The 129476-nt window shown below is 34.5% G+C and overlaps 1 protein-coding gene across 3 annotated transcripts; it reads right to left on the bottom strand.

The window, feature by feature from the left end:
- Positions 1-11038: 11038 nt before the first annotated feature.
- Positions 11039-99843, bottom strand: Tnpo1 (transportin 1). 3 transcript variants are annotated; one of them, XM_027927594.2, is made up of 25 exons: positions 99763-99843; positions 67733-67846; positions 64902-64977; positions 61498-61647; positions 55844-55950; positions 54075-54208; positions 48209-48290; positions 44228-44350; positions 42316-42434; positions 40949-41009; positions 40078-40246; positions 36927-37079; positions 35977-36202; positions 32562-32733; positions 31377-31463; positions 30120-30227; positions 29875-30033; positions 29707-29794; positions 26177-26275; positions 25839-25934; positions 22951-23026; positions 21967-22066; positions 19732-19806; positions 18592-18734; positions 11039-16732 (listed from the first exon to the last, which is right to left on the bottom strand). In XM_027927594.2, the coding sequence occupies exons 1-24, from the start codon at positions 99775-99777 to the stop codon at positions 18627-18629; spliced, it is 2697 nt and encodes an 898-aa protein (XP_027783395.1). In that variant the 5' UTR covers positions 99778-99843; the 3' UTR covers positions 11039-16732; positions 18592-18626. The 3 variants fall into 3 exon arrangements, with proteins under 3 accessions (XP_027783395.1, XP_027783396.1, XP_071468599.1); XM_027927595.3 differs by lacking the exon at positions 99763-99843 and adding an exon at positions 67979-68105; XM_071612498.1 differs by lacking the exon at positions 99763-99843 and adding an exon at positions 67983-68105.
- Between the last annotated feature and the right edge of the window lie 29633 nt (positions 99844-129476).

Raw genomic sequence — 129476 nt, 5'->3', positions numbered from 1 at the left:
TAGAAGATCTACCTTGCTCTTGGATAGGCAGAATTAATATTATCAAAATGATCATACTACCAAAAACACTATACAAATTTAATGCAATTCCAATCAAAATCCCAATGGCATTCCTCATAGAGCACTAATTCCTAGGGTATATATAAAAAAAAAAACTCAAAAAGCTAAACAAAACAAACAAATAACAAAAAACCCCCAAAACCCAAAAACAAAGCCCAAATAACCCAATCAATAAATGGGCCAAGGACAGACACTTCTCAGAAGAGGATATACAATCAATCAACAAATATATGAAAAAAATGTTCAGCATCTCTAGCAATTAGAGAAATGCAAATCAAAACTTCTCTACAATTTCATCTCACTACTGTCAGAATGGCAGCTATTATGAAGACAAACAACAATAAATGTTTGCAAGGATGTGGAGAAAAAGGTACATTCATACATTGCTGGTGAGACTACAAATTGGTGCAACCCATATGGAAAGCAATATAGAGATTCCTTGGAAAATTGGGAATGGAACCACCATTTGACCCAGCTATCCCTCTCCTCAGACTATACCCAAAGGATTTAAAAACAGCATACTACAGGGACACAGCCACATCAATGTTTATAGCAGCACAATTCACAATAACTAAACTGTGGAGCCAACCTAGATACCCTTCAGTAGATGAATGAATAAAAAAATGTGGCATATATATACAATGGAATATTATTCAGCAATAAAAGGGAATAAAATCATGGCATTTGCAGGTAAATGATGGCATTGGAGAAGATAATGCTAAGCGAAGTTAGCCAATCCCAGAAAAACAAATGCGGAATGTTTTCTCTGATATAAAGAAACTGATTTCATAGTGGGGTAGGGAGGGGGAGCATGGGAAGAATAGACGAACTCCAGATACGATAAAGGGGTGGGAGGGGAAGAGAGGGGGCATGGGGTTAGAAATGATGGTGGAATGTGATGAACATCATTATCCAAAGTACATGTATGAAGACACGAATTGGTGTGAATATACTTTGTATATAACCAGAGATATGAAAAATTGGGCTCTATATGTGTAATATAAATTGTAATGCATTTTGCTGTCATGTATAAAAATTTTTTAAATCAGTAAAAAAGAATTAAAGCAAAATTTAAAAAATTTCAAACAAATTAGAATTTACTACAAACAGATCCTTATTAAAAGAAGGTTTGAAATATGTGCTTTAGGTACATAAAAATGATTAGAGTTAGGAGATTTAAGATACAAGAAGAAAAAAGAAAACATGAATAAATAAAGGCTAAATCTATAAGATAAAAATAATATATGATTTACGGATTTTAAAAAAGAAAATTATGCTAGGAATGTAGCTCAATGGTAGAGCTCCTACCTAGCAAGTACAAAGCTCTGGGTTGGATCCCCATTACTAAAAACAAAAAAAACAAAATCTTAATGACGGCACATAAGGAGAGAATGGTGATCAGAATTAAAATATTCTAAGGTCCTTCAGTTATTCTGAAAAAGGAAAAGGTATTAATTTTAGGCATTATTGGGTGACTAGTTAGGTGATGCATGATAAAATAGCTTAGGTCAACATAAAAGAATTAAATAAAAGGAACCAGGGCTCTTTGCAAAAATCATAGAAAAATATGGTTAAAGAAAAAAAAAGTTTAATCAATCCAAAAAACATCAGAGGATTAAAAGGTAAAAAAATAAAACCAGAAAAGAAATACTGTGGAACAGATAGAAAGCAGAGATAAATTAATATGTAACAGTAATTATATAAATGTAGATGGATTAAGAACTCTTCTAGTTAAAAAACAAAAATTGGAGGCTGCATGTGTAGGTCAGTTGTAGAGGGCTTGTCTAGCATATGCAAGGAAGGTCCTAGATCCAATTCCCAGTACTGAAAAAAATTTGTCAGGCTGAATTAAAAATTTATTTATGCTTTTTTAATTGATATTTTAAGTAACAAAAGATAAGGAAAGGTAGAAAAAGTATGGAAAGAACTGGGATATAATACAGTGGGAGGGTGCTTGCCAGCATATGTAAAGCCCTGGGTTCCAGCCCCAGCACTGCTAAAAAATAAATGGGCTGCGGTTGTGGCTCAGCAGTAGAGCGTTCGCCTGGCATGTGCAAGGCCCTGGGTTCGATCCTCAGCACCACATAAAAATAAATAAAATAACGGTATTGTGTCCAACTACAACTAAAAAAATATTTAAAATAAAATATGAACTGGTGTACAATGATAAATTTATGATTTATTTGTTAATATATTGTGGTACTGGAGATTGAACCTATGGACTCTACCACTAAACCACACTCAGCCTTTTTTTTTTTTTTTTTTTAATATTTATTTATTTATTTTAGTTATTGGCGGACACAACATCTTTGTTTGTATGTGGTGCTGAGGATTTAACCCGGGCCGCACACATGCCAGGCGAGCGCGCTACCGCTTGAGCTACATCCCCAGCCCCACACTCAGCCTTTTTAATTTTATTTTTTGGTTGCAGGGATTGAATCCAGGGGTGCTTAACCACTGAGCCACATCCCCAGCCTATTTTACATTTTACTTAGAGACAGGGTCTCACTGAGATGCTGATGGTCTCACTAAGTTGCTGAGGCTGGTTTTGAACTCATGATCCTTGTGCCTCAGCCTCCTGAGCTGCTGGGATTATAGGCCTGTGCCACTGTACCTGGCCTTTTTTTTTTTTTTATTGACAGGGTCTCAGTAAGTTGCCCAGGCCAGCCTCAAACTTAGGATCCTCTTGTTTCAGCTTCCTAAGTAGTTGGGAGTATAGGCAAGCACTATCGCACCTGGCTAAATTAATTTTTTATATTTTTTTTGTTATTAATTTTCTATAAGAATAAGTTCAGGGGCTGGGGATGTGGCTCAAGCGGTAGCGCGCTCGCCTGGCATGCGTGCGGCCCGGGTTCGATCCTCAGCACCACATTCAAACAAAGATGTTGTGTCTGCCAAAAACTAAAAAATGAATATTAAAAAAAAAGTTCAAGGGCTGGTGATGTGGCTCAAGTGGTAGCACGCTCGCCTGGCATGCACGGGGCGCTGGGTTCGATTCTCAGCACCACATAAAAATAAAATAAAGATGTTGTGTCCACTGAAAACTAAAAAATAAATATTAAAAAAATTCTCTCTCTCAAAAAAAAAAAAAAAGAATAAGTTCAAATCCTGGGGAAATTATGATTCCTAATTGATACCTAAAACTAATACTATTAGATAATAAAAATACTGACAGAACTACAAAGGGAAATAGGAAAATCCACAATCATAGTGAAAGTTTCTTTTTTCTGATGCTGGGGATGAAACACAGGGCCTTGCACATGCTGGAAAAGGTACCCCCAGCCCCATGGAGACAGATTTTAATATATATTTCAGTAGGCCCATGGGTCCATGAATCTACTGTATGGCACCTGTATGTTATGACCTCACTGAAGGGAGTGGTGAAAATGGGAGCTGACTTGAATGAGTGTGAAAGTGGTGTTGTGGCTGAATCCTGTAAGGCTAGACTATAAAGAACTGTATGGATCCAGCGGCTGGAGTTGTAGCTCAGTGGTGAGAGTGCTTGCCTCAGTGTGTGAGGCACTGGGTTTGATTTTCAGCACCACATATAAATAAGATAAAGTTTCATTGACAACTAAATATTATATATTAAAAAAAACTGTATGGATCTAGTTGGCAAATTTGTTTCTCACAGTAATTTGGGAAATTCTGAAACTACATATTTATTGAGGTGGAATTAATAATTGAATACACTGAAGATAACTGAAGCCTGGCTTTCTTACTTCCAGAGAAATGTTATAAATAAGGTAACAGTGGTGGAGGGGAGATTAGAATGGATTAGTTTATTATTTTATAGTAATACTGAAATTAACATGGGTATGTGAGCATACAGGGGTTATATATTTTCTTGCCCTATGTACTGAGAGGATGTAGAATAGTGGCAGTAGCTGTTAACACACAATCCCCACATCTTGCATTCTAAAGATCCTTTTCAAAAAAAGGAACCAGGGCTCCTTAGAGAGTTAATTCTAGGACAGAGGTAGAAAATATACAAGCTTAGCCTTTAGTCCTATGTAACACTTGAAGGTAATTCAATGTTAAGTACAAAGCTATAGAATTTTTTTTTCCTTTTTTGTGTATGGCTTGAATCCAAGGCCTTTCACATACTGCTAACGTGCACTGCTCTACCACTGAACTACCAGCCTAGCCCTCGCGATGTAACTTAAAACCACAAAGCACACACAATTGTTGTAGCTAGGGGATTAGTCAAATCCTTTGTTAAACTTTGTTAATAAAATTCGTAAATACATTCTTAAATTATTTCTGGGAGGTAGAAAAAAATCAAGTAGTTATCTCATTTTACCAAATAAGATAAATGGTGGCCTTACAAGATTAGAAAAAGTTAACAAAGAAAAAATCAGAACTTTAATAGGATAATGCAACTGGGATGGTAATTCCTAGCAGGAAGCCAGAAAACTGAAACCTGATCCAGCAAAAGACCTGATGTTAAATGACTCCATTTGGCTTCTTGCCCAGGAATACTCCAGGAGCTCCTGTCCTTATTGATCAATTTTCTGTAATTTGGGATCATGACCATTCATTCCTTTGGATGATGAACTACAAGACTTAATGAAATTAGATACTGGGGTATGGACTGGTGGCACCTTGTTCCTTCAGAAACATGAAGTAGGCCTTAACATCTCCTATCCTGTCTGTGAGTGGGCAGTGGGTGTGTCTGTGGGAGTTCTCCAAGCTGACAGCAAACACCACACTCTAACAAGCATAAATGATCATAAACAGATACATAGGCCTTTGGACAATAATTGCCTTTATCAGTGTGAGTCTTGATCTCTTTGTTGGGTGAGAGGTTACTTAAAAACAAGTGGCAATACAGTATTTTTGTTAAAGCATCGTTCGGGAGCCACAGTGATGTTTCTGGGTCTGGGGTTATGGCTCAGTGGTAGAGCACTCGCCTAGCATGTGCGAGGCTCTGAGTTCGATCCTCAGCACCACATAAAAATAAATAAAATAAACTATTGGATTCTAATCTTGGCTTCGCAACACGTGACTGGTTTGCTTTTCTGTGAAACGGGAAGAGTACAGCTTACCTTAGAGGCTGTCAGGAAGATTAAATTACTTTATACAAAGCACTTTGACACTGTCCTTTCATTCATCCAACAAATATTTATTGAGCATTTATTGTTTCAGGAATTATTCAGGACACTGCAGATACTTGAAGGGGAAAAGAAAGCACAAAACCTGCTCTCATATGAAGCTTACATGCTAACTATTTACAGTATAAGGGAACTTCAGTTCCCAAGAAACTCTCTAGGTCCTTGCTAACACAAAGTGAGGTCCATAAACAAGAAGCAAGAATCATCTAGGAGCCTGCTAGAAATGCAAAACTTCAGGTCTCATCCAGAATTAAATGCATCAAGATATATATTTAACAAGAGTCTTAGAATAAAGTTTGAGGTGTTCTGCCTAGATCATAATTCTGTACTTGGACTTAAGGCAACATCTTGAAAAATTCTTGCATATCAGCGGGAGAAAGCATTGAAATTCAAAAACTGCTCTAAAGAAAAACATTTCAAGGTTATTTTCATTTAAAAATGATATGTTATAGCTAGGTGTGGTGGCACATGCCTATAATACTAGCAGCTCTGGAGCCTAAGGCAAGAGGATCACAAGTTCAAAGCCAGCCTCTGCAGCAAGGCCCTAAGAAACTGAGTTTCTAAATAAAATATAAAAAAGGGCTGGTGATGTGGCCTGGTGGTTGAGTGCCCTAGGTTCAATCCCCAGTACAAAAGACAAAACAAAGAACAACAACCCTGAAACCAGACACGATGAGGAAATGAGCTGGAGAGAGAAATTTGCATATGCTTTATGTTCCTACAAAATATTATATATCAAGGGTTAATTTAGGTAAACGGCCCCCTCTAGTGGAAATATTTTGTCTTACACATTATTGGGTATACTCGAGTTCTAAGAGATCTTAAGAGAATTTAAGACCATTTTAAGGATCTTTAAGAAAATGTGCATGTCTGCAATTCACAAAGTATAAACAAATACTTGCACAATCCTAGCATATCTGGAAGAAAAGGCCTAAATTAGTAACCACCAATTCCTTCCCCCCCCATCCCCCCCCCCTTTTTTTTTTTTAACAGATTTGGCCTTTAAGTGCTAATTTTTTTATTGTGATACAGAAGTGTTCAGAAGACAGCAGATGAGATACTTTTCTATTTGGGAAAACAGGCCTTCAAAGTGAAAAGATAAAAGTACTTGAGGAAATTTATCAGTAAAGACACCAGAATTGTGAATACAAAAATCGTGTTATTTGTTCTTGTAGAAAATATTACCTTAGTTTAATGACAAAAATGCTTATGCTCTTTAGTTTCCAAGTATACTAGAAAGAATGATCTTAACACATCAAACACATAAGTGTTACCATAAACAGGCATTTCTTTTTGCTAAAACAAAAAAAAAGGGGGGGGGGTTTGGCAATACACCAATACATGGCTATTAAATGTCTTCTCTGGTGCTATATGCATGTGTAAAATAGTGGGTTTATGAACGAGGCAACCCTTTGTTTTTTCATTTTTATTGGGGTATAATTACATTAGATGAATTTGTTTCAGGTATTTGTACACGCACACGACATTAACAGTACAATTTGGTCAACATTTTTGAATCTTATGTCATCTCCAAGTATTCTATAGAGACTGGCTTCTTTTGCTCAGCACTATTTTGAAATTTATCTATTCTACTGGACATTTGGGTTCTTATGCTTTAAGATTGTTTCCTGGCATGCATATGATATTTTAAGGTATCTACATACACACACACCTAGGGGAGAATAGCTGTCTTGGTGTATTTAACTTTTTCAATGGCAAACTGTTATCAGCGTTTTAACTTCCTGTTCTGCTACCATTCTTTAAGGAGTCATGCCACCTGAGTTTTCAATTAAAAAAAAAAGATATTTAGTTTTAGTTGGACACAATACCTTTTATTTTTATGTGGTGCTGAGGATTGAACCCAGTGTCCTGCATGTGGTAGGTGAGCACTCTACCACTGAGCTACAACCCTAGCCCCTCAATTTTTTTTTCCTTTGCAGTACTGGGGATGGAACAAAAAAGCACTTAACCAAGTTATATCCCCAGCCCTTGAATATGTGTTCACCCCACCTCAGCCTCCCCAGCCCCTGGGATTACAAGACTGTGCCACCAGTTTAGTGAATGTGAAGGTTATCTAGCACCCTTTCATTTGTCTATTGGCTATCATGTAGTTTAATGACTTCTAGGTTAAACGATATAGTCAACACTGTGTATTGATATTTGTCAATAATGGACTATATATTGAACTATTGGCCCATAAGGGATGTGGAACTGCTAAATCTGGATTGTCTATTTTTACTGTCTCTTCTGTTTAAATATACACTATTGTGTTAACAAATGCCTACAGTATACTACCACACTGTATAGATTTGTTGCCTAGGAACAACAGGTTTGTGTAAACATAATCAAGTTCACAAGATGAATTTCCAGAACATAATTGCAAATGTGTATAGATTATTGATCTTCATGTTATACTAATTTACTCCCAACTAGCAATGGATGTTTATTTCTGTAGTCCCTAAATGAGAATGGCATCCAGATTTTTTGACCTTTCGTCAATACAGGATCTAATTGCAGCCAAATTTCAATTTACTTGAGAATTTAAATACCAATTAAAAGGAAAAAAAAACAATTGGTCCCATGATTGAAGCCAGGGGCCTCAAGCACACTAGACAAGCACTCTACTACTGATCTACAACCCCAATCCTTTTTTTCTATTTTGAGTCAGGGTCTTGTTAAGTTGCCTAGGCAGGCCTTGAACTTTTGACCCTGTGCCTCAGAACTTCCCAAAAGAATCTAGTATCTTCAAAACAGAAAATTTTGTGAACATCGCCTATTTTTCTATTGTTCATCTTATTGACTTGAGGAAACTAACCAGTCTGGGAAAGGGGCTTCCAAGTTGTCTCCAAATTTTTAGACACTCTCATATATTAACAAAAAATTTTGGTTGTTTCTGCAAATTTCTACTCAAGTTTTCCCAACACTTGTCAAATAACCTATCTTTATTCATTGATTTGAAGAACTATAGACTAGTCTTAGGTATATTTAGATGTTTTCATTATTTTAATTGATCTTTGCATGCTGCTGTAGTTTTAATGTAATCATACTTTAAGTTGGCCTTGAAAAATCAAAATACTAGGTTTCTAGAAACTCTTAGAGGAAGGAGGTTAAGTTATTCTGATTCGAGTTTAAAAATATGCCCCCAATCCTCCATGTTGTTAAATGTAAATGCTGTCCTCTTAACTTGATCTATGCCCATGAGAATACCACGCTCTTCTGGTTTTCTTTACAATATACTCAAGTCTAAGAACTGAGTAATGTTTCAGGGTTAGTTCCTGCCATTTTCACTTCCTGCATTTGCATCCTCAGATATATTTTAGCTTTGTGGTATGAGATTTATACACACCTTCCCAGGTTTCCATCTCCACGTAGGTTATTGAACTCCAATGCAATCTACTGCTCACATATCAAAATAAATGCTACATAAATCTTTCCTATCCCAATTAATGGCAATTTCATTCTTGTAGCTGCTCATGAGGCTGATGGTCTAAGAACCACCTATGATTCGTTCCCTACATTATTTAGTATGTTGGCAAACCTTGTTGATGACTCAAAATGTCATCCAGATCTACCTTCTCCACTTCTACCCTAACTTATCAGTAACTCCCCAGATCATAACAGCACCCTCTAAGTGGTCTGTTTCTGCCCTTGGGCTAGAGTTCATTCTCAATCAGTGATATCACTTTTCTACTACAAACTCCTACACCACAGCCCTTTACTTCAAATATAAAACCAACCAGTTACCTTAGATCTAATTTACCACTCTTCTCCCTTGCTCTGGGCACTCCAGTTATATCCTTCTCATCTGCAATAACTATCAAATATATTACTGACTTTGCTCCCTTTCATGAAATACTCTCTCCCAGACACTCAGGTTTTTGCTCAAATGACACCCTCAGATCTTCCACTTCCTGTTCTAACCAAGCATTAATTACCATCATAGCCTATTTCACACATCTGTCTCCTTAAAATAGAATGTAAGCTCTTTAAGACCAGGGAAAAGTGCCTGCAACATAACAGATAACTGTTAAATATGTAATATGAAATCATCAATTCCACATATAAAATTTCCTAAAGATAGAAAGCCATGCTATTAAGTTACAAAGTATAGCATGACAGCACACTTTCAAGTTGCTGCTGTTGACGATTACTCTCCTTTGGACCTGATAACACCACTCACCATAATTATTTCAAAGAATGAATAATTAGAAACTTCTGAAAGTCCAACAATACTAAGGCAGTTGTGTGAACTGTTCACAGAATACCACTTAGCTATGTTTGGATACAACATACTGACTAAAAACAATGCATAAATTTACTATACATTCGTATGTGCACAGAATTATTAACAGTAGTTATGTCACTGAGTAACTATTAAAATTCATAAAAATTGTTCACTTGTCATTCTCAAATGCTTGTTAAATGACATTCTTTGAAAACCAATATAAATTGTCACAGTAAGATTACTTTAACAAGCACAGAAATGAATTACATTAATAACTGGGCACAAAACCCTAAAGGTTCTTGATATAGCTATTCTTTTATTATTCCCAATGGATTAGAAATTACGTTAAACTTCAAATTGTAGTTTGCAAACTGTCAAAATAAATGCTTGGGAGATCTTTCAGGAGGTTCTTAAAATTTTTTCCATCAAATTAACACAAGACTCAGATTAAAGACTACAAAATGACAATTACAGCTTCAATAATTTCCATATTCAAGTGCATAATACAGACAAAATCCAAACACAAGAGTTGCATAGTTTTAACTGCCACTTTCTCCATTCATTCATAAACAATCACATGAAATGTAAATTGTTGGGAGTTAGATTATGCAGCTATTACAAAATATAAATACCTGTTAAAAAATCCCATTACAAGACAAAGATCTCAAAATCAATAACCCAGCTTTACTCATTAGTATGGTTTAGTTACTTGAACTGAGAAGAAAAAAAATTTGCATAAAACTGACAATACTTTCACTAAAATCTAAAGATTTATGAAAGGAAAGGTTTTTAGCTTGAGGCAATTAAAAAATTAGCAGCAAATCATAATCTTTGAATGAATGATTATGTCCACAACTTTTCCCATGATTCTAAGTCCTGAACTCTAGAATCTTAAATTCTTTCTTAATTATGTTTTATAACAACATCCAGATCACAATTTGCCTTCTTGTCAACACAACTGTGACATATTAAATATTTTTATGTGTAGGTAACAAAGGTTAAGAAACCCAAGCTGCAATTCCCTTAAAAGTCTTTGGGTTACACTGACCTTTTAGGCCTTTTCCTGTTCTCAAATATTCCAAATCTCAAATAGACAACCACTTGAGAGTCATGAACACATATTCCCTTATGTGTATTAATGCATTTAATTTTAATTAGTAACATGCAACTAATATTAAAAAGATTACTACCTGAAGAGGAAATGACTAGTTTTATAAATGTTAATTTCCAAAATTACAAGTCTTAATATTTTGAAAGATAAACAGCCTCAATAGGTCATACATTCATACACATTCATGCAGTCTATCTTTATATATGTTTTATATTTACAGCTTCACCTTTAATTCCCCTTTTTTGTAGAGCAGAATTCCCCTATCCTCTAAACAGAAACCATTTGAAAATTTAACAATTAATAGGAGGTAAGTTCAAAATGCAGGGAAAGAGGCTTTTTACTACACAATATACTAAATTCAAAAAACAATGTTAGACAAGAGTGTACTAATGTGTAAACTAGGGAAAACAAAACAAAAATGCTTTAACAAAAAAAGAAGAAACACCCCACAAGATCTATCAGGACCAAAATGGGGGTAGGGTGGTGGGTGGGTCATTTCCTCTCATTAAAAATCAAGAGTGCAACATCTATAGTTAAACAACTTTATTAACATAGTCAAGCAGTGATTAACATTCACATCTATTATGTCACATCATACAAATGTAAATACAAAATTACTACAGTACAATATATATTCTCTGCATGATCCAAAATATTTGGTGGCCCCAAAAAACTCTCTTTAAAATTCAGCAGCTTATCAAAAATTAAAACCGTATTCTATTTAAAATGAAGATCTGTTAGCACAGAGTTAGATAGACTTCAAGAAATATCAATTTAGTACAGTTTGAAAAGTTGCAGGAGGATATGTTTGAAGGACACATTCTAACATATAGTGTGGCAGGTACAGGAAACATCAGATTTAAAGCTTTTAAGCGTAACTCATACAACCTAAGTTGTCAGCAGAAAGATCAGTTATTTAACTAAAGCTAACACTACTAAATTATTGCACCCAATGTTAACATGTCTATTAATTGTAAAACTGTTTTATAATATGAAGTGAAGTCATTTACCACATTTAAACATCTCTTCTCACAAGATGATAATCTATTGAGTAAAATTAATTACACGGTATTGTCTAATTATTTCCATAAAAATCAACCAAGCTCAATTTGGTTATATATCCAGAGGAAAACAACAAAGTAATATGAGAAAAGTATACAGTGGAACCCCTTTAAAAGCTGACATTAGAAGGGGACCAACACTGCCTTAAAGGCTAACCGTGTATATAGTATGCTTTTCGAAAGATAATTAGACCTGTAAAAAGCTAATTCTGTATAATACCAAGCCACAACAGCATGAAGGGATTCTATGGTAAACAAAATTTATAATAAAAGAACAACTACTGGTTTTCTAATTAGTGATACAATACTTGGCAAATAGATTTGGCTTGGTTTTAAAATGCACAAGAGGTGAAAAAAATTCACCATTTTAACTTCCCTCAAAACCATGCATACATTCAGCTGTTATGCATCTTTTTATTTAAACACAATACATTCTGGGATACAAACCACAATACATAGTTGCTGTAATTTAAATGTATACCTTAAAAATATGTATAATAATTAGGCATAAGGAGTTATCTACATATATGTAGTGCCAATGGGGGAAAGATCTATATATAAGACTGAAAATATTAGTTGCAAGTCACCTAGAAAATGTACTGGTGAATGAAACTAACTTTCAAGTGAAATATAATTTTAAAGAGGCATTAGAAGCATTGCCATATTTAATACAGTACGAAATGCATTAGGTTGGTATACAATGCCATTGCAATGTATTAGTACTAGATAATATTATTAGCAACACAGCTCACTATTGATCTGATTTTTCACCTAAGATTATCCCAGGTCCTTAACTATTCGAAGACCAGAGTTTTCTTACAGATTCCAATGACTGCACTTCATTAACAATCCTAGGAGCAAGTGTTTTACCCACTGGTAATATTTGCAAAAATAATTTGATAAGCAAAGTTATATTTTGAAGTACTACCAAAGGAAGGATTTAAATTGCAGTTTTGCATGACACACTCTTCTCTTGGAAAGAATGTTTTTGCACCATTATCTGTTAATACATTCAATATGAATAATATAGACATACTATATGAAGCAAAAAACACTTTCCCTCATGGCAAAGGTCTTAAATTTAGACTGAAGGGTTTAAGACATAATTAGCTTAATCCTGGCATTTCAGCCATGCAGAACAACTTTATACAGAGGAAAAAAAAATCCACTTTCCTATTTTGAGGATTTGAAGAGGAGGAACAAATTTAACTCACTTTCAGTAACCCTGAATGCGTAGGTCTTGTGAGGAGGGTTCTATACCATTCCAGTTTGCAAACTAACTGGGGGAAAAAAGAAATCAGACAAACTGGGAAGATTCTCAATGAAATACACTAAAAAAATGAAGACCATTTAAATTAAGTATGACGACCCTTTATAAGCATATGCCACCAAAGCAAAATTGATACAAGGTATTCACCTGAGATAAAACTTGTATCTGTATATTCTATAACTGAGTAGACAAAGCATTTCAAGAGGAAAGTCAGTTGAAATCATTTTAAAATATACATCTGATCCTATTTTACAATATATGCAATTTAACAAGTCAGATCAATGAAAAAGTCTTAACCAAAAAAATCACAGTGTTTATCAATGTTAATTACAAAATGTATGCTACTTGCTTTGTTTTTAAGATGTAATGGCTTGGTTAAGTATTTAAAAATCTATTGTTCTGCAATCTAATTTGCATAACAAAATCAAGTAGCAATAATGTAAAGCATCAGAACTGGCTCTTAAAGATATTTACATGTTGATTATTTTGGAAATAATCAACCAAAAATATAAAAGTGATTTTTTTACACAGTATGAAGTCATTAAAGAGATTAGACAATACAAAAAGCAAAATTATTTCCTGAATAAATGAATATCTGTGGCACTAAATTCACTCACTAATGGACTGGTAACATGGAACTGCCAAACATGCATTTTAAATTATATTAAAAACACTTTCTGTTTCCAACTTAGGTTGATCAGCAGCTTTTGTTCTGTTAGAATCCTTCAAAGAGAGAAGCTCAAACAGGAAAAAGAAGGCATATATAAAACAGTAAACACTGACCTCCTGAGGTTCCTACAACAAAAATATTCAAGTAGAAAATCTACATCACTTAGCAGCGGCTATTTCTGTAGTTGAGCACACTAACAGCATTTTAGTGTGTAAGGAGCAGATGAAGTAAGCCGTGCTTTAAGCATGCCAAGAGGCAGAAACACTGGAATGTAACAAAGACAAACTCACAATCTCATAGACATTCAGTCAACACTCAAAACTATTAAGACTACACCACAAGAATTAAGTTGCTTTATATATATATCCCATGATGTATTAGGTTTTATCAGAACAATAAATGCTAAATCAGAGCTTACCTCAAAAGATAACTAAAATGGCTTCTGCAAATTCCTGTGCTATATACTATGTTATCTGAAATATAATATAAATTAGGAAGAAACAATAACCTCAATGGGGAACAAAAAATTCAACCTAATCTCAGGTTGCCAGTCATATTAATTTACTTCTATTTTTTTATTTTAAGATTAAATTTTCTTTAAATTTAGAAACATGTCAAGTGACTACAAAGATGGGCATTCTTATAATTTATACATCTAACTGGAAGCTAACTTCTAGTCAGAGAGGCAACAATTTTGCTTTTAGTTGATACAGAATTGTCAATCACAGGTTTAGATAACTACTAAAGGTTATTTGTTTTATTGGGTTTAGAGAAGAATTTGGCCATTCTTTTAAACTTAAAATGTTTACTCACTATTCCAAATTATTAAAATACCTCCCATATTAAGTTCTAAAAAGTATTTGAAGCATTACAGGCCACTGATATAACGTAGGGACAAAATAGCTATCCTATCCAAGTTTTAAAGAGAAACAAGAAAAGAAATTTTGAGCTCCCAGTGAACTAACCATACTAAAAAGCAAAATGCTATATACACTTTGAATCTAGATTAAAAAAAAAAAAAAGGATGGGCACATTATAAAATGATTTAAATTTCAGGCTCTACAGACTGAAATTTGCAAAGCCAAAGTTGAGGAAAGAAAGTGAATGACAGAACATGTTAAACACACATACACACACACACACACACACACACACTTAACAAAAAACCTTTCTACATGCTACCATGCATTTGAAATTTTATGAAACAGTATTTATAAAGTCACACGCACACAGCTCAAACTTCAGTGCAATGGCTGTATCATTCAACACTTAAGAGAACAGAACCATGCAAAGAGGAGCAACTGCTTATAAAAATGGTTATTTAGTATTTATTCTGCAATGCAAAGGTGACAAACTAAAATATAAAAAGGCTGTTATGGCTTAACATTTTGTTGCAGATTAAATATGCAGCATTGAAAAATGGAAAGGCGTGGCTTCGTCTCTGACCAGCAGAGTTAAAAAGAAAAATCTCTCCATTTTCCTTCATCATCATGGGATACACTGTTCAGGCAATCCAAATTAATAAAGACTTGCACTTTCATATGGACATAAGATCAAGTGTACCAGTTAGGTTTTCACATTCACAGTATATAAGAAAATACACATGGAAGGAAAAGTAAAGGGTTAACTTAACAAGGATTTATTCACAGGAATACATGTAAGTAGAGAAAAACAACAGAAAAGCTAAACAAATGAAATGAAGAGGATCCAAACCAACTTTCACTCTGTAGCTTTTAACTTGCACCCTGTGTGCATATATCTAGGGCACAGAGGGCCACCAACATGCGCCAATACAGTGTAGGAACCCTGCATTACATCCATTAACTTAAACATATCTTTAAGATCATGCTTTGAACAAAAAAAGGAAAGCTTAGAAGGCAATATGTTGAGTGGGAATAAACATTGAAATAGAGCAATCATTTTTCAACTTCTACAATTGTCTTTATGTGCCAACTAACATTTATGCAGCCTTTTACAGATCTTTTACCATGTCATTTAAGTTTTAGAAGTTTTGATAAAAATCACTAGTAGTATATAACCATGCAGAAAGCACATCACACTGACAGCACAGAGGCAAAGATTTTGCACAGGTATATCAGCTTTCCACATTGTGCAGGTTACACACAATACAATATCAATCTTATTCCTAACAGATCCTAAAAAGATATTTCAAGGCCTAGCTGTAAACTACAGTACTTTTATATATCTATATTCTTAATAAAAATAAAATCCACAAATCTTAAAAAGGAATTTTAAATGCAGGGCTATATTGAATTGGTAAAATGCAACACGAACTGGCGCAACATAGGTCAATGAATACCAATCTCACTCTATGTGATGCAAGCATGCTACTTTCCCACTAATTTACTTTCAATCACTATGAGCCAGAATGCATGCCTGAACCTTAAACTGCACTTTAAAATAATGTGTTGGCCTAGAAATTAAATCTAATGAAGTACAACCATCAAATTATATGCACTACATTAATGTTTTAATGTAAAATTAAGATGTCAACTTTAGTTCTGATATGCCCAACCCCATTTATTCCACCCTCCCTCCCACCCCGCAAAGGTAAAAGGAGTGACTCATTTGGCATTTCACAGGGTGCTTCATTGTTTAAATTTGTTTTGTTTTATTTTCAACATTTTTTGGGGGTACCTTAAATTGTAATTTCCAAGAACCTGCTTCTACTATGGGAAGGCAAGCTGATTTTAACTCTATTAGTTTTGTTTGTGTAGTTCTTCATCAGCATGCAAAACAAGGCCCCATAATGTGGGAACATTTATATAAAAACCTTTAAATTAAAAAAAAAAAATCTTCTTTACTGTTTGTAACCCCCATTCTTAGGTTTCCTTTATTGTGCGCTATAGAATTTTTCCTCTTTCTTATCCCTATGCATCATTTATATGGTTCTTGTTTTGGTACAATTCCCCATAATATTCCAGAACGTACTATTTTGTGAGTAGACTGAATAGATTATTTTTGCTTCTTCACATCCAGTGCGGAGTTGTAATTGAAGACAGATTTCTACCCACAAAGGCTCCAGATGTTAAAACGTTTCCCAACATCGACTTAATACAGTGACGGCACACCTCCCTCCCGCCCCTCCCAGTAGGGTTGGGATTGTACTGTATTCCCTACTGGTATACCCTTCCCCCCTGTAAAGGGTAACATTTTCCCTGGGTGCAGAGGCTCCCTCATAGTCTCCAAGACCGAAGGACCTATAAGAAACAACAGAAACAACTTTATCTTTAACAGCTGTCAGTGGAAACATAAAATTCATCATATAACAATACTATCTTTACCTATAAAATAAAAAATTGGACAAAATGGCTAAGATTATGTTAGTTAATTTTAACCACACTGCTTCCTTCTTCTATGGCTCTGAATTGTTACCTGCATTAGATATGAAAAGTGAGGCCAAGTTGAGGAAACAGAGAGGCACACAAAACTTTGTACAGATAAAATTTGCTTTGCATAATGTTACCAATCTAATTCTATTTTTTTTTTGGGGGGGCAAAATGAACCCTAATGGGAACTGGTTATTTTTTATATAATAAGTTACCTTACTGTCTTCAAAATTAAATACCACTTTCTTTAGGACAATCACTTTTCTTACTTACAGAGAATTAAAACATCACTCACTTTTCCAGTAAACCCAGCACTATGGAAACAAAAATTTACTTCAAGAACCAGAAAAGCATTAGTTATTTTTGTTTGATGTTTCACCACAAGGACTAGAAATGTGCATTACACTATAGACAGTACATTCAGTAAATATACAAAAGCAAGTTTTAACACCATCTTCTTAATGTTCTAATTTTCACTCTTCCAACTCAACTTTATTTGGTTATTTTTTCAGGCCAGCTGATTTTCCTGATGAGAAATTTCCTAACACAGTTTTAGTGGTGAAAAGGACATAAATAAATTAGATAAGATTATTGGATAAACTATTACCTGATAGTGGTCCTTTTAAACAAAACTCTACCACCCACTCATGCCAAACTTTGGATATGCAAGAATATTCATGTGAATTCACAGAGGGTGATTAGTGCATCTGTGGAGAAGTACAGCAACCCCCTTTTTCTCCTGCCTCTGAAAAAATGGGAGAGGAGTACAAAAAGGCAGGAATAAGAGGTACCAATCCACTTTTAGCTCTAATTAGGAAACTGAAAATACCAGTCTCAGAACAATCACCACCACAGTTAATTTATGATGAGACCAAAGAGATAATAAATTTGAAAATGATCAAAACTTATTAACTCAATGTTGAACCCTTTAAAACAAAGTCATTTCATCTACTGCAGTCACATGATTCAACAGTGAACTAATAAGCACGCTAAAGCCACAAAACAGCTCTGAGGACTTGACACCTAAGTGGGAAAACTATGCAAAGGGCCTGAGACATTCCTTAAGGTTGCAAAAGTCCATAACTTGGATAGTACATTTTTTCCAGATTCAAAAACTAAATCAGATTAAACAGGCAGCAAGCAAAGGAAAACTCCAGTGTCGAGCACAATTCAATTTGGTGTACACCTTCTGTAAACACATTAGTACACCCTCTGGCTTCCAGTCAAATCAGTCTCGATTCAATTCATCTTCAAAACCTGAACAATGTCAAAACTCTGGTTCACTGTACTGGCTAATGTTTCTAACATTTACTAAGCCAATTAAATGTGCTAAAAAATATACTAAGTTATGCCATTGCATACTGTTCAGTATTTGATCCTCAACATAATTTAATGAAGAAACTAAAGCTAAAAGATAGGAATTGTTAATCTCACACACAGAAAATGTGGGGAAAAAAAAGAGTTCTCACTGGACTTGGCCTTCCACTCCCACAAAAGAAAACAGAATCTTTCAAGTCCCCTTGTGGGGCAAAATTCTTAAAAACAAAAAAACAAAATTCTTAAAAAACAAACAAAACACACACACACACAAAACCCTCTAGCTTTTATGTAGGTAATTTTAAAGTCTAATATTATTCCAACCCTATAGAAAACAAATAGCTTTTTATTATCTTTTACAGTTTTAGATTATAATCCTAAATTTTTCATCCTGAAAACTTCTTATAACTTACCCCTAATTTTGGGACTGCAGCTTAAGTGTACTAGATTAAACACCGTAAAAAGCTGCAAGACGCTCTTTTAAGGGAAGAGGAAACTGGTCAGAGAAACGCCTCCAATTTTCATCCCCAACTTGATTTTTAAATCCATGAAGGATCTGCAAAGAGTGAAAACCCATTAATTCATCACTAACAAAAGAAAAACTGATCTGTATAGCTTTTGAAATCAAACAATATTGATTTTTAAGAAATATTTTATCCATTTCAAAGTAGTAAGCTCAGACTTTGTTAGAATCTATACCACTGTAACTTGCCTAAAAGCATCTCATAAAATATACTTCAGTTAAATATAAAATCCAACTAGTATTCTAGTAAACAAATTTATTCTAAGCAATTGGACATCACAATAATTAAAAACAAACAAATAAAAAAGGCACAGAATTTACCCAATGAATAAGACTTACCACGCTAAGTCTTTTCAAACTTGAACTATATAAGTTTTGATCTCATGGCCGAAAATATAGCTCACTAATTTCAGTATCAGATGATGCAAACGTGTAACTGCATTTTATTTCTTATTCTGTTATAACCGAGTGATGAATGGAATTAATCAAAAGGGGCACTAATAAAGCAAAGAACTATGTAGGCTCAATTCTTGTGGAGACTACTTGATTTCATTTCTGTTCAATAGTTTTAGGGGATACTTCAAATTTTAGCATCCATTTTTGGAAAGTATGCTATTTCCTTTTTTTTTTTTTTTTTAAATATTTATTTTTTAGTTGTAGTTGGACACAATACTTTTATTTATTTATTTTTATATGATGCTGAGGATGAAACCCAGGGTCTCACACGGGCTAAATGAGTGCTCTACCACTGAACCACACCCCATCCCTGTAAATATGCTATTTTCTGTACACGAAGTAATGGTACTACATGAATCAGTGGTATTTTTTGGGAAAATATTTTCAAAGTGCATGATCTATTGATAGTCACACCATATTTTAAGACTAAACGTAGTTCTTCATTAAGAACAAAGGTCATATAATTTACCCAGAGCGAAGAGCCTAAATTTAAACTAAATGTTTAAAAAAAATTTCAAACTTTCAACTAGAAATTTAATAGTCCTACCATGCATCATGAAGACTTATTAGTTACCTTACAGAACATGTCTCTGAGATCATCTTTTGGATTAATCCACGATGCAACAGCATCACAAAAAAATATAAAATCCTGTAACAGGCAAAAACCACATCTTAGATTGATAATACATTTATCAAACTTAGCAAAATTCAAAACATGCAAGACTCAAAATTTATGTCATGATACACTCATAGCTAAAAGGGGAAAAGCAAATTTAAAATCAACGAGGATCAGGAATTAGAAGTGATTATTTAGGATGTAAATAAATGTCCTATTATATCATAAAACAACAACAAAAAAAGCAAATCCCTGCCCAGCAAATGCTTAGCACACTGAGAGCACCATATCAATACCAATAAAATACTTTAATTATTAGATTAATTAATCATATGAATTCAATCCTAATATGTGAGATCTGATTCAGCATAGAAACAACTTAAATCCAGCTAACTATATATCAACTGAGCTTAATCTGACATATTAGGAACTAGGGGTACTGGGGATTGAACGCAGGGGCCCTTGACCACCAAGCTACAGCCCCAGCCCAATTTTGTATTTTATTTAGAGACAGGGTTTCACTGAGTTGCTTATCACTTTGTCATTGCTAAGGCTGACTCTGAACTCACAATCCTCCTGTCTGAGCCTCTCAGGTTATTCAGATTACAAGATCAAGCATGGTGGCTCACTCTGGTACTCCTAGCTAATTAGGGGGCTGAGACAGGAGGATTTCATGTTCAAAGTCCAGCCTGGGCAACTTAGTAAAAGACCCCCCTTCAAAATTAAATAAGAACCATGACATATTTCATAAAAATATTTCTTCAATTTTGATTACCGTAATGAACTATTAACAATTCAACATATTGCTAATGGTCTGACATGTCAACTACTTCAAATTTTACCATTAAGTTCAGAAAACAAAAAAATTTACCAACATGTGTAAAACAATTATTTAAGCAAATGTCATTTACATTAAGTTCATTGTTTATTCAAATCAGGATTCTAATGCCATCCAAATATCCAAAGATAATGTTAAAAATTTAAACACACAGGGCCAAACAAGGTGGTGGACACCTGTAATCCCAGCAGCTTGGGAGGCTGAGGCAGGAGGATTTTGAGTTCAAAGCCAGCCAGCAACTTAGTGAGACCCTGTCTTTTTTGGGCAGAGGAGTGTTTCAGTGTTAGGTACCCCTGGGTTCAATTCCCAGAGCCAAAAAACAAAAACAAAAACAAACCCACACAGAATATATAAAAATTGTGATTAATATGAATGGAGTTAACAAACAAATTTCTACCAACTCTTAAGTTGGTAGTGATTTTTATGACCACTGTGCTACTTCTACTACCTTTAAAAACTAACAATACTGGTGAAAAGATGTTTCTTTTAATAGATAGAGGTAAGACACATGAGAAAACAACATTTATTCCTGAAAAACAATACTAGGAGGTTATTTTGAAACTAGGATCCTTATCTCAAGGTAGTATTGGCTTATTCTGATTATTAAGTGATTAATGTTTCATGAACGTGAAATTAGTCAAAAGATCTTTTTCTAGCTCTAAGCTGTATATTTTCTATGCCTATCAATCACATTGATTTGAATTTTAAGTAATTATTTGCATTTCTAAAACCAAGTTAACAAACACCACATGTAAAATAAAAATTACCAAAATCTCAATTAAAAAGGCCGAAAAGCTCCTTTCTCTTGAAAATGTAAAGATTTTTATTTTTTTTGCATTTAATGTAGGTCTCCTGCAGCCTGAGATTTGTTTATGGTGGAGTTCAACATGCTCCTTTGTTTTTTGTGTCCAGGAAACTGGCAGTTCGATCTATAAGCTTTACTAGACTTAGGATCAAAACTGATATCAAATAATTAAAATGCCTAAATGTAACAAGAATTTAAGCTCAAAATAGGGATGAATAAATGATAAGTTCACAACATTAAAGCAATTTCAATGGCTGATTCAGTATTCTATTTACTGTTTGTAAATTTGATTTCCATAAAGTTTGACACTGTTGTAGATATCCTCAAATTCAGCAATCTGATTGACATTCATAACAGGAGGCATGTACAAAGTAAGTAAATAAGTAAAGCCTGAATAAAGATGGAAAAAAAAACCCAACCTGGCCCGATTCCAAGTAAGAATGTAACCTTACTCTCTGAATCTGCTATTATAATCTTTCCTAATCACCCCCCAAATAATTTTACTACTTAGAACATTAAAGTTAAAAACAAATCATTGTGAATATCTTACTTGGATTACGCCACTAGGATTCACACTGATCATGGTACAAATTCCACGGAATGCTGAATCCTTTTCCTCATTGTCTCTTATGTTTCTCAGAGAGGTACACCTATCGAATTACAGAATTGTTTTTAGCATTTAAGTAAAAAGCATATTCAATTATAACACTAATAGACAGTATTTAATGGAATAAGCACCACAGTGTAGATAATGGTTATATTAAAAAGAGTGTTTTTTAGAAAGCTTAACTTTCAGTTTCTCATACTTCCCGAATGATGGGCACATCTCATCTCAATGCAGTGGAAACAATGAAATTCATATTTTCTTAATAGACTACAACTACACAGACAACTAATTTGGCTCATTTAAAGTATTAATGAACCAGAGCCAAAAAAAAGAGTAAATTATCAAATTTTGAAAATTGTATTGACTTGTATTCCATTAAACACTACTAAAACCAATCTGAATTGAAGATTATCAATTGAAAGAAGCAGAACATAGAATATACTGCCACAATATAAACTATTACTATACAACTTATGGTGTAGATGTTTAACTTTTACATTAACAAGCAAATAAGATTTTATACATAACAAATTTAAACATGTATTTAATGCAATCCAAGTTTCCAAATTAATTCTAAAAAAGAAACATAATGCAAAAACCTAAATTTATAGAAATTGCATGCATCTTAAATTTTTCTGGTGGATATTTAAATGCTTTTTATGTATAATCAAGCTTTTTAACACAGCAAGCATGTGACAATCTTATCCCATGCATCAATTAGTCGTTAGCCACAACATAAAATAAATATACATGACGATGCTACTAAAAAACCTCACAAACCTGATAGGACAAGATTAGTCACATGGTTGGCAATGATTAAGGATTGTGAATTTTGTAACCAACTGAAAATATATCTAAAAGTGAGATAGAAAGAGAAAGAAATAGTGAAGAAAAATGAATTAAAAAAAAAGATTGAATAATACACACCAGGGTCTTATAAACTGCTGTAGCATGGGGGCCACCTCTTGAGGACAAACGTAACCAAGACGACCAATTGTTATTGCTAAGGTAACGCAATCACGGTTATACACCACCAAACGCCAACCAAGACATGAGCAAATGAGGGGGAAGGAGAAAAAATAAAGAAAAAACAACAAATAACTCAGAAACAGAAACCAACAGAATTTGTGTATGATAATAAACATAAGATTTCACCAGTGCTGTTTATTACCACCCCCTAAATAAGGGGCAGCAACATATATGGCATACTTTTGGAAAAAGAAAAAAACAAAAGGAATTAAAAAAACTCTAAAGATTGAGAGAACACCAAAAACCATGATGAATTGCTTTTCTTGCTCAAATAGTTTAAGAAAAAAAAGAGAGATTAAAATGAATGGATTTAGAGAATCATTTAAAGCCAGTCAATTTCAGAATTTAATATGAAATCTACATTTCCCCCAAGAATTAGTAAATATAATGACATTAATGAATTTTCAAACATGTCTCTGTAGCTATAACAGTTCAAATTTACTTGTCATTGCCCTGTACCTCCTTTTATAAATTATTTCATTCTTTGAAAATTATCTAAGAAAATTAATTCAAATTTTTCTAGTATATAGTTTGATTTAACATTTCCCAAACAAGCCAGCAGGTATCTGTTGCCTGATATATCAAAAATCAATTGTCATATTTTAAATAGTATGTTACCCAGTGAACGAATAGATTGGAAAATTGCTATACTATGTCAAATTCCATTCCAATAGACCTCTGAAAACTCAGGTTAATAGTCCACTAATATCAAACCATATTTAAAATAAAATTCTAATATAGTCCACTGTACTGACACGTGATATGTGGACCATAGGGAAAAATATATTGTCTCTACTATAAAAGGTTTAACATAAAATAGTTAACACATTATACTAATAGCATGCTAATATTTAATTTTTTAAAAATTTTGAAGGGGACAAACATTTATCATCAAAACTCAAGAGCTCTGAAACTTACAAAGACCTAAAACAAGTGCAATTTAGAACTGCATTCTGCAATTCAAAAGTACATACATATAAATACATTTATACACAACGGGAAAAAATACAAACAGAAAACAAACCATGAAGTGCTTTAATGGTGTTCTCTCAAAAACTTACAGGTTAACCTTTCATAAAAAAAGGGGTCGGGGAGTAAAGAAAAATGTTTAAGGATTACTTGAAGCAAACTACACAGATAATACTAAAATTCAGCAGATTCATATGAAGCAAGAGAAAGAAAACCTATGTTCAAAAGACACAAACTATGCAACATTCTCATTAAACAGGCAAGTATGAACAATCCAATGAAACATGCGATAAAGCAGATGATGGTCCATTGAAAAAGTTCAGTGTAGGATATACTACTAATTAGAAAAAAAAGCAATAATGGCGTACTAAGGAATTGGCTTTATGAAATAGTGAGATAATGGTAATTAAATTGCTAAAACTATAGATAATGATTTTCATTTAATAATCAAAACCCACTCTCTTTTGGATAAGGAATAAAGAAGACAGAATTTTATGTAGTCACTTGCAGTTAAAAGTAATCTAACGAATATCAAGCCTGTTTCTCAATTTGATTGAATCCATCAATTTGTAGAGTATTATCAATTACCGTATTATTTACTTGACATAATCATATATAATGTAGATCTTCTATATAAAGCCAATTTGCTAAAGGAACTAAATAACAAATTCATCAGCTGATATCCCACAAGAAACTTTAATATACATTACACTCAACATTTATTTGCAGTTATGCATTCACATTTAAAATAAATAGGAAGTTTTGTTTAGGTTCAACAATAATTTTATAATGGCAAGTGTTTCAAATCTGAATGTCATGTATAGGTACTGCATTCTAAGGAGATAAAAGTCTGACAAGGTTTCATAACCATCCTAATAGACTTTCATACTTTTCAACAAGAAAATCTAATTAACTTTGTGAAGTAAACAGTACCCATACAGCCAAACAGCCAGATAACCATTTCATATTTAAAAGATTTCCTTCCATACCAATAAACAATGTCAATTTTAATTATGTAAAGACAAAAATCAACTCTATAATTTAAAAATACCAAATTAAAGTGTCTCTGAAAACAAACTTTCTTATTTGGAAAACCTTTCTAATTTGGAAAACCTTATTTTACTCTTTGTTCAGTATTTGGTAAGAACCTCATTGACTATGAATAAATTACTAGAATTATCTTAGGATATAAAGAAAGGGATGTGCCTGAATGAATACGGAACTTAAATCTTTCATTATTAGCAACAATCAGGGATGGTGGAAAGAATAGGACTCAATCACCCTAAGTGTGTTCTATAGTATGGAAGGTACTCTTTAATATAAACATGCTCTCTGTAAGTGCAAAAGAGAAACAAGCCTCCTAAATAAAACTCCTATAAGGAACTGCATGAGTTCCCAACTGAAGGAAATTTTATGATGAAATACAAAATACAAACGCCACAGTTAACCAGCTAGTCACTGTAATCTATTTTTGGCCAGATTTTCATAGATTAAAAAAATCAGCACTTTGCATCTCTCAGTTACACTCTGGATTAATTAAAAAAGCAAAATTCATACAGTTCAATAGTTGGCTGGAATCCATTTTAGGGAGTATTAAAACATGGAAATAGGGGAGGAAAAAGTATTTTTCAAATGTTTCTGAAAACTGGTTATGGAATGTAGTTAAAAGAATACATTTTGTTAGTGAGAATTCAAAATAAATATAAAAAGCTGAGTTTTTAAAGCTAGCTTATTGCTTTGGTTTCTCTACGCATCTTAATATAATATTAAAAGACAACTAATTTTCTCTTCACCATAACAGTTCAGTTATATGGTACCTGTATTCTCTAACAACGTCTTTGGTGTGTTGGGTCTGTTAATGATTTCTACAAGCTGGTGCAACACCATAGGAATATAAGGCTGCATCTCTATACCTAGATCATCCCACAGAGAGAGAAAAAAGAAGAAAAAAAAAAAAAAAAAAAGAAAAAACTGAATGTTAAAACATTAGTGTACAACATTATGCTTCCCTTATTAAATGTGACAGCTTTATATGTATATATATGTATGCACACAAATATTTTTAATTAAATTTAAAAAAAAAGCAAAAAACCAATTATGAAAACATCAACAAGTCTAAAAATTTATACTTTTCTGGGAGTGGAAAACCTCTTACCCATTTGAATGGAGATTTCTCCAATTGCCCATGTGGCATTGTTGCAGACTGAAATGAACTCCGGATTTAGATTGGTTCCCAATATTGGCATGAAATCGGCTTGGAAAAGAAAAGAAAAGAAAAAAATAAAACTAAGTAATAAACTTCTAAATAGTAGTCTATTAAATTTCAAAGGGAACCTACTCAGTAGAAACATAAATCTAGGCAAAAAATGTTTCACCATAAAATAAACATTATAATAGCAATTATGAAATTGATGAAAAACACTTCTTAATGGCTGGTAAAATTTATCTTAGGGAACAGAAGGAGGTAATTATCTGGCTACTGAATTTTTATTTTGAATTAACCCAGGAAACTGAGTTTTGGCCCATTTTAGTTATCTTTAGAAATCGAGTAATCTTTTTGTGAGACTAAGAAAACTCAAATTAAAAGTGAGGAAAACACAGCCAGGCACAATGGCACATGCCTGTGATCTCAGCGGCTTGGGAGGCTGAGGCAGGAGGATGCTAGTTCAGAGCCAGCCTCAGCAATTTAGGGAGGCCCTGTCTCTAAATAAAATACAAAAACAGCTGGTGGATGTGGCTCAGTGGTTAAATGCCCCTGGGTTCAATCCTGGGGGCGGGGAGGAGTAGAGAAAACATGATAAAAATGGAATTTTCCTCAAAAAAAAAATAAATAAATAAATAAATAAATAAATAAAAATTAAAAAAAAAAATAAATAAAAAAAACAATCCATGACTTTGGTTTTAAAGCAACTTTCATTCTAGTGCCCAATCTGAAGTCTTTAAATATTACTTTCCACTAAAAGAAAGGAGGGCTTGCAAAGAAATATCTCATTATAGGAGAAGGAAGGAAATGTGCAAAATAAGTCTAGACAGTCTTGCTATAACAGAAAAAAACCCAGGGACCAACTTGATTCAACTTCCACTGCTAGCATCATGACAATTTGATTATGACTTCATAATGATGTTAATACACACACACACAAAAGCTAACACACAAAAGATACCCTTGGAGGATGCTGGGAATCAAATAGTTATTTTGAAAATTGATAAAGAAAAGCAATCAAGTAATTACCCTGTACCTCTTACATGATTTGTACTTCAGGGTAACAATTAATATGGCAAATGCCTCTTTTACATATATTCTCACTATTAAATAAAGAATGAGAATATCATGATGGGGGGCAGTAACCAGGGATCAAAACCAGGGGTGCTTAACCACTAAGCCATATCCCCAAGCTTTCTTAGTTCTTATTTTGAGACAGGATCTTAAATTGCTTAAGGCCTAGCTACGCTGCTGAGTTGGTTTTGAATTTGTAATCCTCTTCCTCAGTCTCCAAAGTTGTTGGGATTACAGGAATGTCACCATATTTGGCCTATTATAACTACAGGCGTGGGCCACGATGTCCAGCACAATAAATTTTTAACTCTTGATAAATTAGCGGGTTGCAATGGTTTGAATGCCTTCTCCAAAACTCAGGCCAAAATTTAATTAATTGCCCCTATGATGGTATTAAGAGATGGAAACTTGCTGGGTGTGGCAGTGCATGCCTATAATTCCAGTGACTAGAGGATCAAAGGTTTAAAGCCAGACTTCGAACTTTAATGAAAACTTAAGCAACTCAGCAATAAACAAAAAATAAAAAAGGATGGGGATGTAGCTCAGTAGAAAAGTGCCCTTGTGTTCATTCCTGGTACCAAAAAGAAAGAAAGAAAAAGAAATCAGCTGGGTATATAGCTCAGTTGGTAGAGTGCTTGCCTTGCATACACAAGACCCTGGGTTCAAACCCCAAGCAACACCACCAAAAAAAAAAAAAAAAAAAAAGGAATGAGTTGGGGAGAGTGGGGTGGGAAGTTTAACAGGCTGGGCATGGTGATGCATAGCTGTTATACCAACTACTTGTGATGCTTAGGCATGGAGATCACAAGGCTGAGGTCAGACAGCAAAAAAATCCCTATCTCAAAAAAATAAAAAAGGGCTGGGATGTAGCTCAGCAATAGAGCACTTGCCTCACATGCACAAGGTCTTGGGTTCAATCCCTAGTACAAAAAAAAAAAAAAAAAAAAAGTGTGTGTATGGGGGTTAGATCCTAAGGGCTTTGCTATTCATGAATGATTAGATCTATTCATTTAATCATGAATAGATTAATGATGTTATTGTTGGTATGGATTTCTGATAAAAGGACAAGAATCCCAGAATCTCATTAAACCTGAATCTAGATCTAAGTGCCAATGTATTAGTGAATAAAAAGGCTCTCATTACATATGAGCCTCCAGAACCATAAAATAGGATTTCTCTCAATGGGCCAGATCATTCTTTGTTATAGGGGAAAGGATGTGTTACAGGATATTTAATTCATCTATTATAGGATATTTAGAAATACCTTCTGCCTATATGCAATGAATACCAGTAAAACACCTCCCTAATGTTAAAAAAATGCCTCAACATAGTGGAAAATATTCCTTCGAGACCAAAATTGCCCCACTAGAACCACTAATCTAGACAATACTCATTATGATTGACAACATTACAAAAAAAGAAAACAAATTAAATGAAATCTAGATATCAAATGCCTCTTCAAGAAAGTACACAATACCACTTACCCTGGAATCTCAATGAACCTGTCTCTAGATCTGAGTGCCAATGTATTAGTAAATACAAAACTTAGAAGTATCTTCAATGGCACCAGAGAGATGCAATTAGTAAAATACAGAGTATGACAAACTATTTAGGACAAAACAACAACAACAAAAATCCTTGGTTTAACAGCAGAAACAAATGAAAAGAATTTTCAGTATTTCTGTCTATGGATAGTGGCATAGAGGAGACAAAATTGTACATATACCGACACCAGTTATACTGACAGAGTAATAGAAAGCTTATTATACTTTACTGTTTTAAAAAATTTTAATAAAAAGTTTAAAAATTATCTTTAATTAAAAAATAATAGGTAATAAATATTTGTATGACTAGCTCCCCACAATATAAGCATTCATTATATTTTTATAGTGGTTGGGTTTAAAACTTTAGTATGGCTCTTAACATATCCTAACGTTATTACTCAAAGTCTAGAAATTATTATTATTCAAAAGCACAACTGTAGCAGGTGAAAAGCCGTGTAGGTGTTTTAAAAGTGATATTTATTTAAAATTTCCTAGATATCTGAAAAGTTATGCTGGGTACCACTACCAAAAAAGAGGCTACTTATGAAGATGCCTGACTACACTCAGTATGAAGGCTTCATTGGTGGGCATATCTGTTAATTCTAAATTGGTACTACTCACAATTTCTTCCAGTCACAGGACTGCCTAAAGGGCTGCTGAATAGACAGCGAGCTCAAGGAAACTGGAGTTCCCACATCCTACCTGCTTCGATGAAAGCACCTTTACATTGGCCAGTAGTAAAACTATATACTTATAAACGTTGAGATTCCACAAAAATTTTTAATAAAATTTAGTAAAAAGCAAATCTAATGTAAAAATAATTAAAAAAAAAAAAACCACATCCAAGGCTGAAAATATTCATACCTATACAAGGTTTAACATGCTGAAAGCAAGCTTTAGTCAGGTCACCTAATAGGGCAAAGGAACTCTGTCGAACTTCTGGCATTTTATCCTGTAAGAGAGAAGAAGAAATTAATCCCAAGGTGACAGGATGATCCAGGTTTCGATTCATTTTAATCTTACAAATCTTACCTGCATGCATTGATACATTAGTGTTAGGATGTTACTTCTGGCTACTAGCTGTTCAATGTTGCCTCCAAGACCTTCAGCCAGCCCACTGAGTAAATCAAGAGCCACTATCATAAAATCTTTATCTGGAGCCTCATATTGATCTGGTTGAGCATTGTTCAGCTACAATTAAACACATTTTATTTTTAATCAATTACTGAAAAAGTTTGTATACTTTATGTCTAACTTTAGATATGAAAAGAAAATACCATGGCTTGTGCAAGAGTCTTTTGTACTAGATTCACACAACGCTGATACACAGGTTCACAGTATGGAAGGAAGCCAGACTGCAGGGCCGTGGCGACTGAAGATAGGCACTAGAAAGAATAAAGTACACATGCTAAAATATTCTGGGTAAACTTAAGATTGTGATAAATGCTTAAAACAACTCAAAAGGATCCTAGTTGTTTATGAGTCTGCTCTACTACTAGTCTAGAGCAACCAGTTTATCTTTTTGAACCCCTTCTTTGGATGTCACTATTGTTGTCAGCTTGCCAGCCTGTCAGGAGAGGTTAATTTAGAAGAGAATGTAAAGAAGTTTCTATAATGAGTTTGTCCTTCAAGGACAGACTATATGTTCAAAATTTCCCTCAAATATAAGTGATAATTTATGCCCCTATTCCAAAGATGTGGCTAGACTTTACTGGACACATGGAGTCCTTGTTTAAAAATAAATATACATAAACATATATTTAAACCCTCTATCCATGGATTCAATTTGTGGTAAAAAATATTAGGAGAAATAAAAAAGAAGGTGCATTTGTATTAAACATGCACAAATTGGGGGAAGGGTGTTGTTATTCCCTAAACAATAGTATGCAATAACTACGATTCTTTTTGTTCTGTTAGAATAGAAATTAGCTGTTGTTCTTAGTTGCAGATGATTTTCAATTCCTGTCTAGGGATAATCCATGGCAGAAATTGGTGACCCTTAATATTATACGGGGAATAAAAATGAAAATGACTCAAACTGGCTCTAATAAAGTCAATTCAAGTAGGTCTGTCATGTTTCATACTGAACACCATATCTTTAAAGAAAAAAATAATAAACATACATGGAAAAAATTTCAAATTAAAAAAATACAAAGTGAAGACTCTCCACATCAGCAAAAGTCCTAATGCTACTTCACATGTAATGTGAACAGATAACACAAAACAACAGAAAACATATTATAAATACATTTATTATCCATAGAGTAGTTAGAGTACTGTACAATAAAACCCTTTGTCTACTTTTAAAAAATATAATGTCCATTACACTTTTTCTATTTAACAGTAATTCTTCATACGAATGTATTGTAACTTAAGTAACAAGAAGTTGTGTATTTATTCAATATTTAAAACAGAAATGGTGCTGAATATATCAACTTATTAACACTATTATCATAAAACCCATTTTGGATTAAAACATGTATTTTTGATGACATACCATGTTAAATTAGCTAAATATTACCAGCCCAGCATACCTCAAGTAAAGGAAAGAGATCTTTATCTTCATCCTTTAACATGTTCCATTTCTGGATCAGTGGAGGCATTAGCATCTGAATATATTCCTATTTACAATGATGAAAAACATGTAAAGCTCCACTATCATATGTAAATAAGTCCATTGAGTCTATGAAAATTAAAATCCATTTAGAGCAATTGTGTAAAATCATTACAGAAGGCATTTTAAGACCCATTCTTTACACTAAATAGTTACTTTAAAATCTTTTGCCTACCTTTTCATTTAGATGACCATGTCATCTTATATTCTTTTTGAAACAAAATGTACATCAATAAATATATCACTACATCAAAATGTAGTTTGTTAAATTACAAACAAAAGAACATTTAAGTTCTACTCTTCTGTAACAGAATGTTACATGTAAAACAGAATGTTACATAAAAAATAGCTTTGCTTTTATATAGCACATTATAAATGAACAGATAAACTTACATGAGGAAAAAGATTCACAATTAGCAAAGAGAACGTATTTAAACTGAAGAATAACCAATAAAAAAGCCAATAATCATAATAATCATATAAATAAGCGGTACAGATTCTGAAGACACCCAGAAAACACAACCTATCCTCCAATCAAACTAATACCAAAGCAATCCTATAAACCAACCATCTTAAACATCTTAAGACTTCTGATTTAGCAATCACATGTATCAAAACATTTTTCAACTCTTCACCAGGGAAATTAAGCTACACTAAAATTCTATCATCATATAAATCCTAGTCAAACAAATCTACTGTCCTCTTCTACACTATTACTACAGACAAGATCCTTTTGTACCACATAGCATTTTTAACCTACTGCCTCAATTTCTAATTGTTTCATATAGTACACCCAATATACTTGCACATTCTGAAGAAAAAACTAGATGTGGTAATTAAAAGTTAGTGTTTATAAAGTGGTAGATACAAAAATACTTGGAATTAAAGAAAAGTAGGAATCTAGAATATAATTTTTTTTCTTTTCCTCTAGTCACGCATTGGTGCATTCCTAAGAGATGCTATTGTAATTTCCACCTATTTGAAAGGATACACTTGCTGCCTTTCTAAGATCTATATTCTTAAAGAAGCAAAAATTAACTTCATATTTCCAGTCTTTTTATTCCCAAATTCAAGCTAACTTATTGAAAATAGCTTAGATACTTACTGGCTTGTTTAAATGATGTCCTACTGAATCTGCTAATGTTCCTATGGCGTCATAAAGAATAAGCAGGTTCTTATGTTGGTATTTACTAAATGCGAAGACCAGGGTATCAAGTATATAAGCAAGGTAAGGAACAAGTTCTGTACAAGCCTCCTCTTCTAGGGTAGCAAAGGCACTAAAATTTTTTAAAAAGAATAAATATTTATTGTTGGGTAAAAGAAATAACTTACAATAGATAGGAAACAATCTTATTTACAGAGTACCTATTTACATTTTATATTCCTTGCCTCATCACACACACCAGTTGCTTATTTTTACTATTTCTTTTCCATTGTTTAAAAATAATTTTTCGTTTCAAAGAGGCTGTTTCCATGGTATCTGCTTAGCTACAGTGGTAAAAACTGTAAATGTTGTTCATCTGTGTATTTACTAATTCAACAAGTTTATTTAGTGCTGAACTATTTATATAATCACTGAGTAATGGGAATATGGTCATGAGAAAACAAGCCTCTCAGGGAGCTTGGATTGCTCTGGATTAGTGAAACTGGAATTAAAACAGTTAAATTCTACTTTACAACTCACCCTTTATATGCATAAGCACATCAAGGATTATTATAGAAACACAGGAAAAACTTGAGTCTCGGTGCAATTACTTCAACTTGATATCTAAATGTCTTATAGTAAAAATGAAAACCTTAGTCATGAAAGTCCTACTCATTAGCATTCAGAACTATTTATCCATTACCTTTGTAGCATCTGCCATAAATTACAAATACACAGTCATTAGGCATTTCCTACTACCCTGTAAGTTTCAATTGGCAGAAACTATAAGCCTAGCATCCAATATGTGTAACAACTAGTAGCTAAAGACCAACAACAAAAAAATCAAAATGTACTGAATGAATAAATCACAGGAAACCAATCTATATCCTTCTCCAATTTTTAAAAAAAGATTTAGTGCTATCAATCACCATAGCCCCCTTGTTCAACTTTTCCCCATCTCATTAAGAATTAGAACTCTTCTAGGTATTACTGCTTCAGACCTAGTAAGGTTCAACTCAAATTTACTTTCCTCTTTGCAACAGTTTTTTTTTTTTTTTTGTTAAAAAAGTCAATGGGAGCTGGGGTTACTCAGTGATAGGGAGCTGACCTAGCATGTGTGGGGCACTGGGTTCGATTCTCGGCACCACGTACAAATAAATAAATAAAGGCCTATCAACAACTTAAAAAAAAAAAAAAGGCAAAAAGAGTAAAGCTATTATGAATAAGAAGGGGGAAAAAGTCAATGGTAAGCCAGGTAGGGTGTGCATGCCTATAACACAGCAACTTGTGATGCAGAGGCAGGAGGATTAAAAATTCAAGCCCAGCCTGGGCAACTTAACAAGACCCTGCCTCAAAATAAAAAATAAGGACTGAAAACATAACTCAGTGGTAAGTGCCTGGGTTTAATTTCCAGTTAAAAAAAAGAATCAATAGTAGAAGCAATTCTACTTGAAAAAGATTGATAAGTAGCAGCCTTTTTAGAACACAAAGGTTTGTTCTAGGAACCAAATACCTGTGTTAATGAAAGCAGGAGGTCTGATTTATAAAAGAGAGATTCAAATCTGACAGATAGCTAGGGGCACAGATCCACTAAGCATCAAAAGTCACAGATAAGGCTGTTTCCCTGTAGTATGCTATTTTTAAGTCCTTTTGGGTATACAGACTGAGGAGTGGGATAGCTGGATCAAATGGTGGTTCTATTCCAAGTTTTCTAAGGAATCTCCATACTGCTTTCCATATTGGTTGCACCATTTTGCAGTCCCACCAGCAATACGTATGAGTGTGCCTTTTCCCTCACATCCTCACCAACACTTATTGTTGTTTGTATTCTTTTTGTTGTTGTTGTTGTTTGTATTCTTAATTGCTGCCAGTCTGACTGGAGTGAGATGAAATCTTATAGTAGTTTTGATTTGCTTTTCTCTAATTGCTAGATGAACATTTTTTCAAATATTTGTTGATTCACTGTATATCATCTTCTGAGAAGTGTCTGTTCAGTTCCTTGGCCCATTTATTGATTGGGTTATTTGTTGTTTTTTTTTTGGTGTGAAGATTTTTGAGTTCTTTACATATTCTAGATATTAGTGCTCACGCAGCCACATCAATGTTTATAGCAGTGCAATTCACAATATTTAAATCGTGGAAACAACCTAGATACCCTTCAGTAGATGAATGGCTGAAGAAAATGTGGTATATATACACAATGGAATATTATTCAGCATTAAAAGAGAATAAAATCATGGCCTTTGCAGGTAAATGGATGGAGCTGAATAATATAATGCTAAGTGAAATTAGCCAATCATAAAATACGAAATGCCAAATGATTTCTCCAATTTAAGGATACTATTCATAATATGCTGGGTGGGGGGAATGGAGGATTAAATGAACTCTAGATAGGGCAAAGGGGGGCGGGGGGCAAAGCGGGGAAGGGAAAGGAAGAGGTATATCAGTATAGGAAAGACAGTGGAATGTGATGGTCATCATTACTCTAAGTACATATATGAAGACACAAAGGATGTGACTCTACTTTGTGTACAACCAGAGGAATGAAAAATTATGCTCTATTATGTGTAATATGAGTTGTAATGCATTCTGTTGTCATATATAACAAATTAAAATTAAAAAAAAAAAGTCACAGATGATAAGTGACAAACCATAAATTTGTAGGACTTTCTGTGGAGTTACAGTAATTGACCTGTAGACTAAGAATACGAATCTACTCAAACTTTGCTATTCCTTTAAGAGTAGAAGTCCTGCCAGCAACACTTCAGTTGTCTGAGAGAATAAGGATGTGAGATAACTCTACTGTTAGCATAGCCACTGAATGGAAAAAAGAACAAATTGAGGAAGAAAAGCAAAGACTGAATGAAATTCAGATAGAATCACATTTCGATGCATAAAAACATCAGATAACAGTTGTAAATAGAAATTTATCAGCCTAACAAAATGTGCAATTCCCAACAATACATATCAGTCCTATAAAAAATTCACTAAGAAAAAGCAGGGAGGAGCCAAGTTTTGTGGTACACACCTAAAATCCCAGTGACTCTAGAGGCTAAGGCAGTAGAATCTTGAGTTCAGAGTCAGCCTCAGAAACTTAAGTGAGACCCTGTCTCTAAATAAAATATAAAAAAGGTTGGGGATATGGCTTAGTGGTTAAGCACCTGTGTGTGTTCAATCCCCAGTATCAAAAAAAAATAAAAAATAAAAATTAAAAAAAAAAAAAAAAGGAAAACAACTTCCTTCTATTGCTTGAGGTTTTCTGTTATGAAATATTACATTAATGGTTTAATGTCAACATTCCATCACAAGTTTGAAATTTTGTCTCTCACTGAATTACCAATTCCATAATAAAGACTATGTTATAAATTTGTCCCACCTGCAGGCAGCTTCTTGTACTCTCTTGTTGCTATCCAGGATACGCTTTAGCAATTCTGTCATTAATGGCTTCAGGTACGTGTCTGGTGGCTGGCTAACTACCCAGTGTGCATAGCGGCTAAGTGTCCAGCATGTTATGGAGCGCACAAGAGCCTTTTTATCAGAGAGGCACTGAATAAGGTGAGGAATAAGCTCAGGCAGGTATGGAATCATGCCCTGCATGCAACCTAGAAAAAAAACAAAATAACAAAAAACTTTCAAAAGGTGCCAAATGTGGTTTAAAATTTTTTAGTTGAATACAAAAGTGACACATGTACCCATGAAAAATATTCAGTGTATTCTCACTGCTGTATATATTATAATAATCTATACCAACATTATTTTAAAATAATGGAAAACAGAGTTAAATGCTCCCCTGAAGTTCTTTTTAGTAGGATTAGGACTTCATTTTACCTCTGCTAAAAAATTACAGCTTGCAGAAATGCCTATGTTTTATTTCTTGTAGATGAATGTTTACAACCAAAACAAGATCAACAATAACTCTTTATAGGATGATGATACTCCTGTTTTTCTCAGGTTTTCCAAACTTCTTAGAAAACAAAGCTATTTTTCTAGCAAAAATGCTTCAGACATCAGAGCCCTTTTTGTTCCCTCTACAATAACAAAAATATCTGCAAAGTGACCTGTCTAGGATAAGAAGTAAATCCAAGACTGTTTAATCATTTAAAAATGGTTCAAAATAGAAACTTATCCCAAGATGGCTTTTGGATTCAATGATTTCTTTTAGTTTAATATGGACCACAGTTTTGTCTATGCCATACTGGCTTTACCAGAGAATAATCCAGTATGTAAATCCAGAGTGAACCCTCTTTGCTTACAGAGTAACAATTCCTTAAAGTAGCCCAGCCTTATACCACGTATTGAGGACTTTATAATCGAAAATGGACTTACCTTCAGCAATTGCTCCTAAAACCAAGATGCCTGATTCTTTAACAACCCATTCATGATGAAAAAGCAATTCTTTCAAAAGGGGCAAAATATGTGGCAATAGCTCATCACGATATACATTTGCAAGAACATCTAAGGCAGCAGCAGAACATTTTCCTAAGAAAATATTTAATTAAAAATAATTATATTAATCTCTATTATCACTCAGTTACATATTTAAACATAAATACTATATGTATAATGTTTTAGTCATACCTTTAGAGTTAAGAATTCAATTAAATAGAAGGTAGTCACATGAAAAGAATCTATTAAAGAGAATATGCTTTTATGACAAAGAATTAACAAAATAATTATGCATTTAATTCTGTACATGGAGGTCAGACTAGAATTCTACTGACTACATAGAAAAATTAAAATGAATACTGTTCCACTCAATTCAATACTTCCAAAATAGGATACCTACTGTTAAAATCCTGAGGAAAAATAATATACCCATTTATTAATTCCATTTAACATTTCTAGTGGTAGACCATTTAGAATCAAGTATATAATCATTTGGCTGGAAGTTAGGCCCATAAATTGGAACAAAAGTCACCACCAAATGAAGCATAAAATGTTAGAAAATATTCTTTACAAAGGATTAACTATAAAATAACTTGAATTTTATTAACCTAACAACTTAGATAAGAACCAATGAAAATATAAAGCACAATAATTTTTCCAATGTGAAATAAGAATAATAGCAAATAACTAATTACAAAATATTAGAAATGATACAATTCTTAAAAAAAAAATCCTGATTCTAATGCCATCACGTCAGACAAAGTTATGGGTGGAAGGGGAAATATAAGGAAATGCTTGGTTGCCATTCTATATGGAAGCACTGAAGTCTAAGAATTATTTGCTTTCCATACAATTGTAATAGATTATCCCTTAAAAAACAAAATAAAACAAAAAAATTCTTTTCTGGCATCTTTTCTAGAGTAGGAAAGAAAGAAATGGAATCACAGAGGATGCATCTTGAAATTCACAGTTATGGTGAGAATTGTTTCTCACGAGTCTTGAGCGATTGTGACTGTCTTGGGTTACTATGGGGTTTTCTTTCCCCCACATTTCGTTGGAGTTTGGCTTAAATGATGAAAACATGTGTGTCACCTAATACTTGTAGCATGGCTAAATAAATATACACTCAAAAAAGCAAAAAAACGCTGTTATGTCAGTCAAGTAACACCTTAACCATCAAAAAGAATCTTAGTTACACTATATGCATGCTGGATCCATAGAATTGAACAGTACACTAACATGCAACAGAAGACTGATATAAAATGAGATATAGGCTTCATAGAAAGGCAGAGCAGCAAATTGCATATAATCTAATTTTGTTTTTGAAAATTTGACTTCAACTTTAATATGTTTTACCATATGTGGGAAAAAGAAAAAGCAGTTTCTGGAAGGATATAAAGATGAGTAAAAGGATGTGAAGAGGAAGTGTCTCTCCTCCCCTGCTTCACACACAGTACTACTTTAGTAGATATAAGCATATTCTCTTGATCTTTTCTGCCCCTTCAACTTGAAAGCAGGGATATGCAAGCAGTTAATTTGTGACAGTAGTGAAGACTTTGGATTGTCTTGTTAAGTGGTGAGACTTGGGTTCTAATACTGGATGTGCTATCAGTAGTACCTACGTTAATCTTGCAATAGTTTGTCTTTCTGCAGTTTCCTTATCTACCTATAACTGCAAAGTTCTTGGCCTAGTGTCTGTACATTAGGCACTCTAAATAAAATGTTACAGGAAACTAGGTAACAGGGCAAGAATTACCATCATCTAATCAAATCACATACTCTGAGCAGATGATACAAACCCCTAACCACTTTCTAAAAATTTTTTGAAATTTCAACACTAACAAAAGGGGGTGGTTCTTTCCTGGGGGTGATTTTATCTCCCAGGTGACTTCTGGCAATGTTTGGAGGCATTGTTGGTTGTCACAATGGTGTGTACACTGCTGGCATCTTTGGACAGAAGTTAGGGATGCTGCTAAACATTCTATAATGTACAGAATAGCCTCCACAAGAATTAATTATGTGGCCCCAAATGCCAATAGTGCTGAGGTTGAGAAACGCTGAAATAGAGCAGTAGTTTAAAAAAAATCAGCAAGTAACCAAAAATAAAACAAAGGTGTACTGGCCCCAGCCCAATTAGTGTGGGTCAGAATGCCAGTTGCACAGGCTATGTGAACTTGAAGGTAAGGTTGAAAATCAACATATTCCCAAGTTTTGAATATTTCAAAGGAATATGATAGCATGCAAATTATCACGCATTAAAAAAAAAAACTAATGAAAAGCTATGGCAACATTCCTATTTTATCATTTCAAAATATTTAGTCTTTTGAGAAACAGTTTTAGTAAGAAGTCTGATAATTAAATACAAGAGCAGAGACTAAGTAAAATGCAGACCAAAAGCACAATGATACCCCTTCACATTTACTAGAATAGCTACAGTAAAAAAACAGATGTAATAATAAGAGAAACGGAAACCCTCAGACATTGGTGATGAGAAAATAAAATGGTGCTGCCTCTTTTGGAAAACGTCCTGATGGTTCCTTAAAAGGTTAAATAAACAGAAACCACATGATCCATCATCAAGCTCACTCCTGGGCATATATTTAAGAGAAATGAAAATGTATGTTTGCATAAAAACTTGTACACGAATGTTCATGGAATCAATATTCACAACAGCCAAAAGGGAAATACAAATGTCTATTAGATGAAGAATAGAAAAATAATGTGGTATAAAGGAATCAAGTATTGATATATGCTATCACATAGATAAACCTTGAAACCATTATGCTAAGTGGAAGAAAATGAAAGTAGAAAGGACCATTCCATTTACATGAAACGTCCCAAGAGACAGATTTCATAGAGAAAGAACATATTTTGGTAATTGCCTAGGGTTAGGGGAAAATGGCGAATGACCAATAATGAGGATGAGGTCTCTTCCTTGGATGATGTAAAGTGTCCTAAAACTGATGATGGTGATGGCTGATAGTTGTGTGAATATACTAAAATCCACTAAATTATGACTTCAATGGGGGAATTAAAGCTCATTAAAATTGTTATCCAAGTGGGCAACTGTATTTTTCCTTCTCCAACTTACTTAGATTCCAGTCAGAAATTGTATCATCATCATCAATTTCATCATCATCATCATCTTCTTCTTCAATTCCATCTTCATCATGCTGCTGAGCCACGGTCCTTGATCGATGAAAACGTGGTCTTATATCCTGCTCACTATCAGGAATTGTTTCATCTTCTTCCACATCACCCTTTTTCAAAGTGAAATTTTTCATGATATTCATTAAGCTAGTAATATGTACACAAGTAAAAAAAAAAAAAAAATCAGAATATCCAGGGATGGGGTCATGTGAAGGACTGTTTTCTGTGGTACAGGGGACCGAACCCCAGAGTCTCACACATGTTCAGCAAGTACTTTACTACTGAGTCACATCTGTACTCCCCAAATTTTTGAGACTGGGTCTCACTAAGTTGTTTAGGTTAGCCTTGAACTTGTAAACCTTGAATAGCTAGTCATAAGGTGTGTGTCACAGTGCCTAGAATGCACAAGATTTTGAAGCATACCTCCTTGTCAACAACTACTTCCCTATCCAGAAAATAGTTCCTTGTGAAAGGGAGCAAAGGCCAACATACAATACCTATTAGGCCATCAAGCCCTTTAGCTGCACTATATATTGCCTTCCATGAGGTGGTATAATCTAACAGAATCAAATTCAGAGCAGCATATGTAAGAATAATTCTAATGATAATCTTACTGTAACTAATATCAATTAAGCTAGAATTTATAACCATTTAAATTCATTGTTCTGTCTTTGGACTTTTGTAGCCTATTATATGCAACGGGCAGCCTATTTACATAGGGCCTATTCTAAATTAATGTTTTATTGGTCAAATTAAAAATCTACCAGGTCAATATAAAAGTCATCTTCCCTATTCATCAGAAGTTTCCTTACCTTAAGCAGGATAATATCTAGATCTGAGTACTTCATGCCATTCACTAATACAGGAATCAATCTATAAGAAATTAATTCATGAAACAAAACAATTTAATAGAATGAACAAGAAGTGTTAACCTTATGTACACTAATAAAAGCAATGAGACAATCACTGGTAATATTATCTTTGAGCATCCAGGTAGTATAATCACCCGAAAACTCCACAAACACTAAACCAGGTATAAATTGCCTAGAGAATAATTTGTAATATTTATAAGGAACTTTAAAATGCTCATACATATTGGTTAAAAATCACTCCCAGGAATTCCAATGTAAAGAAATAATCACTTATGACAAAGAAAGATTATTCTTCCAGGATTATTTATGACTGGGAAAAAAAAGCTAATAAATACTCAATGAGAAAAATGTGCACATAGTATGCACAGATATAACAGGGCACACTATGATATAAAACAGTACAGTCATTTAAGTGTTAAAAACTAATGTTGTAGAGGAAATTGCACAACACACAAAAACTGAAGAGCAAACCTTAAAACTGATCATATTCTAAAGCACTAATTATATGTGAGAAGCAATTTTAAGCACATTATACATTATCACATCTAATTCTTCCCCAAATGCTCTAAATATATGGTATTTGGTATAAGATGATTGCACAGAAAAATAACATTAAAAACCAACATATCAAAAATATAGTGATGACTTCTGCAATTTAATTTTCTTCCATGAGCCTGTAATACTTTGTTTTCAAAAAAGTAAACATTACTTTTAAAAGTCACTATTTTGTGTTAAAAATAGATAACAATAAAATTTTGCAGCATCTCAACTGGTGGAAATCATCTTTAGGAAAAAATTCCACCTTGGGATCCATGGTCAAAGTAGAAATATTATTTAAGAGAGAACTATGCCAGCAACAGTGTCGTATGCCTGTAATATCAGCGCCTGGCAGGCTGAGGAAGAAGGACCGCAAGTTCAAAGCCAGCCTCAGCAAAAGTGAGGTGCTAAGCAACTCAATGAGACCCTGTCTTTAAATCAAAATACAAAATAGGGCTGGGGATGTGACTCAGTGTTTAGTGCCAGAGATCAATCCCCAGGTCAAAAAAAGAGAGAGAACTATGTCATAAATGGTCCAAGATTAATTATGAATTAAAATATTCTAATTTATTAATCATGGAATTTTAAAAAGGTAATCAATTCTTGAAACTCTTTATACTTTCAACAACAGTAAAATTAAGCCTGACTTCTTTAGAACCTCAATCCCTGATGGCAGAAAAATGAATTTTATAAAAATATAAACATGGAAGAATCACTGTTAAGAAATTAAATTTAAGAACAAAGCATGATTTACAAGTAGGAACACTTACTTAGGAAGATGCCTTACGAGTACATCTTTGCATATTGGCTGCTCAGCCAAAGTTAACCAAAATTCACAGGCTTCTAAAGCCACATTTTCATCTTGGTCTTGAGTCCTCTGTAGCATGTACTGTAGAAAGAATCCTTAATATTAATCAGTTTAAATAATGCAATTAATAATTAATGTAAACTCAGGCTTGTACCATACCAAACTAAATTCAAACATATCAAACGAAATTCATTCGTGATTTCCCAATGCACCTGGAGATGGAATTGGGGAGTCAACTGATAAATTCCTACTACATACATGCTCCTCTTCTGGACTCAAATGCCTCACTTGACAAAACAAGGCAACACAACAGTTGTCACATTATGCCATATCATGTCCTACTCCTATGCTGAGTATTGCTAAATAAAGAACTGTAACATTATAAATTTGGCTCCCCAGCTGTTACCTAAGCAAGTGATAAAATTTCTTAACTTTCTGATTAATGCCAAACTCTCACTAATCTTTTAACCAGCCCCACCTGGCTCTTCACAGGAGAGTTTCATCAGAGAAAACATCATTTATCCTAATTATGCTGAAACATATCCTCATTTCTAGAACTAATTTTCCTAATGTTTGAGAACGGAAGTTGCTGCACACCATGGATGATAAGCCTTCTTCTAATGTTTCTTAAGGATCCTCCCTCTCCACATAATAAGGAACTTTTAAAGTGAAAGGGAGGCTCTACATAACATACTCCTTGATGTATTTGCAAGGCTATATAATATTCATGTAAAAATACAAAATACATTCAGCAATCTGGAAATAGATAGTATAAGTTTGACTCTAGCAGTACTGAGTACTGCCTAAACAATAATTTATTTTCTATCTTGTTATTGAAAAATCCCTTCCTTTCATGATGGTTAAACTGTGATTGATATACTTAAAATTTCCTAACAATTTTCTTTCAATTACATGGAGACTGAGAGCCTTTAAAAATCTAAATGATCTGATTAACTATATATAGATACTTACTTTTCAGATATAAATTTACTATATATATATTTTACTTATCAGGTAATAGTATAGCTGGAACCTCTATCCAAATTGGTATTTAGAAATGGTTTTATGATTTAAAATCATTGCACTGCAGTCATATCATATCAAAATAATTAATTCTCATATTTTTTATTGGTAAACTTTTTTTAATTACAAAAGAAAGCAATAATATTTTTGGGCATGTATATTTGTAACATGTCAGAACTCTGTAGAAGTGGAATTACTGAATGAAAATATATGCACATAAGATAGATGCCAAATGATAATGTAAAAGACTGCAGCAATTTATACTCCACAAGATATCCATATCTTCCATCAACAGCTATGGTATTTATTATTTATTTTTACCTTGTATTAACTTATGTGTGAAAAATATTTCATTGCTATTTTAATTTTTCTGATTACCAGTGATATTTTTCTTGAAGGATAAAACTTCCTTCTCAAGATAAAAAAAAAAAAAAATCTAAATGATTTGTAGAAACTAAAATGGTCAATATCATTTTCATGACTTACAGTAGATCAGATAAATTTTACCAGTAAGGTATAGGAAGGAACTTTTTAAATTTTCAACTTCAACTTATCTCCCAAAGTTTTATTGCTTATTTAGTCTGACCCTCATTTTATAAACTCAATGTAAATATTTCCTGGTTATTACAATTAAAAGCTCTCTAATTCTTTAAATAACTTCCTCCCATAGTATCTTAAATCTTATGAAATAAGAATCACCATAAAGATAACTAATTTTAAGATAATCATAATTCATTTTATAATCCCCCATGTGTCATATAAATTAGAAAACCAGTTTCACATTATGTATCTTGTGTCCAATATTTTTCTTGAGGGAACAATGAAGAAAGTCTTTAAACTATCTGTGTTACCTCAACTATATTATGCATATGAGGAAGCAGGCGATCCATTCGAACTTCAAGCAACATGACAAGAGCCCGGCACACGTTTTTTCGTACCTCTGGTTCCTCATCACCAGCCAAAGCAAAGAGATTCTATTGCATGAGAAACACAATATTTTTTTCTAGTTAAAAAATTCCAACATATTAGAAATGTTTATGTATAATAAAAAGAAATCTGTAAGCTAGTGATCTTTAAAGAAAACTTAAGATATAATACCAAAAAAAAGATTTAATTAAATGGCTTTCAGTATTAGAAAATACAATTAAATGTATAACAACTGCCAAAGATTTTGATAACAGATGAAAAGCCATTCTCTTACAGTATAATCAGTTGTGTTTTGAGTTAATTTTTGTTTATAAGAACAAAACAGTTTCATTAGAAGACAGGGCACCCCGAAACAGAGGTTAACAACCTAACCCTACATTGCTGCTGCTCACAAAGTCAACTACTGGAAAAGAATTATAATAGCAATTACAGCAATCAATCTTAAAGCTATTCCTCACAAGTTCCTCTACAAGCTAAAAAAGAATGTATGAATGGAAAATAGATTATTTCATTTAATCTTTTTTTTTTTTTTTTTTTTTGCAATCACACAAGAGTCTTTATTGCAAGCTTGAGCCTGGACTCACAACTGTTCCCGATGAAGCGGTCCCAGGGAGTGAGTCCCGGTCTTTTATTCAGTGAGGTTTTATAGGTTTTGGGGGGATACTATACTCTATGCGTCACAACATCACACAGCAAATCATTCCATACCGCGGGAAAAATCAAACAATAACTCTTAACATTGATTAGCACATTCAATGGCGGGAACAAGTTGGGTAGGGGTGATTGGTTAGTACAATAGTGGGATTCGTTTGAACTGACTGGTTTAGGCCACGAGGAGTGTACGTGCTAAACTACATGGTTTCCCAACATGTTATCAAGGTTGAATTTTACAGATAAGGAACTAGAAATCAACAAAGGATAGGGAGGAGAACAGTGATAGACATGCAAGCATCTGTAAGGAAATATAATTTAGAAGAAATTAAATGCTTTCTGTATTTATCTTTTTTCTGGAGATAAAAGTTCTTCAGGATTACACTCAGTGGGGACAAGAATATTTCCTGACAGTTTAAAATAGTTCACATTACAGTTAAATACCACAAGGTCAAAACTTTGCTACCTGAAAATCCTATAGTCAGTTTTCTTCTCTACAGAAGTCACAAACCTCTGGAGGAAATGCAGACATCCAGTAATCCCTCAGTAATGGTAGGCCTAGCCAGTGAGGAATCTGAATTTGTTTTGTTTGGATTCTTAAGTTCACTCTAACTTCACTATTAACAAGCTTCCATTGAAAGAAGTTATTTCTTGCAGAGGTTGCAAATGAGGATGTGAAAAAAACAATGAAGCTTTCCTTAAGTCACTCAAGAAGTTTTATCTACACACACTGAAAGCAGTAAAAAACAATCATTAAAAAAAAAAAATACACAAAATCCAATATGTCCCAATGTTTTTTTTTCTTCAGAAAATCAGTCTCTCTAAAAAAATGAATCTGAAATTTTGTTTTTTCCAGTTTTTATTGGTGCATTATAGATGTACACAATGGTGGGATTTGTTGTTATATATATTCATATAAGCACACAATTTAACAATATAATTTGGCCAGTATTACCTCCTATTATTTCCCCTTTCCTTTCCCTTCTCCCTCCCTGGAACCTGAAACTTTATTACAAAAAAGACCAAAGAGAAGTGCAATGATTAAATGTGACACTAGGTGAAGTACTGTTAAAGTAGCACTTTTTAAACTTCAATTTTTCCAAGTCCTGCTCCTATTTCTGACATCCAATTCAGTAGGTTTCTTTTAATCACAGATATTTTATAGGGCCAGAGAAGAAAGCTCTTCCCAGAAGGTGTTACTTATATATTACACACGTACCCTTCGTTAAATTTTACTAAAACTATTTAATTCATTTTTTACCTCTTAGAGGTAACTGGGCTAGAGGGTGACAGTGTTATGCGTTCAATTAATCACCATGTACCCATTATTTTCATTACTACTATTACTGAATGAATACCCAGGTTTGCCAAGGTATATGTACTGGTAACAAATAGACTCCTCATTAACATTCTGTCAAACTTAGCAGACATAACATCAGCCCCTGAAGAAAACATTCATAATTAAAGAAAATGATTAGTCTATTAATCCATTTAGCAAATTATTACTGAAGGTCCACTATGTGCCAGTTATTTCCTTATAGGTCTATTATCATGTAGGATTAGCAAAGATGCTTTACTATGGTACTTATCAGTAATGTAAAACATTATAAAATGCCAGGAGATTTTTAAAAAATATTTATTTTTAAGTTTTAGGTGGACACAGTATCTTTATTTTACATTTATGTGGTGCTGAGGATCAAACTCAGTGCCTCATGCATGCTAGGCGAGCACTCTACCACTGAGCCACAACCCAAGCCCAAGGAGACGTTCTTGACCCACTCACTGAGGATTTTTATCTCCAGAAGAGAGTTTCTTTTATTCTAAATTATATTTCCTTATAAGATACTGGTATATCTATAACTGTTTCTTTTATTAAGCTGTGAAAGAATGCTACTATGACTACAAGAGAAACCTCTATTACCTCTAAATATAACAGCTAACACAAGAAGCTTGTTTTGTGGTGAGCCCTGTTCTATTTTATTTATAGCAACTAGCTTTATAATAAACACAATAAGGGAAGTCAATGTCAGTCCCATTTATAGATGATAAAATAGAAAAACATTAAATAAATTAAATAAAATACCCAAGGTCACATAACTACAAAGCTGAGGATAGAACCTAGGCAGTCTTGTCCAAGACTTTAAAAAATTAAGAAAAAAAAATGTTATTTAATTATTATTATTTTGGGGGTACCAGGGACTGAACTCAAGGGCACTCAACCACTGAGCCACATCCCTAGCCCTATTTTGTATTTGATTTAGAGACAGGTCTCACTGAGTTGTAGCGCCTTGCTTTTGCTGAGGCTGGCTTTGAACTCTCATCCTCCTGCCTCAGCCTCCCCAGCTGCTGGGATTACAGGTGCGTAAGCTTATTTTATTTATTTTTATCTGACGCTGAGGATCAAATGCAGTGTCTCATCCATGCTAGGCAAGCGCTCTACCACTGAGATACAACTGCAGCCCCTTATCTAAGATTTTCTAACACTACCCAGTACATTGTATTATCTCCACTCAAAAGTATACTAAAAACACCTTGCAGGTATACTAGGGGCAGGGGGCTCAGAAAGAGCCAGGGATGATGGTATATACCTGTAATCCCAACTGCTTGGGAGACAAAGGCAAAAAACTATGCTTTTATCAAAAAATGTCTTTAGAGCTGTTTGCTGAGATACAACAGTTCATTTTTTTCCCTTGACACCTCTAATTTTACAAAAAACATCAGAAATCCCTGCTTACCTATGGGGACACAACCTGAGAAATGCATCTTTGGGCAACTCCATCATTGCACACATCACAGTCCATTCATACAAACCTAAATAGTATAGCCTACTACATACTGAGGTTATGGGACCACATCATATGCTGCCCACTGTTCAATGGAAGGTAATTACTATGTCCTTTTAGTCCATACTTTCAGATTCTTTATTGGGCAACTTTATCCAACCTTACCAGTTTTTCATGTTTCAAATACTGGAATAACTTCCATATACAATCTGAACAATATATTGATAGGAAAACTTTTAAAGTATCAAGATAAACAGACACTTACACCTTATAATAAATGTTTGTATTACAAGCAGAAAAATTTTTATTTTCAGCTAATAAAAATTACAAAGTCTATACTGTATCCAATTTTAATACTACCAGAAATAATAAGTCAAATACTATTCACAATTATAAGTTATTTAAAAAAAATATGTGCTGCTAGCATTATTTAACATTCTTGAAAACAAATGGGGTGGTGACAAATCTTACCTCAATAAAAGAATCAATGTGCAACATCAGAGCTTGAGTCCTACTAATGATAAACTGATTGACACATGCAACAGCATGAGACCTAGAAACAAAGTTTGAAGTTTAACATATGCTCAGTGTGGTTTTTCTGTCTACAAGACTGGCAAGATATTAAACATTCTTTCATAAAAATATTTTGGTACATGCATACCATATAGACAACCACTAAAATGAAAGAGTCAAATCTCTGTGTATCAATAAAGATTGTGAACATATTAAGTGGAAGAAAATCAAAGTTACAAAGCAATGTTAGCGTTTCTAAACAAATGAAAAAAGTCTGCAAGGACATGCAAATTTTTAATAGTGGATAGCATTAAAAAGTAGAGGATTAGGTGAAGGGAACAATTTATTTTATATGCTAAAGATTATTAACTAATGTATGCATTCCTTTTGAAACAAAAATGTAGAACCAAATAAGGCATACCCAATTCAATCCTTCAGCATTATCATTAAAAATACCCTTAATCCAATCACTTTCCCTGCCTTTACTTCTTACCTAGTGCGCACCTTGATCTCTTCCCAGGGTTATTACATAGGTTCTAGTTGGTTTCCTAAATCCTAATGTGTCAAGCCCTATTATAACCTGCCTGACACACATTAAAAAAAAAAAAAAAAAAAACACTTCTTCAGATTGCTACAATAAAACCTAATCTATTTTTCCTGCAAAAGGCTAATGTAATATTTTAAGCTTCATGGACCACATATAATTTTTACTATGCCTTCATTTTGTCCTCAAATATAGTATTTTAAAACCATTCTTGGCTTATAGGCTATGGGCTGAAATTTCACTCCATGGGTAAGAACTAGCTAGTTAACCTTTACAATAGGGCTCCTTCTCCCCAGCCTCTATCTTTGGTTTCTATGGTGCTACAGTGAAGTTTTTTCTTTTACTATTCTAAAAGGCTTAATCCTAATTCCAGGGCCCTTTCACTTGCTATCTCTAAAATGTTCTTCCCTTTGATCTTCCAAAGAATCTTTATTTTGTTCAGTCTCTGCACAAATGTTACCATTACAGGGAACCTCCTAGATCAAACATTTAAGGTATTAGGTTATAAGGAGATCTGAATCATATTAAGTGTGTGGCACAAGGTAAGCAGTTATGATTTAAAGTCTCATCTATAAAATATCATATTCATCCATTTATTGTGGGGATTAAACTCAACAAGCAAATGTATGTTAAGTCATTGGCACAGTAAGTAAATGGGAAAAAATAATAAGAAAAGTGACTTCTTAAAGGGTTTTTAAACTGAACTTAAAAGTGTTTGTGTGTGTGTGTGCATGCACATACTGGCAAAACTACTATTATTACTACTGTTTCCAAAATAGTTTTTAGAAAATTAATAGCAGGATGTACATTTTTAAAAAGTATTTTTTAAGTTGTAGATGGACACAAAATCTTTTTTATATGGTGCTGAGGATCGAACCCAGGGCCTCACACATGCGAGGCAAGCATTCTACTATTGAGCTACAATCCCAGCCCAGGATTTACATTTGTAAGTTCATAGTTGGACAAATAAACTCCTTTTACCTCATGATCTTTTGTTGAAATAGCTTGCTTAATACACGTTAGTTGTGAACATTGCCAATAAAGGAAAAAATTGGAAAATTTAACTTAGGAAAATTACCACTTATAATACTATTGAAGAAAATCAAGAGCCTAAGAATACATTTAATAAAATGTGAAAGACTGCTAAAAGTATAAAAACTTTTATTGTAGACGCCTATTTTCCCCAAATTGATCTATAAATGCAACACAATTCCAATATATATTTCAAGTTTTTGTAAAATCTGTTAGTTCTAGGGTTTACATGGAAAAGGATCCTTACTGTCCTGTTTGTAAACTCTTAAAACAAACTTCTTCATATTGATAATCTGATGATTAAGGAACAATAAAAAGAAAAAAAAATGTTCCTGGTATGTATTCATATATTAGTCAATGTCTTAATGAGATCTGTCTGAAAACATGTAAATGGCATTATTTCCTAAAGAATAAAAATTTTCCCAATATAATCCTTTTCCTATAGACCATAGTATTTTTATATTGGAAAAAAAATCTCTTAGAAGCAGCTGAAGCATTTAATAAGCTCAGAGTAAATTCTGCAAAGTGGAGAATGTTTCAGTTATTTTCATCTTGCAGTTTTTGCATATTTTAGATCAAATACTGTTTGGCCTATCTTCCAACATCAATTTTTGTTAGACATAACTCTTCAAATAAGTTGCTTATGATTATTTCCACTGCCCAATGCATGTTTTAAATCTGTAAACTTAGTCAGCACGGTGGTGCACGCTTATAATCCTAGCGGCTGGAGAGGCTGAGGCAGGAGGACTGTGAATTGAGCAACTCAGTAAGACTCTCTCTAAATTAAAAAATAATAATAAAAAAAAAAGGGCTGGGGATGTGGCTCAGTGGTTAAGTACCCCAGAGTTCAATCCCTGGTATCCCCTGAAAAACAAAACAAAAAAACCTGTAGGCTTTATTATTTTCATTCAATTCCAGGAGAGAATTTAAATTTACCTTATTATAAATAGTAGTATAGTACTATTGAACAGTTAGTCCAAATTAAGATATTCTAGAGCATGACTTAAAAAAATTGAAAACTTATCTTGATGTAGTTTGAAGTCCCCTTGTTTAACTTGTTTACTTCTGAATACCAAAACATTCCAATATCTCTTTTTTAAATAACTGCAATTGCTAAAAGCCTCAAAAGCTCATTGCCCTAAAATAAGCCAGAATTGTTTGAGGCTATGTACATAAAATAGCAACAGAATACAATCGAGAAACCATAAATTGACCATATACACATGGAATTTTGCATGATAAATGAGATTTTTAAATCAATGAGAGAAGAAAAAAATTATTTTTATGAATATACTTACAAAAATATTGTTATTTAAATAGAAAAGACAGAACACATTCCTATCTCGTGAGCCAGGTGGCACACACCTATATACTTCCAACTACATAGGAGGAGGCAGGAGGATCACTTGAGCCCAGCCTGAGCAATACTGAAAGAACCTGTCTCAAAAAAAGTATCCCCATAACATGCCTACAGACAACAGATATATTTATCTATTAAACATCAAAAAGCCTCACTTGAAAATTCCTGTGTCAAACAGAACACAGAATAACACACAAGGAAAAAAAGGACAACAGAAAAAGGCAATGCATAGAGCCAATAATATTCATTAAGATATCCATCATTCCTTATTGACAGGAAAGTACACTAGCAATACAATGAGATATTTTATATATATTTGATTTGCAATATTTAAAGCATGACAATACCAAAGGCGGTACATGTGCAGCCATAGAATCTTTTAAATCTTTGATTAACAGAGTATGAATTGGTACAACTTGTTCTGAAGTTTGATATTGGCAGCACTATTAATAGTAGCAAAAACCCAGATGTCACCCAAACGCAGCCAGGGGAAAAGTGTACACCAAATTGTTTAATTGTCACGCAAGGCAAAATTACACAGTATTCAAAACAAATGGGCTATAGTGACATTATATGAATGCATCTTAGCAACATAATACTAAAAAAAGTCAACAGAGATTACAATTAGTACAATGCCATTTTTATGATCCCATAAACAAACTGATATTCTATTTGTGTATAAATGTGATAAAATTATTTAGAAAGAAATGCAAGGGAAGGAGAGTTGAGATTTAAATGTAAAACTATACTCCATTTCCTCATTTTGTTTCCAAGTTCCCAACAATAATATGAGGGGACAACATTTTTAAGAGTACACAGTAAACACAAGTTAAACTTTTTAAGTTGTTAAATAATATGAATTATTGGAAACATTTATATAAAGATGAATATTAGTGCACAGAGAAATTACAGAGCAGATATCCATATCCACCCAAATATACATCAAAAAGAAAAATTTTAACTAGATAAAACAGAATCTCAAGTATGTAATCATGAGTATTCACTAAATAGAAATATTTTGTACCGCTGATCAAATGACCATCTACAAAATAAAACACTGAAATAATTATTAATATTTAATATCTAGCAATAGTATATCAATTACCAGGAATATTTTATTGGATTTTTCTTAATTGCTGAGAATTACTCACAAAAAAGTTAATATTCCTAGAAGTGAAGTATATAAACCACTCACTGGTTAAAATGTCAATGGAGGAGAATTTCTGGGGGACACAAACTTCTATTTAGTTAATTATGCCACAAAAATAACAGTTTGAAAATATACTCCTTTCAATATGTATTTTGATGCCACCACAATTATACATCTAGTAACTAATTTCCAATCTGAGCATGACACAAGTACTACTTATGAAGAAGAGTAATTGAAATTACTAAGATAAAGTATGAAAGATTGAGAAATAAACAGAATTTAAGATACATATTCTTATAACCCCTTGGTAACATTGCTGATACCACAATCCTTTGAATACAGTTTGGAATTTTGAAGCCCAACTAATAGTTATAGTCTATGGAATACGGTCATGCTCTTGGACTCCTGAATAAGTGCCTCTAGGCAATGATTTTTATTTAAATAATAATGTGACATTTGATTATTTTATATAAAACCATGAAGCACCAACAAATATAGCAAAAACCAAAGTAACCAATAGTTAAAGAAGGAGCAATATTTTTCATAGAAAAAAGTTAGGGGGAAAAAAAATCACAACTGGATCTCTCTCTCTCACACACACACACACACACACAAAAAGAAGCCAACCGGTACAGCAGCTGCGGGAACACTTGAAGTTATGGAGCCTCATGCACTTCCAACAATTAAAACAACGACATCATATTTATAGCTTGTTAGGAACTGATGAACAAACTTAATAGGTTAGTTTACATATTCTAATAGAAGTTTGGCAACTATGTGTGAGGCACTGTTGTAGAAATTAGGGATACAGAGATGATCAAGGCAGACCAGGTTAATTTCAGGATCAGCCAAGAAAACCTACTATATGATTTCAGGGTGTAATAAAATATTCTGCTACCTTTGAACTTAAAATGTTCACTACCCCCCATAATTTAGATGTGAAACTCTTAAACTAAAAGTATGTATTTTCATTAAAATTACATCAGTTTAGTTATCAGAGGATGAAGAAAAGCAGAGAATAGGCCAGTCACTGAACCTGCAAACAGTGGTAGAAGGGGAAAGACGACAACATATGTTGAAAGGCTCGAAGAGCTCACAGTATTATATCAAATAATGTTGCCTGACTCTAAGTGACAAGAATATGTAGATGTTATTCTGAAGGAATTTCTATTACACATCCACAAATGAAGGCATTTGAACTTGGCAAGACTAATAACTTAAAAAAAAAAAAAAAAAAAAAAAAAAATCCCAAAGCCCCTCAACTAAATCTGTCTTATAAGAACTTGTAAGATGATGGCTGGTAAATACTGGGAATGTAATTAACTATGTGAATGTAATTAACTATATTTAATGAAAATTTCATCATTAAGAGTCAACATTTTATGGGATTTGTTATTAAAGTAGTAAATTTCAACTTAATTAAGTCTACCTTTGTGGAATATCCAATATTGTCTCTGTTTTTTTTTTTCTCCCCTCAGTTCTGGGGACAGAATCCAGGGGTGATCTATCACTGAGCAACAACCCCCAGCCCCTTTTGATTTTGAGACAGGGTATTGCCAAGTAGCTGAAGCTGGTTTTGATTATGTGATCCTTCTGCCTCAGTCCCCTAAGTCTCTGGGATTACAGATGTGTACCATTATATCTGGCCCATTATCTTTTGCTAATCACAAAAATACAAAATAGGGCAGAAGTAAGGCTTATATCAGAGTTTATAAATTAATATTCATCATATAAATACCTTATTTTGGGGCTACTGTGTTTGAAGAACTGTAAAAATTTGGGAATCATGATGTTGAGAGGGCGATCTAAAACATCACTATCTAAAATCTCAGCAGAATCTTCACATATCTTCTGAAGGGCACCAAATGCTCCCTGTAAAAGATACATACTTTAAATTATTGGAATTCATTCAAAACAAAGGCATTTAAAAGCAAACTGAGGAATATTGCTTAATTTTATGCATCAATGTTCTCAGCCCACATAAAATGCTGCCTTCTAAAATCTCTATATCATCAATTTTGAAATAAATTATACCATTGAAATCTACATTTTCATAGAAGTATATATGTAACCACTATAACTTCCCTTTTGGAAGAACATAAAGAAGTCAATACCACTTAAAATTTACTTATAGGTAAACCATTTTTTGGTTAAATGGTGACACAATCATTTAAGGGACAGACAATTCACATCGGCAACTATTTCCCTATAATCATTTTATCCCAAAGTGGATAATCCAAAATTCTTAATTTTACCATAGCAACTTTGTGTTTATTCTCCATAGTACAGTTAACTAAAAATTGCCTTTTTTAGTCTTTAAGGCAATTACCAAACATCCTTTTAGAGTTTATAATGCATCAAAAAGAAACTTGGGAATATAAGTTTACAATTTAATTAAAAAATATAAAATTTCAGCCTTAGATTTAACACATTAAATATAACCTTGTTACTTATTAAGGCAACAACAAAATAAAAAAAACAAGTTTCAACTAAGAACAAACAATTTAGCAATCATTTCATACCTACACCTAAAAAGTCCACATCTTTAGTTCAGACAGATGACAAAAATATTTACTTAAAATACAATTTTTGTGTAGCTGCTACACAATTCACAATCAGGACAAATTTTTTATTCTTGGAAAATGCTTAAAATTTTCATCTGTTTACCATTACATCAAAGTAATATTTAAATAGAATCAACTGTTATATGGTGACTAAATATTACTTACTTTTTCTGTAATTTTCTAAGTGTATTTTTAAGGAATTTGTGTGTGTGCGCGCGCGTCTCTGTGAATTAAAAAAAAAAAAATTGGGGGGAGGGGAGGATACCAAGGCATCCCAATACTTTGCCAACACTCCCTTCCCCCTACCTTTTCTTTCCTATTTCCTCTTCCCTAAGACAGGTTAGGCAACACACTACATCTCATAAAATTATTTGATTCCTTATTGTTAGGTTATTCTTATGCTTCTCTGCTTTTAAACCTTGCTACTGTTTGAAAAGGAAGGAGTTACTGCATTAGAAATTGTAAACACTTAAAATGGTTTCACTTAAAATAGACTTCTGCTCAAACTGGAAGCCTGCTATTGAAACAGATACTTTAGAAGTACTTATTAACAGAGAGAAACTGTAAGAGAAGAAATCCGTAGAATTCCTCTTTATCTTACCAAATGAAAAGGTTGCCATTGACTTAATCAATGCCCCCCCCCCCCCCGCAAAAGCCCAAGATCAGAATTACAATATGATTAAAACTAGACCAAAATGGGACATACCGCAAATTCATCATTTATTAAACATAAAAACGGTTCTGAGAAACTAAGAAAGTACTTACGGTCTCAGAATTTGGTAACTTTCGGTCTATCTTTAGATATGAACATAGCATTTCAACTGATTAAGTCTGGTAATAACTTTATTACATATATGTAACTCCCAAGAATAATTTTACAATAGAAAAACAAGATATTTTCTTATAGGAAACACAGTAAATTATAAGAAGCAAATATTCTTACCTCACAAGTGTTGTAATCTTCAGAATCCAATAGGCTACAGAGTTTTGGTAAGAGGTCAGGCCAGTTCTGCAATTCTCCCTTGGAAGCGATGGTTGTAATCAATATACCTTGAAAGAAAATACATATTTTTAAGAAAGCTGAGTGCATTGTGTTAAATAGCACCATGTCAGCAACACATTTTTAAATGTCCCATATCAGCCCAAGATTTCCAAACCATGTAAATAGCATTCATCAATCCCCATATTACCAAAAGCTACCTATAGAAAAAAAAAAAAAAAACCACAGCATAAATCAGATATTTCTAATCTTGTTTCCCAGCAATTCACCCTCTAAGTTGTTGCTTTTAAAAATATTTACTAAGTATCTCTATGAAAGACTAAAACTTGCTTCTCTTCAATAATGCCAAGATAGCGCCACTAATTAATGAACTCCAATTTCACAAAAATTATATATAAAAGAATAGAAAGAAAATAGACCAAAATATTATTACTAGCACTTATCACTAGGTGATAAGTTCATGAAGTTCAAATAAAAAATATCTGAAGAAGCTAAGTATAGCTCCCTGTCAATATGGAATCCAAGTTAAGGACCATGGTAGGGAAAAGGAAAGTAGTGGATCATCGACTGAGAATAATTCTGCATGTTAATGCAATCTGCAACATTCCACCTCATGTAGATAGATTATATACTCCTGCAACAGTTCCCACTTAGTGGATCAAAGATGAATCGCCAGAAAGGCGATCTTCAATCTTGGAGGTTGGGTGGCACATGCTGACTGATCATGTCGTTTTGACTGACTGGAGTATTTCAACTGTGTTGTGCAGCTGCGTTGTGAGAGTGGATTATGCAAACACACAAAAATGTAACACAAAAGTTTTGTGTTAACATTTTTATCTGCCTTAGTAAATATATCATTAGTAATATGTAATATGCTCAGTGATTATGGGTCTTTTAGTACCACTAAAAGCATAAACTCTGACAGTAGGCAAATTATAAGTACTTTAAGCTGCAAAAACTAGTTTGTTAAAATGAAAAAAAGAAAAAGTACTCCTTTCCCAGACTTATCTTAAAAATTCAATGAAATACATAGAAAATGCCTGGCTTCTAGTAAATAATTATTACTGAATAGCAAATCTCACTGTGTGGATAAACTTTAATTTTCCACCTTTAGCTTTCAGATGGTTGTTTCAACAACATAACAACTAAAAAACAAAGCTTAAATAAAGCTGTTGGCAAATGTTCACTGTTCAGGGAAAAAATTTAAATAGTAAGGATTAATGTATTAATTACATTAAATTTTTTTTTTTTTAGTTGTAGATGGACATAATACCTTTATTTGTTTATTTATTTTTATGTGGTTCTAGAACCCAGTGCTTCATGCATGCTAGGCAAGCGCTCTACCACTGAGCCACAATCCTGGCCCCTGATTAGAGTTTTAAGACATAAAGCTCAAATGAGCTCTCCACTAAGATACAAAACTAACAAGACCCAATCCTTCTTGCAAACTTTCTTTCCTGAAGTTACAACATAAAAGAACTGAGAAAAAGGATCTGGATCTGCCTTAATAGAAACTAAGCATGTCTAAAAGACTGCAAATAAGTAATAATTAATAGAAATCAGACATAATCTACAATTTGGTACTAATGGACTGACATTTATTACTCCTGCTAGTAAAGCACTAAAGGATGTTGACTGAAAAATTCCAAAATCTGCCCCTTAATCACATCCACTCTTGAAAAATCTAATGAAAAGTCTGTCTTTAGAATAAGGGAGAAAAATCGGCCATACTTATTAAGATCTTAAATGTTTAAATAACACTTTGACCCCAAAATGCCACTTTACAAATTAATCCTGTAGAAACTTCCCAAAAGAATATAAGCATACATAAAAGGAAATTCCCTGAAATAGTAAAAATTACAAATCATGTATTTTTTAGACAACTTTATATTCATGCAATGGATTACTGCAGTTAGTAAACTGTGATCCCTTCCAAATATATTTCCTTAATAAGATTCTCGATATGTATTATAAAGATTAAAAAAAAAATTTAAAGTGGGGCATGGTGGTGCACACCTGTAATCCTAATTACTCAGAAGGCTTGGCTAAGCCATGGAGTTGAAGGCCAGCCTGGACAAGATAGCAAAATCTTGTCTCAAAGAAAAAAAATTAAAAGCCAAGGAGGCAAACCGATTGCTTTATAATCAGAAATCTTTTACTTAAAATATTTACTAAATTCTTAATATGGTACAATCATTTTATTAGTGTTTTTTTTAATTAATTTTTTTTTTTGAGAGAGAGAGAGAATTTTTAATATTTATTTTTTAGTTTTCGGCGGACACAACATCTTTGTTGGTATGTGGTGCTGAGGATCGAACCCAGGCCACAGGCATGCCAGGCGAGCGCGCTACTTGAGCCACTTCCCCAGCCCTCATTTTATTAGTGTTAAGGAAAACAGATAACTCAAAACCCTACGTGGTCCTTATCCTTATAGAGTTCAGTCACATTTGCACATTTGGCACTGTCTGTGGGCACTTTTGGTTGGCGCAACAGAGGGTGTTGCTGTCACTGGTATCCAATAGGTACAAATGAGAGACACTAATTATCATCCTATAATGCACAGAATAGCCCACCACAAAGAAGTATCTAGTCTAAAATGTCAAGTGCCGAGATTGTAAAACCCTGGTCTAGACAAACAGAATTCTACTTAAATCAATAATGTATCATGCTTATGTTATTATACCCATCTCAAGAATTTTCTATTAAGGTTGATAAGTGAAGTTCTCAATTTTCTTAGAGATACCTTTCAAAAACCTACAAAAAATATTTTTACTTATTTTCTTAGGAGAATTAAGATTAACTAATTTAAAAGATAAAATTTCCAGATTTATTGGTGGGAAAGCACCAATAATTTATAATAATAAGCTCATCGATTTTCCTAAAGGAGAAAACAAAAACCTGGCTTTACTTTATCAAAAATAAAAAAGAACTCCTGATGATTCCAAGATGATGCTTTGGATGAGACAAAAACCAAAAACCAAACAGAACAACTTTAGAATCTTAATGCTGTGCACTCCTCCTTTAATAATTACTCCCCTCTTTAGGAGGGAATTCTGTATATCAATTTCACCACCACCTTTTCTAACCTGCATTAAAACGGGCCACGGGAAAGAACAAAAGTCATCTATTTTTAATTTAACAACATAAAACAGATAATTTAATTGGCTAAGCCATTTATTTCAAGTGATAAGCTTTATTTTATCCAATTAATATTACAGACATTTTTGAAAATAGAAAACCCCAATATACAAGTTGAGCATCCTTAATCTAAAAATTCATACTTAAAACTTTTTGAATGCTGACAAAGATTCAGATATTGAGCTGGCTGCAGTGGTATATGACTGTAATCCCAGTGACTCAGGAGGTTGAGGCAAGAGGATTGTAAGTTTGAGGCCAGTCTCTGCAACTTAGTTAGACCATGTCTTAAGAATATAAATAAATAAATAAATAGAAAAAAGTAGCTTAGTTGTAAAGCACCCTGGGTTCAATCCTCAGTACCAAAACAAAAAATGATTCAGATTTTGTAGCAGTTCAAATTTTAGATAACGGATGTTCAACTAATAAAGTATATGCAAATATTACAAAATCCAAAAATGTTTGAAATCTGAAAACACTTCTAAATCCAAGCATTTTGGATAAGGGATGTTCAACCTGTACATAATATTGAAAAACAAAATAATTAAATGTATCCACTACCCATCTTCAACAATAGTCATTAATACACACTTAATCACTGTTTCATCTATACCTCTATCCACACCTTCCACCTTCACAATCCAAACTGTTTCTTATCAAATTCCATTAAATGTCTTTTGGAATATATCGCAGTTATGTCTGAAGTTTATTCACTCATTTTTAGTGAAGCAGAGTAAAACAAATTACTAAATTAAAACTCTACCTCATTGGTTTCTATATTGAAAACTGTGGTGTGGTCTCTCACAATTAGGATATTTATATACATAACATAAATCAGAACCAAAACACCAAAAATCTTTCATATCCTACAAATACCAAGAAATAAAAATTACATCTATGTATGTCAATTTCATTTGTTTCAAAATAAGATGTCAGAAGACACTTTCAAGTATTTAAATAATTCTGGGCTAAGGATGTAGTTCAGTGGTAGTGTGTGTGTTTAATATGCACAATACTGTAGGCTTGATTCCCAGTATAAGAAAAAACCATTTCTAATAAAAACCCAGTTGCAAACATACTCAAAATCCAGCATTCCCTGGAATATCAATTTTCCTCTCCCCAATACTATTACTTCCAACCTTTCAAATTTAAGGCACAAAGCACTGTAGTTTGGACAAAATGATAAGTTTATAATGAAATACAGTTTAGGAAAAACTATTTTGTATTTAATTTCTATATCTTGCCCTCCCTCTCCTTTCCTCTCAGCAGAATTGCCTTCTAAGGAAATCTACTTCTTTTAAAATCCCATTTGACCACATTTATGAAGATTTCTCTCCCTGATTTTTATATAGAAAAGGCTAGCAGACTCTACCCTTCTTTACTTCTCTACCAAGAAGTAAAGCCCTGAGAAGGTATATAGGGTTATGTTAAAGTTACCTAGGAAGTCCTTTTCCTCAAACTACAATTATCTTCTACCTATCAAATTTGAAGCCAGTGTTAACAATGGCACTCTTTTTAATATGAGACTGTCCGGAGGGGAAATCAAAGAATCTCTGCTTTTTATTTAGATTTAGCTAGATACTTAAAAATTCTTTATTCACCTTTTATTTTATTTAAGTTTTTTGGTGGTGCTGGGGATTGAACCCATGGCCTTATGCATGCAAAGCAATCATTCTCCCAAATGAATCTCTGCTTTTTAAGAGACAAACAATACATTTCAAACCTGAAAGACCATAATATACAAAACCAAATAAACTCAGTGAGTTTAACTGACTTCCATTTGACCAACATGCTAGATTAACGGCAATTTACTAGGTCCTTATAAAATTCAGCTGCTTAAACCCACGGCACACTAAACACTGCCTATTAGTAGGCTGCTCTGGAGTACTTCCTATTTCTACTGCTACCCATTGATATGTGTTCTTGCTAATAGCCAGTTTTGTGTTCCCAAACTGGTTTACAGCAGTTAATGTAATTAAACATTTATTACATGAACTGATAGAAGGTATGCTTTAAGAATACACTCAGAAAAGACTAAAAATTGCCAATGAATTACGTACAGATGAGACAAATATTAGAAACAAGTGGAAAAAAATAGTAAATATGTAGAATTCTATACTTAGATCGCTTTTATAGGAGGGTTTTCTTGGCATGAAAAAGCATTACACAACATAGACAATAAGAAACTCCAACTTGCAGAGTCAAAGAAAAGGCCTAAATATCACTTGTTGATGCTCCACTTGAACGAACATTGATTAAGCAACTACCAATGACTTTGGTCTCAGTGGTAAAAGAGCTTTTAATGTAACAGTTAACACTATTTCAAAAGCACTTAAATGGTAATAAAAACATCTCCATCATAATTTAACATGAAATGAACAATGAAAATTCCGATGAAAATGATTTGTCACCTCTGAAAACTATCTAATTGGGATTAGTCAACTTTTTGTAATGTAACTTACCTACAGTGGCTCTGATCAGAGGAGAGGCATCACCAATATTATTTAAACATTCACTTTTAATAAAGTCTGTCACACCATTTGGGAAGTTCTGAAAATGTGCTTTCACGTTATTCTTCAAAATGAGGCCACTCAATGATCTTGTGGGTTCATCTGTAATAAAAAATAGCATTGAGTTTTAAAGTAGTTTTCATCTCAAAACATGCCAGGAACAACTTCAAAAACATTTCTTATTTAATGGTTGATTGCAACATTCCGATTTATTTTGCTAACCAGTTTTTAAAAAAATCGATTATAAAAAAAATAGCTCTATAATATAGTTTAAGGTTTCTTGACCCTGGCACTACTGACATTTAAAGGATAATTCTTTGTTGTGGGGCACTACTCTGTACATTGTTAAGATGATTAGATGCATGACTGGCCATACAAAAGTATTTCTAGGTAATGTCAGATGTCTCCTAGGGAGGCCAAATTGCTCCTTTTTGAGAACCACTAATATGGTTTAAGAGTTAGTTTATATATGGCCACTGTACTAAAGCTTTGTTATCTGATATAAACATCATCATAGATCTCAAAGTATTAAGTCACTAAAAATATCCAATTAAAAATTAAACAGACATCAAATATAATACATGGGGTTACTTTCACATAATAATTGCCATAATTTATGTTTTTCACTTGCCTGTGAGCCTTGAAAAAAAAAAGGCAAACAAAAACATTTTACAATTAAATAAGTTAAATAAATAAATTTAAACTATGGTCTACAAATTGGCACCACCACCACCAATATTTAATAGTTAACATCTTCTAAATGCTTATTATGTACTAAACACTGCTAAATGCTTTTCAAGTATTCTGCATTTAATTCTTAAAAACTTGAGACAGATATTATTAACCCCTCTGTATAAGGAAAAAAACTGAGGCCTGGCCAAAGTTACACAAGACCAACTTCCTTAACAATGTGAGGAAACCAAATTATCAACCTCAGTAGTTTGGCTCCAGAGCATACACTCTGAATCACTCTACAATATTACCTTCCTCTGAAAGGGCTGAAAGAGCAGGTGTAAAAGCCAGCGTGTTGAACAGATTGCTATTAATACTACTGCTTCAGCCATCTTCATATGTTAAGTAAATACCTCGATCTTGTTCTAGTTAGTATTATGCTCCCTAACTGACTGCCATTGAAATCTTCAAGTATAAAGCACATATAGAGGTAAAAAGAGTAAAGTTTCTCAGCACATAAACCCTATTCGGGTCATCACAGCAATATAACCTAAGAGCTCTATTTCATCTAAAAATTTCTTTCCATTCACAACTCATTTCAGCAAATATCTTAAAAGGAAAACACTTCTAAACTCTTAAGTTTAAAACAGCTGTGAAATAAATTGAACAGATATTTAACTTCCTCAAGTGATAAGCTTATTATTACTATATTAGCAAAATAATTTAGCCATGTAATTAAATGGCATGCATATTTGTTTACAAGAGGTACACATCACTTTTATAAGTCACAAGAGTTAATAACACGAAGTGAAACAATTTAACATTAAAAGTATATAGCTTCTGTCCAAATGTTTAAAAAAGCCAACTTCTTTTAAAATTAAGATTGTACTTCATAGTCTCTCAATTTGATCATCTGTAAAGTGAGTTCATCTCAGATCTCCAGATCTAGAATTCCTTCTCCATGATTCAGCAATAAATTTACTAAATAAGCATTTTCATTTAAAGATATTACTTACATATTCCTTCTGTAATGTGAATGGACACAATGCTAACATTATTACTAATTCTTTTTAAAGGAAAATTAGATACGCTAAACCTATGTTCTAATCTTCTGGGGGAAAAAAATTGATAGGCCCATACAAGTAGAAATACCAAGTGTTACACTACTGCGGGGAACAATCTTTATATTGAGAAAAAAGGGGGTTGAATGTTGTTCAGCAGTAGAGTACTTGCCTGGTACATATGAGGTCCCAGGTTCGACCCCTGATACAGCCAAAATAAATAAACAATGTATCATAAACATACCATCAAACTAGAACATTTATTGCTGATTAAGATATGTTGAGAGAATTCCTAGTTTTTCAAAAGCTAGATTTAGAGTTTTAAATTCCCTACTATGTTTTTCAATCACAAAACCCACAAAATTAACCAGCAAATCATCTGAAAATGATTCAAAAGAAATCACTGTAATGAATATGAAATATCAAAATCTAAATACAACCTGCTAGAGTTTGGAGCTGAAATCTCGTCTAACAGGCATTTTATAGCTGAAAGAAGCAAGTGGAGGTTAAATGGTGTCAGAGTCTAAATAAAACTCGTTATTTCACAACTCCAAGTGCAGTGTTTTTACTATGGCTTCTAAAACACTAATCATTCAATAGGGGACAGCACTTTCATTAAAGGCCAGTCAGTTATCAATATTGAGTATCTTCTATGGTCTAACAATATTCCAGGAAGGGAATACTCAGTACTCAAACTGCCTGACAGAGGTGCTCAACAAATATTTATGAAATAAAGTTCACAGGGCTATACTACCTGTATTAGAAATAAGCAAATGACCGTCACATTAAAAAAAAAAAATCAAAGTTGTTGGCCTTTAAACTGTTAAGAATTTAAAATTGTAAATTAATGAAAAAGTTTCATGTACACTATTAAAAGTTTTTTAAAAGTTACAAGTTTATTTATAAAGAGAATGATATCATATTTTTATAAAATGTTTCCCTATGGGACTGAGGTTTAAGTCAGGACCTCATACATGCTAGTCCAGTGTTTTACCATTGAGCTACATCCCCAACCCTTTTCAAAATTTTATTTTTAAGACAGGGTCTCAATAAGTTGCTCAGGCTAGCTTTGAATTTGAGATTCTCTTGCTTTAGCCTCTTAGGTAGCTGGGATTATAGGCATGCACCATTGCATCTGGTTGTTTTTTGATTAAATAACTTAAAAATAAAATACAGTTATTTAAAAAAGAGTGTAGACATACACAACTAAAGAGATCATCAATAATTATCTGATAAATAATTTACTTTGGCTACATAACTTTAATTTTTTCTTATAATGAACATGAATTCAGTTAATTAAATCTCAACTTCAATCTGTATACTGAAACAAATCAATCTTTATTATATTTCTGTATATGGAATGAAGCAAAACACCCAAGGTAGACTTGTAATACATTCTTCATTTGCAAAGAATGAATTTATTATATAAATACCCACGAACAACTGAATGTTTATTAAACATTTTAAAGCTTAAAGGTGGTAACTCTAAGACTCTACATATCACATGTATATTAAGCATGTGGTTAATACAAAATGAAATTATTTGAAATAAATAATTCCCAGAATGTCTTCACAGTGTCTTAGAGACACTTTCAAATAGTTATCAACACAAACCCTACTTACCTTCAGATTTTAATTTTGTAAGAACAAAAATCAGGTAGTTGTTAAAATCTGGATATTGATTGAGTTGTTCCAGTTTCTAGAACAAATAGTAGTTAAGGAAACTTCTTTGTGTAATCCAAGGAAGAAATTAAGCATTTTAAAATCTAATAATCAAGAGTACTTTCTGTGATATTTTTAGTTTTCCACTTTTTACTGAGATTAAGGTATCTGGTTAAATCTAATTATTGATGCGTAGTTCAAAAGCACACTAGTGTTTGTTAAAATCCTTAGGTGCTTTTACACCTAAAATTAGATCAATTATATTCAACACAACATATGTTCCAGCTTCAGCATGCTTGATACGGCAAAACTATTTTTCAAAATAAAATTCTTAAGATTAATTTAACAATTTTAAAACATTAAGGCCAAAGGATGGGGATATAGCTCAGTTGGTTGAGTGTTTGCCTAGCATGCATGAAGCCCTGGTTTCAATCCCCAGGATCAGAGAATGAAGGGGGGGGGGGGGGCGAAGAAGTTATTTCAGTATAAAATACAAAAAAAAAAAAAAAAAAAAAAGAAAAACATTTCATAAAAATGAGAACAAGTTTTTTTAAAGGTGAAGAGCATTTAGGGAAATTAACTTAATAAAACAGGCTTTTAATGGAAGGGGGGATATTTAAGAAAAAAAAATGCCATTTATGCCTAAACCTATACACCAAACCTAAACCCTATAAAAAGTCAGCAATACAGAATAGTTCTATAACCCCTTTCCCCAAAGATCTAACATGCCTGGTGACACAAATTTGCAGGTATTTTACCAAGGCTGGCAGATATGTGGCATAATGCTCTACATTTTTTTCTTCAAGCCCTGACTCTCAACCCTTAATACATTCGCCAACTATTTTACTACACAGAAAGATGAAAATATTTTTTACTGAATGGACCTAAATCTGATTAAATCCCTGATACAAATGTGAGGTATATCACATTTGTGCTTACTCTCAAAATGGATAAAGGACTGAACATAAATTCTAATCAAACACAGTCTCTAGTAAAATTCTGAGGTATAATTACTTTCTCCAAGAAAAACCCAGACAACGATTACTTGTTTTGGTGAATGGTCAAGATTAACAGTGTACTGATATAATAAATTTTCTATATTTCCTGATAAGGCTTACTTTCTTACAACTTGAAGCTATACTTATTTATGCTACTGTAACAGTCTTTCAAAAAGTGCTCAAGTCTATACAAAACAATAATTAAATACATTATATCCTTAGAAGACACAAAAGAACAGAGTTCATTATTAGCACTATGAAAATATAAAGCAGAGCATATTATTTTTAGTTAAAATACTGTTTTCCTTTCTCAAGAACAACAATTTACTTTGCTCTTACTCAGAGGACATATAGGTTGTTTTTTTTTTCATGTACACAATAAACTATAAAATTATTACTAGAACAGACCAAGCACAGTACTGGGATGTATAAAAGGTACTTAATGAACATAGTAAAACAAGAAATTACAATGCAATTCTGGACTTGACTAATTTAAGAATCTTAATAATTGTGGCAAACAATACCTACAATTAATTAAATGTCAACTTCTATCAGTCACAGAGCTTTGACAACATAAGACCGAGCCATAACAGAGTTCTGATAAAAGTTCCAATATATCCCGAACTACTGTACTTTCTTTAGTACCAGCAGTATCAAAACAGAAAAGGGTTAAAAAAAAAATTCAAGCAGATCTAAATTATTATCCCCTCCATTTTTAAAAGGACAGTGTTACATTAATCAAGAAGCTGAGTATACTCATTTATTGGAGGCTTTAGGTTACAGCAATGCAGTACTTTTTTGAAACTCTGATAAATAAAACCTTAACTTTAGTGTCTTAAATTTAAACAAACTCAAATATGAAAGAGCTTACCAAATTCCAGATTAAGTAATTTGCTGCTTAATGACAATAAAAATAACAGACTTAAGATTTTTAAAGAATTAACTTCTTTGGGCTTAACAGGCCACGGGTAAAAAGGTTACTCATGATCTGGTTAAGTGAATTTGTTTCTTTTACTGGACCCAGTAAGGGCTTCTGCGCAGTTTAGGGCACCTCAGAAGTATCACACACAGCGGTTATTTTGCCGCTTCTTTTCCACCTTTTCTGATTCTAAAACTGTAGCAACAGGACCGCTACAACAGCACACTCCATAACCAATTAGGTAATTGCACCGACAGGTTGGGCCAAAGCTTTAAAAATAAAATCTCATTTGAGAGTTAGGGAGCTCGCAACAGGTGTTAACACAAGCAGCCCGGAATGAGACCCCAGCAGAGAACCCTTTCTCCCACCTGCAGCTCTTCATACCCTTAAGGGAAAGGGCCCTGGAGAAAACCCCAAGCCCAACCCCGTAGCAGTTCAAACCCCGCGCCAGCTCCACCCATCCCTAGCCGGCCAGCGGTCGTGCAGCTCCGCTCTCGCAAGCTCCCTCCACCGGGCCTCGCGCGCTGGCGCTGCCGCCCCCACCCCGCGGGGCGCATTGTGTGGGCCCGGGCCGCTCCCGCCGCTCCCCACCCCCTCGGCAAGTCTGTGGCGGGCGGGGACGTGGCGGCCCGGCCGCGCACATGTCGCGATCTCGGGCGGCGGCCCGGAAGCCGGCCGCTTGGAGGCGAGCCCCACGCGGCGGCGCCCCGGTAGGGCGCGAGGGCCGCGTGCGCGAGGCGCAGGGCAGGGGCCGCGGCGGCCGGCCTCCCCGCGCAGGCGGGCGGGGAGCGGGCCGGGGGGGAGGGGCGGCGAACCCCTGGGCGCGAGGAGCCGGGCAAGCCGCGCGGGCGGCGGGCAGGCCTTGGGAAGGATACTTGTTGCACGGTCCTCTGGATGGTGGTGTCTGGGGACTGGGACTCCTTCAGCAGCTGCAGGATTTGCTGAAGCCCTTGCTGGTCAGGTTTCCACTCATACTCCATCTTGGTTTGCTGCAAATAAAGCCAGACACAGGAAGAGACGGAGCAAATGTTACTCCCCGTGCACAGGCCGGAGGGCTGCCCGCGCAGAGCAACCTCCTTTCCCCACCACGACCACCCCATATCGCCCTAGACGCCTCGGACCTGCCTGGGATGCCCCAAAGGAAGTCTCGGACAGTGAAGCCCGGCGGAACTGCTGTTAGCAGCTCGGCCGCCAACGTCTGCTGCTGCCGCCGCGGCCGCCGAGCGCAAGGAGCCGACCAGACTGAGTCACCGCGAATTTGCAATCTGGCCCCAAGATCCGCTCACGGGAGCCCCCTGGGTCCTAGTGCCACGCAGATTTCTCCAACTCAACTCATTCTGTTCAGAGTACTACTGATTTAAAGGTAATCAAAAGTCAAGACCTTATTAAAACGTCTTCAAAACACCTGAAGAAATCCGTCTTGGGTCATTATGTTAAGTAAACATGGTGGAAAAAAGACGAATGATTGAAATGGGGGAGGGGGCAGTTAATTCCCCTGACAGGTCAACCATAACTAGTGAGAATAAAAATGTTACCCTTTCTGATATTAAATATTTAAACTAATGATACCACATTAATAACCACAACCCACACTTCGAAAACATTATATGCAACCTTTGTAGAATTTGGCTAAAATAAAATTTCATTCTTTCATAAACTTCAAATTTTGAACTCAGTAGGTGAAATTTCATCAGGAACTAACTACATTCCCCAACTAAGGAATTAGGGCTGAAGAAAAAAAGCAAGTGTAATTTTACAATTGGATGGTGTTTAATTCTATTACAGTATCTTCACATAAATTACTATTGTTATTAAGACTGCGAGTAAAGTCTGGTGTCTTAAGCTACTACAAGTTGCAAGTGCTAGTCAACTGAAACTATTATATCAATGACACACTTTTATTAAAGCGAAATGATTAAACAAAAACGACAAACTTAAGTATCAAGCATGAATTATTTTACAAAGCCAAATTGAACTTGATAAAGGAGATATTTTTAATATGACTTTTACGTGATAGTTTGACAGGTGAAATTAGTAAAAGTCCTAGCAAAGGTTAAAAGAAAAATTTCTTGATATAGCTCTCTAGTTAGCTTTTCTTTTCCTTCCTTCCTTCCTTCCTTCCCTCCCCCCTCTTTCCTTCATGTTTTTTTCTCTCTTCTTCACCTTTATCTTCTGCTTAATATCCTGTAATCTGACTTTGCTTACCACCTTCTATTGACTTCCTAAATAACCCAGAAAACTCTTCTTTGAGGGGGTAGCAGGGATTGAATCCAGGGGTGCTTTACCACTGAGCTACGTCCTCAGTCCTAAATTGTTGTTAAAAACAAAAATTAAAAACCAAAAAACTACGATCATCATCTAGACATATTTATTGATATTGCTGTACTTTTATCTCAGCCTCCATTCTGTTTATATGTACACTCTATTTTATGAAAATGGGGCTGTTTCTAGCTTGACTTTATTCATAGTTAATAAAATAAAATAAAAACATAACTGTTCCATTGTACTGCTGTTATAATTTTTATAAATGTTTAATTGATAATATAGACACAAGTTTGTACAAATAGATGGATTGTTACAAAGTGAATACACCTGTGTGACCAACACCTTGCGCTTAATATGGAGATCATTAACTAGTGCCAGTCTCTCTTGTGCCCATTCTATCACTACATATTTCTCCCCTTCCATCTTTTAATTTAAAAAACTTTAAAAAAGTAACAAAAGCCACATTATTATAAACCAAACAACATGATCAAACAAGGAAAGTTAATTCAATACTACTGGCAAAGCTTACTTCTCTGTAAGACATCTTTAACAGTTTGATATGAATCCTTCTACACCTTTCTCTATTCTCAAACAGTATATTTTTATTCTTAATTTTTTTTATAGTTCATACCACACTAACCCAACAACATTTTCACATATAATATGGTGTGGTCATTATTCCACGTCAACACACATGGATTTCACTCACTTTTTAATAGATGCACATTGGTCTTTATAATGAATAGAGCATAATTTGTCCAACCACTTCCTGACCGACTTCCAGAGTACCTCTACTTTTTTTGCCACTATGAAAAACACAGCAAAAAAATTCTTGTATCATTGTTCCTACACAGTAGTGGCAACCCTGTGGCATTATTAGGTCAACCTAACAGTTATTACCAGATTACTTTCCAAAAAGTTATGCAATTCATACTTACCAACAATATGAGTATTTCATATCACCTAGGTTGTTCTTTGAATTTTTTAAATAACAATTTAATTTCTTGTTACTAGTAGCGGTGGGGAACCTAAGAATCTGGGCCTTAGTCTTAGTTTTGAGTTTGAACTGCTACCATGCGCAAAACCTACCTGTTGAGGTGACATTTGAAAGTCCACTTTCACGTTCTGCTGCACTTTTGAACAGAGACTAATAAACCCAGGAGCCAACAAGAGGTCAAGTTTGAAAAGCATCTTAATCATATCCATCCTAATGATTGCTGCACCATAATATCAGGTCATACAATGCTTCCCTCTTTATCCCTGCACTAAAATAAATAGGATTATTTTTCTTTTTCGAATAGTTTAGCATTAAGAATATCTAATTTGATCAGATTATGTTGATAGGATGGTGTTTTCCTATATCTGATTCAAACTATATGTTACAAAGGCTCTCAAAAATATTTGACTGATAATATTTGACTTGAAGAGAGACCTCAGGACACTTTGAACTTCTGTATCTCATCTTATAAAAAAAAATGTGATAAGGCCGGGTGTGGTGGAGCACACCTGAAATCCCAGCAGCTCAGGAGGCCAGGCCAAGACAGGAGGATCTTGAGTACAAAGCAATAGCGAAGTGCTGAACAACTAGGTGAGATGTAAAATAGGGCTGGGGATGTGGCTCAGTGGTTGAGTGCCCCTGAGTTCAATCCCCAGTACAAAAAAAAAAAGAAAACCAACCTGTGATAAAATATACATACACAAAATTCACTGTTTTCTATGTACAGTTTAGTGGCATTAAGTATATTCCCACTGTTGTACAACCATCACCACTAGCCATCTCCTGAACTTACATTTTAATAGCCACTAAAATTAGTAAGAATCTTATTTCTGTAGCTAGAGCTATTGTAAGGTTAATTAGACAACATCTGAAGTACTTCAAATTAACCAACACACCAGTATTATTATATGAGGTAGAAATCATTTATTTATATAATAATATATTAAATATCAAGATTTAAATCTGATTTTTAATCAATTTTAAATCATTACTACACAAGGTATTTATTTTGCATGCTGAATGTCCCCCAAAATAGGAACATAAATAAATAACAAGGAAGTAGTCCTTCAAATTTTTCTCCTTTAGAATATACAAATCATGCTGATTGGCTGGGACACTCAATGGTGAATAAAAAAGGCATTAAGCAAAAAGACAGTTCTTTGAAGAATTAAGTGGACAGAAGATAGTACCAGAATAAAAAGCAGCTTTTAAAATATAAGTGACTGGATACCACTGTGGATCTTCTGAAGACCAAATCATATACTAGGTCCCATACTGCTAATTTACAATTTACACTAAAATTTTAAATTTGCTGCAATTGAAAATGATATGATAAAGAATGAAGACTACTGCTGGGGTTGTGGCTCAGTGATAGAGCACTTGCCTAGCATGTGTGAGGCACTGGGTTCAATTCTCAGCACCGCATATATACATAAATGAATAAAATAAAGGTCCATCAACAACTTAAAAAAAAATGAAGACTAGTTGAAGACAGTAAAAATACCTAGCTTCTTCCCTGCTAGAGGGGATGTAATATATAGTTTAAATAGCAAGACAGGAGGTATGGGCTCAACTGACCCAAGTTTGAATCCTAGTTTCTCAATTCACCTGTGCAAGTTAATCTCTCTAAGCCTCAGTTTCTCAACTATAAAATGGGACTATGTTTACTCTGTATTAGGGTTATAAGCACCTAGAACAGAGTATGAGTTGAAGAAGGTAGTTTTAATAACTAAGCCAATGGTTTTCTATTATCTTCAAGATAAAATCTAATTCATGGAAGAAGGCTCTTGGGGAAATGGTCCATCACCTTTAGGGGCAGTGTTTATTTCTTAGTTTCCAACTCAAGTCCCCAAATTTATGCTCTAACAATTCTTCCTGCACCTCTCATTCTGCTCAGTTTTTGAATAGGGATTTCATGTCTGGAATACCCTCTTCAAATTCAACCATTTTGCAAACTCCTTTCTACTCTAGAGAGCTACTTCCATCCACTGTATTTCCAAATAGTTCTTGAGAGTCTGCTTTGGCATTATGATTGATACTGAATACTATTTCTCTTCAGTGACATGTTTCTAGGATCTTAAAGATATTTTTATTACAGAATTATAGTTTACAGCCATTTCCATTCTAGAAACTGTCCAACTGTATTATAATTATTTCCAGGTCTGTCTGTGTTCCTCAGTGTCTTTTTGTCCTCTTTGCCTAACACAGTATGATTAAATAAAAATTTGTTGAATAAATACTATTGTTTTGCTATTAATTCAGCTGAATAAATATAAAGTTGAGCAACTATCTTGTGCTTGGTGAGCACTGGCAATTCAAAGGCAAGTAAATACAGTTCCTGTCCCCACCAAATTCTCTTTTAGTGAGAGAGATACATGTGCCATCTATGAATGAATTATGACAGAGTGCAATAGGAAAAGTGAAAAGCAAATGTATTCTTCCAGGAAAGGGAAGTGCTTTTCCCCCATTTGGTTCACAGCTTTTCTTTCCTTCTCATTTTAACTAAATGCAAACAAATATTTGCCAAGCAGTCAGATGTTTCTACCTATATGTTGAATCACTATAAATGTGATAAATGTTGCCACCAGTGACACAACTTCCCAAAATTATGAACAATTCATGGTAGAGTTCCAAACAAAACAAAGCACAATCATCGTTCAATAATGCAGTATTTTTTATCCTGGTAAAATTTGATATGTATTATAACCCTGCCAAAAGTATATAAGTGAAAACTGAGTTAGGGGCTTGGTTCTGAAAACTTTTAAAAATACTGTTTTCCGCTTTCATGACCATCTAGTGTGCTACTCACAAGTCATACAGGACTCAGGATAATTCATATATATATTCTCATATATATAATTCACATATAATATATATTATATATATAAAATTATTAGTTACAATTGGACACAATGTCTTTATTTTATTTATTTATTTTTATGTGGTGCTGAGGATCCAACCCAGTGCCTCACATGTGCTGGGCGAGACCTCTATTGCTGAGTCACAACCCCGACCCCCTCAGTCCTACTCAGTAAATGACAAGAGCATCTCAGTCATAAGGACATTCCCAGAGAACAACTTTGCATCAGTGAAGAATGGCTATGGCAGGTGGGGCTTCAAGGACATTATGCTAACCCAGTTAGGAAATCAAGAAAGAACTTCCTTACAAGAATTTCCAAAAAGTAAATATAAAAGGAAGGCAGACGCTAAGAAGACTTCATAGATCTTGTTAGGAAAGATCCTACAGCTAATAGGAAGTTTGTGAAGGGGGTATAAATTGATAGAAGACATGATTAAAGGGCTGGGGCTGTAGCTTAGTGGCAGAGAGAGCACTTGCCTTGTACATGTGAGGCTCCGGGTTGGATCCTCAGCACCACATAAAAATAAACACATAAAATTAAGGCATGCTGTATAACTACAAAAATATTTTAAAAGACTCGATTAAAAATGAGGAAAGAGAGGTTCATCTTCTGTTCTACAGCTAAATTTTGTAATAAAAATGATTTTGAAAAGGACTTAAACTCAGTATACTATAGTGACATGGACACATCAATGTTTGTAAGCAACTCAATTCACAATAGCCAAACTATGGAACCCACCTAGATGCCCTTCAACAGATGAATGGATAAAGAAAATGTGGTACATATTCACACTAAAATATTACTCAGCCATAAAGAAGTATGAAATTATGGCATTTGCTGGTCAATGGATATAAATGAAGACTATCATGCTAAGTGAAATAAGCCAATACCAAAAAACAAAAGACTGAATGTTCTCTCTGATATGCAGATGATAACACAATAAGGGAGAAAGGAGCGAAGAACAGAAATTCAATGGATTAGACTAAAGGGAAAGAAGGGAAAGGGGGGATGGGAATGAAAAGACAGTAGAATGAATCAGACATAACTCTCTTATGTTCATATATGAATACACGACCAGCGTAACTCCACATCATGTACAACAATAGAATGGGAAGTTATATTCCATGTATATATGTCAAAATACATTCTACATTCATGTATAAGTAAAAAGAAGAAATAAAAAATTTAAACAAAATGATTTTGAAACTGTATCAGGCTGCATATGGGCAGGAAGAGCCTCAGAAGACCTAATTGCCCAACCTGCATCTCAAATACAGCTCCAAGTCTAGCATCCTGGTGCAGACCTATTTCCCAGCTATTTCAGGGGCTAAGACAAGTGGATGTCAAGTTTGAGGCCAAAGTGGGCAATTTAATAAGACCCTATTCTCAAAATAAAAGGGTAGGGATGTACTTCAGTGATAAAGCACCCCTGAGGGGTTCAATATCCAGTACTAGGGGAAAAAAAGGACCTCTAGTTTGTTAGGGGAATGACAGTCATGTTTCAGAGAGCCAAAATTCTGGTCCTTAAATATTAAAGACTAAAATTCTATTTTTTTTGGTCAATAATGGTGACAGCTATTGTCTTTTGATTATCAGCCAGTACTCTAAGCAGTTACACATGTTAACTAAGTTAATCTCAACTCTATGACATATTTTTTTAAATATTTATTTTTTAGTTGTAGTTGGACACAATATCTTTATTTTATTTATTTTTACATGGTATTCAGGATCGAACCCAGAGCCTCGAATACGCTAGGTGAGTGCTCTACCACTGAGCCACCACCCCAGCCCAACTCTATGACATATTAATACTAATCACACGCTATGGAGTTATAGTTTGGATCTGAAATGTCCTCCCAAAAGTTCATGTATTGAAGGCTTGGTCCCCAAATCAGAATGTCCAGAGGCAGGGCTTTGGGGTAATGATGACTGGATCATGAGGAATCTAATTTTATCAGTGGATTAATCCATTTGATTGATTAATAACCTGATGGACTACTGGGAGGTAGTAGAAGCTATAGGTGGGTAGGGCATGGTTAGAGGAAATAGGTCACTGGTGGTGTGTCCCTGGGGATTATACTTGTCTTAAGCTCCCCACCACCACCACCCCCCCCACCTGCTTTCTAGCTGCCATAAACTGAGCAGCTTTCCTCTGCCACTCCACCATGAAGTTCTGTCTCATCTCAGGTTCAAAGCAATGGACCAGCCAACCATGGACTAAAGCCTCTGAAACCGAAACAAATGAGCCCAAATAACCCTTTCCTCCTCTAAATTGTTCCTGTCAGGTATTTTGATCACAGTGACAAAGATGACTAATACACGTGGATATGATAAATACACTGAGGCACAGAGACCATGATTCAAACACAACTAATCTGGCTCCAGAGTCCACTCTCTAGGCCCCTGCTACACTGGCTTTCCAATAGAAATATCCATCTCTATACACTGGGGAAATAATCATTTAAAAAATTGCATAATAAAGACTATATACTTGGGGCTGGGATTGTGGCTCAGCTGTAGAGTGCTCGCCTAGCATGGGTGGGACCCAGGTTCCATCCTCAGCACTACATAAAAATAAAGGCATTGTGTTGTGTCCATCTACACCTAAAAAATAAATATTTTTTTAAAAAGAATATATACTTGATAATTAAGTGAAGAGATAAGAAAAAAGTAAAAATCATATTTCAGTATTATAAAAATCTTAACAGATCTTAGAAAACAGTGTGGGTATAGCATGAAAATATAAAAATGAGATATTTCAGTAGCATTGAGTAAATGAATTAAAAGAGTCTAAATCTAAACTTCCCAACATCCCTTAAGTAGGTGGCAAGTATTATTTTCATTTAAAAAGCAGATAAATCAAGAAATTTGTTGAATCACTTACTGACCATGAAGACTTCCACAGTAAATGTCTCCTATACTTGTTTTTTACAAAAAGATGCTATCATGAGCAAGGAAGGAAAAATAAAACAAAACAAAATACCAGAGCTATCCAGTGGTCTAAAAAGAGCATGGTATTTAAAGAAAATAATTATTTAATAAAACTTGTACCAAAATTCAGATACAAAGGGAAAATCTACAAGCAGCTGGTTTATAACTTTTAAAAACTGAAATTTTTTAAACAACAAAGAATCAAATAGACTGTTAAATAAACTATAGCAATCAGTGGAACCAGAAAGCCCTTTAAGGGATTTTATACAGTAGTCAGAGGTTTTAGATCAAGAAAGAAGTGGGGGAGGAATCAAAACTACTGAGCTCAAGCTAGTTGAGGAAATGAACTCAATCAGTTAGAAGGGCAAGGAAGACAACATGTGCTCCATGCATGGTGTTGGACATTTTGTTGTTGTTTGTTTTTTGGTACTGGGGGACTGACTGAACCCAGGGGTGCTTTACCACTGAGCTACATTCTGAGCCCTATTTTTTTGTTTATTGAGACAGGATCTAAGTTGCTGAGATTCTCACTAAATTACTGAAACTGGCATTGAACTTGATCCTTCTGCCTCATCTTCCTCAGTAGCTGGGATCACAGATATGGGCCACATGCCCTGCAACACATGGGTTTTAAATCATCCTTGATTTATTGATTAGGGATGGTCTAATTCATCACTTGGAAGAATTATGCCAAGAAGTTAAAAAAGTTTGATTTTCTGGCATTATAAACTTATTGCCATCTAAGAACTGGACAATTAATATATAAAAAAAAAGAAAATGGAAAATAGGTTCTTGAAAAATTAAATAAATACATGTATTCTTAGAGTACAGGGAGACCTTTAAGATAACTAGAAGGATACACAAATACTAAAAAACTTACTAACAAACATTAAAAAAAAAAGTTTGGTAACAAAAGATGTGTTAAATTTTGATAAAATGTCAAAATTCAACCCAATCTGTAAGCAGGCACTTCTTATACTTCAGCTCATTTAATATTCACAACAGAACTATGAGGTTGGTATCAAATTCATTTTATATATCTAAGGTTTCTAAGAAGTTAAGCAGCCTATTCAGCTTGTATGTGGCACAGTACATTCAATACCAGATTTGTGATTCCAAAGTCTAGATTGTGCCTGGCAATATCAGCAACCGGGCTATCATTAATGAGTTGCTTCTGTGTGTTATTTATCATGTTAAGTTCTTTAATTGCATGATCTCATTTAATTTTGAGTATGTACTATTATTATTTCTATTTTTGCAGAAGAGGAACAGGCTAAGTGAACTTAAGCAATGTGTCCAAGGTCACACAGACAGTAATAAGCAAAGCCAGTACTCAACCCCAAATGCATCTGACTTCAGAAACTGGCGCACTGAACCACACTGCCATATTATTTTCAGTCTGTCACCCCCATAAACATGTGACTACCCCTTAAAAGAACTCAACAGTATGTCAACCATGAATGTTGTTGGGCACTCTTCTCTTTACCTTTCCATTCCATGCATCATCAAGAAATGAACAACTTTCTTGATTGGTAAACACTAACTCCCTGGTTCAACAACTAATTTAACCTTCACAGTTGGTCACACTCTCCATGGTTCTCAACATTGACTGCACATTATTATCACTGAGAACTTACAGCTAGATGAGGACTACTTATTAACTCAATATACCTGCCCCTGACAAGTTTCATTATTTCTTCCTCTAATGAGTAGCAGTATGCTAGTTGTCCTGAAAAACAGGACAAGAGGAACAGAATGCAGACTCCTCTGATTAATATGGAAACATAACTGACCACTAAAAAAAAAAAAAAGTCTTTGATGAAAACCAAAACATAAGAACATATTGTTTAAAGTTACTTAATAATTTGTACTACTTAGTAAAGAAGTTAGTAAGTACAATATTCATTGACTCTGCAATTTAACAGTGACAGTTTGGGTGAGGATTGCACTTACGTTCTATGATAAAAAAGGAAACTTAGGCAAAGTCAAGTTGGGGGGAAGAACATAAGCATTTATTTCCAATAAATTAAAAGTAAACAAGCTAGAAAATTGTGGTCTTTGATTGGCAAAATATGATTTAAATTTGTAGAGCAAGTCAACTTATGCTGAGAATGATAACTACATCTTCCTTCAAATGGATATTAAGTCATTCATAAAACTAAAGGCAAACTCTCCTAAAATAAGAAGTCCATGTGTTAAAACCAATATCACAAAATAAGTAAATTAGATTCCTGATTGTTTTAGCATCGTAGTATTCATCAATGGACTTTACTAGTAACTGTCCACTGCTACATTCAACTGGCAAATTATTTATTTAAATAGTTCCATGGACTATTGCCATTGTCTGTCTCAACTCTACTCAAATAGTTATTTCTATGACAGATTTTTTTAAATATTTATATTTTATTGTAGTTGGACACAATATCTTTATTTTATTTATTTATTTTTATATGGTACTGAGGATTGAACCCAGGACCTCGCACGTGCTAACACTCTACCACTGAGCCACAACCCCAGCCCTCTGTGACAGATTTAAGGGGGGAAAAAAAAAGTCTTCTCTAAGTATTGATTATAAATTCCACTTCAGAATATTGTCTGATCATTGCCAAATGGTTTCAAGTACTTAATTATTTTCAAAGTACTTCATGTTTTATCTTAGTTAATTTTCAAAATTCCCTGTGAGATGAAGAAATAGTATCAGTGATAAAACTTGCTAAAAGTCACTCAGCAAGTAAATGTTAAGAATTGAGCTGGAATGAATATCTTCCTATTTGGGGTTCAATGTTTCTTCTACTCCAAACTGCTTCTTTAATTCATAGTCCATTAAATATGTACATATGATCAATTAAAAGAGTGACTTGTCTTAAAGTAACATTGCTCTCCACTGTTTATTACTTGCTGCTTTATATGTGGGCAAGTATAAAAGATGGAGACAAATCTGTAGTACTCTTGGAAGACTATGATCTCTCTCAGTAAAATACTGGCTTTTAATGATTAAAAATCTAACAGCACCAGGCAAGTCACTGATTATAACTGCACTTAACTGAATTTAAGGAACTGGTAAAAGTTGCTGTGATGCAAGTGGCCAAATATTTTTCTGTGAAACACATCAGAAATTACAAATTAAGTCAATAAAAGATTTGATTCAATATTTTAGAATCTACTGTCCTTATTTATGAAGTGAGAGCATACCTGTATAGTTGATAGAACACCAACCTGATAATTTTTTAAAAAAATTAGCAGGAGGCATAAGTAGGAAAAATGGTGGAATGACGGACATCATTACCCTAAGAACATGTATGAAAACACAAATGGTGTGACTCTACTTTGTGTACAACCAGAGGCATGAAAAATTGTGCTCTACTTGTGTAATATGAATTGAACTGCATTCTGCTCTCATATATAACAAATTAGAATTTAAAAAAAGAGAGAGAAAAAATTAGCACATGGGGCCTGGGGTTATGGCTCAGTGGTAAGCGCTTGCCTCACACATGTTCGATCCTCAGCACCACATAAAATAAATAAATAAAATAAAGGTATAAAAATTAGCACATGGGGATAACTATTACAGATCATTTTAGTAACAAGTATGCTGTTTCACTGCAGTTAGTTAGACTGCTCCTAACTTTCTGAATGAGAGGGTTCTGGGATTTCTCATTCATATCCAAAACTATCCTTGATTAAGTTTAATGTGTTGATTCAACATTTCACGATTCAAGTGAAAACAGAAAGAAAGAACATAGCACTATGTTCACTGGCAAGGGCTGAATGAGAAAAGAGAGCAGTTTAAGCAGTAAAACAGAAAGGTTTAAAAAATGGTAAAATGTTAGTAGTCTGATTAGCATGAATGTTCATCTAATTTTTCATTTCTTCATTGAAATCTCACTCACACATAACAAGAGTATATATTAGTCAGGTTCCAATTATGGGAAGTCAGACACAGCAGAAAAAACTTATGAAAGGAAATCAATTTTTATAATTTTATTTCCTGGGCTGACTACTATTCTACACTACTTGTTGCTGGCAAAAGGGAAGATAAGAGTAGAGGAAGCATGGAATCTAGAGTCATATATACAGGGTTCAATCCCCGTTCTCCCAATTTGTCTTTTTTAGTAAACCTTTGTGAGCCACAATTTAGTCATCTGTGAAATGGGTCTAAATGAAAATAAGATTAAACGAGAATATATTGCCTTCACACTACGCTCCCGACTAGAACTGTCGCTAAAACTCAGATTTACCGAAGGCACTTTGTACCATCAGATAACATAAAATGAAGATTACTTACATTATTTAAAAAAAATTTTTTTTTGGTACCAGGGATTGAACACAGGGTTGCTTAACCACTGAGCCACATACCCACCCCTTTTGCCAAATGACTGACAGGGTTTCGCTGAGTTGCTGAGGTTGGGTTTGAACTAGTGATCCTCCTGTCCCAGCCTCCTGAGTTGCTGGAATTACAGGTATGTGCTTCCATGCCCGGCTTACTTATTCTACTTTTGACGATCAAAGAATACGCAACAAAAATGGGCTATTTAACTTGTTGTTTAAATGAGATGATACTATGATTTGAATATTTGTACCTTCATAAAAATTCATGTTAAAACTTAATCTCTAGGTAGGGCCTTTACCAGGTGATTAAATCATGAAGGCAAAGTCCTCGTTGATGGGATTAATTAGTTCCCTTATAAAAAGGTTTCAGAGGGCCTATCTGGCCCTTTCACTCACCTTCTGCCAAGTGACACTAGTTATGAAGCAGAGTCTTTACCAGAAGACATTCAACCTGCTGGTGCCTTGTTCTTGGGTTTTCCAGACTCCAGAATTGTGAGAAAAAAAGTTATTTATAAATTATCCAGTCTAAAGTATTTTGTTATAGCAACAGAAATGGACTAAGAGAGGTGATATTCTAAATAAATAGAGAAACCAAACGAGAAATTTTGGAAAAATAAGAGAAACAAAGAAAAATTGAAATCAAGTGGCGAATATTAAATCAGATATGAATTTAATCAGTATGAAAAAATATATAAAAGGAAAAACTAAGTAGCTGATCAATGGTGGTGCTCATAGCATGCAAAAGAGGTAAAAAAAATCACAAGAAAATTCTTTAAAGACAATACAAAAATGTAAAAAAAAATTGCAGAAAATAATGTCATGACAGATGGTACCACATAACCTTAAGTTTAGTTCAAAATACAAGAACATACATTCTATAAGTGTTTGATCATTTTTTCTTTTCCTTGGGACAAAGAAACAATAAGACTCAACCAAGATTAATGAGACATTAAAAAATAGTGAATATAAAAATTAAAATGAAATGTGATAAGAGAATCTCATCTTATGCTGGACACAAGGATAATGCTAATCTACCATACATACAAGTAGAGATACTAAGTTAATAGCCAGGTGAATATCATGTTCTTATCACCATTCATTCCCCTCAATCCACAAAATTGGAATTTATCAATGTAAACTTTAACTGTAATTAGAGAATGGCAATAATAGCATCTAATCATCAGAATGAAAAGAACATTGGGAAACATCTAATCCTTTTATTTTTTAAAAAAAGGGAAAATTAAGACCCACAAATCAACAATATTACAATTAGAAGGAAGAATGATTTCTAATTTTAAAAACCAGATATCTAGTTCTATATTATGAAGTTTCTCCCCACCCCCTCGAATTTTTAATAGTACATTAATTTTCTAAAGGGAATTAGATGGCTTGTACAGCCCATGTTTCAGGGAAGAGTCTAATGGCAAAGTTTATACTTTGTGACCACATTTCCTAAATAATCGATTAAACCAGATTAAGCACTCAACCCTTCATATGATGAATCCTGGCACACACACACACAAAAAGATGAGGTAAATCAACTGAAGTTCCTTTCCTGGAAACATGAACAGAAAGTACTAAGATAATTTACCATTTACCAGTTTTGAAAACAAAAGCTAAAATGTCATAATGTGGCAGGTAGGTAATTACCATGTTCTATAAGCAAGACAAAATAATGCAGGTGCAGAAATTGTAAGCAAGCAGGAGAAAGGACCAGCACCGAGAGAAGGAAGGAAGGGCTGAGCAAGATTGTATGATCCACCACAGTGAGTACTGCTTCCTGATGATTTTCTATTTCTAATCTACGAATGACTTAAGATAAATCTCTCCCTTTCTTTTAGGCCAACCTGAATGAGTTTCTCTTCGTTGGAGAGTAAACTGAGGGGATAGAGAAAACCATGAATAAAGTTAGCAGCCAATTCAGGTGTGCACCTTCTTTACAGACAACAGAATTCCTTTCTCACCAACTTTCTATCCCTTCTCTATCCTTTTCCAAGGTTTTGGAGGAATGGCAATCACTGCCACTAATGTCACTAAGGAAAACTGCCTCAATATTTATTTTGTGAAACCTATATGCCAGCGGGAAGCATAGAACAGGAGCAGTTTACCCTCACTACAATGTTAACTTTCAGGTAATACTTGCTTCTTAAGACACACCACATCTCAAAAGACCTATAACATCTCTTGTGCATTTCCAGGAGGCAGCATTGTTTACAAATGTGATAAATATGCTTTATTTGGAAAGTACAAAAGGGAGATCCAAGCATATTACAGCAATACAAAGTTAGATGCTCTAATAAGGTAGCAATACATGAATAACTTAACCTGGAAAACTAATTTAGAACCAATAGATAGCACAATGAAGAAAAATTCACAAGAGAAAATACAACATTAAACAAGGGAAAATGCTGAACCCTACAAGTAATCAATATATGTAATAATGAAGTAATGTTTTCAGTCGAATTAGCAAAGATAATATTACAATGATAATATCCTATGCTGCTGAGGATATGATGAATCAGTAACAAATTACCAATGGCAGTGTAAAACTAATACAACCCTTTGGAAATTAACTTGGCAATCTATGTGGAGCCATATACATTTTTGTACACTTTCCCCCCATGATTACACTTGCAAGACTATAGTCTAAGAATCCCAAATACCCGAAAAGTAAGAATTAATTTCAAATATTTTTATCCCAGGATTATTTCTAACAGCAATAAATTCATCAGTAAAAAAACACAATATTTAACTTATGGGCTATCATTAATCATAAAAAAGATGATTTCTACAATAACATGAAAAGTACATATGCTCAATAAGTGATAAAAGGTAAAAAAATGCATACAGAGTATAATTATAAATAAGTAAAATTTGTATAAGAAAAAGACCATATTATTAAGTGGATAAGACTGGAAGGAAATAAAAAGTTAGCAGTATTTTAAAGTACTGGCATTATAGGTGGGTAATGACAATATAGTCTTCTAACAGTACTATTATCAGATGTTATATAGAGAACAGGGCAAAAGACCCATGGAATGTCACTATTTCATGGTACAATGCTTTCTATTCAAAATGATGACTGAGTCATCAAGAAGCTTAAATTACATCTCCAGGAAAAAAAATAAAAAAGACACTTTAGGAAGGCAGGAAGGTATGACATAGTTTAGAAAGTCTTTTTGTGAAAATGCTTAAAGGTTATGGTTAGGGTGAGGTGTCTAGAAAATTCATGTACTTGGAGCAACTTTTTTCCAAATTATGTCCCTGGAATGAGTAGACAAAATTATTTTTAAAATCTTTAATTATTTTTAAAATCTACTTTTGCAAACCACAGAATTATAACAGAAAAGCTATATTATAATTTAAGAGTCCTACTCTCAGTGTTCTGAATATTAGAGATCAGAGCTTCATTTTTACTTAGATAGGTAATCATCTATAGGTGATTATTTGTCATTACTGTTTTAATATTGAATGGAAATAATTTTTAATAATGTTATAAAAATAAATTAATGTTGACTAATTTAAATATAAATAGTGTGGCTTAGGAAACTGAGGGAGGAGGATTGTGAGTTCAAGGTCAGCCTAAGCAATTTAGCAGGACCCTAAGCAATTCAGCGAAACCCTGTCTATAAATAAAAATATAAAAGGGATGGAGATGTGGCTCAGTTGTTAAGTGCCCCTGGATTCAATCCCTGGTTAAAAAAAAAAAAAAAAAAAAGTAAATAGTTAACAAATATATACAGAAACAGTAATACTACTACAAAATTAAAACAAGAACAAATGACAAAATTTCACTGAATTTGAATTTCAAAAGAAATAACAAGCATCTTTCATCAATTTCCTAGTTTTCAAAATACTGATGCACAACTCTGGAAATAACATGTAGAAAAAAAATAGCCCAAACAACATGTTGGACCAAGAAGAATTAATAAAAGAAAACCCAAAGATATAAAAGTGAAAAGCAAATAAAAATGAATTTAAGCTTAGAAAAGAAACCTATAATTCTTCTAAAATGGTTCTTGAGACTTCTGCAGTACTAAATTCAACAGATTTTCTCAATAGTTATAACCATAAATATTTTAAGAAAAAATTACATTCCATAAGCATTATAATAAAATCTCTATTGCAGAAATAAATTATAAGTAAATAAGCATGCCTACAAATAAACTTATCACTTAGCATACACTGAACTGAAAAAAGTTAATATTCTAGTACTCTTTTTCTTAATAATCAACCACTGTGTAATACACCATTTTAATCCTATTTTAGGAACATATTTCATAAATAATTTAAAATTAAGACCTTAAGAAAATAGCAAATAAAACTGTTCATTTAAGATTAAAATATTGTTAGAATTATCAATGGGTTATTCTTAACGTATTTTTCTGCCTAAGGAAGCAAACAAATGTAAAGAGATGGAAAGAAAATGTACATTTATACTTAAAGTGAATGGTGTAGTTTGGTGTGCCTATTTAAGTCTTTTTAGGTATATACCACACTCATGACTATACACTTCTAAGTCTAGACATAAGGAGTCTAATGAACTATTTTAAAAGCGCAAACTATTTACACTACACTAACTGATTCTTAGAAACATGAATTAATTTCTTACAAAATTAGCTTCTAAATCTTCCTGGAGTACGGTTAAGGACAAACACAGTAAGTCTTTACTAATGGTATCTCAATTTACAAAGTAATTTCACATAGCAACTAATCCATATTATTTACAATTAATAAACACTTAATGCCAGCCAACTCTTGATTCTCATTCCCCCCAACCTCTCTTTTAAAAGACAGGGGTCTCACTATTTCAATATGTGGCTCAAAGCTGGCCCCAAAATCCTGAGCTCAAGCAACCTTCCTGCCTCAGCCTTTCAAGTAGCTAGGACATAAACACACACACTCAACTGCATCCAGTTTGATTATGGAATCTTGATATTAAATGGAAACTAAACATTTATTAGGTGCTTGTATATGCAGTATTTTATAGCTGGAAATTACAAATGTAATTTGTAAAAAGTTTGGAATGAGAGTGATGACTAGGAAATTCCTAGGATTTAAATTATTAAATCCAATAATTCAATATGGCTATGCACCTGATGAATTCAAATAAAAAACATTTGGAGGTTGGGGTTGTAACTCAGTGGTAGAGCACTTGCCTAGAATATATGAGGCACTGGGTTTGATTCTCAGCACCACATATGAATAAATAAAAATAAAGTTCTATCAACAATAAAAAAAATTGAGATGTTCAGGAGTTTGTATTACCTAGAATCAAAAAATGATTTTGTCTGAAATAATAATTTTCCCCTGGCTGCTGAGGATCGTAACCTTAACTAGAATGGAGTTTGAATATGTATATTGTTTTATAAATTAAAATTGCTGGCTGTGTATCTGGAACAGCAAGTATAAATACCAAAACAAAAGCCCTAGAAGGTAAAGTTAAAACAAAGCTTGAATTTTTATTAGAGCCTTTTACTTTTTATGCCTCATCATTTTATTTTACTACTGGTTCTTATTCTTCTCCATCAAATTCTTACCCTAAATATTAAAGTACCATACCACTTCTCTGATTCAGAGCTTACTATCTATACTAAAATACGACTGCAGAAAATTCCTCACCTTTACAGTGCCTCAACTGTTTCAACCTTTATTTATTTGAGTGAGGGGTTGGACAACAGAAAGATGGTATGTGGGGAGGCAATGAAGACACTTGAACTCACAACCACAGCCTATTTAGAGCTAAGAATGAGCCCAGTGTAATTTCAGGAGGAATCAAAATACTCATTACAGCTCTGGGACTCAACTCTCCATTCTCTGTACTAAGAAAAGCTTAGCTGGGCAATCTCATATAAATCACTTGTACTCATTTGGTTTATTTCCTCACCTATAAAACAACTAAAGACCATGTTCCTTTCAGCTTCCAGAAATAATACATTCAATTGACTGTAAATAATAAATATGCTTCTACTCCATACAAAAAAGCCAGCCCTATTTCTTTTCTTTTATACTTGCCACTGAAATTCTCTACATACCTCCTATCCTGCAGGGAGACTTGTACTCAGTTCAATTGTTCAAGTGTAGTTCTGGGACGACTAAGTTACCTGAGTAAGAGTTACATGTCACTTGATTCTCTGGCAAATACATGTGCTCCTATGCAAGGGCACAGTACTGTGCCTGCCTTAAATAATTTCTTATAGAAGTCACATTCAATAGTAAGAATAACCTTTGGTTACAAATGCTATAGAAAAAATTGATGATAACTTGGATTTCTATGCAATGAAAGTCCTTTTTCATTGTGTCCTCAAAACTGGGTGATAGAAAATTATATAAAACAAAAAAATCCAAGTTGAGCATTCTAATTCCTGTTCTGGAGCACCTATAGTTTTAATGGTTCACTCTTCAATGCTCTTTTCCTAAATTATCTTAATATTTTCTAATAAGAGCTTGACAATCAGCATTTTATAAGTGGAAACAAACTCTAAAACAGATCAGAACCCTTTTGAACAAGTCCATATACTGTTAACTCAATCTTATCAAAGAATTAATCTAAATATTTAATTTTACCTTTCTAAGCAATCAGTACCAATAACTCTGAAAACATTATTTATACCAAAGTCTGAAAAAGTTATATAAAACTTGAAATATTATTACTTTTCTTGTTCTTCCTTCTGTTCTTATCAGGATAACATATTAAACAGATATACCATTATGAAGTACTACACTACAAAAAATTTAAAAATTTTCCTTTTGGTATAAGGATCATTGCCTGTGGTCTATATTTTTGCCTTATCTGTCCACTTCAAATAAGGAATTTTAGATTTTTCCAGGCACTACATGGCAGATACTATAGTGCAGTTAAGAATGCAATACTGGAGTCCCTCTGCTTAGCTTTGAGTTCTGGCTATGTCACTTATTAGTCATGGAAAAATAATTAAACTGTGATCTATGAAATGAGATAATTAATAGTACTTATATCTCAAGGGATTTTTCTCAAATGGCAAAGTTCTAGCTTAAAAAATAAAAAGAAAGTACCTCTTTGTGTCTAAAAAAACATGACAACTAAATGTAAAACCCTGCACTGGATTGTGTACTGGCAGAAAACAAAATGGTATAAAGGATGTTACTGGGACAACAAGCAAAATTGCAATATGGGCCATAAAAAAATTGATATCGTATGGTTTCCTAAGAGAATATGTTGCTCTTATAATACATACATTAAAGTGTTCAGGGCTAAAAGGCAAAGATGTAAGCAGCTTACTTTGGTCATCATTCAAAAAAATTAACAGCATGGCAGGAGTGGACAGTAAACAAATGTAACAAAATGTTACAAATTGGTGAATCCAGGTGAATTGTGCATGGGAATTCTGGGAATTATTATCATGGGAATTATTTCCACAGCTTCTCTGCAAAATTTAAATCATTTTATAACAATATCTTTAAAACCCTACTTTAACCTTGTTCACTCTCACACCTACTCTATTTCTCTACTCTCCTCTACTCACAGAAACATTTTAAAATTGTGCATAGTCACTGTGATACCTTTCTTTATTTTTTTTCTCCTTTTTGTGGTATTTGGGGTTAAACCCAGGGGTGCTTTACCTCTGAACTATACCCCCAGCCCAATTATTTTTTTTATTTTGACAGAGGGTCTCACTAAGTTGCCCACGCCGGTTGTAGAATATGTGATCCTCCTGTCTAAGTCTTCTGAGTAGTTTACCATACCCAACTTGTCTCCCCTTCTTTACTTCACTCCTGGGAGGCGGATTTCCTTGTTGCCAAACCCAGTGATTTCTTCTTGGCCTCGTTTTATGTTCTTCACAGTGCTGAACGCAGGCAACAACTCTTTCACGTCTTAGCTGATGACACCATGTTTTCCCTATTTCCCTTTATTTCACTAGCTGGTCTTTGTTATAGTCTTCTTTACTGGCTCCCCTTATCTCTAAGTACCCTGGGCCCCCTTTCTTTTCTCTACCTATATTATCTCATCCAGCCTGTGCCATTAAACAGCATCCCAAATTTCACACTGAAGTATCTAGTATCTTACAAGACATATCCATTTGTTTGTTTAATGGGCATATGGGCATCTCATACTTTGCTGACTGAAACAGAACTTTTTTTTTTTTTAAAAAATCCCAGGGGCACTTTGCCACTGAGCTCCATTTCCAATCCTTTTTAATTATCTTAAGACAGGGTCTCACTAAATTGCTGAGGCTACCTTGAACTTGCAATCCTCCTGCCTCAGTCTCCGAAGCTGATGGGATTACAAGCATGAATCACCATACAAAGCTGAAACTCTTGTTTCCCTTTCTATCCTACCCAAATCTGTTCCTCCTCCAGTGGCCTATTATCACTAAATGCTACCAGCTTTCATCTAGTTGTTCAAGCCTTACTAAGTGGTCATCCTTGAATTCCCTTATATTCCTCATCCAAACTGTCTACCGGTAGTATCAAAATATGCTTTTAAAATACACCTGGAACCTGACCATTCACCTCCTCCACCTGGGAGTTCCAGAGGCCATGCTGAGAACATAATCTGCGACAATAGATTTCCTGTCTTCTATTATTCCTTTATAGCAAAATGATCTAGTTAAGCCTACAATTTATCATGTCTTCCCATCAAAATCTTCCTATGGCTTCCCATCACACTTAAAATAAAACATTATATATCCTTTGATAGCCTACAAAGCTATGTCTAATCTGGGCCAATGCCTATCTAGATTCATACTCTATAATAGTCTCTGGGTTCCCCTTGTTTATCATTCTCCAGTCAAACCAGTTTTCTTGCAGTTTCCTGATCATGCTAAGCTTGTTCTGAACTAAGAACCTTTACTTTTGCATGCTCTTTTCCCAAGTACATATATTGCTCACTCCTCCTCTTCTTTCAGATTGCTGGTTAGGTATGCCATTTTAGAAAGGCAATGTGCTCCTCCCTCTTCACCCCATTACCCTCCATTTTCTTTCACTGCTTTATTTCCTTGAATATCTGTTTGCTTTTCCTCTTGCTTCATTTAAAAAAAAAATCTATAAATGAAAAATTAATGTGACTACTTCTCATTATTAAAGAAAAAGAAAAGTAAACAATATGGATGATAATCAAGCTCCTTTCAACTACCTCTTGTAATCCTGTCCCCTCTGACCCAGCCCAAGGTATTCTGGTATTCATTTGATATATATTCTTGGAGAGCTCTTTCTGTTCTCTAACAAACTGTTTTTCAAAATACAGCTTGGTTTTCCAAGCTATTATATATAGGTCTATTTCATTACTAATTACAGTAATTTAATGATGAATACTCAACCTATTTAAAATTTTGTACCACAAAAGTTCCTTTTAAAAAATATTTACTGAAAGCTTACTACATTATAGACACTGCTATAGTTGCTGTGGATACAGCAATAAGTCAAATAAGGAATTTTGCCTTATTAGAGTTTGCATTCTTGAGGAGGAGAAAGACAACAAGGAGAATAAAATAAAAACTTTTTCTGAAAAGAGCCAATAATAAATATTCAAGCTTTGCAGGCCACATATGTTTTGTATATTCTTTGCCTTGTTTACAGACCTTAAAAATGTAAAAACCATTCTTTGCTCGGAGGCTGTACAAAAATAGGCCATGGGGGGTCCAGCTTGTTGGTCCCTAACATAGGACATTAGAATTCGGTAGGTGCTATGTAAAAAATAACAATGCATCCAGGATGGGTTAGGACGGGTCCGGGAGGAAACAGTAGTATTGAACAGAGGGTTTAAAAAAGGTAAGATCTGAGTAAAGATTTAGAGGTGAGGTTACCAAGCCAAGCAGATATGGTTAAGTACATTCCAGATAGTAGAGATATAGAAAAGAGGCCAATGAGCAAGGAGGGAAAGGAGCAGTAGGAAATGAGGTAAAGAGTTAAGGAGAAAGTAGCAGGTTGGGCAGATCATATAGAGCTTTACTGGCCACTTTAAGGATTAGATTTTCTGAGTGAAGGAGAGAATATCCACTCAAGCTGCTATAATAAAAAATCATAAACTAGATAGCATATAAACAACAGAAATTATTCCACCGTTCTGGAGTCTGGGAAATCCACAATCATATTTAGAATCTGGTCTGCTTTCTGGCACACAGAAGGCTCCTTGCTGTGTCCTTCAAGGGACAAGAGGCAAGGGATCTCAGGCAATTTTTATAAAGGGCACTATCCCTATTCATGAGGATTCCACTGCTGTGAACTAATCACCCCCAAAGGCCCTTTTTCTGAATATTACCTATCACCTTGGATGTTAGGACTTCAACTTATAAGTTACAGAAGGATAAATACTTTAAGACCAGAGTAGGAGCTACTACTTGGCTTTGAATAGAAAAATAACAGGGAACAACTGTCTTAGTTCGTAAAAGGCTTAACTCTGCTACTGAATTGAGAAAATACTGCTGGGAGGGGCTAGAATAAAATGGACAGATCAGGTAGTAACATATTACCATAATCCCAACAGGTGATAATGATAATGATTTGGACTAGGGTGATGGTAGCTGTGGAGAAGCATGGTAGGATCTTGAATATATTTTGATGACACAGAAAACAGTTTTTCCTAAAACTTTTTCCTAAAATGGATTTTAAGAGTGAAAGAAAAAGTAAAATCAAGAGTAACACCTTTTTGGCCTGAATTAATTAGAGGACAGAATTGCCATTTACAGCAATAGGGAAATCTGTGGTTAGGTTTTGGAGAATACATTTATGAATTTAGTTTTGGATATGCTGAGTTTGTTGTCTATCATTTTAACATTTAGGTAGAGAAGTTGCATAGGCTGTTGTACATATGAGACTGAAATTAGGGAGAGAGGCAAAAGATCTAAATTTTGGGCATCACTGACATTTAGAAGGTATTTAAAACCATGGGACTGAATGAGATTACTAATGGAAGAAGTGCAGATAGGAACAAACAAACAAAACAAAAAAGGACTGAAACTTAGAGATCTCTAACATTAAGAGGTCAGTGAAGAGCAAAGCAAGGGAGAATTACAAGGAGCCAACTTTGAAGTAGGAGATAACCAAGAGTGTGTGACATCTGGAAAAAATGCAGAAAGTGTTTTAAGACTAAAGGGAGCAAAGAGCTGTGTCAAATGTGGCTTAGAGGTTAAGTACAATGAAGTGAATCAGACATTTGGCACTCAGCAATATGGAGGCTACTGAAAAACCTAATGAGACAGCTCTGCAAGAGTGGTGCAGGCAAAGGCCTGACTGGAGAAGGATTAGTAAAGTGCTGGAGAAGAAACCAATAAATTGGGGAAATGAGTAGTGAAGAGTGGGTCAAATGCTTTCTTCTTCTTAAAGAGAAATAATAGTTGGTTCTCTGTACCTGTGGGTTCCACATCCATTGATTCAACTAAAAGCAGATTGGAATTATTAGAAAAAAAAAAAAAAACAGTGTTTATATGAAACACAATACAGACTTTTCTCCTTATCTTTACTCCATAAAGACTATAACAACTATTGACATAGCATTAGGTATTGTAAGTAATCTAGAGATGATTAAAAAAAAAATCTGATAGGTTCTATGCAAATACTATGCCATTTTATATAAGGGATTTACCAACTATGGATTTGCTACCCTGTGAGGCAGATGTCCTGGAACCAATCTCCCACACATACTGAGGAATCAGTGTAATAACATGTCTGTTGCTAGTAGAAATGATTCAATAAGAAAAGAAAATGGGTGATGTAAGAGAGGCTAAAGCAATGTCCTCAAAACATTGCAGATGACAACAGGAGGAGTTAGATAATCTAAGGTAACAGGCAGGAAGACAGCACATATTACCACATACACTAGCAGGTTTGTGGGGTGGTGAATCTATGAAATTCTTTTTTGAAAAAATATTTTTTTAGTTGTAGTTGGACACAATGTCTTTATTTATTGTTACGTGGTTCTGAGGATCGAACCCAGCGCCTCACACGTGCTAGGCGAGTGCTCTACTGCTGAGCCACAACCCCAGCCCCGAGTCTGTGAAATTCTAATTAATTTTTTTACAAAGTAGAAACCAAGGTCATTAGCTTAAAGTGAGGATGGGAAGAGAGTTATAGGACATCTGAGGAAAAGAAAACATGAAAATAGTCACTTAGAAACGTGGGGTGAACAGACTAGGAAAATACAGGACCACCAGGCAGCATGAAGGACCCACTTGAGGTTTGTGGTCATGTGTGATCCTGTGCTTTTTTCTGGCCACACTCAGCTACACAAGCAAGCACACTCAAAAAGCTTGGTTTTTCTGGGGCTGGGGTTGTGGCTCAGTCGTAGAGTGCTCACCTAGCATGTATGAGGCATTGGGTTCAATCCTCAGCACCAAATAAAAATAAAACAAAGATACTGTGTCCACCTAAAACTAAAAATTAAATATTAAAAAAAAAAAAGCTTGGTTTTAACTACAACCCTGGTCTTGCCAAACAAGCAAAGAGTAAGGAATGAGATCCAAAGCAATTAACCATGGAATTTAAGCTGAGTAAATTCCCCATGAAAGGAAGTAGAAATATCAAGAAGGTAAGTGAGAACAATAGTAACAGGATCAATGGACTGGAGATTCCATTCAGAGCAGAAGATGGTTAGGGTTGAGGCACTATGAATGAACTTCAAAACTAGGAAGCACTGGTCACAGAGTAGAACAACATGAAATGGTAACTTTGGAAGCATGGCAGTTGTTGACAATACAAAGAGGATATCTTTGTGGAAATGACTGGCTGAGATAGGGTAGATGGGAAGAGCACTGAAAGAGATGTCTAGGGAAAGAGGCCAGGGTACTGGAAAGATCTATTTTATATATATATATATATATCCATTTTATTCATTACGCACGCGCGCGCGCACACACACACACACATACATTCTAGATCAATATAAAATTCTGGGTGGCACTTGGGCCTTTATGATATAACCCAAAGTCTAGGATTTTTAGGGAGAAAGGAGAGAGAACAGTCTGAAAGCAGCAAGGAGATTTGTGGTAGACACCTTTCCCATCTCCAGAACAGTGGTAAGGAAAGCTATGTAAACAAACAAACACACAAACAAACAAAACCAGGCACAACTACACAGTGGAAGAGTAAGATTTGAATCAGAAAAAGAAAATGAAGGGAATATTTAAGAATAGGTTGAGACTGGATTTTGCAAATGATGGACAGTAAATTCCAAAGGGGTTGAAGAGTTGGAGAAGTTTTTTGTTTTGTTTTGTTTTGTTTTAAAAGACAGAGACAGAGAAGACAGATTTAGGGGAAAAGAATATGCGGCTGGGTACTGGGGGTGAACCCAGGTCCTCAGGTATGCTAGGAAAGTGCTCTACCACTGAGCTAAATCCCCAGCCTTCTTTTAAAAATTTTATTTCCAAACAAGAGTCTCACTAAATTGTCCTGGCTGGTCTTGAACTTGTGATCTTCCTGCCTCAACCTCTCAAGTCGCTGGGATTGTAGTCATGTGCCATCACACCCAATAAGAATAGGCTCTGATGAATGGAGTGCAGGAAATGAAAAGTGATCTGAAAGTACAGAGGCTCCGTGGTTACTGACAAAGACATCCTAATACACAACAGCTCTTGATATACCATGTGTTTCTCTAAGAAATGGAAACTGCTAGGTCAAACATGATTTTACTTTACAATTAAAATAGTTGTAATGATTTATCCAAATTATCCAATTTAGAGTTTCCCTACAAAGTGTCAACATACTAGCAAAACATTTTAGTATGATAGGAGAAAAAATACTGCTTTATTTTGTATTTTCCTACTGGTAAAGTAGAGCATTATTTCATGTTTACTGATAGCTCTACTTTCTTTTCTGTGAACTTGCTCATTTAAAAAACTGAATTGTTTTTCTCTTATTGATATGTAATGCTTTAAAACTATTTTATTCTTCTCTTAATGGTTCATACAAATAATGAAATTTCCTGATTTCAAATCTTTCAAATGGTTCATGTTAGGGCAACACAAGGCTCAGGAGGTTGTCTCCTCCTCAAATCCCCCTGTGCTGTGTTTTAAAGAAAGAAAAAATTAAATTATTATTATTAGTAGTAGTAGTAATAGTATTGTAGACAGGATCTCACTATGTTGCCCAGGCTGCCTCAAACTCTGTACTGTATTTTAGAAGTTGTCTAAGGCCCTCCAGTCAACTCTGGCGACATCCATTAGTTTTCTCACCTTCTGTCTGTGTTGTACTACAATGGCAGAGTTGTTACGGCCCATGAAGTAGAAAATACTTATTATCTAGCCCTTTACAGAGAAAGTTTGTGGCTCCTGCTCTATACTTTTCAGGCCCCTGAAATGCCTAGTTGGCCCGCCACTCCTCCACTCTCTTCAAGGAGTCTATGGTAGCCCTCCTTGGGGCCTGTACAGATTTATATCACAAAACCTGTGCCTGCACTCAAATGTTTACTTCTCTCTCCCCACTGGTACAAAAATCTATGGAGGACAAAAGATAATCCTGGCACTAATAAACGGCAAAGTTTTTTGTAGTTTGTCATCTTTCCCTCTTTTCCTATGTTCCAGCTAAAATAAACAACTTACATTTTCAGTTTATCGAGTATTTTTCAAAAACACAAATGATCAATGGTTCCAAAATTTTATGTTCATTTCTTTAATATCTGGTGGATACCATCTATTCATAATCATTTATTTAGTATATATTCATGATTTACTAAAATACCTCTCTTCTCTAATGCCTTCCTCAGTAAAGACAAAAGCAACGGGACGTTGACTTTCCGAGATGAACAATTTCATCTATGGTAGGATTTATGCATCTAGGATAAAGATAATTATTTTACTAAAGTCTTCAGAGTCCATTATAAAATGCACTCAAATCTGTATGTTTTAGTCAGGCGTGGTGGTGCACGCCTGTAATCCCAGCAGCTCTGGAGGCTGAAACAGAAGGATCAAGAGTTCAAAGCCAGCCTCAGCAATTTAGCAAGGTTTTAAGCAACTCAGTGAGACCCTGTCTCTAAATAAAATACAAAAAAGGGCTGGGGATGTGGATCAGTGGTTAAGCACCCCAGAGTTCAATCCCTGGTATCAAAAAAAAAAAAAAATCTGTATATATTTCTATCTTTTTTTTAAAAAAAATATTTATTTATTTATTTAGTTCTCGACAGACACAACATCTTTGTTGGTATGTGGTGCTGAGGATCGAACCCGGGCCACACGCATGCCAGGCGAGCGCCCTACCGCTTGAGCCACATCCCCAGCCCCTATATTTCTATCTTTGCTTAATTTTTCAGTATAAAATTAGTTCCCTTTATTCTCCTTACCTGGAACATTTCCATTAATTTTTTTTTTTTGCTTATTTCTCCATTAAGAATTTCATCAACTTTACCAGGGATTTTACCAAGTGTATTTTTCAATTAATTATTTAATGGGTCTTTAACTTCTCTGAGTCACCAAATTTAAACAAATTTTGATAATTTCTTTTTTCATATTTGTACTGATATCATTACAAAGAATGCTGCATCCTAAAATACTTACTGCATTGATTTTAGAATCCTGCTTTATATATTCATTAACAATTTTATCTCATTCAGGTAAGGATTTCTTTTTATCCTTTCCTAAAATGAACATAGAAAGTAAAGCTCTATCTGGTTTAACTTTGTGACTCTTCATTATTTCCAGCTCAATTAACTATCTCAATAATGTGGTCTATAATTTATAATTACTTAAATAAGATTCTGAATATGTATAGTATATAAGCAATACAAAGTAAGCATGCACTTTCAATCAGGCAGATCTAGATTCAGATTCAGGCTTGAACACTGAGAGGGCAAAGTACTTATCTAATCTTCCTTCTCCAATAAGTAAAATTTGAAGTAACTTCCATTTATACCAGAGGAGCATAAAAATAATGGTTGTAAAAGTAACAATGTATGCTAAAATGCCTAAGACATTACAAGAAAAAAAAAAATGTTAATTCACTCTTTCTTTTTACCCCAGTTCAATAGGGTCAATAAATCTGTGTTGCTCCAATTTACTTTAAGACCATTTTTATATTTCTTTAAATAAAAGCAATTTGGCAATACAGACCATAAACTTTGGATGATCACATACTTTGCCCTAATATTTTCACTTTAGAGAAACAATACAAAACACATAAATTGTTTTATGAACAAGCATGCTCACCGTACTCTTTTATAATTGAAAAAAAAAAAAAAGCTCTTTAATTATGAGAGAGTCACACAAACATTACGTGCCCATAAGAAAAGCTGACAAAATAAGTCAATAGCATAATAAAATGCTTATGATGCCAGGTTAAAAAAAATACAAAATTATTCATAATAGCAAAATCTTAACTGTATTAAAAAAATCAAATAAATTCAGAAAATATATTGGAGGAAAATGCAACCAAAGGGATTAATAGCAATTATTGCAAAGTCCTGTTCCTGTTATTGGCAAGTTTTATTATGATTATTTTCAATAGTTTTCTAAAATTCTTATTTTATGATTATTTCCTACAGTAAATAACAATGATAATTACATTGATGAGAACAGTAGCTATTATTTATGGAACAATCACAATGCCAGGTGCAGTTCTAAGAGCTTATTGTATTAACTCATTTAATCCTCATAATCATTAGGAGATGAAAAATTGCAAGATGAAGTAACTTGCCCAAGGTCACACAGATAATTACAGAGGGGACCAAAATCTGCATCTAAGTAGTATGGCTCTAAAATTTCTTTTCTAACCTCTACACTATAATAAAAAGTTTTGCTTTGTTTCAAAGATTTAACCATTAAAAAGGATAACATATCAAGATAGGTATTACAGTGGTAAGCACCTATAATCCCAGCAACTCTGGAGGCCAAGGCAGGAGGACTGCAAGTTCAAGGCCAGCCTCAGCAACTTAGAGAGACCCTTGTCTCAAAAAAACAGAAAGGGCTGGGATTTTACCTCAGAGGTTGAGTGAGTTTGGGTTCACTCCCCAGTACTGCTAAAACAAAAGGCATATAACAATCCAAACCTATTATCTTCAGTTGCCAGTTTTCTTTTAGTACTGAGTTCAAATATTTGCTCTGCTATTGAATGCCTCTTCAGAATAAGATGTGGCCACCATTCCTGTATGGGTTTATCTATTCCAGATAATTCCAAGACAAATCTGCAGCCCTTATTTCCTATTTCAATATCTTACTTGACAATTGAGACTTCTGAATACTAACATTATTACTTATTACACCAACTGACAGTACTTCAAAGAATCCTACCTAGTATACAAGTCTTGGAGTAACTCAAAGTTGGCTTTAGAACTTCTCTTAGAAGAACCCCCACCTATTTAACTATAAATTATAGTTACTGCTTTTGCAAACATCTGTCTTCCATTGTATTCATTCTCTCTGCAACCCAGTAAACCCCTCATCTACCAATACCCTCCCAGAAATCTACCATAGCACTGGCTAAATAGGACCAAGAAAGCGCCTCAACACCTGGGGAATTCCACTCTTCCTTTTTGAACATGGCATTGTTCCCCATTGTTTTTGAAATATCATCAGGTAATTAATAAAGCGAGTCTCTCTCGATTTCTCACTCTTTTGATGGTAAACCAAACTATTTAAGGGTGGAAAAAAGATCTTTCCTCAACTAATAGGTATTCAAAAATCAATTGCAGGAATATTCATAATTTTTATACCCTGGCCAATAAAAATAACTTCCCCTTACTGCTCTCCCCTCTCTTCAGTTCATATCTGATAAATTTATTTCATTACTTATGTCACATGGCTTGGTTTATAACCTGATATCTTTTCTTTAAAAAAAAAAAAAAAGGTTTGGGGGCTGGGGTTATAGCTCAGCCATAGAGAGCTTGCCTTGTACATGTGAGGCACTGGGTTTGATTCTCAGCACCACTTAATTAATTAATTAATAAAGATATTGTGTCCTTAAAAAAAAGTTTGTAGAATCCAACATGATTAACAAACACAAGAAATTTTTCTAAATAGAAGAGGCATACATTTCAGTTCACTTGGCTTTTAGAAAAACTGAATTCATGTTATAGCTTTAACATTATATAATTAGGAAAAACTACAGTCATAAGACAATGAATATAATAACCAGTGATGATAATGGAAAATTTTATAATCAGAATATTTTTACCAAAATCTTATTCTGCTCACCTTATATAATGGCAAATGGCTTTGGGGACTGGAGGTAAGAGTATAAAAATTTTTTTCCTATATATTTGGTGGGGAAATTGAATAATTTCCGGAAAGAACAGAGATAAGAACCACATCAAGGCTAATCCAAGCTGGAGGATCATTTTAGGAAAAGAAAATGGAGGATTAATAGTTGAATAGGTTTTAGTTAAATTACACGAAGTAAAAACTCTGCTGTCAAACTCGATGCATTTGCCAAGAAACAAATCTGCACCTTCAAACTAATTTCTTTTTTGCAGTTGCAAGTTTCAGCTTGGTGCAGTCATTCTCGAAGAACAATTGGGATATAGGGTAGGGGAAAAGTGGAAAACAGAATCCTTTCTCAAAAAACTGAATTCCGTGTTTCACTGAATACACTTCCTTATTACTGCAATATGAAAATATGGATATAATACGGAAACTTGAGCTCCAGCAAGTACTTTTATTGTCTTAAAAATGAGCACAATTAGACAGCCATTTTACAATCGTAAAAAATCCAAATACCTGCTGCACCAAACATCTTGCACTTTTATCTTTTCTTGGGGGAGTGGGGGTTAGCTTCTTAATACAACTAACAGAATTAATTAACAGATAGCTTCCAACTTCAAGTTTCTACATTTATATCCGTTGCTGAATCAAATCGATCAGTGATTAGGATAACAGATTTAAATTATAAGCAATATTGCAAAATTCAGTTGATTTTTAAAATAGGTAAACAGCACGAGATCATTTTTAAAGGAAAAAAAAAACCAGCCACTCCAAAACCAGTCTGCGGCGGCCAGTCTGCTCCTCAGCAGCTGTTCCCGGTTGCGTGTACGCGTAGGAGTGGAATAAGTGCAAAACCCACAAAACCACGCAAAACGCGTAGTTACAAACAGCAAAATCATGTTTACATGCGGTGAAGCCAAGAGGCCCCAAGGGGGAAAAAGAGCGGGGAGGAAGGGATCTGCTCTCTGAAACCAAGGTGTGCGCGGACCTGGGACCCCGGGGCCCAAGGAGCCGGGGCGGGACAAAGACCGGCCCACGTCGAGCAGCGCCCGGCAGTGGCGAGAAGCAGCCGTCCCAGGGCAGCACACTACCGCGCCCAAGGGCTCGCAAACGCCGGGCTTAACAGGCGGGGGCAAAAGCTCCGCCGGGCAGCGGACCCTCGCCTCCCGCAGCACATAACGGGCCCTGGGACACCTGAGGAGCGTCGCCTCCCGCCCTTACCCCGACCCCAGGGCGCCCCGGCCCGCAGCTGTTGGGCTTAGAATCTCGCCGCCGCCGCTGCCGGACTCCAAACGGCCAGGCAGGCATCGGGAGGGCGGGCGAACCTGGCCTTCTCCCCACCGCGCATGAGGCAGCTTTGGAATACCCTGTCTCCGCTCCTGCCCCTCCAGTCCTGGGCCGCGCACCCTCACGCCACCTACCCGGTCCCACACCATCCCAGAGGCCTCCGACGCTCGGGCCTTCTGCCGAAGCGGCGCTGCCTCCCGTCCGGGGCCCGAAATGGCTGCGGAACAAAGAGAATCTGGGCTCGGGCGAGCGCCGGTCCGATTGGCCGGGGGGCGGGGCCCGCCGCGGGAACATTCGGCGGCGGTCGCCTTGGCAACCGCGGCGGGGCTGGGAAAACTGCGGCCTGGGCCTGCGGACCTGTGGGCCTCTGTGCCTGCGTCCAGCGTCCAGCGGCGCGCGACAGCGGTTTCTAAGCCGGTTCTGCAGCCTGGGATCTGGACCCTGTGCTGGGCTCACAGATGCTCGCGCCCCCTGCGGCCGCAGCGCAGGCCGGAGCTTTGGCTCTTGAATACAGCCACGGAGACGTGCCCCGCACCGTGCGCCAAGGGAAAAATGGCTTGCAAGCGTGTTGCCTGGGGCCTTTGCGGTGCCTTCCTAGGAGGATGACCCTACCCCAACGAACTTCTGTGCCCCAGCATAACCCCCAAGTGACAGCCGTGCCCTCGGAGCCTATTCAACACCGAACATGCCGCGTATCCCACAATAATACAATTCCAACTTCGCTGGTAAAAAGCAGAAATTGCATTGGGAGATAGGTGTGGGTGCCTGCTTAACACAAGATAGGCTTTTGAGATAAGCTGTAGCTAGCACAAAATTACTATATAGTTCCAGCTAAATAATTTATAAAATTGTTTTACGTCTCCAGGTGTGTATCTCACATAAGACTAGTATCTCGTTCATAGAAATAACAAGCCTTTCTCCCCTTAACCAGCCATCATAAATTAAAATGTCTTCTGTTTTCTGAACAGAAAATAATTCAAAATGGGAGAGGTAGACATTTTTATACCCAATTGTATCATGGTAATGAATAGACATATGTTGGTTCCCTTCCCCCAGATCATTCTTACATATAAATTTACTGTATATGAATATTTTAAAATTTACATAGGAGGTGGTCTTTATTTCCTAAGGAGATGATGATGCCGGTGATAATATTCCTCATGATCAACGTGTGTAAAAATGCCAGCAATTTTAACTATCTTACTTGAAAGTGCTGTATATGTTCTGAGGATGTTTAGCAATTGTTACCTTCCAGGTACAGTCCAGATAAAACTGCAGTACATAGTACTAGAAAAATAGCTGATTTGTTAACAAGCCTGCTAATAATTTTCATTTGGATTGGCCACCATTTTACTGGAACAACTAGTTTATTTAACTTAAATTTTGAGACTGAAGAACCATTTTTAACATTGAGAAGTTGAACATAGCAAGACAAAATATTATAAATAACTAAAACACTTATGACTTCAACATTTTCTAATGTTAATTTAATAGCAATTGGATTCAGTAGTGTGCATGGGAAGAGACCCCCCTCCAAATAGGTTATTAAGAAAACAATTTAATGTGACCATTTTAATATGGTAGTTTAGCATGTCAGCAGGGACATTTACCCAGATAAGTATATTTATCCAAATAACAGTCCTTTTTTCACACTGTAAAATTTGCACTGTGGAGTAGGGATCTGTATAAATCAGAGAACATAAAGTGTCTGCTTTCTATTTTGCTAAAGACTAAAAAAAAAAAAAAAAAAAACGGAGTATTTTTAAAAATCAGAAGGAATAGCAAATAATGACATGTAAAGAACTACTAACTAACGATTAGTAAGGAATTCACATGATTAATACTTTGGAAATAATTGAAATGAGTTGAAGGGGAGTGAAGTATTATTTGGCATGTGCAAGATTTATTGGTTAAAATCTTTTGAGAGAAAAAATTTTGATTATCAGATATAAAATCGAGACTAGGCAAACTAGATATTCTTTTATAAAGCTTAATTGAAAACGTTAAAATAGTTTTGTTTTGAATAGAAATGTTTACACATATAGTCTTTTTTTTCTATCTTCTACTACAATTAAAAATACATGCTTTTAACAATAATTCTTACCATTGATAAGGGTGTATTATTTTGTTTTTCTTTTCCTACTTTTTTTTTGTTTTCTCTTTGCACCATTTGCACATATAATGGCAGCTATCTAGTAGTTCTCTTCATACCCAAATACAGTATTACAATGCTCATGTAATAAAACTTTGAAGAATTGTTGATATTTTTAAATGACATACACTAAAATTAAAAATAGTAAACTTTGTTTTGAACTGTTAAAACTTTTTTAATAGTTATTTTACATTTTAATTTCTATGTTAGTCTCCTCCTTAGGTGAAAAAATTTACCAAGATAAAAAAATCAAGGAATGTTAGCAGTTGCAAAATAGCTTTCAAGGGAGGAAGCCTACCTATAATCTTTCATCTAGGAAGAAAAAGATGCTTAACTTGTCAGATGTACAATTGTCAAAACAAGTGAGAGGCAGAGGACCTATATGCAGATGTTGGCTTTACTACTTGTGAACGATTTCTGTCTAGTCCCTTTGAGCTTCACTTTCTTTTGTGTTAAACAGGATTAAATAAGAAACAATATTTAAAGGGCTCATTAGCAGAATACCAGGCAGATAGAGGGCAATAAATGAAAATATTACTTACTGTATAATGAATGGAAGTTTGAAAAGGAATGATTATTTTTAAAAACCCAATAGTCTAATATATCCAACAGATAGTCCAAAAATTTTTAAATAAATATATTTAATAGGCAATTGTTAGTGAGTATGTAGAAACTCTAGAATATAGTGAAATATTCTTTTAGATACAGGCAAATTTCTAAAATAGAATACTTCTGAGAAATATTGTTTCCACCTATGCTTATGGAAAGATGAGATTCTCATTATATTATTTAGCACTAGACAGTCTAAAGAATTGTCTTTCTGCTGCAATGTCTTCAGGATGGCTTTAAGGAAAAATATTTTGTAAAGTAATTATTCAGAAGAATTTAACTCAAATGTTGAAAGAGGATTTTTTATGGTTAATATTCAGAAATATGTAAATAATCTATTGGTATTTCTCATTTAAAGCAAACCCACATATAAATTTTTAATTTATAGAATGAAAAATTAGGGAGTTATTATTAACTAGGAAAGGATTAATTCCAAAGTTCCTTTAACTATTAATGCCTCCTAGTGTTTAAAATATGATTTGATTTATAAAAAGATCTACTTAGACTTGCACTTCTGGAAAAAGAGAGTAGCATGCTTTTCTCTATTCCTCCCACTGAGTACAGCTTAAAGTCCTGAACATTATATATAGGGAAAACACAAGAAGACTCCAAACAGTGGAGAGAAAACAGACTAACTAGGGACGTCAGGATCCAAGGAACGTCATAATGATAATTCTCTAAGTTTGCTTTTTTTCTCATATATCCCAGACTCGAAGCTGAAGAACTTACCAACCTGGAAATACCAATGGCACGGACAAAAAAAGCCCCATCAAAACAATGTTCTCTGTAGCTGAAGGATCAGAAAGGGAACAGCACAGCAGAGAGAAAACTTTTAGATAATAACTGCTTACACCAGCCAAAAATCACAGAAAAAAATCATAACCCTACCCAATTCATCTCAGCAAAGGCTTAATGGAGAGCCCAGTCTCTAACAAGGTGACCCAACCCCTCTTTGCCTAGATGATATCAGTGAGTATCAAATAGAGATCCAGGATTTTATCATCATGGGGCAGTAATGAGGAACCTCCCATCTTGGGTATCATTGGGTATCAGAGGGAAAGTTGGATTTCTCTGACAAACTGGCAATAATAAGGTGGTGCCTGCTTTTCCTCACCCCTCTCACCCTGATAGCACTGGTAAGAAAAAAAAAAGTTAAAAGGGAATATTTTTTAAAAGATCCCAAATCTTATAACACCCCAAGTGTGCAGGTTTCAATTGAAAAGTATGCATCAAGAACCAGGAAGATCTCAAACTGCATTTTAAAAAATGACAAACCCCAAATATAGAAATGTTAGAATTACCTGACAAAGATTTTGAAGCAGATATTTTTAAAAAATACTTCACTGAGCAACTACAAAAACATTTGAAATGGGGTAGGAAGGGTAGTATAATCAATCAGACATTATTACCTTATGTACATATATGACTATACCTCTGGTGGGATTCTACATCATGTATAACCAGAAGAATGAGAAATTATATTCCATTTATGTATGATGTATCATAGATCATTCTACTGTTATGTGTAACTAATTAGAACAAATTTTAAAAAACACTTGAAACAAAAAGAAAGTCTCAGCAAAGAAATAGAAGATATAAAGAAAAATCAAATGGAAAATTTAGAACTAAAAAAATACAATAATTATAATAAATATGTGGTTAGGTTTACAACAGAATAAAGGGAACAAAGAATCAGAGAACCTGGGAATATAAGTTACCCAGTCTAAAAAAAGAGAAAATAGAGTGGAAAAAATGGTCAACAAGATTTCATGGAACTGAGTGCCTATAACAAATAATCTAATATTCATGTCAATAGACTTTCGGAAGGAGAAAAGCAAGAGGGTGGGGATAAAAACTATTGGAAGAAATATGGCTGAAAACTTATGAAATTTGGCAAAAGATATAAACTATACATTCAAGGAGTTGGTGAATTTTCAATGAAGGTTTCAAAACAGTTTAATGAGAGCAAGTTACTCTTTTCAACAAATAATGCTGTGACAACTGAGTATCCACATGCAAAAGAACCTCTGCCTCATGTTATTTACAAGAAGTAACTCAAAATGCATCATAGAAGTAAATGTAAGAGTTGAAAGTATAAAATTATGTAAAGAAAACATAGAAGTCAATTTTGTGACATTAAGAATTCTTAGATATGCCACTGGGGGCCGGCTAGGGGGAGGGGGTGTGAAAAGAAAAACAAGGACAGTTGACAACATCAAAATTTAAAACTTTTGCGCTTCAAAGACCACCATTAAAAGAGAAAATGATCCCAAAGGCTTATGAGGCAGAGGCAGGAGGATTGGGAGTTCAAAGCCAGCCTCAGCAAAAGCAAGGCTTTAAGCAACTCAGACCCTGTCTCTAATAAAATACAAAATAGGGCTGGGGATATGGCTCAGTGGTTGAGTGCCCCTGAGTTCAATCCCTGGTACCTGCCCCCTCAAAAAAAAAAAAAAAGAAAATGAAAATATTTACAAGTCACATAATGGATAAAAGACTTCTATCTAGAATACAGAATGCTTATCTCAATAACAAAAAGACAACCTAATAAAAAATGGATAAAGGATCTATACATATATTTCTCCAAATGTCTATATGAATGACTAATAAAGATATGAAAAGAAGCTCAATATCATTAGCTGTTAGGAATATGCAAATCAAAACAAGGAGACACCACTTCACACCCATTAGGAAAGCAATAATAAGGGCAGTGAACAAGTATTGGGAAGTTTGTGGAGAAAATGGAGCCCTCATACATTGCTGGTAGGGATATGAAATACTACAGCTGCTTTGGAAAACAATGTGGCAGTTCCTCAAGCTATTAAATATAGAGTTTCTGTATCTCCCAGAAATTCTACGCCTAGTGGATATGAAAACATACCTACACAAAACTTGTGCACAATATTCATAGTGGCATTATTTGTAATTATTTGAATGCCCCAAATCTAGAACAACTGAAATGTCCATCAATCGATTCATGATTAAACATATAATATAGCTATACAATGGAATATTAATTGACACTAAAAAGGAGTGAAGTGCCAATATGTATTGCAGTATGAATGAAACTTGAAAACATTATGCTAAGTGAAAGAAGCCAGTTACATAACCCACGCATCGTATAATTATATGAAATGTCAAGAATAGCCAAATATATAGAGGCAGAAAGTATATTAGTGGTTCCAGGAATTGGGAAAAGAGAAATAAAGAATGGTTACTAATAGGTATAGGGTTTCTTTTTGAGGTGATGAAAGTGTTGTAAAATTAGATGGTGAAGGTTGCACAACACTCTGAATACTAGAAGTCACCAAACTCCAAACTTTAAGAGGGTGAATTTTATGGTATATAAATTATATCTCAATAAAGTTGTTGTTCTAAAAAAGAGAGAAGTGAAACCTAAATAGGAAAGAGTCAAAGACATTCTTGCCAAGACACACTATAGTTCAACCTTTGAAAACAAAGAAAAAAAATCTTGAAAGCAAAGAAGAAACCACACCTTCACTATAAGGGGGAAAACAATCTAAACAACAGTGTATTTCACATGAGAAACCTTGGCAACAACAAAGAAGTGATACAACATTTTTAAAGTGCTCAGAAGAAAAACAACTCAACCCAAATCAGCAAAATATCCTTTATGAATGAAGGAGAAATAACATTCTCAAATGAAGGGAAACATATTTTATCACTAGCAGACTTTTTCTAAAAAGAATAGCTACAGGAAATTCTCTAAAACAGAAAGAAAATTACAAAAGAAGGAATATAGGAAACTTGGGAACCAAGAAAAAAAGAGATTAAACAACAAAAAAGGGTAAATTCAATAGTACAATACAAATGATCATAACTCATCCAACGTAAAAGAAATTATTTGAATAGCCATATAGCTACTAAGGAAATTAAATTCACAATTTTAAAACTTCCTTAAAAGAAGTCTCCAGGTGCTTTCACTGGAGAATTCTATCAAGCATTTAAAGAATTAATGCCTGTGACAATGTTTTTCAGAAAAATAGGAGGGAACTATTCCCAATTTATGTAGTTACCCCAATCCTGATACCAAAACCAGACAAAAATGGTACAAAAAAAGAACTTCAGGCCAATATTTCTCATGAAAATGGATTTAAAAATTTACAGGACTCAGCAATATAAAAGAGTAATTAAATTTCAAGGCTGACTCGATATTCAAAACTTAGCGGACATCGTTAGCCATTAAATGAATGCAAACTAAACCACAATGACATATCACTACACACCTATCTGAATGGCTGAAATTAAATTCATAATTGTCAACAATAAAATTTGGTAAGGACATGGAGAAATCAAATCATTCATACATTGCTGTTGGGGGAAAAACAAAAACTATAACTATCCTTTGATACCAGCAGTTGTACCCTTGAGAACTTTTCCCAGAGAAATGAAAACTTATTTTCACATAAAATCTGTATATGAATTATGTGTGTGTGTATTTAGTTGTAGATGAACGCAGTATCTTTCTTTATTTATGTATTTTATGTGGTGCTGAGGATCGAACCCAGTGCTTCACATGTGCGAGGCAAGTGCTCTACCAATGAGCTACATCCCCAGCCTGTACATGAATTTTTAAAGCAGCTTTTTTATAATAATTGGAAATAATTCAGACATTTTCAATGAATAAATAGTTAAAAGTGTGGTAATCCACCAAGGAAGACTATTCAGCAATAAAAAGGAACAAACTGTTGATACAAACAATCACTTGGATTATTCTTCAGAGAATTATGACTGGGAAAAATTCTGATCCTTGGATCCTTAGTTAATAAAGGCCATTCCTTTCTTTTGATTTTCCCCTTCGCCTTCTGTCTCTAATGTCTTCAACTTCTTCCCACCACTTTTGCATCTTCTGTAGAATGACCTTGGAAGTTGCAACAGAAAAGTCAGACAAAGCCAAAACTTTTCCAGAAACAAATTCAACATAATTTTAATATTGGTAATTGTTGTGTGGTCCTAAGATAAGAACAAATGGAGAATTCCATCAAAGTCTTCAAAAGACTTTTAGGGTAGAAGGCAGAATTGCATCCCCATATCTTAAAGGGTCAAATAAAAATAATACTGAGTGATCCACTGGAGAAAAAAAAAAAGCAGACTTCAGTGGATAGATCAGGGCTTCTTACTAAATGGAATTTGGAATCATAATGAGCAACTTGTGAAGTTATGAAATATCTGTTACTAACTATGAATAGGTCCAGTATGGTTCATTAGTATTACTGGGAAGAATCAATAAAATTTCTAGTCATTCATGATCCTAACTGTATCTTCTAAGACAAAAAATTCCACCAGAAGATTTCCAGAACGGATAAATAAGTTGAGCAAATTAGCAGGATACAAAATCAACACTCATAAATCAATTACTTTTATATACTCCAACGTCATTCATCTAAGAAAGAAGTCAGGAAAACTCACCTCTTTCCAATAATCTAAAACAATACCACCAACAACAACAACCACAATAAAACCAAACCAGCCAACCAACCTTGGAATTAATTTAACCAAGGAGGTGAAAGGTCTCTATTAGGAAAACTATAGAACACTGAAGAAAGGAATTTACGAGAACTTTAGGAGCCACTTCGATGTTTATGGCAGCAAAATTCACAAAGCTAAATTATAAAATCAACCCAGATGAATGGATTAAGAAAATGTATATATACACAATGGAGTTTTTCTCAGCCATAAAGAACAATGAAATAATGGAGTAAGTGAATAGAAATGGGAAAAATCATGCTACCTGAAATAAGCTGAACTCAGATATCCCATGTTCTTGGATAAGCAGAATTAACATTGACAAAAGGACCATACTACCAAAAGCAATATACACATTCAATACAATCCCTATCAAAGTACATTCTTCATGGAACTAGAGAAAAAAAACAGTCCTGAAGTTCTTTGGGAAGAATAAAAGACCCAGAGTAGCCAAAGCAATTTTGAACAAGAGAAGTCATGCAAGAGGCCTCACAATACCTGATTTCAAACTATACTACAGAGCTATAGTAGCAAAACCAGCATTATTTTGGCATCAAAAGAGGCACAAAGACTTATGGAATAGAAAACACAGAGACCAACTCAAATTTTTACAGCCATATGATACTTGTCACAGGTACCAAAAATTTATGTTAGAGAAGAGAGCATTTTTAGTAAATAGTGATGGGAACATTGATGTTCATATGTAAAAGAATGAATTTAGATCTGTATCTTTCACTCTGCACAAAAGTCATATCAAAAGGATCAAAGAGTTAGACCAGAAATCTTGCAACTTCTAGAAGAAAACATTGGATCAACACTCCATCATATAGGTACAGGCACCGACTTCCTCAACAAGATCCCTAAAACTCAAGAAATAAAACCAAGAATCAATAAGTGGGATGCCATCAACTTAAAGAGCTTCAGCACAGTAAAGGAAATGATTAAGAAAGTGAAGAGAGGGAAAAATGCACACTCATACATTGCTGGTGCGACTGCAAATTGGTGCAGCCAATATGGAAAGCAATATGAAGAATCCTTGGAAAACTTGGAAAGGAACCACCATTTGACCCAGCTATCCCATTCCTTGATCTATACCTAAAGGACTTAAAAATAGCATACTACAGGGACACAACCACATCACTGTTTACAGCAGCACAATTCACAATAGCTAAATTGTGGAACCAACCTAGATGTTCTTCAGTAGATGAATGAATAAAGAAACTGTGGTATATATACACAATGGAATATTACTCAGCAATAAAAGAGAATAAAATCATGGCATCTGCAGGTAAATGGAAGGAGTTGGAGAATATAATGCTAAGTGAAGTAAGCCAATACCAAAAAACCAAATGCTGAATGTTTTCTCTGCTATAAGGATGCTGATTCATAATGAGGTTATGGGGGGTATGGGAGGATTAGACAAATTCTAGATAGGGCAAAGGGGTGGGAGGGGAAGGGAGGGAGTATGAGGGTAGGAAAGACGGTGAAATGAGATGGACATCATACCCTAAGTACACATATGAAGACACGAATGGTATCACTCTACTTTGTGTACAACCAGAGACATGAAAAATTGTGCTCTGTATGTGTAATTTGAATTGCAATGCATTCTGCTGTCATATATAACAAATTAGAATAAATTTAAAAATAAAAAAGCCATAAAAGAAAAAAGAAAGCAAAGAGAGAGCCTATAAAATGGGAGGAAATCTTTGCCATCTACTCCTTTGATAGGGGATTAATATCCAGAATATATAAAGAACTCAAAAAACTCAATGCCAAAAATACATATAGCTCAAACAATAAATGGGCCAAAGAACTAAACAGAAACTTATAAGAAGAAATACAAATGGCCAACAAATATATAAAAAAGTGTTCAGCATATTCAGCAATTAGGGAAATGTAAATCAACTTAAGATTTTATCTTACTCCAGTCAGAATGGCAATGATCAAGAACATGAATAACAGTAAATGCAGGTGAGGATGTGGGGGAAAATGCACACTCTTACATTGTTGGTGGGACTGCAAATTGGTACAACCACTCTGGAAAGCAGTGTGGATATTCCTCAAAAAAACTAGGAATGGAATTACCATATGACCCAACTGTCCCACTCCTTGGTATTTATCCCAAAGATCTAAAATCAGCATACTATTGTGATACAGCCCCTTCAATGTTTATGGCAGCACAATTCACAAAGCCAAATTATAGAATCAACCCAGATGCCCATCAATAAATGAATGGATGAAGAAAATGTATACACACACACACACACACACACATTGGAGTTTTCTCAGCCATAAAGAAGAATGAAATAATGAATAGAAATTGAAAAAACCATGCTAAATGAAATAAGCTAGACTCAGAAAATTAAGGGTCAAATATTTTCTTTCATATGTGGAAGTCAGAGCAAAACAAGGAAAGAAGGCAGTTGGGGAGGGGATGGTATATCATAAAGGAACAGATAAGAGTAGGAGAAGGAGGAGAACAAGAGAGTGAGGAAGGAAGAGAAAGGGGAAGAAAAATGAATTTAACAAAATCTTATTATATTCATATAAAGTTATCAAAAGGAATTTCACTTTTATATATACATAAAAAAAGTTTAGAAGAATAGAATAGGGAGAATAGGGGCATGGAGGAGGGAAGGAAAAGGTGGGTAGGAATGGGGATTGGAATTCCTTGCACATATGATTTTGTCAAATGAACCCAAATACTATGTATAATGATGTTTCTCTAATAAAAATGTCTATTCATTTGCAATCTCAAATAAGCTAAGAAATAAGTGTGCTAGTTAGGATTAGATTCAGCTGCAAGTGACAGAAAACCTGTAACGAGATATGAATGTATCTCTCAGGTAAGCATATGTGGTTCACAACTGGCCTGGAAGTTTCATAATTATCAGAGATCTGGGCTCTTCCATCTTGCTGCTTTTCCATGCTTAATATGAAACTTCATTCTCATGGTTCAGTATGGATTCCCAAGTTTCAGCTTAGCTATTTATAACTACATTGCTGCCATTAGAAAGGAGAAAAAGAGATGTATGCCCCCTCCTTTAAGAAACTTGCATATAGCACTTTCATTTGTCATTAGCTAGGACATTGTCACATGTCCTTCCCTAGCTTAGCATCTAGGCCTAATTCTACTCCCAGAGAAAAAATACAAGACCTGCCTCCTAGAACCTGGGTTACATTATGCTTCTGTTCAAAACTTCCTGAACAGCTTCCAATAACTCTTAGAATAAAACCCTTATCAGAGTTACGAAACTACATGATCTGGCCCTTGCCTGCTTTCTGACCTCAACTTGTATTGTTCTCTACTTGCTGACTGGGCTCCATCTGCACTATTCCTCAAACACACTTAGCTCATTTCCACCTTAGGCTCTCTACACTTGCTGTTTTCTTTGCTTGATTGTTCTCCTCTAGGATTTAACCCATTTGGCTTTCTTATCTTTTCAGATCTCAAATATTTGAGTATCTTACTTCTTCAGATCTCAAATACCCTGCTAAATTCTTTAACCACCCTACCAAACCCTCTTCTTACCTTCCTTAATTTTATTTATTACATTTTTCAGTGTCTAAAATCATTGTTTGATTTTTTTTATTAAAATGTTGACTCCATTAATTTGAGAACATTCTTACATCTTTGTCTCTTGGAATTGTATTTCTGGTGGTAAGAAAAATGTGAAGTATACATAATTATTGAGTGGATGAATGAATGGATGGATGGATGGATGGATGATTAGCTCAGTGAAACTAGTCATTAAGAATAACTTGCTTGTCTTTGGACTTTGGTTTTTGTTTTGTTGTCATTGTTTTGGAGATTGAACCCAGGTATGCTTTACCATCAGCAGTCCTTTTCATTTTTTTAAATTTTGAGACAGGGTCTTGCTAAGTTTCCTAGGCTGGCCTCAAACTTGCAATCTTTCTGCCTCAGCATCCTGAGTCACTGGTGTAACAGGCACATACCACCATGTCCAGCACTCTCTGGGTTTTAAGTTCATGTTCACTAAGCAATCTTCTGATTAAAATTTAGCTTCCATAATAAATTTGACTACTGGGGAAAATTTTTTCCAGTTGTATTTGGTTATTGACTACTGATATTCTATTTAAAAAAATTTTTTTCAGTTATCACTGGACCTTTATTTTATTTATTTATATGCGGTGCTGAGACTCAAACCCAGTGCATCACATATGCTAGGCAAGCTCTCTACCACCAAGCCACAACCCCAGCCTGACATTCTATTTTTTATGCATGTTTCTTCCCATATTTAATTAATGGGAGTTTACATGTAATCTTGCCAGGCAGCCCCTGATCTTGCTGGGTGCTTTTTTTTTGAAACAGCAGCAAGGAACCCCAACGTTGGACCATGGTAACCCCAATCTAGGAGAATAGCTCTGCTCTCGCTCTGGAACATTTCCACGTTTATTCTTAATTTCAATCTATAAAGATTTTGAGGAACATATCTGTCAAGTGGCAAAACTTTCTAATTTACCATTTAATCCCCTTACTTCCATATCATCACAATACAACTGTAATTTTCTTTTTCTTTATCTTAAAAAAGTAGTGAACATGGAGGTTAAAGGCAAAGCTTTAAGACTAGCATATTTGGGTTCAAATCCTAGCTTTGCTATCTTGGAGATGTCAATTGACCTTTAGAAGCCTTGGTCTCCTCACTTGTATACGAGAACAATGGTGGTATCCACCTAGGATTAGAGGAAAGTATGCTTGTAAAGCGCTTGTTATAAACAAATACCTGTTGTTATTATTATTATTATTATTATTATTATTATTATTATTATTTGGAATAAATAACAGCTTGTCCTAGGTGAGTTTAAAATGATGCCAATTGTACCATTACTTTTAACAGCGTAACCAAAATGGAGGAATGCAAACTTTTTTTTCTTTAGTGATGTCTTGGTCTTGGTAAGTGTTGTAAGTATATTGCATTGCATGCTACTAAAAATAAAAGATGAATTTGGCATATTGTTTAATCCCAACAAAGCAGAAATAATGGAAAATAATGGCAAACCATAGAATATCTAAAGGGATCTCAAATCTAGATCTTTGTGGAAGGCATGGGAGGAAAGGACTGGCTTAATGTCTCTTATCTCTTAGTCTATTGCTCAGATATTTAAAAAACAGAGTTGTCTTCTATTGACTGCATCCCTTCCCCTCACAAAATTTATTTTTCTTCTCTGTTTTTGATTTTGCTATTCATTTTGGAGGCTTTCCTTAAGTGTCTGCTGAGGCTTGGTTCAATATTCAGATATCCTAAAGATTAAGGCCTGACAAGCTATTGAAAACTGTTGTGATGGAGATATTTGTGAACATCTTTGTAGAGCAATGGTACAGCTATTGTATTGGGGAATACTATGGGTCTTCAAAGGAGGCTCCTCTGATGTCTTGATTGGGAGGAATATATTTGACTCCTGATGTTCTGGGACCTGGAATAGGATTGGGCTGGAGGTGGGAGATTCATTATGCCTAACTTATTAGTTCCTTGTATTCAGGCTGGTGCCTCATTCCTGTACTCTGTGTGTCTAAAGTCCTCAAATCTGGGGCCTGTCTGGTCAATTACCATAGAGGATAAACTCTGCTCTCCTTAAGGGTGAGATAAGTGGTTAGATGGCTTCATAGGATAGGACTCCAATGTTCTTTTCCACTGGTTTCTTTGTTGTCAGATCCACTCTGTATTTCTCTGCCTTATTCAGTACTTTCAATTACTGAGCCCTTCCTGGATCTATGGAAAGAATCAGCTTAATTCAATTTATTATTAGCCTCTTTGATTTCAGGTTTCTCTGCTCTTCTAAGCCAGAATATGCTTTCTATCTCCACCAACTTACCATTCCTTGTCTATGGTAGTCTCGCTCTAGTTCTCTTTATGATTGTAGACTTATACCTTTAATTTTTTTTCCTTTTCAAGTAATTTTGGAAGAAAGAAGAGAGAAAAATACATCCAACAAGTTAAACCAGAATTTATTTCCTTCCTTCCTTCCTTCTTTCAAATTTGTTTTACTTTGTTAATGGGGATTGAACCCAGGGGCACTCTACCACTGAGCCACATCTCCAGCTCTTTTTTTTTTGGAGACAGAATCTTACTTAAATTGCGGAGGCTGGCTTTGAACTTGAGACCCCCTGCCACAGTCTCCCGAATCACTGGGATTACAAACATGCCTGGCTAAACCAGAATTTTCCACAGTACTTATTAAAGCCATTAAATGATATTTTAAACATGGTTTTATTTTTAATTTTAGGTAAGAAAAAAGTATTACAATGCATACAATTTTGAGTTAGCTTAATGTGTAGAATTAAATATTTTAAAATTAAATTTATATTTAGTTTCATTGATAACTTAGGAGTATTTTGATGTTATCATAATACATGTGGAATTACATGTAATTTATCTGAGAAAGCACCTTATAGTTTTTCATGTTTTATGTCATGAAAATTCTGCACAAAATTAATTTATAAATGAAGCAGCAGCTTTCATAAAATGGAGATATTATATCCAGAAAAGTTTTCATTTTAAAATGCAGATTGTTATGGCAAAATTTACAGATTAAAAACATCAAGATATCTGGGATACTGCTACATCGATGTTCATAGCAGCACAATTCACAATAGCTAGACTGTGGAACCAACCTAGATGCCCTTCAATAGATGAATGGATAAAAAAAATGTGGCATTTATACACAATGGAGTATTACTCAGCACTAAAAAATGACAAAATCATGGCATTTGCAGGGAAATGGATGGCATTAAAGCAGATTATGCTAAGTGAAGCTAGCCAATCCCTAAAAAACAAATGCCAAATGTCTTCTTTGATATAAGGAGAGCAACTAAGAACAGAGCAGGGAGGGAGAGCATGAGAAAAAGATTAACATTAAACAGGGATGAGAGGTGGGAGGGAAAGGGAGAGAGAAGGGAAATTGCATGGAAATGGAAGGAGACCCTCATTGTTATACAAAATTACATATAAGAGGAAGTGAGGGGAAAGGGAAAAAAACAACGGAGAGAAATGAATTACAGTAGATGGGGTAGAGAGAGAAGATGGGAGGGGAGGGGAGGGGAGGGGAGGGGAGGGGAGATAGTAGAGGATAGGAAAGGCAGCAGAATGCAACAGTCACTATTATGGCACTATGTAAAAACGTGGATGTGTAACCGATGTGATTCTGCAATCTGTATACGGGGTAAAAATGGGAGTTCATAACCCACTTGAATCAAATGTATGAAATATGATATGTCAAGAGCTTTGTAATGTTTTGAACAACCAATAATAAAAAAAAGATATCTATAGTCATACCATTCAAAATAAATCAACCCTGGAGATGGAAATGAAACAAAGGCAATAGGAGAATGTATTTATAATTTTTAATTTCTATAACAGAAACTCTGAGGTCTTAATATCCATGAAACCTTGGGACCATTCTTCTATAAATATGTGTATTTTGAACTTTTAAAGCAATAAGAGATTCACTTATGAAGTTTTCCCTTTGAAGGTCTGAAGTTACATGTATGTTAGACTGGTTCTTTTTTTTTTTTTTCCTTACTCTGCCTTTTTAGTTCAATTTTCAACCATGTTTCTCAGCTTTACTTTTGTTTTGTCCTTAGTGTTCACTGTTGTTCTTCATTTAGGAGTCAATAGATTGGCAGTGTGTCAAAAGACCAATTAGTGATCCTGTAGATTATGCTTTTCCTAGCACGCCTGTGAGGGAAGATTTGAAGAATTCTAAAACGAGGGCTGTCTTCCCTAGTAGGCCTGATGTGGAAGTAATAATTTGGATTTTTGGCCTATGCTGGTAATGATTGTACAGTCAGAGAAATCAATTTTAAGGCATTAAAAACTCTGTTTTGCATTTCACAGGGCTTTCGTTGCCTATGGGGGGAAAGAATATCCCTTGGTCCCTTAGGACTAAACAGAAAGAAAGTTTTCTAATCCTGAAATCTGATTTTTTTCTAATATTGGCTATCAGAAGTATGTTTTGCTTTAGTGTAATTTACCATTACATTATTGTTTTTATTTATTATAAAGGTGGACATTTAGCATCCGGTGTAATTTTCAATAAAGAGTAATTTTGAAATAGAAATAATTTTTTTCTGAGGGCATATATTCATATAAATTACAAAGAAAACTCATTAGGAAATTTTATTATGAGTAACATATATGTAGACAAGATACCGCAAAAAATATAAGGAAAATACACCAATAGTTATGGATAAGCTATTAATTTATAACTTTAAAACCTTTCCCAGGACTGGGGTTGTAGCTCAGCGGTAGACAGTACTTGCCTAGCATGTGTGAGGCACTGGGTTCTGTCCTCAGCACCACATAAAAATAAGTGAATAAAATAAAGGTGTATATAATAAAAAACCTTTCCCATTTCCCCATCCCCTTTTCTTCATGCTGGTTCATCAGTTTTTGCTCAAATAATTTGTGTACTTTCTCAGGAGTGTGTTCTGCTATATGGAGTGCATAATAACACAGTTACAAATGGATGTAATACTGGAATTTGGGTTGCTGAGGATGCAGGATGCCATCAATCATATTACTATGTTGAGGATTTTTCATGATTCTAGTTGTATATCTTGTTTTGGTTCAAAAGACAATTTCCTACAAACTATCACACATTTATTTATTTATTTTTTTCTCTCACTTTGAGATCTGAGTAGATGCAATTAAAGCCTATTTTACAAGTGCAACAAAAATCTATACATAGTTAATAAATCTGTGTCTGTTGAGTTTTCCTTTGGGAAAACAGAGTACTCTTTGCAACAGGATATGAAGGGGAGAAGGGTTCAGAAGTGAGTCAATCCAGTTGAACATATCTCTAAGCCATTCAAGTCAACTTTAGCTGGACAAAGTCTATCTTACACGCGTTAAGCTAATGGGAAACTTCAAACTGAAAGAAAGGAGTAACGTGAATAGGAAACTCAAGGAAGTCATACAGAAGTCACACAGAACAACAAGGCTAGGTGGGGAGATTATCTGAAGATGAACCATTTCATTTTATTCAGATAGAAGTTGTATTACTTTTGATATATTTGAAGTGGGGAAGAGAGAAGACAACAAAATCCAACTCAGACCAGCTTAGACAAAAAGAGGAATATATAAAAACGTTCACTGGAATATTCTCAAGCACAAACTGAATAACCTACTTTACAGACAGAGATCTAGCTAGCCTAGGAACCAGCAATGTCAGATACTCTGCTTGCCTCTTGTTTCTGCAGATCATCTTTACATGGGAACATGGTATGCCTTGTACATATAAGGTCTACATCTCATTGCTTCAAGCATTAGGGACCAAATTGCTTTCCATCTTTTTTCCTATCTGAACCCCAAATTCCTGGGAATGGGACTCACTGGTCCTGACCCATACTTGGACCACAGATGATTAGATGTGGCCATAAGGGTCACTTTTCAGCTGCATTATAATAGGAGGAAGAAAAAGAGAGAGAGGAGCGTTTCTAGAATAGGCAGAGGGATAGGGAGACTATCCCAGAGTTTTCTACTGCAGAAGTACTTCTTCAAATCATTAAATTTAATTGGAATAGATGATTTGATGTAAAAATCTTGCTATCCCATCATCATATAATAAGATAGCAAGTTTACTAGGGTTTATTTTACAATTTAGATAGTAATTTATTAATATTAATTTTATAAATTTCCTCTCATAAATTATTCATTTTGAATTACAGCTAGAAGGCATCAGTAAGTGTAATGCAGATTTTTCATTTTACATAGAAGGACTCTAAGAGGATAAGTAACTTGAACCAGGTCACAGTAAATAATGAAAACATCCGGGCTGGAATCCAAGTCTTGTTTCTTACCTAGTGTAGCTATCTTGATCTCATTATTGTTTGGAAATACTTTATCTTTTGCTTAAAAAAATTAAGGATACTGAGTTATTATTTGTACAATCTTTGAATCAAAGTGTATATAAATCCCAGATCTCATTGTGTCCAGGAGCAGCAGGTCAGAATATTAGCTCAGAAATTGAGGCACATGGGGGGTGGGGGGGCGGCTGGGGTTGTAGCTCAGTGGTAGAGCACTTGCTCATCAAGTGAGAGGCACTGGGTTCGATTCTCAGCACCAGATATAAATAAAATAAAGGTCCATTGACAACTAAAAAATATTAAAAAAAAAAAAAAAGAAATTGAAGCACGTCAATTCTATACAGTACTCCCTCCTGAGTGAAAGGCCATTCCACAAAGAGATGACTTTCAAAGAGAACTGCAGGAAAAGTCAGGATATAAGAACAGATTTGGACTCCACCAGCTCCAAGATAGTAATTGCAATGATAGATCAGGGTATATCACAATTTAATACATCGGTGATCCAATTTGATCAATGTTAAAGCAATCAATACCAGTGAGTACCCCCTGCATAGCAGACAACAAAACACATGTAAACAAATAGGCTAAAGATAACAGTGATAACTGCCATGAAGAAAATATGAGGAGGGATATGAAAAAGAGTGATTTGAGGTGGCTGTGGGTGTGACTCAGTGGTAGAGCACTTGCCTAGCAGCCAGGAGGCCCTGGGTTTGATTTGTAGGGGAGGGGGGAAAAAAAAGAGTCATGGAAGGCTACTCAAGAATTCAGAGAGAATTCCTCTGATTCCCAGAGAGGAATTCTCTCTGAACGAACAGATGACTCAATGAAATGTAAATTGTCAAGATCAAAAACCACATAACTTTAATAATTAAAATCCTGTCAATAAAAGTAAAAAAATAACATTTGATTAAATGCAACATCTAGTCTTAAAACATCTTAAAATTGGGGTTTAGGGCTGCTTTTTCTTGATATTAAAAAAATAAATATTAAGAATTTAAAAAAATTTAAGAGCTGACTTTATTTATTTATTTTTTTTTAATTTTTTATTGTTGGCTGTTCAAAACATTACATAGTTCTTGATACATCATATTTCACAATTTGATTCAAGTGGGTTATGAGCTCCCATTTTTACCCCATATACAGATTGCAGAATCACATCAGTTACACATCCATTGATTTACATATTGCCATACTAGTGTCTGTTGTATTCTGCTGCCTTTCCTATCCTCTACTATCCCCCCTCCCCTCCCCTCCCCTCCCCTCTTCTCTCTCTGCCCCCTCTACTGACATTCGTTTGTCCCCCTTGTATTATTTTTCCCCTTCCCCTCACTTCCTCTTGTATGTACTTTTGTATAACTCTGAGGGTCTCCTTCCATTTCCATGCATTTTCCCTTCTCTCTCCCTTTCCCTCCCACCTCTCATCCCTGTTTAATGTTAATCTTCTTCTCATGCTCTTCATCCCTACTCTGTTCTTAGTTACTCTCCTTATATCAAAGAAGACATTTGGCATTTGTTTTTTAGGGATTGGCTAGCTTCACTTAGCATAATCTGCTCTAATGCCATCCATTTCCCTGTAAATTCTATGATTTTGTCATTTTTTAATGCAGAGTAATACTCCATTGTGTATAAATGCCACATTTTTTTTATCCATTCATCCATTGAAGGGCATCTAGGTTGGTTCCACAGTCTAGCTATTGTGAATTGTGCTGCTATGAACATCGATGTAGCAGTGTCCCTGTAGCATGCTCTTTTTAGGTCTTTAGGGAATAGACCGAGAAGGGGAATAGCTGGGTCAAATGGTGGCTCCATTCCCAGCTTTCCAAGAAATCTCCATACTGCTTTCCAAATTGGCTGCACCAATTTGCAGTCCCACCAGCAATGTACCAGTGTACCCTTTTCCCCACATCCTCGCCAGCACTTGTTGTTGTTTGACTTCATAATGGCTGCCAATCTAACTGGAGTGAGATGGTATCTTAGGGTGGTTTTGATTTGCATTTCTCTGACTGCTAGAGATGGTGAGCATTTTTTCATGTACTTGTTGATTGATTGTATGTCCTCCTCTGAGAAGTGTCTGTTCAGGTCCTTGGCCCATTTGTTGATTGGGTTGTTTGTTCTCTTATTGTCTAATTTTTTGAGTTCTTTGTATACTCTGGATATTAGGGCTCTATCTGAAGTGTGAGGAGTAAAGATTTGTTCCCAGGATGTAGGAAGAGCTGACTTTATTAATGGGAGCACAAATTCAGCAACATTTCCCTTTAAAAAAAAAGAGGTGCTTTTTGTCACCATGATTTTTAAATTTTACACCCCCAATTTTTTTAAATCACAATAAGGAGGTTTTTTTTAAAAAAAAATTTTTAAATAGTTGTACACAATACTTTTATTTTGTTTATTTTTATGTGGTGCTTAGGCACAAACCCAGGGTCTTGAACGTGCCAGGCAAGCGCTCTACCACTGAACCACAACCCCAGTCCCACAATAAGAGTTTTTAAAAATGAGAACTAAAGACTGACGGGAAAAGGAAACAAAAAAGCATTTGAAAAACATAAAACACAAACTAAACTACTATAAAACTACTAGGGATATTTAAAGCATTCTGTGGATAGGCAATTAAAATATAAATATGCAAATACCCTTATCTTTCCTAAACATTAGCAATAACTAGAAATGATAACTAAAAAAGTGATCTTACTCATAAACTTTAATAAAATATTTTTTTAAAAACCAAATGAGTATAGACAGAGTACAATTGTGGATTGTAAAGATGATATTTTTCAGATTAATGTATATATTTAGCATATCCCCATTAAAAGTCAAAGAATACATTATAGAACTTGATAAAATTATTATAAAATTGATTTTGCAAAATAACTGGGAAGAATAATCAAACAGTACTATAAGAGGGGAAAAATAAGGAAGAAATATTCTTGCTAGGTGCTAGAATTTTAAAGGAAATGAGTGGAAATAATACAGAACCAGTAAAAAATAAAATAAAAGGTAACTAAATGGATATATAAGCTAGTTTACATATAAATTGAAGATATGAACTCAGCTTAGCCAAATGACGGGAAAAGGAATTATCACTTAAGAATTAGTAAGAAAAGCAGATATTTCTTTTTTTAAAAAATGTTTTTTTAGTTGTAGTTGGACACAATACCTTTATTTTATTTATTTATTTTTAAAGATCGAACCCAGGGCCTCGCACGTGTTAGGCAAGCGCTCTACTGCTAAGCCACAACTCCAGCCCCTAGAAAATAAGCTATTTCTATGGAGAAAAATTAGCTTAGAGTTTTACTTCACACTACACTTCTATTCATTCTGCAAGAGGTGCCCATCAGGATTTTACTTTTTTTTTCTTTTTTTGAAAACTGGAATTAAATCATTTAAAAGTTGTCAGCTGTTTTCTTTTTTATAAAGGTGAAGTTATTGATTCATCTTTGGAGAAGAATTTTTTGTTTTGGGAAAAAAGCACTAAAATAGATATTTTTAATTACATAAATGTAGAGCAAGTATTCACTTGTTGATTTTGGAAGAAATTTAAGTTTCCAGTAAGATGACAAGTTTGATTTGGAAGTGTAAATTGTTTTTATCGGGTGGTTTATGTTCTTTTGGAATCAAGAGGGGAAAATGTGTATCTTTGGAATAGGATCTAGGCTAAACCATTCTTGCAAAGTTCTGTTTGTATATTTGTTGGGGGAGGGGGATTGTAGAAAGAGGGAAGGAAGATGGGGGGAGTGGCGGGGGGGGAGGGAGAGAGAGAGAGACAGAGGAGTTTAAAATAATTGTTTACAGGAGATTGTCACACTAGACCATGACAAAGGAGTTGTGTAAATCTGACCTTTTTATGCTGGACATAAAGTATAAAAGGGAATCACCAGGACTAGGCGTGGCACAACACTGTATGCATTTGACAATTGGTGCCTTTCTCATGGTGTTGTTTAAGAATAATTCAGACCTGAAAAACGCAGTACTGATGTTTACCATTGTTTTGTGTGAGCCTTAGGTGGGTATTCCCCTTACCAGTTCTTTAATTTGCTTAACTCATTTAATCTTCACAACAGGCAGATGAGATGGCATGGATTTAGAGAGGCTCTCTCTGTTTCTATCTTTTTCTACTTCTTCCTCTCAGTCTCCCTACTACCACAGGTGTTCTTAGGGCCACTGGTACTTCAGAATGTGCAGCTGTCTGGAGATTTTCTATTGGTAGTAGTGAGCTGGCCACTGCCACATTGGGTCTTCCAAAAATTAACTCCATCTAATAGTTGTTGGAATCTATTGTACTGCTTTCATACTCAAATCCGCGGTATATTTTTGTTAATTATTTTAGTCTTGTCTTAGCTGTGCTTTGGAGAATTAAAAGGAGGAACCTAGTCCGTGCTTAAAGAAGAACTGATGAGGTACGTGGCATTCTTGAGAAATAGTTATGAGATGTAGAAACAGTAGTGATAATAATCATGAGGATTGATTTAGTGGAACATGTAATAGGCCCATGGCAGGGAAATTCCATGGAAGAATGAATTTCTTATAGCTTACTTGGAATGTAGGTTCACAGTTCTTATAATGTGGCTATTAAAGGAAATGTGACCTTATTATGTAGTCACAGAGTTGTGTGGTCTGTGAACTACTGGGGCCAATTTACTTGTTCCTTCACTACTTCAGTCATTCCACAGATATTATTGGCCACTCATTCCATGTTGGGACTGGGCAAGGCAGGTAAATATAGTGATGACTAACAGAGTCTTTGCCCTTTAAGATAAAACTACAGGAAGTTAAATATTAACAAATCAAACTATAAGAGATAAAAAGAAAAGAGAGGAGAGCAAATAGAGAAAAGGAAAAAATAGAAGACACACACATGGCTATATAAACATTTTGAATGTCTATAAAATTAAAAACAAAGAAAAAAAAGAATAGGAGACAGAGGGAATTATTGTAGTAAATCTGGCAGATGAAGTAGCGAAATTTTGAGTATGTTAGTCTTTAGTTGAAACAAAAGCTTAACACAAAACCCCAGAGAACAAAAGGACACTAACAACATTTAAATAAATCAATATGCATTGACTTTAAAAGAGTATCTTCAGTAGCAATTTAAAAAAATTCACATCAAAACAACAATAAGGCCAGGTGTGTGTGGTGGCGCATGTATGTAATCCCAGCAGCTCAGGAGGCTGAGGCAGGAGGATCATGAGTTCAAAGCCAGCCTCAGCAAAAACAAGGCCCAAAGCAACTCTGTGAGACCCCATTTCTAAATAAAATACAAAAAATGGCTGGGGATGTGGCTCAGTGGTTGAGTGTCCCTGAGTTCAATCCCTGGTACCCCCTAAAACAAAACTAAACAAGAGACAATAAGGTAATGTCTCGTACTTAATAAATCTGAAAGTATAAGAAAATCATAAACTGTGAATAAAATTGTGAAAAGATAAACACTCAGGCACTGTTACTCTCAGTATAAAGTGATCCAATATAGTAGTTTTAAAAAGTGACTTAGCTTTGAATATTAAGAGCCCTTTTCAAGTAAGGACTTATCCTAAGTTGAAATTTCAATGTTAACAGTTTGGTAGTTACCGCCTACAATGCCTACTTTGCGCCAGATACTTTATGAAGTGCTTTACGTATATGAGATGATTTAATCTTCATGGATGGCAGATAAAGTCGGAACTTTTATCAATGCCATTTTACACATGCATAAACTGAGGGACACAAAGATTAAATAAGTTGCTTAAAACCACATGGTTGGTTAGTGACACAGCTGGAATTTGAAGCTAGATTGCGTGGTTCTGGGGTCTAGATTCATTATCATTTCACTACACTGTTTCAATGGAAGAAAAAAATTGCTCTGTACAAAAATGCTGGTGTCACTGCCATCTATAATGTAAAAAGAAAAATATGGGGGAAAACTTCATTTTCCACAGTAGGATAATGGTTAAATAAATCATGGCTTATTCACTCAGTAGATGATTATTCAACGAGAGTTATTCACAACTTTTATTTCCAGGGTGCAATGGGATGGGCCATACACTTACCCAAGTGTTACTTAGCCTTTTACAGTCCTCCCTATGTCCCTACATATTGAGCCATTCATAAGCATCAAGAGACCTTGTCCCAAATGGACACTTCATGGTGTTTTCTGCAGTGGTCTGTGACTTTGTATATTATTATCCTATTAAAAGGACTGGGTGTTGCTAGAGTGAAAGTTCTTTAAGGATAAATTACCATCTTTCCAAGATACCTTGCCTACATGTAATGAACACATAACATTTCTTTGACCTCATGTTTCCATCCTTTTACCTTATACAAGTAAAGCATTTTAATGTCATCAATATATTAACATAGTTATCAATACATTCCTTTACAGAGGGCTGTGAAGACCAAGTAGATTTTTGCATTATAAATGTTCGAAAAGAGTTTCAAAAAATTAAAAATAATTTTTATTTCTACAGAAACAAATTAAAACAAGGAAGGAAAGATACATACATTACGTATTTTATCATGAAGCCCCTCATACTTTTTTCCTATAAATGATAAAATATACATCCCATTTGTTAGATATCTACCATATGCCAGGAACTATCCTAACTTCTCTACATAATTTATTGCTTTTAGTCCTCTATATAGCCATATAAAGTAAGTATTACTAATTATTATTATTTTTACATCTGAGAACACAGAAGCTTGGGGAAGTTGAACATTTTGTCTTAATTCATGCAATTTTTACATGGAAGAGCCAGGATTTAAACCCAGATCTTTTTTGAATCTAGAGATCAAGCTGTTAATCATACTGATAGTATCTTTTCCTTCTTCTTTCTCAAAAATAAATTTAGAGTTACTTTTTCTAATGTTTAGTTCTATTATGAAGCTCTAACTTTATAATAATATGACCAGTTGCCTTGGAAATGAAGAGGAGAATATAATAAATTAAAACTGGACATGGCTTACAGTATTGAACATAGAGTTCTTTGAAGATAAATCTGCCATGACAATCAAATTAAAAAAAGGGAAAAAAGGGAATATAGAAACAGAATACAGAATACCCTTTCAACAAATTTATATGTTTTACAAATACATTTCCTAAAAATGAATAGAGTGTACAATAAATATTAATGCCTGTAGGGAATAAAATTTGAAATTACCTAAATATGTACCAAGTTCAACTGTAGCTCTTCCAGAAGAATCTCCCTTTCCCCTTTTTCCACTGACCCAATCTTACAAAATACAGCTTTACACAAAGAAATCTGACTCACACTGAAGAATTCACCAAGGTCTGGCACTGATTTCACAGTGGTGAATTGATAGAGCTTTTTCATGCTTTGCCATGAGTAACTTCCAATCTTTCTCATACTCCACTCTAGCCTTCTTTATCTTCTTCTTGAACTTGAGAATAAAAAACGTCTTTCAGGGTGATCAAAAACGGCAGGCTAGAGGGAGGTTGCATTCTATGTTGTTCTGTGACCTAGGATTCAAACAGTGGGAATACTGTTTCTCTGTGAGCATTAGAAGACATCCAACAGCTGTTCCCATGCAGGAATCACGGCTGCCCCCTCAAGCTGGGCAGGTCTCTAGGCCCCAGCATCAGCACAGGACTCTTGGCCACCTTCCCACACAGGAATTCTGGCTGCTGCCTATGCACAGGAACTCTGGCTGCCACTCCTGTGTGAATCCTCATCTACCAATGTGGCGATCCCCTGGTTGCCTCCATTTTGGAACACTGCAACCACTGCCATAGCCCCCCACATTCAGTAGCCTGCACCTGGGGACACTGCACAAGGTCTGGAGACAGCCGCCAGCCACAATACTGCACACAACAGAGCTGCATCTCTGAACACTGCCCACTGCCACCGCTTGGCCCCACCAGATCTGACACCCCATCACTGAAAGCAGCAGCCTCCATCTTGGGACACCTTGTTGCCATCTTTAGTTGAGGCAATCCCCAGCATGGAACACTGGCTGGGGCTTAGAAGCAATATCAAGGGCTAGAAGGGAAAACAAATGAATAACATGAAAAAACAAGGGAAGAAAGTGCCCCAAACAAACCAAGATACTACATTATTAGAATCCATGGGCAACACAACAGAAGAAACTACAGACAAGGAGTTCAGGCAGTACATAATTAAAATGTTCTATGAATTAAAGGATGATATAAGAGAGCAAATACAGGCAGCAAAAGATCATTTTGGTAAAGAGCTACATAAGCAAATACAGAAAGCAAAAGTTTACTTTAATAAGGGGATAGAGGTTCTGGAAAAAAAATCAGAAATCCTCGAAATGAAAGAAACACTAAATCAAATTAAAAACTCAATAGGAAACACCACTAACAGTTTAGATCACTTGAAAGACAGGACCTCAGACAATGAAGACAAAATATATAATCTTGAAAAGAATATTAATCATATAGTGAAGATGGTAAAAAACCATGAGCAGAATATTCAAGAATCATGGTATAACATAAAAAGACCAAACTTAAAAAATTATTGGGATAGAGGAAGAGTTCCAAACCAAAGGAATGAACAATGAAATAATATCAGAAGAATTTCCAAACATGAAGAATGAATTGGAAAATCAAATACAAGAGGCTTACAGGACACAAAATGTACAAACTCACAACAGATCCACACCAAGACACATTATAATGAAAATGTCTAGCATACAGAATAAAGAGAGAATTTTAAAAAGCCACAAGAGAAAGAAATCAGATTACAGGTCTCTATTAGGATATCTGCAGCTTTTTCAACCCAGAACCTTAAAGCCAGAAGATCCTGGAACAACATACACCAGGCTCTGAAAGAAAATGGATGCCAACAAGAATCTTACATCCAGCAAAATTAACTTTTAGATTTGATTATGAAATAAAAACCTTCCATGATAAACAAAAGTTAAAAGAATTTACAACTATAAAGCCTGCACTACAGAACATCCTTGGCAAAATACTCCATGAGGAGAAAATGAAAAACAACAATGAAAATCAACAAAGGGAGGTATTACACTAAAGGAAAAACCAATCAATCAAAGGAGGAAATGAAGTCAAGTTAAATACCAAAAATAAACAAAAATGACCAGGAAAACAAATCATGTCTTAATAATAACCCTGAATGTTAATGGCCTAAACTCACCAATCAAAAGACATAGATTGGCAGATTGGATTAAAAAAAAAAAAAGACCCAACAATATGCTGCCTTCAAGAGACTCATCTCATAGGAAAAGACATCCAAAGACTGAAGGTGAAAGGTTGGCAAAAAACATACCACTCACATGGACTGTGGAAACAAGCAGGGGTTTCCATCCTCATATCAAATAAAGTAGACTTCAAGCCAAAGTTGATCAAAAGGGATAAAGAAGGACATTTCATACTGCTTAAGGGAACCATACATCAACAAGATATAACAATTATAAATACATATGTACCAAACAATGGAGCATCTACGTTCATCAAACAAACTCTTCTCAAGTTCAAGAGTCAAATAGACCACAACACAATAATTCTGGGTGATTTTAACACACCTCTTTCACCACTGGATAGATCTTCCAAACAAAAGCTAAACAACAACAACAAAAAACTATAGAACTCAATAATATAATCAATAACTTAGACTTAACTGACATATATAGAATATTTCATCCTTCAACCAGTGAATACACTTTCTTCTCAGCAGCATGTGGAGCCTTCTCTAAAATAGGCCTTATATTATGCCACAAAGCAACTCTGGGCAAATAAAAATAGTAGAGATACTATCCTGCATTCTATGAAATCATAATGGAATGAAATTAGAAATCAATGATAAAATAAAAAATAGAAGCTACTCCAACACTTGGAGATTAAACAGTATGCTATTGGATGAACAATGTGTTGCAAAAGACATCAGACAGGAGATTAAAAAATTCTTAGAGGTAAATGAGATCACTGATACAACATATTGAAATCTCTGGGACACTATAAAGAGACCACTAAGAGGAAAGTTCATTGCATTGAGTTCATTCATTAAAAGAAGAAAAATGTCAACAAATAAATGACCTAACATTATATCTCAAAGCCCTAGACAAAGAACAAATCAACACCAAAAGCAGTAGAAGACAGGAAATAATTAAAATCAGAGCTAAAATCAATGAAATTGAAACAAAAGAAACAATTAAAAAACTGACAAAACAAAAAAGTTGGTTATTTGAAAAAATAAATAAAATTGATAACCCTTTACCATGCTAACGAAGAGAAGGAGAAAACTCAAATCACTAATAACTGTGATGAAAAAGGAAATATCACAACGGACACTACAGAAATACAGAAGATAATTAGAAATTATTTTGAAAATTTGTACTCCAATAAAATAGAAAATATCGAAAGCATCAACAAATTTCTAGAGTCATATGATTTGCCTAAACTGAATCAGGATGGTATACACAAGTTAAATAGATCAATTTCAAGTAATGAAATAGAAGGTGCCATCTGAAGCCTACTAACCAAAAAATGCCCAGGACCAAATGGATTCACAGCTGAGTTCTACAAGACCTTCAAAGAAGAACTAATACCAATACTCCTCAAATTATTTCATGAATTAGAAAAAGAGGGAACACTTTCAAACTCATTCTATGTGGTCAATATCACCCTGATTCCAAAACCAGACAAAGACACATCAAAGAAAGAAAACTTCAGACCAATATCTTTAATGAACATAGATGCAAATATTCTCAATAAAATTCTGGAAAATGGAATACAAAAACATATCAAAAAGATAGTGCACCATGATCAAGTGGGGTTCATCCTAGGAATGCAAGATTGGTTCAACACTTGGAAATCAATAAACGTAATTCGTCACATCAATAGACTCAAAGATAAGAATCATATGATCATCTCAATAGATGCAGAAAAAGCATTCAACAAAATACAGCACCCCTTCATGTTCAAAACACTAGAAAGACTAAGGATAACAGGAACATATTTCAACATTGTAAAAGCTATCTATGCTAAGTCCCAGGCCAACATCATTCTAAATGGAGAAAAACTGAAAGCATTCCCGATAAAAACTGGAACAAGACAGTTCTATTTAACATAGTTCTTTTTTTATTTTTGGTTATAGATGAACACAATACCTTTATTTTGTTTATTTATTTTTATGTGGTGCTAAGGATCAAACCCAGTGCTTCACACATGCTAGGCAAGCACTTTAACCACTGAGCTACAACCCCAATCCCTTAACATAGTTCTTGAAACTCTAGCCAGAGCAAATTAGACAGATGAAAGAAATTAAAGGGATACAAATAGGAAAAGAAAAACTCAAACTATCACTATTTGCTGATGATATAATTCTATACCTAGAAGATCCAAAAAATTTCACCAGAATACTTCCAGAACTAATAAATGAATTCAGCAAAGTAGCAGGATATAAAACCAACACCCACAAATCAAAGGCATTTATGTACGTCAGTGACTAATCCTTTGAAAGAGAAACTAGAAAAACTACCCCATTTATAATAGCCTCAAAAAAAAAACTTGGGAATCAACCTAATGAAAGAGGTGAAAGATCTCTGCAATAAAAACTACAGAATGCTAAAGAAAGAAATTATAAAAGATCTTAGACTATGGAAATATCTTCCTTATTCTTGGATAGGCAGAATTAATATTGTCAAAATGACCATACTATCAAGAGCACTATACAGATTTATTGTAATTCTAATCAAAATCCCAATGACATTCCTCATACAAATAGAAAAAGCAGTCATGAAATTCTTCTGGAAAAATAAGAGACACAGAATAGCTAAAGCAGTCCTTAGCAAGAAGAATGAAGCAG

The sequence above is a fragment of the Marmota flaviventris genome, chromosome 5 (assembly GCF_047511675.1).
Source record: "Marmota flaviventris isolate mMarFla1 chromosome 5, mMarFla1.hap1, whole genome shotgun sequence".
NCBI classification, from domain to species: Eukaryota; Metazoa; Chordata; class Mammalia; order Rodentia; family Sciuridae; genus Marmota; species Marmota flaviventris.
The sequence above is the reverse complement of the archived record's forward strand: the minus strand, read 5'-3'. Positions and strand labels throughout refer to the sequence as shown.

Bases quoted from the DNA above. Each gene is read 5' to 3' on its own strand.
- Tnpo1 (XM_027927594.2), bottom strand. The intron at 48,291-54,074 runs GTATTTATATGA...CTTTGTTTCTAG, and splicing joins CACAGTAGCCCCAAAATAAG to GTCTCATGCTGTTGCATGTG. The intron at 32,734-35,976 runs GTGGGACAAATT...AAAAAATTTTAG, and splicing joins GTACAAGAAGCTGCCTGCAG to TGCCTTTGCTACCCTAGAAG.